The sequence below is a fragment of the Podarcis raffonei genome, chromosome 3 (assembly GCF_027172205.1).
Source record: "Podarcis raffonei isolate rPodRaf1 chromosome 3, rPodRaf1.pri, whole genome shotgun sequence".
In the NCBI taxonomy this organism is placed as follows: Eukaryota; Metazoa; Chordata; class Lepidosauria; order Squamata; family Lacertidae; genus Podarcis; species Podarcis raffonei.
Genome location: NC_070604.1, coordinates 49,396,911 through 49,518,806, shown reverse-complemented (window position 1 = coordinate 49,518,806; position 121,896 = coordinate 49,396,911). Strand labels below are relative to the sequence as shown.

The following is a 121,896-nucleotide window of genomic DNA, read 5'->3' as shown; positions in this document are numbered from 1 at the left end:
AGGCACTGGCTGGCAGTGCCGTAGGACCAGCATTTTGCAGCCACGCTGGAAAGCCAGCGCAGCAATTCAAGGGCAATTTGCTGCCAAAGTTTAAGGCGCTTAAAAGAGTTGGCAATCCTGAAGCTAGCAACGTAAGCATATTTCTTTCTTCTTGTTTTGTATGAGAGCCTTTTTCAAATGTCTTAAGGGCTGTCACATGGAAGATGGAGTAAGTTTGTTTTCTCCTGCTCCTGAGGCTAGGACCCGAACCAGTGGATTCAAGTGACAAGAAAGGAGATTCTGACTAAACATCAGGAAGAACTTTCTAACAGGAAGAGCTGTTTCTACGGTGTTGTGGACTCCCTTGGGAGGTTGTAGACTCTCCTTCCTTGGAGGCTTTTAAGCAGAGGTTGGATGGCCATCTGTCATGTATGATCTAGTCATGTATGATCTTGCATTGCAGGGGTTTGGGCTAGACGACCCTGACTGTTCCTTACACCTCTACAATTCTCTGATTCTATTGTTCTGTTTAAACCCGCAAGCCCAAAGTACCAATGAAATGATTAAATCTGTTGTTGCTGCTGCTGTTGCTGCTGGTGGTGGTAGCCGTGGTATTTGTTGTTATTTTATCACCCCCTCTTCACCCTTAAGTCCCAGGGGCGGGCTACAACAATTTAAATCACAATATTAGAACCGCCCCCAGGGCCTTAGTGAAGCCCCAATCCACTGGCTCCGTTTCCCGTCCTTTTCCCTCTCCAAGTGGCCAAATCCCCACAGATACCCGACGCCTTGTCGTTTCGCGGCGGACAGACTTGCGGGCTTTAACCGCGAATCAAGGCGGCCAAACGGCCGTCGAAAGTTGCGACGGGGAGCAGCAGGTCGACCTGAAAGGCCCAGGGCGCGTTGGCACACTCGGTTGGGACTGAGCCCCCCCTGACCTCAGTGGGGTCTCTCTTCGGGGGAAGCCTCTTGCAGACCGCCCTTTTCCTCACAGCGACTGCAGGATCCTTCTGAGCTCAGGCTCGCGCGTTTCAATCTCCTAGACGGCCTCGCAAGTGACAACATACGAGGGGGTGGGATGGCGCGGCCCTGACGTGGTTTTCGCCCCTCTGTCGATCAGAGGGTTTGCTGCGAGCGACGGGAGAGTGGAAGGGAGGAAAAGACGCAATGGAAACGTCTCTCTCCCGCCCCCGATCGGTGGCCTTAATCGCAGGTCTGCGAAGGACTCGTCGGGGGACAAGGAATTAATGGCACTTCCTTTCCTACCTCTAACGAAATCATCTCCTCCTCCAGTCTGTTACTGGAGCGATTATAGCTTCGTTTGGGAGCTGCGTCTTCTCTGCCCGATCCCCACCCTGGCTAAACTCCACGTCTGGAATTGAAACCGATTCCCCCCACTCCTTATTAAGAGCGGCTTGGCTCAGTACAGTATTCGGTTGAGCTGGACAGAGCGTGTAGATCGGCCCACAGAGAAGGAATGGCATTGCCTCTCTTATTTATCTCTCCTGGACCGTCCACTCCTTTCCCACCCACCCAACTTAAAGCTGTACTCGTTGAATTCTGTTTTGTTTTGGCTTTTAAAGAAAGCCATTGGTTTCTTATTGATATCACTTTTGCATCGGGAAAACAAACAAACAAACTAAAGATTACCACCCTCTTGAGGAATAGAATAAATTTACCACCATTAAGCTCGGCTGTAAACTGCCAAGGTGCAAGCCAATCCCAAACACTTTGACTCACACAAGTCTCACAGACTTAACTCCCTCATAGGGATGCATTAGGATTGGAGTCTATTGGCAAATAGGCTTTCCCACTAAATGTATTTCGAGTTCAGGCGCCTGCTCCCTTGGAAGGCACGTTGCCCCAGAGCGCATTTAACTTGGAAGCTGTGATCTCTTCCTGCATCCGTTTAGGGCTGGAAGAAAGGGAAAGCTGGTCTCCGCTATCTTTGGAAGCTTAAAGGCTCCAAGATCTGGGTTCGTATTAAGCGACAGTTTGAGGACATTTTTGGAATTATTATTATTATTATTATTATTATTATTATTATTATTATTATTATTATTATGTTTATGTCTTGCCTGTGTCCAAAGTTTAAAGGCGAGGGCCATTTAGAAAAGGGGGGATCCAAACAGTTTTTCAAAATAAAAATCTTGCGGAGAAATCCACATTCTCCTTCTTTTATGACGTACAGATCTCTAAGCCACGGGGAACGCCTCTGCAGAAGGACTTTTTTCCCCATCCGAAAACTCCACCTGCATAACATTTAGCCGTTGTCAGACAAACAAAACAGCAGATCAGGGTAGATTAAACACTTAATGGCATTAAATCAAGGATCATGTCCCCAAGTATGCTCTCTCTCTCGCTCTCTCTGTATATATAGAGAGGAACAGGACTCTGGTGCTTTTAATAGTTGTGCAAAAGAAGGACATTCTTTTGCCACTAGTCGCCTTAGCAAAACATCGTCTTCCGGGCCTGGCCGTGAAATTTTAGCAGTCAGTGGCTGCTTAGTCAGTTGCCCCCCTGAGCATGCACATAATTGGCTTTAGAGGCACGTTTCATTTCAGATCAGTAGAGAGAGCAAACACAATCCACACTACTATGCCGCCTGCCTGCTCTTCCCATAGGGCTAAATAGATGAACCCAAAAGACCAGATATTAAAGATATGCTTTAAGTATATCCTGTGGGTTTATACAGGCTTCGTCCACCTCACCCTCTTCCCTGCATTTATCCCTGAGAAATTACTTGTGCAGTTTGATCCTATCCATATTGGAAACGGGTTGCGCGTGTTCGGGATCCAGCGTCTGAGGCCTCGCTTTCCTAAACCGTTCTGCGCCTTGGTGATCCTTAAAAGAAACAGCCTCTCTGGGTCGTCTTCCAAAGGCAAGCAGAGCCATGGCTCTATTTAGCTAGTCCCTTAAAAACCCGTAGAGATGATGTTTTTAATCCAAACATCTAACGGAAACGAAGGGAATTTTAACTGGGCTTTTAAAGCACTGCTGGATAACAACTAATGAATAGCGCAACCTTTGACGTGTCCCATTGACACGCACAGCCCAGACAAGTGTATATAATAGGTTGGCAGCAAAATAAGTCCCACTGTGGTAAGTCCCACTGTGTTCTATTGGCCTTGCCTTATTGTAATGTAAGGCAACAGAAGCATCCCGTGTAACCAGGCAGAGAGGTGTGTGTGTGTGTGTGTGTGTGTGTGTGTGTGTATCTCTATCTACACACACACACACACACACACACACACACTTACCCCTGTACATTACCTCTCTGCACATTTACACATTTTATCTGCTCATTTTCGGTGCTTATTTACTTTAAACGAGAGAAGTTGTAATCCCTCCACCACCAGGCGAAACCTTGCGTGGCAGACCTTGGCTAAGGGAGCTCTTGACAATCACGTTCTTTTGCTTCTGAAACTGAAATACTTTCAGGCTGCCGTCCGCAAACACACGAAGTGAGGGAACGATGTGCTGAGGATTGCGGGGTTAATTCTCTCTCCTAGGATTTGGCCAGCCCTCCAGTTGTATGTGTGCGTATTTTCTTCCCTTCCAGTTCTGAATCCGCCTCCATTATCATCAGCTCGCAAGACTTTCTTCTTCTTCTTCTTCTTCTTCTTCTTCTTCTTCTTCTTCTTCTTCTTCTTCTTCTTCTTCTTCTTCTTCTTCTTCTTCCTCCTCTTCCTCTTCCTCTTCCTCTTCCTCTTCTTCTTGGTGCAGTTCGCCCCACTTTCTGCCAACAGATAATTTAAAGCTGATTTCTGTTTTATTGAATCGTCAAGAGTGGCGCGCCGCGGCCCAACGTGCGACTGTCCTTCAAACCGGCACGAGAGCGCATTAAGGAGGCGTGGGTTGTACAGATCCTAAACAATTACTACTCTGCTCTGTTATCTGTTTCTAGAGGAGGCTAGTAAACCTCTGTCCTAAACTCGGATAATAAATTGGTCCTATAGAAATTCGTGAAAATATATTTCCAAATAATGTGCTCGAATTTGAGTCAGCAATCCTCAAACTGATCACTCGGAAGGAAACCCCGTTGACAACAGAAGTGGATACGGTTTATTTTTAAACGCCGGCCAATAAGTTTAGGGTCTGACTCTGAGGCCATTAAACGTTTTCACTCTTCCTTGAGTTTCCCACGGGCGTTATTTGCGTTCGATACCTCCAAGTTCACAGTCACAAGGGATCTGCCTCTTTGGAAGAGCGCTGGTCCAGCGGGGACCATGACTCCCAAAACCTTCCTGTCTCTCCAGTTGCAAGAAGCAAAGTGGTTTAACATGAGCCTGGCGCGAGCAGAAATAGGAGCGGGGTTCTCTTTCCCCAGGACTGTCGAAGAGCTGCCGTCGGGGTGCTTTCCTTCTCATCTCCCTGGGATCCCGGAGCGGAGCGATCCAGCCGCTTCTTGGCGCGTCCCCTCCTTCGGAGCGCGGAGGTCAGAAACCGGACGCGGCGCGCGCAAGGGTAAAAAGGGGTGTGTCCGACATGCGGTGACGTCACTGCGCCGCCCAGCCAGTGAGAGGCCGGCCTTTCGGAGCCCCGTTCCAATAGGAAGCGAGCTAGCTCTGTGAGTGGCATTAAGGCCGGGCTAGAAGAAAGCAGGACTGAGAAATGAAGTTGTGCTAAAAAGCCCTTTTGGCTATCCAGAAGTTTATTAGGCATTTCTCAGCCGGAAATTAAGGGATCTTCATTAATAGCCCCTCTTCATCCCAGATTAGAGCCCAGGGCGAACCTGGGAGAAACCGAAGCGAGATGGGACGGAGGAAAACTCCATCGCCCGCGGCAGGGGAAGCTAACTTCTTCTCCACCTTAGGAGGATCTTCCTGAGTTTCATTCAAGCGCCGAGATTGTCACCTTGGGCGCGGGGACAGAAGGTAAGTGGCCGAAGGGCACGCGAGAGGGCGGAGGGGGTGGCGAGGGTCCCCGAGGCTGTTTTGGGGAGCGGGGAGGTGCGATCCCTTCGGACTTGGCCAAACATCATCCGGACTCCCCCCCCCCCATGTGGCGCTCAGATAAATGTTATCTGATGCTCTCCCTTTCTGCTGTTTTGGGGAAAAGCGGGAGGGAGAACTCCCTTCGAAGGAGCTCTGCGTAGCGTTGCAAGAGAATGATTTTGGAAGGAGCGTTTGCAAGGGACCCGAACGGGATCAGCTGCGGAGGGTTCTCCAAGGGCAGAGCGACAGAGGTCTCTGTTTGATCTTACCATCCCCCCCCCCATATTGAGATCCAAATAGAGGGAGGGAGGGAGGGAGAGGAGGGACTAGCTGATTTCATTATCCACGGATGTCGCCATCCTCAAAGTGTTTAAGCCAGAGTGCCGGATTTAATAGCCGAACTGGTTCAAATGGTTTTCAAACAAGACCGGACACTACGTTAAGCGAAGGAATCCGGCCTAACTCGTTTCTGGATCGGAAGCACCGTTTGCATTGCAGGGGGTTGGGCTAGATGACCCTCGGTGTCGGTGTCCCTTCCAACTCTACAATTCTTTCTGGCTGTATCATTGATTGTATTTTTCTCCTAAGAACTGGTTGCTAGGAGGAAATGGGAGAATGCCACCATAGTAATAATTAATAATATCAGCAACAAGGGGCCCAAATTATTTGGGGAAATCTGCGCGAATCCTGTTAAAATGGACAGAATCTGAGAAACACTGATATCAACAGAGTGTGATAAGAACATCTGCATGGGACTGGGCCCTAAATAATAACGGTGGTGGTGGTGATTACGTTTTGTTTTTACTTGGTTAAAGACTCTGCATCTGTGATGTATTGTTTAATGGAGTTACGCAGAGCCGAAGCGTTCCCCCTGGTTTCGATTATTCGGAGGAATGGGCACCACTTGAAACAGTGCCGCTTCCAAGGGAGGCCCTCTGATCCCTTCTCCTCCTCCCATTCCCAATGCTGAAAGCGACACTCACTGGCCCCAGTTGCAGTCCTCGGAAGCTAGTCCCGCTGGGCTCGACGGGGCTTACACCCAAGGAAGTGTGCGCAGGATTGCGCAAAATTGCAATCCTACAGGTGCCTGACTCCAAAAGCAAGCCTCCGCTGAGCTCAGTGGGACTCACTGCCAGGGAAGGATGCCCAGGTGGATGTCAGCCTCATTCCCTCCGGGGAAAGGCTTTACTTACTTACACACGCAGAATGCTTCCAAGGTGCGATGTTTTCCCTTGAGAATTAAACCCTTCGACCTCCCCGTCTCACCTCCCTGCCGTTGTTGTCTTCACAGTAGCCTGAAGGAACGGTCCCTGAGTCTGCAGATTCCCGGCCACTTTTTTTTCCGCAAAGGGAGAGGAAGAGCTAGAGAGGCCTGGAGATTCTCAAACGTTTGAAGAGACGCTATCATGTCTCTTTTGCCCGGAATTACATTTTCAGCCACGACAGGAAGAAAGCATCAAGGACTCCCTGACTGGATTGCTGAGCTCTGAAGCCATCTTGCCGCTCTCCTCTCTGCCAGTCGCTTTTGGATTCCCAGAGCTGGATTCGCAACTTTTACAGCCCATTGATAATCAGCTCCTTAATAATAATAATAATAATAATAATAATAATAATAGATGGTCTTGCACCTATCACCATCCCGCACCCTGAAGCTTAAGCATTCGCGCGCCCGCAATTTAAAATGACTTTGTGATTTCAAAACAAAGCAACAAACAATTTCACGATGCTTTGCTGGAACTGACCGAGGCGCCGGCACGCACACTTTTGTTTATTTTTTTGGATGCATCTGTGGAGCTTACACTGTCAGAAAGAAAGGGGAAGAAACCACCATGAAAGAGAAGTCCAAAAATGCGGCCCGGACTAGGCGGGAGAAAGAAAACAGCGAGTTTTACGAACTGGCCAAACTGCTGCCTTTGCCTTCCGCCATCACCTCGCAGCTGGATAAAGCCTCCATCATCAGGCTCACCACCAGCTACCTGAAGATGCGGGTGGTTTTCCCCGAAGGTAGGTGCCCATTGTCGCGGGATTCAGCTACCCACCCCTATTTCCTAATCAGCGCGGGAGGGGGAGGTCCTTGATAGCCCAGGAGGCCCGCAGTGCTGGCCTCTTCCTCCTCTCATCTGGTCCAGTAGTTTAAGAGCGGACTAGGGGAGCCGTCGAGGAGGAGTCGCCTCGTGGCCCTGTTCCTCTGGCCTGTGTAGTTTTCGCACCAGACGGCTCTCTGGAGTGGTTCCCCACTCTCTTTCAAAAATAAATCTTTCTCTTCTCTCGCTCCCCCTCTCTCCCTCCCTGCCCATAAACACTTTCCCCTTTGGTACATAGGATGTGTTTGGCTGGGAACCGCTGGCACCTTTGTCAACACGTCGAGGCTCAGAGCTCAGCTGCTTGTTCCAGTAAAACAAACAATGCATTTTCTCTCTCCGCCCCACGTCTCCCTCCCGGCAAAGCCACGTGCGTTGCTCAAAAGGGCAATTCTCTCATATTTATTATAGATAAATTGGGCAGGAGGGAGGAGAAGGTGGGGGAAATGAATTAATACGAGGCTAAATATTTGCATGGATGGATCGACAGCGCGCAGCCCCTGGGCTTCTGTGCCGAGCAAAAAAAGGGAGGCAGCCGCGGACAGATGCGTCGCGTCGCGGTGGAGAAAGGTGCGGGGGCGGAGGAAGGAGCCGACGAATTTAAATGCCTCTTTTGAATATGCATGAACGTGGCACATCTGGAACTGATGTCGAGGGTCCAGGTTTTTGAGAAGGCATGAATCAAGGCCGTCGGTGTAGTCAGCGAAAAACAAAAACAGTCTTTCCTGGTGTTATAAGTTCTTCGTAAGAAGCAAGGCCGCGTTAACTGCCCGTTCTGGGTGATTGGGATGGGGGAAATAGCTGGAGTAGTGTGATTAAAAAAAAGGGGGGGGAGAACAGGATTCCTTAATAAGAAGGTATGACAAACTTCAAACGGGGGGGGGGGAATCCAAAGAAAAGCCAGGAACATCGGCCTCGATCCCCTCTGGCAACGGCTTTTAAGAGGAAATTCCCATTGCCTAGCTGAATGTTCGGCTTGCTTTTTAAAAAAATAAATAAATAAAGATCAGACTATTACTCTAGGATCCTGTGTACTTTAAAAACGTCAGTAAGCCAAGGGCTTTTCTCCTGTGAAACCCGGATCCCAAATATGTTGGGACTGAACTCGGAAGAGAATCGTGGGACTCCCTTGCGTCGCTCCAAACTCTTCTTTGAATTAAGGGCCCCTCGTGTTTTCTGCTGTCACCAAATGAGACTTCCTTTCCTGTCTACATGGAATCGGGATATGAATATGATCCCGATTAATCTAAAATATATATTTGGCGTTATAAGATCGGTGGCTATTTTTAAACCAGGCAAGGGGTTAGAAAAATTCACTAAGGATGATACCAATATTTTGTAAAGATAAACAGGAACCAGGGGGTATAGGAAATGGGGGGGGTGGAATTTCTCCCGGCGGAGTTAACGAAAACAAATCATTAGGATAGCTATAGCCTTAAGAACATATGTAGTTTTATTGGGGAAGTGAGGCGATCGCATCCACAGGATATTTCAGTTATGAAATCGAGGAGAACACAAGCGCAAGGTATTTGTTTTTACAGAAAGTCAGCCCCGACCAAATTCACTTGGAAATAAGTTGAAGTGGAATTTATTTCCCAGAAAGTCTAGAATCATACTTGCTCAGAAAACGTTCCTTTGAAATTGAGGGGACTTCAGAATAACTGGGCTTGTGACCCAGCTGTGCGTTCTGCATATTTTGCAACGTGCAGTTCAACTTATTAATATGTGCATCAGGCTGTTTTCTAAAACAGGATCAAAGTTTCATTCCTTTTAGCTTCCGCAGATTTCGAAAGCGGGGGAATTAAACACATGTTCAGAGAGCAGCAAAAGAAACCAGAGGGATTTAAATACAATTAACTTTGGCTGGATTGCACCCATACTTTGCAACATGTAACTTGCTGTTATTTATACAAGCATTAGATGAAAACAAGGCAGTTTGGGATGGGATGATGATGATGATTTTCCCTTTACCGTCCTGCACATACCCAAGGCATCTCCAGATTCCCCTTCTGCACATACATATTTTCGTTTGTTTGCAAGGAATTTCCCTTGATTTCAAGGTGGGCATGATCCAGCTAGAGCCGGTAACTTCACCAGCATACACAACACGTGCCGCATTCCTTTATGCCGCGGTTGATGGGATTAAAGCGCGCTCCATTACGGCTGGATAGTGCTCTGTGTTTGGGAAAGCAATCAAGCCTGTGTGTGTGTTGTACACTGAGCCGCTGCTCCCAAATATCCGTGTTTAGGAGAAGGGTGCTAATCACTCTTGGGGTGAGGGAGAGAAGATGCAAAGGCGATGAAGTCACCTTATCATTCCGGCGCACAGTTTTTGGAGACCTTTTATGCGCACCCTCCCTTCCTAATTTCCCCCTTTCGAAAAGGCGGCTCCTTCCGACTGTCCACGCGGAACTTGTGGAAGTATTGGGCCCGTGGGGGGCCCTTGGGGTTCCTCCAAAGATGATTAGCCACGATTTGCCCGCTTCCTCGGTCCCGGCGGGCTTCCTCCGGAGCGTGCTTTGCAGCAGCTCTGCGCAATTACCGGCGCCTCCCTCGCGGGCTTGTGCGATCAGAAGAAGCATATGGTGTTGCTTGTCGGCTGCGAGCAATCAGAGGAGGCAAAGAAGGGCTGATCCTCTGTCCCAGCTTCCCCCTGGCTTGTAAGCCGGCGAATGTCTGGAAAGAGAAAGGAAAGGGGTGGGGGGAGAGGAGAGAGAGCGAAAGTCGCCAGGGAATCGAGGTGGTCAAGGGCAAAGCGAGCCAGATCCGCTGCTGGGGTAATGGCCCCAGCGTCTGCCACACTCGGAGGCAGCGAGAGATGTTTTTGGGGCTCGGACTCCCTTTATCTCTGCTGTCTCTTTCTCTTTTGCTTCTTTTTCTTGTTTTCTATCTTAGGCAGCTGTGATATTCTTGTATTGTATGGGGAAATCTCAATAAAAATCTTACTGAAAGGTGTTCAGCTCCAGCTACGGATGGCTAAGGTTGGCCTGGATTTTGGCTCCGGTGCTTGCCCGAAGTGGGCTCCCTCCACATTTTTAATTTTTTAATTTTTTAATTATTAAGGTCGATCTTCAACGTGCTGGGCACCGCGCGACACCCAGGAGCTTCCAAGCCCATTGCAGTCGCTAGACAGCAAGCCTAAATCCAGCGATTAGGAAATAAATCCCACCTCAGGCAAAGGGAATTTAACTTCTTCCTGAGCACGCACCCGCTCCTCTCTCCCTCTTTCTCCTCACCCCCACCTCAACCACCCTCTTTATATGCTTGGGCTAAGGTAGGGAAGGGTTATGGGGAAGGCGTCTTATGTGATGGCTTGCGTTTTGGTTAATCTCACTGCATATCTTAATTTTGGGAAAGGGGCGCAGAGAGCATTAGCCTGCAAGAGCTAATTGGGCTGCGGACTGGGCTGAAGGTCTTCCTTACTTCTTCCAAGCACGTTGGTAGGGATCGGGGCCTACAGGCCTGAGCCTAGCCGCCTAGATGAAGCCCCATCGATTTCAGTGGCGCCAAGCAGGGTCTCGGGCACAGCTGCCTTGCGGAATGGTTGTATCCATGTGGAAGGAGTCCCAGGATCTGCCTGTGTGTGGTCCGGACTGAGCATGTTCAGGATTGCCACTTGAAGGAAGGCGAGGAAGGAGAACAGCAGTGGGGTGAGGAAAGCGAGCTCTAGGAGCAGACGCAGAAACAAACCAGCGGTGTCCAAACCATTATTGTTACTATGGCAAGGCAGGGATGGGGGAATCAGATCCTAGATGACAACTCCCATCACCTCTGGCTATTGGACGTTGGGCTGATGGGAGCTGGAGTCTAGCAGCCGTTGGAGGGCCACGGGCTCACCGCCCCCCTCCCCCGTATTATCAAGCCATCTCTTTCCTCTGAAGTACACGTGGCACCATCAGCAACCCATCAACTGTGCTGGGCCTCTGACCTAAAGCGGCCTGGCAAACTTAGCCCGGCTGAACAACGTAGGACTAGATTCCCCAGGTCTAAGGGCGCTCTCTCTCCCTCTCCTTCTCCCAGTAGGCCTTGGGATCGAAGCCTTAGCACATCAAAGGCCAGCAGGTTCACTTAAAAGCGGAGCTACCGCTGGTTTCTGGATTTTGACTTGTTTTTCTTGGCTGGTTCTTGAAGACAGGCAAATACATCGCCTCTCTCCCGAATTTTTCACAGGGCCTGAAATGCTCAGCGGAATAGGGTGGGATTTGCTTAGGATCCGGGTCTGGGCGTGTTGTGAGAATGGACGTTCCGTGGCACGCAATCGCAGACAGTAGTAGGTGATTAATTTATTTTTGCACCAATTCTCTTTTTGGGGGGTGGGAATGACGATTTCTGCCTTTTCCTGAGCTCTCCAGATGTTGCGTTAAGGCAAGGAAGGGAAATGCCAGACCTCGCTAAACCTACCGCATCTCTCTCCTTCCGAGTCCCCAGAGATCTTAAGTGAATTCGTATTCACGCCGGTTTGGAGGGCAAAGGTCAAATTCAGGACTCCGTTTCGCCTTCCTGTGTTTATGAACGAGCTCTGGCCTTGATCCTTTTACAAATAAATGGGAGAGGGGGGACATCCCTCCTCCTCTTCTCACCCCCTCCTCTCCTCCAAGGACAAAAGCACATTTAAAGGTGAGAAGCCGGCTAACTTCCTCCCCAGAAACAAGCAGTGACGGAGCGAGTGACGGAGCCAAACGAGAGAATGACGCCATGGCGAAGCCTTGCTAGGCTTTCTACGTCAGAGCCCAGTTCGGGGACCGTCTGTTAGGGATCGAAGGACTCTTGGCTGAGCCAAATCAGGCCAAGTAGCTGAACGACAGAACCATTTTTAAAGGAACCCTGCTGCAAGGGTTGCATTATTCGCAGAATGAAATGCTGCAGAAGACCATCAAGCCTGTCTTGCTTCCATGCCCCATCTGTTGTAGAGAGCTGTTGTTGCGGTTGTTGTTTCCCCAAACATTACTAAAGTTTGGTAAAATATTTTAAGGAGAGAAACACAGCTCAGCGATTTAGGAGCATGCCACGCGTCCTTTCGTCTCTCTTGTCTAAAATATTTCCTAAGCAGCGTTTGCATTCAGATGCTTGAGGGCCAGCAGTTATTACGTAGCTGTTGCTTTACACCTGTGCAAGATTAGATCGAACGGCCCGAGGTCCTCCAGATAGGGAAGGGTTTACAAACCATAGCGGATAGATTTCTAGAAACATTTTAATCTGATGCCCAAACCAGGGAGTGGCCTTCGTTGCTTTAAAGACGAGGCAAGGAGGTGTCTTCAGAAGCAAGTCCCACTGAAGCCATGGGGGCTGTCCCTCAGTGAAGTTTTGGTAATTTCAATAGGATATTAACTATAGACCCAGTTACATTGGTTTGTGGAAATCATGCAATAGCTGCCCAAGTACATAAAACGGCTATTTTGACTGGTACGTCCGAGGGGCAGGTAGACAGAGGGGTCGAGGAGGGTCCACGCAGGCAACGCCGAGAGGTCTGGGGAACGAATATTAGAGCTAACCTTGAAACACAAAGTGCGGGTTTTCGCCTGCCGGTTGGTTGCGATGGAAAGGTTCGTTGGTTGTCGGTATTTTTGTGTGTGAGCGCTTGATATTTCTCTCGCTTATTTCGTAGTTTATTTTTTTTATGATCCAGTAGGAGTCATGCTTAAAAATTGCAACTGAAACTGTGAAGCGTTTGATTCATTTCCCCCCTCCACCTGTCTTTCAAGAGGAGAGAACTCAAGTACATGGGAACAAAACAAAATAAATAAATAAATAAATTTCCTTCCAATAGCACCTTAGAGACCAACTAAGTTAGTTATTGGTATGAGCTTTCGTGTGCATGCACACTTCTTCAGATAGGAAAGAAAGCTGTTTAGGTGTGCGGAATGGGCGGGTGTGGACTGGACAGAGCTGGATTGCACCGTTGTCTGAAAAGGGCTACAAGAATTGGACCACTAGGAAGGAGAATAGCGGTCCAAAAGTCCAGAGTTTTTGCCTCTAAGTATTCATTTCTTCTTTAGAACAATCATTTGTTGCTGTTGTTTTTAAAAAGAGCTGTAAGGTTAACGACAGCAAGAATGAGATAGGCAATCCTTTCCGCAGGCCTTACATCGAAAAAGGGCTTGCTAACTTCCTTGCTGTACTTCTTTTGCGGTGTTTCAAAAGTAAAAGTGCAAGTTAAAACAGCAGCAACGCGTGGAGGGAATTTTTCCGCGCGGTTCTCACGTCGATGATAATTATGAAAATGTTCATTGATTTCAACTCACCCAGTGTTCTCCTATTTTTCCGATTGTTTGAGATATATATGTGGGGTTTGTGTGTGTGTGTGTGTGTGTGCATTGTGCGTGCGTGGGTGTATCTGTGTGTACGTTATGCACTACGTGACCAGAAACACACACGCACACACACACACACACACCCCACATAAATATCTCAAACAATCGGAAAAATAGGAGAACACTGGGTGAGTTGAAATCAATGAACATTTTCATAATTATCATCGACGTGAGAACTACCGAAATCATCCCATCTCCTTTGGGGTGGGCGGGCTGGCGGATTAAACAGGCGCTTGACATCATTTTTTGATAGCAAAAATAAGGAAATGCGAAGATTTTGAAAACATACATATTTAGAAGTACTGTCACTCCATCACTAGTTGAATTCTGGACGCTGCGATCAGGCTGCAATCCTATACCCACTTACCATGCAGTAAGCCCCATTAAAGCCCCATTAAACTGAATGGGACATGCGTTTTGAACAGGCACCGGCAGCTTCTTGCCGCTCCGCTTAATTTTGCAGCTACTATTTTGTTAAATAAATAAATGCGTTTAGCGTTTCAGTATTGAAATCCATTGCCTTGTTTTAGTTGGGAGGCGGTATTTAAAACAAAAACAACAAAGGGGAGAAAAGGAAGAAAAAACAACAACCCCCTTTCCCACGTGGATCGGTGATTTAATGCTGTTTTTCTTGCTGCTGAGGGAAATGATTGAGCATTGGGTTTCAGTGTTTATTTTCTTGCAGACGTTTTTCTCATTTAAAAGCCTTTAAGCTGCCTCCCTTTGTTTGATTCCAGTTTTGATGTGGACTTGAAATGTGAAGTGCAGAACGAAAGCCCCGGCATAACTGCTCCAAAAGCAGATTTATGGCTGAGAAAAGCAGAGGTCAGGCTGATTGGCAAAAACCGTAATTTCTTCGCGGAAACCCGCCTCGATCGCCAGAATAAAATAATGATGGTGGTGGTGGTAATAATGGTATTAATTAATAAGCTGTTTGCAGATATTTTCATCAGTCGTGAGGTTAGTAGGTGGTGAAATAATTCCTCCTCACTCCTTTCCCTAAGGATTTCAGGACGAAAGGTTAATTTTTTCCTCCTCTGTTGTTATGGTTAGCATGGAAAACGGAATCGTTTTATGGGTCTGATTAACAGAGCAATACTATAGAGTTTAATGGGACTTTTTCCCCAGGTAAGTGAGCATATGATTCATCCTTAATCGGGTTGTCTATTTTCCTGGTAAAATACGATTCTGCTTTCCAAGGCTGAATGAATCCATATCTGTTCTGCTTCCTAACGATTTTCTTTTTAAAAAACGTATGGCAGTTGGGTTTGTGTGGATAAAACGTTTTACAGATGTACCGTTTGATATTATTTAAATCACAGCATATTAAACCACCGGATTCCACTTATTATTAAAGACACACAGCACTTTGTTTCTGCGTACATTTTTATATGCATGTAAAACAGAGGTGATTTGTGCTTTTTAATGGGCAGGGTCGTAAATTTTGTAGAGGTCGCTAGCAACTGATGGTTCTGTAAGGCCGAATCTGAGCCGATCCCGCGTAAAGTTAGTTAACAAATATCGTGAACTGGATACCTAAATATGGCAGAACCCGGGTCTGTTGAAGTGAAAAGTCAGTCTCCTCGGTGTGGGGCTTTGGTTTTTGTTCTCAGTAATCAGAGCACACACACCCCTCACACACACACCATCCTAAATAAATACACGGAAACGAGGAAATTTGAGGTCCCTTGGAACGATCACTTAAAAGGACTGACAGTCCAAGCCCCCTTTCCTCTGATTGTATACGAGTCATTTACAGCCCAGTCCTATGCACATCTACTCAGAAGTAAATCCCAATGAGACTTACTCTCCGCCCGGGTAAATGTGTATAGGACCGCGGCATTCCTCAATAATCCCAGTTTCCCCAATAATCCGGCCGGTGGTGTCGGAGGCATGCCTGATTTTGTTGAGGTTGCTCCAGCCCCTAGGATTCGAACACTCGAATTTGTGTGTTTCAATTCAACCCAGTTCGAAGTCAAGCGCTTTGCTTTCCTGCCTTCTTTGTGGGGAGAGGAGAGGACGCTGGATATTATCGCTGGGTAGAATTAATATTAATCCTCGAAGCCGTAAAATAAGCGAGAAAGTGGTGAAGTGTCTGCTGAGGGGGTTGAAAATGTGCTCATTTTCTAAGCTACAGGCTGAAATAGCCGCCTGATGACCAGGGTCTCCTCGACAAACCGAGAGGCTGAAGGGCCGCCACGTGGTGAGGGAAATGGGTTGGGTCAAAGACTGCGCATGCCTCTGCCAAGCCTGGGATGTGGCAAACTCCACTCAGACCTTCCTCGTCTGGAGCCTTCAGGGAGACTGAGCCGAGTCTGAATAAGCAGATGCGCCACAGTTGTCCTCGCTGCTCTCCTCTGAGTCCAGAGCGGAGGAGAGACAGATTAATATGTATTGTTATTTTTAATGTGAGCATTAATAAGCAAAATAGTCAATCAGTAAACTTCCGAGATGCGCAGAATGCATTCTCAGAAGACCTCTGCCTCACGTGGGACCTTGGCGGTACCTTGGCTCCATAGGAAGTCTCATCTGATCTATATCGACAGTTTTAGACGCGAATTTAGCTGGGTGTAAGCCTCACGGAACTGAACTCAAAGTTCTGAGCAGGCATGTATAGGACTGCACAGTCTAAACGCAAACTTGTGTGTTTCAGGGCAGACTTGGTGGGCGAGGTGGGCATGATCGAGATAAAAACAACCCCCGTCCTGGATTTGGACCAGGTTTTCGTTTGGTGAACTGTCTCCAAACTAGGGACACACTCCTGTAAGGAATCTCAACAGTCAACCCGAGAGCGCTGACCTCAGAGAACAAGCGAGGGGAAAAACCCTTCCCAGACACTGGGATTGAAAGCGATACAGTCGGCCAAATGTCTGTAAGACTGCCTGCCTGCTCCTTGGAGAAATCCAATGTGGTTCATGTGACTTTTAGCTTTAGCTGCAGTTCTAACTGAAGTTGCTTTAACTTGGGAGAAACTCAGTGGGATTTTACTTCCGAGTAGACCCGCGCGGGCTTGTTCCTGCTATCTGTCTCTCGTGAACCCGGATCGATGGATTTGGAAGCGCCTTGGCAACCTGAAAGTGCCGCGCATGCCAGCCGTGAATCTCCTGTTGCCGTCGAGAGTAAAAGCAGATCAGGCCATCTGGAAAGATGGCATTATTTAAGCACTTTTATTTAAGCTCTCAGTAGAAGGGAGGGAGGGAGGGATGGAGGGAGACGGGGGAGAGGAGGGGGGGACCGTTCCGTAACTCCTTTCTCCTCAACAACAATCCAATTAAGAAGCAATACTTGGGTTTAGGTCAAGGTGGGCTGCACCCGCTTTCCCTCCGTCTCCTGCGAGCCTGGTTTGTGGCACAAGGGCCGTGGCTCAGCGGTAGAGCAGAGAAGAGGCGCTGTTAGGAGGCCTTGGCTAGACTACAGGTCGGAGTGGGCCAAGACAGGTGGTTGCTTCAGTCCAGCTTTTGAGGGACCAGGACAGACACGGAGAGTGGCTCTCAAGTATATGACTGTTGCTGGAGAATTAGAAGGATAGAATGACCACGGAAGCGATCCTTAACCCGCTGAGGTTCAGCCCGAGCCTCTTCGGCTAGAAAGAACGTGACAAGCTTTTCTTCTGTAGATTAGGAAAAACCCACGGCGGGCTGACTACCTGAGAAGGTATCGAGATGTCTACTGCAGCCACTTCCTTTGGTCCAGGGCTGCGCTGTGTCCACATTCAAGAGCAGATCGTGCTGCAGCGTGTTTGCTGAGCGAAACTCATTCCGAAATACGTATAACGTTGGGTGCTGGTTGCATCTCCTGAAGTAGCTGTACCACTTCAGGCTGCTCACCTGATGGAATGCTCCCCCGTCTCTCTAAACCAGGGGTGACGAGCCTTTTCTCCTCCTCCAGATGCGGCTGAACTAGAACTCCCATCACCTCTGGGCATTGGCCGTGCTTGTTGGGGCTGATGGGAGTTGTAGTACATCAACACCCTAGTGGGCCAAATATTCCCCACACCTGCTCTAAATAAAACACCTGTATATAGATAGAGATTGTGTCAGGGAGAACCATTCCCCTTGGCACTTAATTTTAGGGTAATTTTATTATTGTGCGTTATTTATTTATGGCTTTGTTTGTTGCATTTATATTCCATCTTTTCCTCCATTGAGCTAACGGCGGTGCAAATAATTCTCCCCTCTTCATTTTATCCTCACAACAACGCTGTGGGTGGGGTAGGTCACGCTGAGAGGCAGTGACTGGTTCAAGATCACCTCGTGAGCTTCGTAGCCAACTGAGGATTTGAACCCAGGACTCCCAGATCCTAGACTTGGGCACAGCCCTTAGTGCAAACTCGGCCCAAGAGTGAAATAAGTCGAAAGGTGCAGTAGATCTACCAAGGCAAGTTCCATGTATTCTGCCTTAATTAGTTTGATGACAGCATATTTTCAAAGAATGTGTTTGTCGGATAATTGTCCTTGAATTAACAAACCGAAGGTCCTAACTGTGGCTCCGAAGCCCAGGGTCTCATCCCTGCCTCCCTGCTTCCCACCGAACCTGCTTCATACTAAATAAACGCGGCCGCAGGATTCTGCTCATCTCAACCGAAGCGCTGCCTTTCTTGTCTTGCGTTCCTCATTGTTTATTCCAGATTGTAAACTCCGTGGAGGTAGGGACCTGTCCATTTTTATTTTATTTTTTTGCTTATCGGTATGTAAAGAGCCCTGCACTGTAGCAATGGTAACAACATTTTTTCTCAGGTCTGTAGGACGAAATTACGCGTGATCTTGAAAGGTGCCGCAAATGGAGGTTTGCAGGAAGCCAACGCTGCAATTTCCAAGGGCAGCGAACTACTCTAGATAAGAAAGGTGGATGGAAAGATCACTGCACAGTCGGATGGTATGAAGGGAAAAGAGGTTATTCCCCGCGGTCTAATAATAAATAAAGGTTAGATTCTGGCTAGGTATAATGCAGAGCGTTGACACACAGGTAGTGTACTGTGAATTCTTGGGGACACGCAGCTCTTAGGCTCTCGGCTGAAATATGAGGACTGTGGTACTGGCCTGCCTTGCGGTGTTGTTGTAAAAATGTGTACGGGACGCGCTTTGAATACATACAAAAACACTACAGTATTAGACATGTTCAATATTAGCCTGATCCTTCAATAACCCTTTAAAAGGCCACTAAATATAGAAACAACCCAAAGTAGAAAATCACATTTGAAAATCGGAATATTTGGGGGGGGTTGGGATCCTGAAAAAATAACGTTCAGAGCAATCCTTGACATGTTTACTCAGATATATAAGCCCCCCCCCCAGCGTTCTATGGGCTTTTCTTCCAGAAAAGCATGCATATGATCGCAGCCTATCGGTGCTGCTGTATGCTTACGAGGAAGTTAGTTTCCCTGAGGCCATTAGGACTTCCTCGCAGGGTTTCAGCGCAGGTTTGTCCGAGCTGCTTTGCCCTCCGCTCCTAATTTGAAAGAGGCGTTTGGGGACCCAAACCCTTCGCTCCAGGTTTCCGAATGTGCCTAACATGCGTCCGACCACCACATCTTTTTCGAATGACCCACCTGGGAGGGTGAAGCGCAGCGACAGAGTGGAGCTTCTCCCTGTCCCCCTTCCCAACATTTCTGAATGGAGCCACTAACCCACCTTTCCGAAGTACTGGGTTCAGTGAGACTTGCTTCCCCTTCCAACCAGTGGGTTAAGGACCCCGCCTAAACCAGTTTTTTAATCTGGCAGTGGGTGGCATTTGGAGTTTTGAATGCACTAGCAAAAGCTGAACTGAACACCGAGTCCGTTTGGAGAAGCGCACTTTACCTTGAGATGCGGGCTCAGAGAGACGCCAAATTGGGAAAGTAATAAAGCTACATTTAGTAAAGGAAGTTTGATGGGAACGTTCATCGCTCTAATCTGAGGTGGCGATGCACAAAGAGCCATGCTTGCTCTTTGTTCTCAGCGGGAGAGGCCTACAAAGATGTCTCCTCTCCCAAGCTGACGATGAAGGAGCAGGAAATTAGGTCAGCAGCGCTAAGAGTTTCCCTCCAGCAGCTGAAGGAATGTCAGCACAGGTCGAAGGACAGTCTAGGATGCTTGCAGATTCTTCTATCTACTCTACTCTTTCCCATGCAAACAACCTATCCCAACAACCTATAGGCAAGCTGTGTTGCATCTCAACACTTCCTGCAGTGGCTGGGCTTAACAGGGGTATGGGTGGGGGTTTAAGTTGCAGCTTTCTATATGTTATTACTTGGGAGTAGGCCTCAACTGAAATCTGTAGAGCTAATTTCTGAATTTCCGACTGCAGTCATTATGGCCACTTACCTGGGAACAAGACCCATTTTGTCTACTTTGGGACCAATTGCCTTGGAATAAGAAGTGTGGAGGTGGCGGTGAAATGATGAGCCAATTCAAATTTCACAACAGCTGCTGACTGGGTAGGTGGCCTTTGTTAGGCTTTTTAGGGCACTGGGTGCATAGCAAATAGAACAATCTGTTCTGGATGACTACAAAAGGAAAGCAGATTTTGTGGTTGATTCCTGAAATCCAGATCAGAATCCCTCAGGATAGGTGGGAAACTGTGGAACGGAGGCAGATAAAATCCAGATCACAATATTTGTTAAGGTTAGCATTGCACACTGACAATAATTCTAGGTTGGCTTGGTGTGGGGCAAATAAGATTCTCCCAGATACTAAGAAGAATTCCTCTAGTATGAATAAAAGACTAAAAGCTTGTTTTGCTTCTTATATCCCTCCTGCTGTGGGGCAGGCTGTAGTAGGCAACGCAAACCATTTCATAATAAAATAATAAAAATAAATAATGCTATCAGCTATTATTACTGGAAAATACTGCAGTGAGAAACATGGGCAATGCCGCTACTACAAGGACACTAATGTTGTGGCAGATTTTTAGTAATTTTAGTAGCAGTACAGCAATGGTCTACAGCTTCCTCTATACCTGCAAAGGTGTTTTCCCAGTTTTTAATGTTACTATCACTATTGTAGCGGTTTCCTCATAGATTTACCTGCTGCATGGAACTGCATTCTTGAAGTTGCAAACACAGGAGAAAACGTTTTCTGGGTGTTAGTGATTCATTATAATAGAAGTAAATGTAATAATATTGGGAAGCCTTTTATATTCAGTTTGTGACTTTAATAATAGACATGTGGTTATTTTTGTTTGCTAAAACCAAAAGTGATACAGACATTGGAAAAAATAATAATAATCTTATATGGGTGTTTTTGTTTTTGTTTTTTAAAAAAACAGGTTTAAATTCCTGTTAAATGAACTCTTTCCCATTATTTATTTGTAACTAGTGGAATCCCGCTGGGTGAGTGAGGAGAGGCGAGCCCAAACACTTGGCCTTGATTAGAGATGTCCTCTCTTCTCTCTCTCTCTCCCTCGGCTGGGGTGGCTTTCCCTAGGACTGTGTTTGGTCTTCCACTGTCATACTGTAAGCATACGAATCCGAGTGAGGAATCTTAGATCGGGTGGGTGGCGGGGGCGGGGGGGAAGGAGAGAAACCAGTCGGACTAGAAGAGATCCATTCTGCGGAGGCCCCTTTTAGTTCTGCACACCTTGCCTGCAGCGCGCACCTTGTCTACTTTGAAAAGATTTCCCCTTGTCTTTTTATTCTCCGCAGAGGCTGCTTCCAAATGTAGTTTCTCTGCCTTCGGTGCAACAGCTCGAGCAGTAGGCAGGTTGCAAGAAACCCGAGTTCTGAATATCAATGGACGCGCGCCAGTGAGCGACTTGGGAAGAGGAGAGAGGGAAGGGAATGAGAAAGAAAGAGAGAGACTTTCTTAGTTTGCGTTGCACAAACCAGCACAACGGTGTGTGCTTTATCGAATCGGTTTCTGTCAGTTAGCTTCACCCGGACCAAACGCAAAAAAAGAAGGCGGCGGCGGCGGCGACGCATCTCCACGCAAGCCCTCCCTAGTAGTCCCCACTTTTGTGCAAGATTGTGCCACTGGATGTGCCTAGGATGGCAGCTCAGAGGCATTCTTAATCCGGATCGAAATTCCGTCTCGAGGGTTCAGAGATCAGAAGACGACCCTCGGGCCAGAGGAGAAGTGGTTCAACAAACGCCATCCTCCTGCCCCACTCCGCGCGGCTCTCCCCCATGCGCGATCGATGCTCGTCGTCCGGCCAGCGATGCCGGCAGCTGCCTGGTCGCCTCTGGAGGGGGCAGGAGGGGTGGCTGTTCGCCGTCCTCCCGCCTGCCTAGTCAACGGTGCCTGTGGGATTAGGTCAATTGGTGTGGATCTCCTCCGCCTCATTTGGTTACTAATTGGTTTCTTGTTTTAGAAATCGAAATCTCATTTCCAGAAATCACAAAGCCTCGGTAGGCAGGCCGTGAAGGTAATCCGGGGGTGGGATGATGGGAAAGATGCAGGCGAGCAGGGGGCGGGGGGGGGGGAGGCGTCTGCCTTCAAACAGACTCGCGAGGAAAGCAGCAGTGGAACTTCGCCCGGCTTTTCAAGCGAAATGTGAGCTCGTTAGAGCCATAATAGATACATCCCACCCACTTCTTAAGGCTACTTATGTAAATATGATAAACCAGGCTTGGCGAAGCGCGGAACGGAGACCCCCCCTTTTTTTATTTTTACCTAGGAAGGTTAATGTAGCGTAGCTTGGAAATCTTCCAAAATAGATTATGTTTTCCCTTTTTATCTTCCACCACTTTAGCCGGGAAAATCCCCCCTTCAGATTCCAAGCTCCTTCTTCATCTCTTCCAATTCTCGCTCCTTCTTCTTCTTCCTCTGCTTCAGCGAGGCTCTCCAAATTGCAAGAAGAAACCTTTACATCTCCTGACCAACCTAATCCCAAAGGCAAAGAGAGAGGGGGAGAGGATCTGGGGTTCTCACTTTTTAAAAAGATGAAGAAAATGCAATCAGACTACAGTATTTGAAGGGGTGGGGATTGGCTGCGGTAGGTCAAGTGCACCCCAAGCAACTTTACTCAACGTTAAAATCGGGGGGGGGGGAAGAGATACCTTATAGTTCGGTATCTTTTATTTTTAAAGTATCTGAAGCTGCCGTTTTCCAGTACCCCCTTTTAACTCAGCGTGTCTTAACGCGCAATAAATGCAAGTGGAAGACTTAGTTGAAACGTTTCGAATTAAGTCCAAGCTTGATTCCAAAGGAACTGTCATTACGATAAATATTTTAGGATTCGTGGGTTAAAATGTTGTTCATTTCAGAGGAAGAGAGGGGGTGCAGGGTAGGGGGAAAACTAAACTGACAAGGGCTTGCTTCTGAGTAGTCGCGATTAGGATTGCGCTGCAACTTCCGGGTGAACATCTCCGGCCACAAGATTGTGATCCAAACGCACTTAGGGGGCAAGCCTATCCACTCTCTCCTTGCCCTCTGTCTCCTTTGATTCTGCGGGATTCACTTCTGAGTAGACGCTCATAGGATCCCGGTGTTCCTGTAGCGCTAAGTGCTATTGAATCAATGGGACGTTTTAGACCGGAGCAACTAGGGGAGATCAGTCAGTTTGAGATGTCAGTGTTACTCAGCTTGAGTCGCAGTGCAAGTCTATCACCACCATCACCACCCGTCAATTAAATTTGTTGGTCACCTCTTTACCAAGGTAACTCAGAGTGACTTACAATACACCGGCAACTAAGTCTCCTTGAGCTCAGTGGGGCTTCTTCTCTCAATAAGCGGATAAGACAGCGGTCTCGACGCCCTCCACCTCCCCTGGCTTGTGGATTGAAAAAGCTGAAAGTAGCCCACCCACCACCGCGGCGAGGTTTTAAGGAATCCTAGAGACCAAAGGATTGGAGAATGGTCAGATGGCGGAAAGGAAAGGATGGAAAGGAAAGGGAAAGGATGGAGACATCTGGCCAGTAGAAGGCTCTCGCTCCCTGCCCCCTCCTCAGTGGCTCAGTTTGGAAGAGAAGTGCTCGGAAGGGCGAGCAAAGCGCTTGTTTAGAAAATATTAACTTGGCTCGGCTGGAGGGAGGAGTTCACCCGGAACAGGAGCAAAAGAGCTGCAGAGCAGGGCGGGGAGGCGGGAGAGAATAGAATTGCGGATTCTGCCCAAAAGTTAACCTGTAATGCAGGCAGGCTATTCATTAACCCGCCGGGGCAGGATCTGCTGCTCCACTTTTAGTAGCCTAAGAGAAATAGGAGGCCCCCCTCTATTCCCCCCCCCGCTTTTGCATTCGGATTAATCAGCAACTGGGAAAAGCGCAGAGACTGGAATGGGAACGTCCGGGTCGCCCACAGAGGGTCTCGTGAGTCGACAGGTGTGTGTGTCTGTGTGTGTGTGCACACAGACAGCGTTACTCTCGTTGCTTGTTTAAATCCAGACCTCCTTAATACGTTTCTGTAGATCTGCACATCCAGGCAGCTCCCCTCCCCCCCAAAAACACACGTCTTTACGTCTTTCTTCTTAATTCCGCTAATAAACACATCAAAACGAAAGGAACCCGTGAATGTCTGAGACCTTCCCGCTTCCCTCGGCCACTCAGGCTTCAGTACTTTCAGTTTCCCGAAGAAGAGAAAAGAACCCTACAGGAGTTGGTTGTTGTTGTTTTAAAAAAAACACACGATCCAATACTCATTTAAGCAGGCAGCTACGTCTATCTGAATGTAGCTGGGTAGCCACGCCCTTTCGTTTAATCGTGGCGCTGAGGGAGCGCATAAACTCTCGAGGCTCCTTCATAGAAAGTCAAACCTCGACGGACGAGCCTTTTTTTTAACCAACCAACAACTTAGGCACACAGGGGACTCCCTTCTAAAGGAAGCAAACACGCACGGATTTGGACTTCCAGGCTGAAACCCTCAGGAGGGAGTGCCGCTGAATCCAAGAACAGGCATTTCCAAATGCGCATCAATCCAGTAACCCTAGGCGCCGCGGGATTCAGGAAGCTTCCTTGAGCCACGCTGAACTTTACTTCCGAGCAAGGATCAGCTTGGAGCCTTCCCTGACAGCCACTTCCGTCGTCGCTCCCACTCCCCGAAGAACGATTCCCACGTGTAGGCGGCCAGGTGGGATTTAGGAAGGAGTGTTCTCTGAAATCCGCTAGGATCTCGTCCTCCCAATATTTGGTGTTGGCAAAGCGGGCGTGTGTGTGTGTAGCACCCGGCTCCTAGACATTTAAAAGTTGTGCAGAAGACAAGAGCGGGAGGGCTTGGTAAATCACACACCTGCTAGCCTTTCCGCTTCTGAGCCACTACGAAAGGTTCAGGCGTCCTGCCTTCTTGCGCACCTGGGCCACCTGCGCGAGATCCCCAGCCATTAGGCTTGTCCCAACAGACATGAAGTCGGGAGACAGAAGAGCTGGACACGTACCTTGTTACGGAATTCAAGAAGACCTGCGCAGAGGGTCCGATGCCCCTGTGCGCGTTCACTATTAGAGGAATCGGAGGACGCAATTAGCATGCAGAAAGTTCAGTTAGGTCGTTTTAGACTCTGGAATTAATGCTCCCCCCTAAAGATTGACTTCATAATGGTTCCAGCTTTGCTCATATCAAATGTGGTGAGCCAACCAGGCTCAGTTTTGGGAATCCTCCTGCTCATCTCGCTCTGTGGGGCCCCGGACTTCCGCCGGAAAGTCTGATGAAGAATCCGGGTTCACACTCTGGAAGCTTCAGGTTTTATTTATCGGTACCATTTCTTACCTGCCCGTCACCTGGACGTCCCAGGGCTGGGTACAGCAAGAGAAAACACAATGTTAAAACCAAATAAAACCATCACAATACTGTAACAGAACGGTTCCAAAAGGAACCGCTGGAAACACTGCTGTCAAGATGTAGGCAGTCGATGCCGGTCCTTATGGACCATATAGAGCTGGAAAGACCTGTGCTAGAAACAGAGGTGCCAACCTGAATAAAATATTGGGGGGAGGGGGAGGTAAGCCCCGCCCCACGTAATCACAAGACGCGGCACACGCACACTATGTGAATTGCACTGCCCATCAACTTGCGGGAGGAGCCTTCCCCCTCAAATATTTTATTGGGGGGGGCGAAGGGACCTAAATTCCTAGGGTCTGGCTCCTGTGGCTAGAAGTTTCATGTCATGGTTGCTATTAGAATAGAAGAGGCAGCCTATATATGCTACAGGTGAACTCCTGCGAGGACTCGCCTGTCCTGTTCCATTTGGCGAGTCCAAGGCTAGGCCGGCGAGGAGGCCGAGTGGATTCCGGGAAAATCTGAACGGGGTGGCTCCAGGTCCGCTTTCCCCTTCGTTGGCACCGTCCTCGGTCTTTTTGGCAAAGTGAAATACGACTTCGATTGCCCTCGGGCTTAGCTTTGAATAATCGCTGGGCTCTAGGGACTTCGGCTGTATCCCACTTACTTGGGAGTCAATTCCATTTAATTCGATTGGGCTTGCTTTTGAGTAAACATGACAAGAGCTGACTGATCCCAGTTGGGGGACCGTGTGTGTGAGAGAGAGAGTGACAGAGAGAGTGAAAGCAAAAAGAACCTATAAAGGCCAAACGACTTGATTTTCACGGCTCAGGTTTTTAGGCGGCTTACCCCGCTGATCTGGATGTATGGTCCGCTGACGTATGTATATGTGCATGTGTAAATCACGGGCGTGTAAATTATAGATCTAAGGCGTAAATCCAACGCACACTTTCCTGGGAATTGAGTCCCATTTGGATACAGTGGGACTGACTCAGGAGTCAACGTGGATAGGGTTGTGCTGTGCACGTCTACCTGGGAGTAATCTTCACAGAGGAATTGCTCTGAATGTGCAGCCAATCGGCTTAGATTCAAGCGCTCTTTGGTTTAACTGAGTTGTAGACAGGTCTGAGTCCGGAGCGGATCCTCTCCAGTGTAACAGCACCACTGCTAAAGCACTGAACGTATAAATTGCCATCTTATGTGAGCGCCTGCCACAATTGTTAGCTAGCTCAGCTTATGCCCTCGCGTTTCCTCAGGCTCGGTCGCTTTCACGAGTTTTCATTGTGAACGCGAGTGAGTCCCTGGAAACGCGTGGGAGGCTCTCTGGCCGAAGAGTGGGCCGGAGGGGGGAGGAGAAGAAAGGGGAAGGGCGAAGGCTTGCGCGAAGAAGGCCCGGTGTTTGCGTAGCGCGGGCGCGATCGTTAGCGGGATTTAGCTGCATCAACAACAAGAGGCGGCTCTTGGGCCGCTTGCTTTCCATTCTAAGCCCACTTAGGGGGTGTAATGGGATGAGGCGGCATCGAGGGCACTTGCAAGGAAACGTGCGTTGGAATCCAGGCGCGAGAGAATCTGAATGAGCAACAGAGGAGGCGTGTCCGGGGTTGTATGCGATCCACAACTCAGCTGAGCCACCACGCCCTTGGACCCCTCCCCCCCCTTTGATACCCGCATCTCTCAGTAATTTCAGTGGCACTTCGAGCTCAGGTGTGTCTTAGTTTAGCAAAGCACCCCGGATCCACAGCGCACAGGTTCTGCTTGCGGTTGTTGATGATTGTGACCACTAGTTGGTTTGGCATAAACTGTTCTTGGTACCGCGGGTCCAATCCAATGGTCTCAATTTAAACCGGGAGCTGTAGCCGTTTCAGAAGTATTGTCAGAAAAAGACAACAAGGTGGAGGGAGGGGAGATTAGGAGGAATGCCAGAAACAAGGGCTTTGCAGACAAAGAAAAAACCCGCGATTTCACATACACATTGATGTCCTTTCCTACACGCAGGCGACGTTTAAGCGTTGTTCCAGGAGGCTTTTCGGATCATCTGTCTGGTTCTCCCGCCGCTTGAGGCGGAGGCCGGTCTCCTTCCCACTAGAGGGAACAGTTCCCGACAAGGGGGGACTGGAAGAGACCATTGGGGGGAGGAAAAGTGGGGTGGAGGTGGTGGAATTAATTCACGAGGAGACGCTCTTAGACGTCATGCAGCCCCACGGTTTTAATTGGGATTTGTAAGTCGATCCCATGACTTTCCCTCCGAATAACGTTCCTTCCAGAGACACGACTAAAGCCCAGAGAAGAGGAGGGGAAATTTCAAGGCTTCCTTCGTGGCTGGGGAGCAGCCCTTCGCCTCCCAAATAAAATTTCCTCAGTTTGAAATCTGCAAAAAGGACGCGACGAAGTTATTAACTATAATAACCGCTTTTGCTTTTATTCTTTTATTTTATTCGGAGAGCTGAATGGCCACACGACGGTTTGTGTGTTTACAGGAGCTTGCTGCTTGTTCACACCCAGTTTGATGTTTTTTAAACATTGAACAGAATAGTTGTGGCTAAGCTGAGCACCCGCGTTATGTTCGTTTCCACGGCATTTCTCTCTTTCCAGGGCCCTCCAAAGGGGATGGGTTTAGTTGTTCCCCACATTTCTGGCAGAAAAACTAGTTTCTGGGTACCAGAAATTGGTTCGTTGTGTGTGAAACGGATGTGTGAATATGGGAAGAATTTTTTCCAGAGAGCCAGTTGGTAGGATTTCAATGATTCGAGAAGCAAAAGCATTCTAGGCCATGAGTCAGAGCAGAGGTTGTTCTATTTAATCCAGAAAAAACATAAACCAGCATTTATTTCAATCGAATTATCATTCAAGAAAGTGGTTTCTGGTTGGAATGTCTGAAGTCCAGTCAATGGAAGCGCAACTGAGCTGGAAAGTAGAGGGGGGGGGGAAAGATCTTTATAGTTTCATTATTCGTGACCCCTCCCCATCTCCCCTTGTACTGTCAGGTAGAAACCACAGAATAATTATTCTTGTTTAATTAATATATACCGCTCATTGCCAGATCAGGCATTAGGACCCTGGTGCCCTGCCTCTCTTTTATTATTACGATTATTTTTTAAATTTGTATACCGCCCTTCATCCGAAGATCTCGAATAACGCGGCGATGTCTCCACAGGACTTGGAGAAGCCTGGGGACACGCGAGTCGAACCAGCCCGCTGGACAACGTTGGGCGCGAGCTGGGATCTCACCTTTTGCAGGTACTAGTCCGGAATGCAGCCCCTTAAGGTTTTGTAGGGAGAGCCCGGGCAACCCAATCGAGATAGCGGCAGACTGGGAAGAAAGGCTATAGAAGGCTCGTGAAAGAAGACAAACACGGGCTTGATGCTCTTTCCTACGAGTTCCTGAACCAGACTCAAGGTTTGCAGGCGATCGAAACGGTCCCCTGGGGAGCGACCTGCAGATCTGTCGGGCCCCAGCCATGTAAAATGTCCTTTCTTTCTCTCCCTGATAAATAAGGGGACACGTCCCGTTGACTTCAGTGGTGGGCCTATGGCAAGTCTGTTTCAGGATTTGCTGGAGGGCGGGGTCACATTTCGGCCCCTGTCGTTGCCAGTTTAATAGTGCCAGGGAGCTGGTGACAGAAAAGGCCCTTCCGCCTGGGATTCTGGACACTTTCCGAGAAGACAATCGTGGTTTAAAGGGGCAAGGCAAATAATCTGTCTCATATGATCTCCGGAGATACTGGAAGGTTGTTAATGATCATTATGTGTTTTTATATAATTCAAAACCATGTCGTCCAGAATAGTAATACGGGTAAGGGCAACGTCAGCAATGTTTGAATCAATGCACGACTGAGATAAGCACCGGTACTGATTCTGACTCCATTTAAAATCAGTGGGATAGTTTCAATTCCGCTGAGGGTTCTGAAAAAGGGAGTGGGTTTATATCTACACTACAAGCTGAAGTCAGATATCTACTGCTATATATTCCCCAAAGAGTCCTGTGAACTGTTGGTTAATGGGAGATTCTCTGAAAGAGAGCTTGGAGATGAGAGACCCCTTTAAGGGAGAGAGAGAGAAACTAAAGGTGTCTCCTCCTCCCAAGGTGGGACCAAGAAGGAGGAGGAAGTGGGAAGTGAGGTCAGCAACTCTGAGAGTATCACATCAGAAGGAAGGTATACAGTCTACACAGTTGGGTCAGAAAGACAGTCTAGGAAATTTGGTTCTTCTCCTTGTCCACTTTCTCCCCATGCAAATCCCATCAGCCTAAATACAGGAAAAGGATTCCCTGGGGACAAGGATGATTGTGGATTTAGGATCAGATTTTTAACTGTGATGGCAATTGAATGAAGGCCTGTCTTTTGTATTTCACACTCATTATCAAACCATTTTTGTCTCTGACAGTGCAATCCTATACATTTCTATTCACAGGTAAGCCCCACTGAGTTCAGTGGTACTTACTCCCAGGTAAGTGTGTATAAGGATTGCAGCCTGAAAGTCGAGGCTGCTCCTCACTCCTCACTTGTTAAGGCCTGGAGGAGAGAGCAAAGAAGGGTTGGCGAGGACCAACATCTCATAAACCAGACTTGACACACAGCTCTTTTCTGCCCCTTTCCTTGCAGACTTTGGACGGTTTCATATTTGTGGTAGCTCCGGATGGCAAGATCATGTACATCTCCGAAACCGCCTCTGTTCATTTGGGTTTGTCGCAGGTATGCTATGAATGTGCAGGCATGCACAGGATCCAGGCAAAGAGGGAGGGGGAGCCAGTTTGATGAGCAACGTTCAAGGCCAGGAACCTCACATGCAAGACCTGAACACTTCACCTCCACTGCTTTTGGCGAGCAAGGCAGGTGAAGCCAAGCCTGTTTGCTTGTGCAAATCCTAGCCCCATTTACTAGTCAGTCCCATTCATTTGGAGGAGTGTTTTTTAAGCACATCCTTTCAAACTCAGTAAGATGTACTTCTGAGTAAACATGCACAGGGTGGTGCTTTCAAGTTCCATTGACGATGACTTCAGTGCAGTCCTAACAGCCTGATCCTAAATGTACTTATTAATTAAATTTGTATACCACCCTTCATCCACAGATCTCAGGGTGATGTACTTTTTGGGAAGCCTCACTGGGTTCAGTGGCACTTTGCTGCAGAGGAACATGAACAGGACTGGAGCTTAGCAGACATTTCCGTTGTGCTGGAAGTCCATTCCATTAAACACTCACATAGTGTTTAATTGAATAGACCTGGGGCATGCTGGCACTCAGTGGCATAGTGTGGGTTGCCAGCACCCAGGGCCATGAGGAGGGGTGGGTGGGAGGGAAATGGATGGAGTACGCATGCACATTCAACTGTTTAACAGTGTCCAGGAGTTTGCAGCCACAGAGATAAGAAGAGTTGTTCAGTCGTCTGGAGAAGTCACCTCCTGGTTCACATGGAGAAGCCGTTGCCAGTGGAGCCTAGCAGAAGAAGCATGCAACTATACTGAGGCAGCACTGGGTGTTGAAATTTTACATTCTTAACAATTTTGTGCCTGGGGCAACTGCTCTTGTGGCCCCCCATGCTATGCTAATGCTATGCTGGCACGCCCATAGTACAATTCCAGAAATCTCTGTCCAGAAGATTGGCTGAGCTCCTGTGTCATCCTGTGATGACAAGGAGGTGAAGCGTTGACCCATCTTGCATCCTGGGCTCCTTCAAGAGAAAGAGTGGGATATACATTCAATTAACAATATTTCCCTTTACAGCTCAGGCAAAGCTTCACCTGTTGAATTTCTAGTCACATTTAAAGGCACAGCAAACCTGCTGAAGATTGGCAACCATGCCTCTTACCTGCTGCCAGTCTTGTGCATGTTTACTCAGAAATAAGTTTTCCTTCAGTGGGGGTGTGCTCAGCCTTAGGTCCAAGACTGGATGTGGAATCTGTGGCCGCCCAAGAGTTGCTGAACTCCAGCTCCCATCATCCCTGTCCAATGGCCATGCTGGTTGGGGCTGATGGGAACTGGAGTCCAACAACTTCTGGACAGGACCACCCCATTATTGGTTTAAGGTATCCAATTGCTTGGTGCAGATGCCATTTTGCAACTGAACCTGAACTGTCCATCTAATTTGAAGGAGCCTTGTTCCTTTTCATGGTGTGAATTGACGTCCTTCGTGGGTGCTTCAGATTCCAGACCAGAACCCGAAGAGAGAAGAGGCTCAATTCCGTCGAGTGGCTTAATGGGCTGAAGGTGGCTGAGATCACCCTGGGCATAGAATGGGGACACGTTGCGTCGTCATCGAGGGAAAGAAAGATATAGCAGGGGGTTGAACACTAAATGACCCATTGGGTTCCTTCCAACTCTACAATTCTCTTGTTTTCTTTCCCCTGCCCCCGATGACTCCCTCTTGCAGGTTGAGCTGACAGGCAACAGCATTTACGAGTACATCCACCCAGCCGACCACGACGAGATGACCGCCGTCCTCACGGCCCACCAGCCGTACCATTCCCATTTCGTTCAGGGTAAAGTTCACCGAGTAAAGCAGCGGGTGGGAAGGAAGGCAGTGGCCGGCGGCAGAGAGCAACCTCTTCCCTGACATGCGCATTGTGCCCCCTTGTTTACTAGAGTACGAGATCGAGCGCTCCTTCTTCCTAAGGATGAAATGCGTCTTGGCCAAGAGGAACGCCGGGCTGACTTGCGGAGGCTACAAGGTAGGTGGGCTTACGAGCGCCAACTAGCGGCAGAGCGAAGAACTGTTTGCGCCCGGACTTGAGTACAAAGACAAGGGTGCTTTGAAACCTTCACTGATAGGAATAGAGTAATCGGGACCAGTTGGAGCTGTGTAGCGCTGCATGTTTCCACCTCGATTTGAAGCGCATTTACTTGGCAGCCAGTCCCACCCGTTTCCCTGGGACTTGATCCCAGTGAAGGCTGAGATTCCTTGCGTACTTGTTTGGGAGAAAGCCCCACGCAGCGGGACTCACCTCTGAGTAAACAGGCATAGGATTATTCCGTGAGCCAGCAATCCTCTGCATATTTGGGAGTAAGACCCTCAAAATCCCAGTAATTGCTTTCGGTAAGACTTAAAGTCTGTGCAAATCCTCTGCATAGAGAAAATAAGGCTAGAAACGGCAGAAGGGGAGAGTGCTCTTGTGCGCGGGCCCTGCTTGCAAGTTTCCCACAGGCACCTAGTGAGAACTGGATGCTGGACCAGATGGGTCACCGGCCTGATCCAGCAGGCTCTTCTTATGTAGTTATGCTGACCAGCTTACTATAGACTAAGTCCCTTGGAGGTCAGTGGTTGGAATTTACTTCCAAGTAAATGCACATAGGCTCTCACTGTAAGTGTTCTGGGCCTGGAGATTTTGGGGGGCTGTAGGGACACGGGTGGCGCTGTGGGTTAAACCACAGAGCCTAGGACTTGCCGATCAGAAGGTCGGCGGTTCGAATCCCTGCGACGGGGTGAGCTCCCACTGCTCGGTTCCTGCTCCTGCCAACCTAGCAGTTCAAAAGCACCTCAAAGTGCAAGTAGATAAATTGGTACTGCTCCAGTGGGAAGGTAAATGGCGTTTCCATGCGCTGCTCTGGTTTGCCAGAAGCAGCTTAGTCATGCTGGCCACATGACCCAGAAGCTGTACGCTGGCTCCCTCGGCCAATAAAGCAAGATGAGCGCCGCAACCCCAGAGTCAGTCACGACTGGACCTAATGGTCAGGGGTCGCTTTACCTTTAAGCTCCAGTGAGGTCAATGGCACTTACTCCCAACTAAGTTGCCAAAGTCCAGGCTAGTGCTGTCAGTGGAAGGCATTTCAGAGTAAACATATTTAGGATCTGGTTGTTGGCTTGCTTCAGGTCTAAACCACTGAGCCTCTTGGGCTTGCTGATATTGTTTGAATCCAGGCAACGGGGTGAGCTCCCGTTGCTCTGCCCCAGCTCCTGCTAGCAGTTTGAAAGCATGCCTGTGCAAGTAGATAAATAGGTACCACTGCAGCAGGAAGGTAAATGGTGTTTCGGTGCGCTCTGACTTCCATCATTAGAAGTGGTTTAGTCATGCTGGCTACATGACCCAGAAAGATGACTGTGGACAAACGTCAGCTCCCTCGGCCTGAAAGCGAGATGAGCGCTGCAACCCAAAGTCACCTTTGACTGGACTTAACTGTGCAGGGGTCCTTTACCTTTTACCTTTACCTTACATACTTTCAGTGGCAAAGTGATACCTTCTGAAGTGCAGGCGCACTTCATGATAACTCCCCATAGCCATACCCCAGTTGACCAATGAGGACATTATGGCTTCAGTTACCATGCCAGCTTTTTAAAATTCAGCCTCAGGAAGAGTTCAGGAGGACTCCACCGCTTGCTCACGATGGCTTAACGTTTTGGTTGACCACAAAAAAGGGGCTTTGGAATTTTCCAACAAAAAAGGTGCCAGTTTACCCTTTAGCCCCATATGCTGATGTCACCTCTCTCTTCCTCTGCTTAGTGGATGGGTTTCTCTCTAAAGAAAGCTTATTTTACAGACAGAGGGTTGGCCAACAGCGTCCTAGGAGATGACGCCATCGCCCCTCCGGTGACATCAGTGGTGGCGCTTCCTCCCTGCTCTCCTACAGACTTTTTTGTGTTGGCTTGCTGAAGTCTGCAATCATATACACGGCTTTCTAGGAACAAATCCCAGTGAACTTTCCCCCAAGTAGATATGCCAAAAAGGTAAAGGGACCCCTGACCATGAGGTCCAGTCGTGGCCGACTCTGGGGTTGCAGTGCTCATCTCGCTTTACTGGCCGAGGGAGCCGGCGTACAGCTTCTGGATCATGTGGCCAGCATGACTAAGCCACTTCTGGCGAACCAGAGCAGCGCACAGAAACGCTGTTTACCTTCCTGCCGGAGCGGTACCTATTTATCTACTTGCACTTTGAGGTGCTTTCAAACTGCTAGGTTGGCAGGAGCAGGGACCGAGCAACGGGAGCTTACCCCATTGTGGGGATTCGAACCGCTGACCTTCTGATCGGCAAGCCCTAGGCTCTGTGGTTTAACCCCCTAGGAAGGCGCTTTAAGAGACCTCAGAGTGCCCGCCTGTCATAACGCAGCAGCTTACCTTGTTGAGCTGCAATATTCACTCCTGAGAGTAACCCCCACTGAATTCAATAGGATTTACTTCTGAGTAGGCATGGTTAGGATTGCTATTGCAGTGTTTTCCAAGAGCCTTGTGTTTTCTGGAAGAAAACTCCTTTAATTTCGGGGCTTAACTTAGTTTGGGGCAAGTCTGTTGAGCACTAAATCACGTGCATAATATTCGACTGCGGGGAATTTAGTTGTGTGAATAATTGCGTAGTTTCCGAAGGAGGAAAGGCCTGTTTTCCGATATTTTACTTGCTTCCGGACTGTGCCTAATTCTGTCGAGGACGCCTTTCTTGAGAGGCTTGAGAACTAACCGCCCCTCCGGCTGCAAGGTAGCCCACGTAACCCAAAGGGAGGCTGCCAAGCAATCGCCCTGAGTCTCCGTCCTACTGACTCTCCAGTAATTCCAAGTGTTTTGCCAGTCGATCTATATCGGGCACACGCAGAGAGATGTAGTAATAGATTTTGTCATCGCAAATAAACCACGTGACCAAGTTGGGTGAGAGAGAGTCAACAGTGCGTCTGTCTACTCAGAACTAAGTCCCACTGAGTTTGGTGGAGCTTACACCCAGGTAAGTGGGCATAGGACTGCAGCCCACGGCTTTAATCCTATCCACATTTATCTGGGAGTGAGCCCCAGTGAACGAATTCACTTCCTCGGAAACACGTGAAAGCGCGCACCCCAATCCTATGAATATTGACCTCTCGCCAGAGGCAATTAAAGGGGGGGGGGAATCGCCCTGCACAGACCTCAAACGCAATACATTTAAGTTTACACTGTTCTCACGTTCTGCTGAGAGTCAATAGGTGTAGATAATAAGCCTCGTAATTGCGGGTTGGTTGGAGGATGCAGGCACCCCACTTGACCACAGAGGAAGATGAGTGGCAGGTGAACGTCACCTGGTTTCATTCGGATGACTGAGAGGGAGTAGCGCGTTGATCCAGAAGAAGAAAGAAAAGATCATTCGGAGGCTGGCACGCTCCTTACGACCAACTAAATGGGGACCCGGAAAAGCGGCCTGCAAATAGACACAAGAGAGCGTGCAAGCTTATTTCCCTGAGAAGCATCGGTTGTAAACTGATAAAGTCCTGCCTGGCCGCCGTGGCCCCTTCAGGCGCGCAAAATCAACCCTTGGCGCTGTAGTCCCAACCAGACGATTAACAGGGACCGAAAAGGAGGGGAGGGGAGACCAGCCGCGCGATCCTCTGCGCGTTTACTACATTGAGGCACATCCGTGGTGTCGAGTGGGGCTCCCACACTCCCTCTTTCGCGGGTTTACTGTTTGACAGTCTCCGTCCCAGAGAGTTTTCTGTTTGGGCGCGAGCTGTTTCGCAGATCGCTGACCACGAAGGGCAACCGGAACAGCCCTCTCGACTTGAGCGGATCTCTGTGTCTCCCCAACAGGTCATTCACTGCAGCGGCTACCTGAAGATCCGCCAGTACAGCCTGGACATGTCTCCCTTCGACGGCTGCTACCAAAACGTCGGCCTGGTGGCGGTCGGCCATTCCCTGCCCCCCAGCGCCGTGACGGAGATCAAGCTGCACAGCAATATGTTCATGTTCCGGGCCAGCCTGGATATGAAGCTCATTTTCCTCGATTCCCGGTAGGTCGGCGTCGGGGCTTCCTCTCCCCTCGCCCTAACAGCACCGACGTGCCAAATCAAAGCAACCGACCGGCTTTCTCTCTCTTTCTCTGTGTCTCTCTCTTTCCTGGCAGGGTAGCCGAGCTGACCGGTTACGAGCCTCAGGACCTGATCGAGAAGACGCTTTACCACCACGTCCACGGCTGCGACACTTTCCATTTGCGCTGCGCTCATCACCTGCGTAAGGAGCCTCTCCTCTTAGCACGCTTGAAGCCCCTCGCCTAGGCAGGTCGCGCTGAGTTCCCTGGGCCTTACTCCCAAGTCACAGTGGGCTGGCTGGTGGGCTGTCTTACTTGGGCATTTTCCACGTAGCTGCGTGCGATCCTAATCAAGCTTGATGGAAGTCGTGCTGCGTTCATGGGGACAAGCATGCATAGGATTGCGGTAGCTGCTGGGAGCCGGGAGAAAGAAAGAGTAGGCAGCACGATTGAAACATTTCCCCAAAGCACCATTCCATTGAAATAAGACCTCAGGGAGGAAAAGTCTCCAACACAAAGCAAATTTGTCTCCACCGCAGCCCTTTAACCATAAGCCAGGCATAGGCAAACTTGGCCCTCCAGATGTCTTGGGACTACAACTTCCATCACCCCTAGCTAACAGGACCAGTGGTCAGGGATGATGGGAGTTGTAGTTCCAAAACATCTGGAGGGTCGAGTTTGCCTATGCCTGCCTTAAGCACACAATGGGACAGTTTGCACTCCACTTGACAAAAGGATATCTTTTCTTTCATAGTTTGAAGGGATGATGTATTTGGGATTAGGGGTTGAGATTCCAGCTGAGTCCAAGAGGACCACGGTTCCTGCACCTTGTCATCATCTTGCAGAAATTGGGGAGTCTGCCTTGCAAACCATACCTGTTGAAAGCCCCTCTCCTGCACTGTGATGGTAAGGCACAGGGGCCCTGGTCCTCTTTTGCGTTGGTCACCCCCCACTATGGCAAAAACGAAAGTGCTTGATTATACCGCAAGCTAAAGGAATAGATGTGCTTCATGGATAATCAACTTGACTTTTGTGTAGGAGGGGGGGATGTGTAGATGAGTTTTCCCATGTCATTACTTAACTCCAAAATAATCTCAGGCCTATTAAGGTAATAAGAGACCCAACTCCACCCCTCTGGGTTTATTTTTAGAAAGCAACAAAGGATATGCACTTCCCTCATGCCTTCTGCTGAACTGCTTTATGATGTGTTAATGGTGGGTGATGGAATAGATTTGGCTTGAATAAATGACATGGTTTGAGAAAGGGCTGTGAGAAATCGCCTCTCAAGCCTGGTATGAGTGGGAATGCAACTTCTTAACAGAAGAACACTTTGGGTTTGGTCTTCAAATCAATTACAATTTTTTAAATTTTTGTTAAGTGATTTTTATGGGAAATCCATACTACCTCCTTGCCAACCTTTAATTTTGGGTTCTCTCTTTTGGTGTGTTGGTCCCTGATTCTAATTATATTTACAAGGGTGTGAATCCTATAAGGTTCGTTTTAATTTAGGGCAGGGCTTCAAAGAATCATCTGATGTTAGTGGCTTGGAATGCACTTTTCCAGAGCAGATCCTCATCACTGCTTAAACCGGCTTGCTGCTTGCTTTGCTCTTTCCTAGCTCTGTGCTTGTAACTGTAATACATACTGCAATTGTGATAGAGACAGAAATTCAGCTGGCGAAAGGTATTCTGTAACTACATCTCCCTGCTGGGGAAAGTGGGTACTGTTAAAGGTGGGTTATGTCTTTCCAAAACACACAAAGGGTTAGCCCTAGCTGCTACTGCAGACTTTAATCTAAATAGAAGTGATTGCGAAATTGTTCTTAAGTTAGAGACACTGCACAGGAAGGACTTGGGTTTTGTGTCACTCTAACAGCACAACCCTACACGTTTCCACAAAGAAGGGAATCCAACTGAGTTCAGTGAGGTTTTCTCCCAGGTAAGTGGGCACAGAATGCAGTTTAATGGTGCGATCCTATGCCCTTTTCTAGACACACACAACTCCCAGTTTGGGAGAGGTGATGAAAGGGGATTGGTTTATGACAGTTCAGTGGACATAAATTTATCTTGGGCTTGTTGTAGCAGGGGTGGCAGGGGTGTGGCTGGTACAGCATTAGAACCTTCTAGATCTTCCAGTGGCATGCTCCTGAGCTGCCCTGCACTGCAGTGTTAGGGGATTAAAGATCTGATAGGGGATCATCCTCTCTGAGGAGGTCTGATGTATTCTATTACCTCTGGCCATATGAATGCAACATAAGTCTTAAATCCAATTAACCCAGGTTGTTTTGATTTGTGGTCCACAGCTTTTGGGATCCATCCTAATTAAATCTATAAGTCTATAGCTTTAAATGTGTGTTGCACTTTTAATTGTTGCCATTCTGCATGCACTGACTTGAAAGCGCCGCTGAAAACAATGAGACATTTAAGTAAACATGGTAAAGGCAGGCTTGCAAAATATTTTGTTAATTTTGAGCCCCTTTCAGTCTCAGATTTTGAGTGTTCAGTCTAAATTCTAATATACGGTATTTAACAAAATTTGGGACAAGGGTGAGCTCTCAATATCTGCATTACAAAGACAATGTAAAATTTGTTAATTAAAGTTTGGTAATTCATAGCTAGGAAGCTTAGTACAATCTTTTATGACTGCTCAGAAGTAATTCCCATTAAGTTCAGTGGGTCTTACTCCCAGGTAAGTGTGTATAGAACTGTAGCTCAGTCTGCTTTCAGAATTGCTATGTTGATGTTTGACAGAGAAGGAGGTCATGACAGCTGAACTCTTTAGTAGTGTAGACACTACAAAGCCTTTAGTCTCTCTCATGACTGCCAGGAAAAGGCATTTTCACCAGAGACCATAAGAATGCCTTTTAATCTAACTGCTGACACTTGTGAACTCCTGTAACATAATAATCACATGCCAGAGACTCATTTTAAATTTGATTGACACCCTGGCTGGGAAGTAGACTGACTTTTGCTGTTAATGATTGATTGTGCTTTTGAGTTGCCATGCCCTTACAGTAGAGCATTACGTTTCTACCATCTGCCACCACTTTGGTCAGAATTGTAATGGGAAGTGCGGCTTCTTTCAAAATAGGTGGAGGACCACAACTCCCACCATCCTTGGCCATGCTGGCTGGGGCTGATGGGAGGTTGAGTCCAACAACTTATGGAGGACCACAGTGTAAGTCGATGTGGTGGTCTGGAGAGGTGCCACTCTTGAAAAGACATAATGTGTCCAATGACCTTAATGTACATCAACACGAATATAGAGGACTGGTAAAACCACATTCTATTTCTTTGCTGAGAACACCGACAACATCTCTCCGAGTTCACTTCTAATTGGTCCCACTCAACGCTATTCAACCTTGTTGAAGCTAAAGGGAAGTAGTTCTGGATAAGAGACCACCCAGTTGCCCAGAGCTTTCTAAAAAGCAGAGCACAAGTTAAATTGCTGAAATATAATAAAGAAAATGGAGCCCTTGTAGAGATTTGTTAGAGTTCCTCTTTGAAGGTAAAACAGAAATGGAGTAACTGCTCATTAAATAAACCAGCCCTTCTATTTCTTTTTCAGTGCTAGTGAAAGGTCAAGTTACCACAAAATACTACCGCTTCTTGGCCAAGCAAGGCGGCTGGGTCTGGGTGCAGAGCTATGCCACCATTGTCCACAACAGCCGATCTTCACGGCCTCATTGCATCGTCAGCGTCAATTACGTGCTCACGTAAGTACTAAATCTCAAGAGGTTTCTTGTTACTCCCCAGCAGAGTGCCTGTGTAAACTCACATGAACATTGGGGTATTGCACACCAAAGTTTTGTTAATGCGCCAGTCCCATGAGCCTTGGAGAAGGGCTGTTGGAGAAAAATAAGTGCTTGATGGATTGCATCAAAGGTGCTCTTCTTTTTATTTTGCCTGTCATGGAAGTGCTTTAAGTGGGGGTCATAAAAAAAGGCAAATATTTCAGTCCTGCCAAGAAAACTCTCTTTGGCCCAGGGCTTGAGTTGACAAGGCCCATCCTTCTCCACGAGCTTGGTAGGAATCCACAAAGTTCTTTCATCTGCCTGAAAGCTTTCCCCTTCTGTCTTCTTCTGTTTCCCTAGAGGGGAAAGAACAAGATTTAGGGCTTTGTCACCCCTTGAGTTTGCTCCTTCTCCGCCTTTTTACAGTTGAAGGGGGCACCCTGCATTAAATAAAGTTTAATGCAGCGTAAAAGAAAGGTTTCAACGTACGGAGTTATTTATACTTAACAAACAGGACATCTGTTTTTCTTTTGCTCCCAAAAAGGGGGGGGAACCTGGGAGTTTGAAGTTCTTAATTTTATCCAGAGTCTCTATCAAAGCCCCATGATTTCTTTCTTGTTCAAAGGGATGGAGACTTGCATGGAACTAGGTGGGGTGACCAGAAGGGGTTCAGTTAGCAAACTAATAAAATATAGGGGGGAAAGGGGGAGGAAGAGTAATGAAAATGTTGACTTTTGCCCTCACTCTTTATCCCATCATTGTTAATATTTAGGCACTGCCAGAGGTAGAGGTCTACATGGATGGTATTAGACAGCATACGCAAGGTGACTCCCATGTGAATTTGTTACCTCTTAATGCAGTGCACAGAGCAATCCCTAGGTATATTAACTCATAAGTACATCCCACTGGGTTCAATAGATAAACACTCATACAGGAGTGCAGACTTAGTTGCTTTCTGTTTTCAGGAGTAGAGTTGTTAAAGGGTAGTTAAGGGCAGATTCTCTCCCACCATCTGTAATTTATTTCTGGCTGTACTGGCTTACCTGTCAATAAAGTCCCATTGCTCTCAATGGGACTCACTTCTGAACAGGCATGTCTAGGTTTGCTTTTATGCAAGGTGTCATAGAAAGTACTATGTGATTTGGCTCACTTGTGTGATGTTTTTATGTTACAAAAAGGTAAAAGTAGCCAAGGTCCATATTAGAGCAAGAATACCTATATTAGGCCAACCCAAGTCATGTGCTTTCAATGAAGAGAGTGAGAGAGACCATATATTCAAAGCACACTGCTTTCCCCCAAAGAATCTGGGGAACAATATTTTGAGCTTCACAGAGCTACAATTCCCAGCACCCTTAATGAACTTAAGATTCTTGGGGGAAGCCATGTGCTTTAGATGTGTGGTGAGGGTGTAGCCAGAGAGACAAGCTGGTAATGCAAGAGACAGGAAGCCAGCATAGAAATCCAGTAAAAGCAGCCCTTTTGGTACCATTGTATTAAATTTAAGGAAGTTGGTGGCATTGCAGCACAATCGATAGATATGGATCCAGATGAGGGGAACAGTATTTGAGGGGGGCAGAGAAGAGGGAAAGTATATTTATAGGGGAGGGAGAGCCTGTGAAAAGCACCTTTCCTTCAAGTGACCATAGGGGTCTACCAATGGGGAGCAGGGAACTGACTGTGTGTGGAAGGGAGCACTTTCCCTCCATTTTCCCTCTGGTCAGCCTATGCCCCAAGGTGCACCCATTGCTCAGCACTTCTTTTTGTCTCAACAACATGCTTTGACCATAAGGAATCTGAACAATAACATTTCTGTAAAAATTTGTGGGACAGTGAATGTTTTGCCCACTCCTTTTTACACCCTCTCCCCACTATTTTCCTTCCTTGTGCTGCCTTAGGTATTGGTTCCAGTCTGCCTTGCTAATTCTGAATACTTAGAGAATCTAGGTGTGGTAATTATTTTAGATTGCTTGATTTGGATTGTGTATCCCCAGCCCACAGGCTTGCTAATTGAGAAAGTTCAGGTGCTTCTTTTGTTGCTAATAATGTTGTCACTGTGGTGATTAAAAAGCCACATCCTGTGGCTGCTGATGGAGTGATCACAGTTGCTGGTTATAGCGGTTTACCTGGCACATCTGGTGGGCCAGTGGGCTGGCTTGTTTCTCGTTACTGCCAATAAAGTAGATTTTTGCATTGATTCTCTTCTCTCTCCTTTGCTTTGACAGAATTGCTTTGCTCTGTTTTGAAGAGGGGGGCATGGCCAGGAGAAGGAGTAATAAGCAAGTGACCTTTGGTTCTACTGTAAAACCTTACGAACTTTCAAATGATCTAGGACAGTGTTTCCCAAACTTGGGTCTCTGGCTGTGTTGGACTACAACTCCCACCATCCCTAGCTAGCAGGACCAGTGGTCAGGGATAATGGGAATTGTTGTCCAAAAACAGTTGAAGACCCAAGTTTGGGAAACACTGCTCTAGGAGATCCCTATTGCACGGGCTGCCTCATTCCCAACGAAGCCAACAGGATTTCCTGCTAAGGCAGTGTCTATTCTTGCCAAGTAGATTTGTTTATATGGATCATCAAAAATCATTGTTGTTGTTTGAACGGGATTGAAGGTTGACTTGGATGTGGGCTTTTGGTGCCCACCAGATGTTGTTGGACAACAGCCTCCTTAGTCCATGGGGATTTGCTATTCTGGCAGAGGCTGATGGGATTTTAGGTCAAACAACATAGAGAGGGTGCCACAGGACCCCCAACCCTGATTTACATGGTTGCAGTCTGGGAAGGAAACCCAAGGTTTCCCCAAAGCATTTATTTATTTATTTAGAGCACTTTTACCCCACTCTTAAAAAAACTTCCTAAACAGATTACAATCCCACCCTTGGGCTTGCAATCTAAAGGACAGGACACAATAGGAATGTAGATTGGGAGAGAATAGGAAGAAAAAGCAAACTCAGGAATAAAACAACAACAACAGCAATAATTCTATTATTTATACCCCACTCATCTGGCTGGATTTCTCCTGCCATTCATTCTTACAAAGTTCTTCCAAAGGTCAGCTGGAATGGAAACAGTGCAAGGAGAAGAGAAGCCAGCAGATTCTAGTCTCTTGGCTTTTGGTCCAGCTTCCCACATCTCCCTCTGCAGCAGACTGTCAGTTGATGGAGGAAGGGGCCTTATGGAGCTGCTATCTTGTTAAGAGCTGATTTCCTTCTCCTGCCCTGCTGCAACTGGATAGAATGACAATTGCTCAATGGTGTCACTGGGGAGGAAAAGGCAGATTGGACTGTACAATGACTTACCAATAACTGAATATGGCAAAGTCAGAAAACAAGGAGCTGACATTTAAAACTATGTTAGAATGATAGAATGTGATAGAACCCTGGGAACTGTTCATTTAAAAGGAGTAACTGAAGGTATTATGTGTAATCTAAAGATAAACTTATTTGGCTTTTCAAGTAATGACAGACAAAACAAATCTTTTAGGACACTGGAAAGATTTCACTGTATATTTTGTTGTTGTTTCCACCTCCTTGGACTGTTATGGGCTACACAGGATCAATAGGTGGGTACAAAATAAACATTTCTATAATTCTAGAGGCAAAATTCTGCAAGTTGAGAGGCAAGTGTGGGCAGGACAATGGATGTGACCTTTGTACAATAGGTTACATTTCAGCCATACAAAAGCCGGTTAGTTTTTTTTACACATCTACAATCTCTTCTTCTTCCTTCAGGCAAGCAAGACACTTGATCACATTTCAAGGACACATTGGAACCAGGCAAAAGGACTTGAGGAGGGTCCAGAGCAGGACTGGAGATATGCGTCACTTGAGGGGGGAGGCCTGGGGAGCACCCTGAGGGTTACATAGAGAGGCCTGAGGTTATCCTTAAAATCACTGCCAGTGCAAGGATTACTGATTCACCAGGAAAGTGCCTTTGCTGATGTTAGGAATCTTAGGCTGCTTACACCATGTATTCAAAGCATACCCTCCCCAAGTATCTTGGGTACTGTAATTTTTTTAAGGCTGCTGGGAGCTACAGTTCCCAGAATTCTTATTTTGGACAATGCGTGCTTTCAATGCATGTATGGGGTGTACATAGCCTTCATTGGCATCAGATTATCTTTGGCACCATAGATGCAGTACATTGGACTGCCCATTTATGATCTTAAGGAAGAGTCTGCTTTCTTGAATTATAGGTTTTGCAGTTTTATATCCCTCATCCCTAACTTTCTCACTAGGAGCACACCAGATGCTGACCCCTCAAATTCCTTCTATGATTCCTCCCTCCACCTCTGCTCCTGTTAGGTACACAATAACAATTGCATTTATATATTCAGAGTCCAAATCTCACATTTATTTTACCAGTTTAAATAAGGGTGCTGAATGTATATTTAGTCAAGCATTACAGCACCCAGGGCTTAAGCAGATTAGAAATGAATAAATCCAATTAAAGACCATGTCTGTGAAATTTGATAGGTCACCAGCATGAATGAACTGTTTGCACAGTAACAATAAAAACCCCATTAATGATTAGCAACTTACAAGAGGTTTAATCAAGGATCAAATATATAAGATGTAAAATATTTAGATTAAAAAGAGAGAAGATTTTGAATTCATACCAATAAATATAACTGTTTAATGATGTCTGTCTTTCTTTGGATGGTCATATTGCTATTATGTCTCTTTTGCTGGTTACTCATCATCATAAGCTGTAATGAACCTCTGGGGTTGTCTGCCCAAGATCTTGAAGTATACAAGAACTAATAGATGTTTATTCAGTTCTGTCTCAAAAACCTTCCAGGAATAGAACCTACAGATTCACTGGGAATTATTCTTACTATTCACTGGGTTCCGCTGTTCCTTGCACGCAAACCATGCGCTTCCCAGCCACTTCTCAGCTACGTATCAATGTCAAAGAACCACAACTTATTTTCCGTTTTCACTTAGGAAGACTTTTAAATGGGAAGAGCTGTAGCACATGCAGGAAGTCCCAGGTTCCATGCATAGCATCTCCAGGTATGGGGTCTGAAACTGGCATTTCAGTGTCCAATCTGCCTAATACAGCAGTATTTAAGTTTAACATAATTATGAAGCAAACAGAGCTGGTTACTTTACATTGAAGTCTTAGGTTGGTTATAGTTTGGGCCATAAAACCAAAAGATCCAGCAGCAGCCTCCTGAGACATATTTGAGTTAACCCAGTTGAAGTCAATGGGACTGTGAACTGACCTAAATCCTCATGTTTTCATTCGCTTCAATGAAGTTCCATTTACAGAAATATTAACACAGTAGGTTTCTATGCTGCTTCTTTGCTGACACTTCCAAACCAGCTCACATCCTCCATGAAATAAAAAGCCCATTGTAACAATATCATCTCTTGATTCTTTTTGCATCAAGGCCAATGGTGAAATCTCCACTGGAAGGTTTAACTATCAGCTGTGATGGGAGCCCAGGTTAGCTCCATGTCAAGTGCTTCCAAAAATCTCGTACAGAATGACTAGCCCAAGATCATTTGAGATTCTTATCGTAACAGAATGAGAAATTGAACTTGGATCTTGTGATGCTCAATCCAACAGCACTCATATTAATGGTCCCCCCTCCCAACATGTAAAAAAGATTGCCTTGAAGATTGAGGTGAAAATGTCTAGTCTGGGAAACAGCTGGGGGTCCCTATTAACTTTGCATGTAATGGGGGATGCTCTCCTACTGGTGTGTGAGGATTTACATTTCTGTGCTATTAATACAAATAAGAGATACTGTTTATGCATAAATGCTTGGATATTAAAGTAGAAATGCAAAGGTTGGCTTTGGGAAGATGCATTCTTAAAGGAAAGATGGGAGGTGTTGAAATTGGCTGTTTTATCTCTCATCTAATAGGCTTTCAGACATGCTGCTAAAAAGCACCTATGAATTTAAAGTAATGGGAAATTATGCTATATATAAAAAAACAACCAATACGCTAGCTTGCCCAGTGTTAACATTGCAGGATTCAGGGGCACCACCTTCTCCGAAGGATTGAGGGGCCCGTGTGTGATGTCACACGGGGGCCTTCTGAACATTGAGGAAGCCTGGTCCCTTAAAAAAAAGGGGCGGCACAGTGCCTCGGCCCCCAAGAGCTGGCACCCTTGGCAGAATTACACCAAGTTAAAAGGGTATTGTTTCATCTGAAACATTGAATCAAGTTTCCCTCTTTATAACTTGGGTGCCAATTCAGGGTGATGTTGAGGGGTTTTGTGCTACAAAAAGTTGGCTAACATTTAAATGCCTTTGTGAACTGTCTGAAGTGTCCTTTGGTATGCTCCATGTGCCTTGGTGCCTGCCCATACAAGGAGCCTAGATTGAGAGAGTAGGGTAATGTAAGCTGCTTCCAGGAATCTTCTTTATTGGGAGATTGGGGGCGGGGGGAGAGAGAGAGAGATCTGTGAAATTGTTTGGACCCTAGTTGAGAGCCAGGAGGCTCTTGAGCAGGGAGATGTGTCAGAAGGAGAAGGAATTGATATTGGTCTATATTTTTGAATAATTTATATTAATGGGTTTCCATAATGTATTTGTAAGTACTGTTGTTTTTCGTTTTCTGCACACCACATTATTCTTAGATATCATGTGGTATAGAAATGGTCTACATAAGTATCTTCTACTTCTGATTTGCTTGGATAGCTCAGCTGGTTACAGCATGGTGCTGATAATGCCAAGGCTGCAAGTTTGATCCTCGTATGGGACAGCTGCATAATCCTGGATTGCAGAGGGGTGGGCTAGATGAGCCTCAGGGTCCCTTCCAACTCTACAGTTCTATAGAACATCAGTTGGACTTGCAAATCTCTCTTCTGAAGAAGCTAAGGCTGAAATCACTGTAGCTTGCAGCATCCCAACTATCTACCCTCTCGCTTTCGAAAAAGAGCATCTCTTTCGATGTGTGTTTTCACATTGCTTATGCCTCTTCCCATGTATATGTAGCTTTATAATTGGCCTTTAAAGCGAGATGAGCGCCACAACCCCAGAGTCGGTCACGACTGGACCTAATGATCAGGGGTCCCTTTACCTTTTTAATTGGCCTTTATCTGTATAAATTTTCAGTTTGTCATGACAGTATTGGCTTTAGTTATTGTCACTTCCTGCCAGGGTTTTTGCTAGCTGATTGGGCAGAGACAGCAAGTTAAACGGTCCTTTTTTTGCTTTTGGTGTAAATTCAGTTGCCAGCCTGCAGTGTCTGTGTTTATGGAACGGCAGTAAAATACACAAAAAGGCGGCGGGGGGGGGGAGAGATCTGCAGTGATTAGTACAATAACTCAGCTTCTCTCCTGAGATCAACCTATTTCTTAAGCACAGTGATTTATTCCTCCTAGAGCCCACATTCAGTTTCTCTAACTGGGTGGCTCCAGGGTGAAGGAACTTGAGTTGGCAGAACAAGAGCCTCTTTTTCCAGGTGTAACATTTGCCAGACTGCTGTGCAGCAGAAAAGTGGCATTCAGAAAGGTTTTGCCCCTCCTGAAGTAGTCGAGTCCATTCTACCACTTCCAAATTCAACTCATTAATTCTGCTGCATGTGAAGCTACAGTGAGGCTATAGAATTTGCTGCTGTAAGAAGTGGTGATGGTTGGTTCCCACCCCTTTAGAAGGGGATTAGACAAATTAATGGAGGATAAGACTATCAATGGCTACCACCACCTCCAGAATTAGAGGCACCATGCCTTTGATCAGTCTCTGAGAAAGAGGCCTGTTGGCCTTGTGTCCTGCGTTTGGACTTCCTTTAAGCATCTGGTTGACTACTGTGGGAAAGCAGGATCCTGGATTTTGGTCTGATCCACCAGGGCTTGTCCTATGTTCTTAATGTAGGTTATGAAGGTAAGCCAGGCCATTGTACAAAACTTCCATTATGTCTCGACACCCATTCCATTGAAATAAACACCAACGGACACAAGGCAGAAACCTGACAAATGACCAGAAGCATTTGTATATTCAGATTGATTGTACCTCATCTGTCAATCTCTAGACAAGCCAACTTTTCAAACCACCACAATAGTTTATAGTGCTCCGTGTATTCCCATTTATAAATATTTTTGCATGTGGTATAATATAGACTAGACCTGTCACTTTTATACAGGAGGTCTGGCTTTGCCCAATTCCAGTTAATGAGCCACTGTTCTTGCCTTGTTTAAAGTTATGTAATGAATTAACTCTAAACTAATGAGTTATCCATCAAATGTGGATTGTCTATATTGAGACCCACACTGCTGTCATTTTAATATATATAGTGGCCTGCACCACAAACACTTCAGGTGGATTTACTTAACTAGAGCAAAATTTGGAGCAAACTTCAACACTTCTAGCTTTTTAAGGGATTTCCCCCTCAGGTCTCATGTGTAGATTATAATAAATGAATCCTCTTGTTTGTCCTTTGAAAAGCCTCAGAAATTTGGATATATTCTTAGTGATTGTGTACTCTTTGTCGTCTTAGACCATTTTGTGACTATGTACTGTTATAAATCTTTCCTTCCAATGGATGGTTTCAATTGTATCTATTTATTGCCTTCATTAATGCTTGATGCTCTTTGTTGTGCCATCTGCATTCAGTGACTCCTTATTGACATATGGAGCACTGGGCATGAAATTTAACTATGCTCATCACTACATTTGAAGAATGCTCTGTATGAATGGACAGTCTCCACTGCTCATGTGGAGCATTCTCTTGTCCAGGGAAGACTGTTTGATGTGTACCTTTGCTATTCTCTATTTTATTTATTCCTGAGCCGCTGCCTCCCCTTTCCACTTTTCTTCTGTAGTCTGGAAAGAGACTCACATTTCCTACAGGTATGTATATTTTATGGGATGATTTCTTACAAAAGGGATCAAGACACTGCATAAAATGAAAGCTATACAAGTTAACCCCAAGTTGTCTTGGATGGTATTAATTTCGCCTTATTCCTTTTATCCAGGGATACAGAATATAAAGGACTACAGCTCTCATTGGATCAAGTTTCAGCAACAAAGCCATCATTCCCATATGCAAACTCAACACCAACAATCACTGACAACAGAAAAGGAAGCAAGTCACGTCTGCCGAGCACAAAGTCAAAATCTAGGACATCTCCATATCCACAGGTATGAATAACATGATTTTTTCATTATTATGGTTGTGCTTCATATGTTTTAAAGAAGATCTAACTCAATATAAGGGAGTTTCCTATGCTCCCATGTCTTGGAGAGACCCCATCTGAAGCTCTGGAGATCCATTGCCAGTTGAGTGTAGACAGTATCGAGCTAACTGGATCAACAGGTCTGATGTGGAGCAAGCTTCCCCTGCAACATATATTCTATGTTCATGTGGAAAATAAATTATCTAACTCTGGGGCCACAACTGAAAATATTTTCTTGGTGTCCCTGTCTGCTAATCTTACTTTGTAAATCTAATAATGTGTGTGTGTGTGTGTGTGTATAAAATAAATAAACAAATGTGTGTGGTGTGTGTGTGTTAGTGATTAGGACATATGGAGGAAATTCCATCATATCCTTGCAGCTCTCCTGCAGAAGAGAGCATCTCTACTTAATGGAGGCTGCCTGCATGGTTTTGAACTCTGGTAGATTAAATGATGAGGGAAAACTGAACATATGAGGTGCGAGCAGGTAGTGAGCAGAGAGTATTATGAAGGTCAGTGGGCAGGGCTAGGTCTTCCATTAAGCTGAGTAAGGCGGCTGTCTTAGATGGCAGGTACTAAATGTTGGTGCAGAGAGTAGAGTTGGAGAGGTAGATGTGCTTGGTTTATTATATGAAATGAAAGTGATAGAATACATCAATGCTGTTTCAGACAGTAAAATTTCAATTTAAGCAGGCAGCAAATCCTACCATACCTACATAACCTTGATCTAAAGAATGGAAGAAACTCCACCTATTCTCAAAAGCCTCCAGAAGTGAGCATGACAATTTTGCCAGCAGGACTCACACTAATAGTAAATTAAGAAATGCAGAGGAGGGGAGGAATAGCATACCTGTCCTTAAGAGTGTGTGTGTGTTCCTTCCTTGTGAACACTGATTGAAGGTACTCGCTGGAGCTAGGAGAGCCAGCTGACTTTTTGAAACCTGGGGGATTTATACCATTTTGGTTAAGGTGTTCCAACAGAAAAGAGAGGAAGGCCTTGAGATGAGCAATTTCTACAATTTCCAATAGTTCTGCTGCCTTTTCCCCAGAGTTCCTGCCCAGCTTCACCTGGTCCATTTTGAAGATTAAGTGTTTGAAAGGAAATCATCCTGGTGGGGTGTGACTGAACTGATTATCTTTTGTCTGCTCACTGTCTTCAAATTATCAAATTATCAGGTGGTGAATAAACTGTAGGTACCGGCAACTAAATGTACATGTGCTGACCTTTATGCAAAGTGTGAGGAACTCAGGGTGTTTCCTGAATGCCCTCAGGGCATGTTTTGAGATCAAACTTGTACCAAGGTCACCAGAGTTCATCATGTCATATTAGAGCTATGTCAATTTTCTTACCTATGCTATGATCTACAGTAATAAACAACAGAATAAGTACAGATTGACACACACCTATTCACAGTACAGCAGAAATTGACAAGAGGTATTATTGATAATGATCATCTGAATGTAATCTTTCCTTATAATGACCGTATAATGAAAAGTACTCTTTCTATAATGGAAACACTTGGTCAGCATCTGGCATGACCTTTCAGGGGTTCTTCTGCAATTCATTTTTTCACGCTGTTGGAGAATTGTGTTTAAGCCACTGATTGGAATGTTATTTGCAGCTGTTTAACTCCAAACTTATTTACTGTAATAGCCTTGGCTGATGAGTGTCAATGAAATACTGCTAAGCTTTCATGTGATGAATATTGATATCTCCTCCAAAAGCTAACCGTCTCATACTGCAGCCTGTTACTTTCATTTAGAAACTTCTGTTTTTTTGATTAAAAAGGACTGTATAAATAATGGGTTGGATCCAAAGGTGGCTTTGCAGAAAGGGCTTCTTACATAAATTAGGATATCTGTTTTTTGTTTGTTTGCTTGTTTGTTTTGTTTTTGCCAATCCCCCCACCACCACTCTCCAAAATACGCTTCCAAAGTCTGGGGAACAAAGAGTAGAAAGGAATAAAATATGACATGGCAGGATAGCTGCAATACTTGGGTGGTGTGTGAGGGGGTCAGATTAGTGATAATCCAGTATCCACTAAGGCAAAGTTGCCATAAGATACCACTCAACACATTCAGCCCACCAGACTTCATACCAATAGACCCATACAAATCTTTTCCAACTCTGAAAAACACAAGGGAGAATCTCTCCATTTTCTATTGCTAAAAGTAACCCCCAAACTGGCATTGGCTCACTAGCAGCAGAGGTTAGTTTAATGGTTGTGCTGTTACTTTAATCTAAGCCTTTTGCCATCTGTTCTGCCTACAACAGTGAACGCAAAATGAACATACGTAAGATTTCAGAGTTACATTAGTAAAAAGCAAGATAAAAGTGATTTAAAAGCATGCATATGTTCTCTGAACAGTGCAGACTGCATCTGTGATTCCCCCTCAAGTTTCAGGCACAAATTAAGAAAGTTGCAAATGGCCAGTACTGCAGAAACCTTTGATAGCAAAGGAGACTTTATTGAGAAGGCTTTTCTCTCCCTCCTCCTTTGTAAGAGCACTTGTGTTGCCCAGGAATTGAAATAAGAGTCACATAGGTTGTAGCACACATTTGACTTTGGGTGTGAAGCCTGGTTCTGTTGTCCTTGGCCAGACTGGCACTGAGACCTATCAAGGTCTGATGGGAGTTTGTGTGCTGTTGCCCCAAGCCAGCCGGCAAGAATGTGCTAGCGCTTAGCAGCTTAATAAAGTTACAACCCGGCGCATACTGATGCATGCTTAAGTTCCCCTGAAATCTACCGCGTGCATTCTCAGTTTTCTCAGCCTCTCTTCTTAACCTAAGTGTTTTACAGCTTTGTAACTGGTAAGCCGATCTGTTCCCCTGAAGCAGCTTGCGTTGTAAAAGCCTGAAAATATAAGCTTTGCAGCTCTTTCAACAAGAAAAGGAGGGAGTGGGGAGCTAGACTCTCGTAAAATGTATTGATTTTCCTATTTTGTTTCTGTATTTATATAAAGCTTAGGTAAAAAGAGAGACCATGAAAGACTTTACCTCCTTTTGGCTGCTGTCCAGAAACCACTTAGAGCCGACTCACATGATCTGCCCTTTCACTGCATGGGGATTTTTTGTAGCCACCTTGCCAGGGTGATATATAAAGAACCTGAAAGATATATATATATATATATGCTATAATGCATAACTTAATCTGAGCCAGGGCGCTCAGTTACAGAACCTGTTCTTAATGCCAGGGATTGACATCATTATTATACAAGATTTATATACTGCTTACTAGAACAAAAGCTCTCTAAGCAGCTTACGGAATACAGTCTATAATATTTATTTTAAAACACCAATAAAAAATAAACATAGAAACAAACGAAATAGTGATATAACACCAATAAAAAATAAACATAGAAACAAATGAAATATAATATAACACTGGTAATTCAATTACATTCCTGGGACATGGGCATAGCCAGGATTGGTGGGGGAGGGTAGCCAAAGTTGTTGAACTTTACTGAACTTTACTGAAAAAATAAGGGTAAAAATACCCCATAAACAGGACATTGTGGGGGGTAGGATTCTGCTGGAGAGGGGGCAGAACCTCTGATAACTGAGTACTTTCAAAGCTTTTCAATAATATTTGTGGATCTAGCCCCCCCCCCCCAGTTATGCACATGACCTGGATAGGGATGACCTTGAATGATTTTTAGCCAGGTTGAGTATTTTTGAGCATAGCCCTGCCCTGCTTTGTGATAAATGGTCTGGAGGGTAGGACTTGAACCAATGGGTTCAAGTTACAAGAAAGGAGATTTGGACTGAACATCAGGAAGAAATTTCTGACAGTAAGAGCTGTTCGACAGTGGAATAGACTACCTCCGAGATGGTCTACTTTCCTTCATTGTAGGTTTTTAAGCAGCAGTTGGATAGCCATCTGTCTTGAATGCTTTAGTTGAGATTTCTGCATCTCAGGGGGTTGGACCAGATGACCCTAGGGGATCCCTTCCAACTTTACAATTCTATGATTCTAAATACCATCAAATATCACATATCTGAGGCAAAACCTCCAAATCAGGGGGCTGGAACATACAAGGAGAGTTTCAAACCAGCTATGATTGGGAGCTCCCGGGCTTTAAAAAAGGAATCTAATGATTGCTGTCTGGAGGAGCTGCTGTTGTTTAGTCGTTTAGTCGTGTCTGACTCTTCATGACCCCGTGGACCACAGCACGCCAGGCACTCCTGTCTTCCACTGCCTCCCACAGTTTGGTCAAACTCATGCTGGTAGCTTCGAGAACACTGTCCAACATCTCGTCCTCTTCTTCTTGTGCCCTCCATCTTTCCCAACATCAGGGTCTTTTCCAGGGAGTCTTCTCTTCTCATGAGGTGGCCAAAGTATTGGAGCCTCAGCTTCACGATCTGTCCTTCCAGTGAGCACTCAGGGCTGATTTCCTTAAGAATGGATAGGTTTGATCTTCTTGCAGTCCATGGGACTCTCAAGAGTCTCCTCCAGCACTATAATTCAAAAGCATCAATTCTTCGGCGATCAGCCTTCTTTATGGTCCAGCTCTCACTTCCACACATCACTACTGGGAAAACCATAGCTTTAACTATACGGACCTTTGTTGGCAAGGTGATGTCTCTGCTTTTTAAGATGCTGTCTAGGTTTGTCATTGCTTTTCCCCCAAGGGAGGAGCTGCTATAGCATAACAAATGCAGGACAAAGATAGAGCAGAACATTTGTGGGTATAATAAGCTATGAGGTTTTAGCAGGAGGTTTTGGGGTATGCACAGTGTGGCCACCAGAGAACTTTTGCACTTGCAAACTATATTGAAAGCAAAATCATGTGTGACTGCCTCAGTAGCTTCACGAGCGCAAATAATCATGAATGCACAATAAAAAAACCACATCTGGAGGGTGCGCTTAGAAGTCTGAGCACCAGGGTGCCAACTTGAATGAAATATTGGGTAAGCCCCACCCTGCATAATCAATCACACATGCCATTTGAATAGCAATGCCCATCAGCTTTGCGGGGGGGGGGCAGATATTGGCTCCTATGCTGAGTGCCTTTGGTGTAAACAGCAGTCAGGTAGGCGGTGACTTCCTGCAGAAAACTGGCAAGGAGTTTCTGATTCAGATCAGACCATATTCCAAATTGTACCCCATGGCTTTCCCCAAAATAAATGTGGGTAAAGCACACTTATTTAAACATGAGATCGAGGCTGGTGAAGTACAGCTTGCATTATACTTAAACAGTACTATTATTGCAACTTTTGTGTACTTAAGCAACAGGGCAAAAACACAATGCAAGCTGTCCCTAATATGAAGCACTATGGATGCTTCTAGTATTGCCATCCTTGGTCAATGCTCACTCCCCCATCTCTTGTCATTCTGCTGGCACACTGGATAAGCGCACTGGATGTTAACTCTTGTTCCAGGAAATGCCAGTCCCTCCCGTTGGAAGCTATCAGTACAACAGGAAGAACTGGGCTGACTGGAGATGATCAGAAATAGATCATATGAACTCTCTGGTGCTCCTTTACTGCCAGTAGTCCTTTTAGTTTTGGAAAGTGGTGACTGATTTCAGGAGCGACTCCAGGCCAAATAAGCTCTTAGTGTTTGTCCCAAGTTTTATCTTGTAATTTGACTAGACAAGTCATGTTAACAGCTGTAGAAGAGTTGACAGGAGGAAAATGAGAAGAAACCACTTCCAAATATGGTTGGAATTGGTCAAGAGCATGCTTCTATTTTGGCCTCATATTTCTCCCCCTCTCTTTTGATTTCATTTCTTCTTCATGAGAACTTAATTTGGTTTCCTGCCCCCAAATATACCTCCACCTTCTTCTTATTTGTTTGTGGAGAGGTGAAATTAAGGTTCATCAAAGCAATTGTTATCTCACACTTTCCGGTGCATTTTCCCACCGCTCTCCTTATTGCAAAAAAGTATTATATTTTGGGAAGTGGGTTTGTTATGGAAGACTTTAGCATTATTTACCTGAGATACTTGTACATCAGAAGCAAATGTTAAAAACAAACAAACAAACAAACAAACAAACAAACTGTAACTTCACAACCTGAATATGTGATTGAATTCCACCAGAAAATAGTGACAGTCTAGAAGTGCCATGAATACTACTGTTGAACTACCAGTAAGTTGAACTTGTGTTTCAGCAAATGTACATAGAATTGCACTGTGATCATAATACCAGTGATTCCTAAAAAACTTCTGCTTAAGAGCCTTTTAAGTACATGGCTGTGGATTCTGGGGAAGCAATGAACTTAGAAACAAGTGTTTGCAGGTGAGAAGGGGGAAATGACTGCCCAAACATAGTTTTCTGGCCTCTGTAAGCACTTGGGAAATGGTGTCTTCATTTGCCACTTTTAAACATGAGAGCCAGCAAATAAGTATTAAGGGTGGAGATCAAACTAAGAAGGAAACGTCTTAGCTTTTGGAGTTTAAGTGAAACATCATATTGGCACAGTAAGCCCATAAAGCAGAGTGAGTGGGTGTTGCTGTTACAGCAGTATCACTGGACACAACAGAGCACTATTGTGAAAAGCTCTTGCATAACATGGGATTATATGGAGAGGGCTAGAGGTAGCAGTGGGTCTGATGCCACTTCATGGAGTCTTAAAAGGATTTTGGCCATTGGGATTGTGGCTGAATAGACAAAAACAGTCCCATTTGACCTCTATAGCTTTTACATTAATGATTTCAATCAGGGTTTTTTCCAGCTGGAACTCACTGGAACTCAGTTCCAGCACTTCTCAGGTGGGTGTCATTGGTATTATAAGAGAACAAGGGAGGTGTTCCTGATGAGTTGTGGCCCCTCTTTTTCTTGAAAATAGCGCTAGTTTCAATGCAGAAAGCTTTGTAGTGCTATGTAGCAATGAGAAAGCAGGCATTCTGATTCACAGCCTAGTTATGGATGCAACTTGTCTTAGTCCTTCTTCTAACTCCTCTGTTTTGTGAATTGGGTTCCGAGTTTTCAGTAAATCAAATTGCTTCTTAGACCGTATCCCACCGTTAATGTCTTCTTTCCCCTTTTTCTTTGCATTGCAGTATTCTGGATTTCATACAGAAAGATCTGAATCAGACCATGAAAGCCAGTGGGGTGGCAGCCCACTGACCGACACTGCCTCTCCACAATTGATGGATCCCATTGAAAGGCCAAACTCTCAGCATCACGATGTCTCCTGTGCCTATAGACAATACTCAGACCGCAGTGCTCTCTGCTATGGTTTTGCACTTGACCATTCCAGGTTGGCTGATGACAGACACTTCCATACTCAGGCCTGTGAAGGCAGCAGGTGTGAGGCTGGCCGATACTTCCTTGGCACACCACAGTCTGGGAGGGAAGCGTGGTGGGGTTCCCGATCTGGCCTTCCCTTAACCAAATCTTCTCCTGAGAGCAGAGAAGCCTATGAAAACAGCATGCCTCATATAACTTCCATACACCGAATTCACGGTAAGTGGTAAATGTACTGGAAGGCAGGTTGTGGTAGCAACATTGAGCCAGGGTTTGAAAGGCCTGCCTCGAATGGTCTCAAGTTGACCATTTATGGACCTAACAATGGAGTTAGGAGATATCTGTGGTCTGTTTGTTGACTATCACCTTACCTGGAAGTAGGGATGGGGGAGAATTTCAATTTGGGTCACATTTAAAGGTGAATCTATCCAATTCAGACATTCCAAAACTGTGTGAGCACCAAAACACAGCCATCCTTCAAAATTCACACTTATCCAAATTTTGCAATGCAGTTCTCCAACCAACCAGTGGTTACAAAAATGCATATATTAAGGGAAAGTGTGTGTAATTTTTTTTAAAAAAGATAATTTCTATACCACTTAATATATAAAAATAACTCTAAATCGTGTGTAGAAAACTAAAGTAGCAGTAACAGGCAACTTAAACAACAATCAAATGTTGCAAAAATACAGTTCCATAAACAAATACCACATTAATGCAAATTGTGAATAAATACAGACCAAAATCAACATCTTCTCTAATACACCTCCCTCTCAGCCTCCTGGCTCTCACCCAGAGCCCAAACAAACTCACTGCTCACCCTCATAATCTCACAAAAAAAAGAAGATTCTTGGAAACTAGATATTAGTGAGAATGACAAACAAATACATTATATTTGGAAAAATTGATTTTACCCATCAATATTCAGGGCACTGGGGTGTGGGTGTGGGTGTGTGAGAGAGACAGAGAGACAGACAGACAGACACAGATTTTTAAAAGGACCATTTCAGCCAGTCAATTGTTATTATTCTGCATTATAATTATTGTAATGTATTTATGGCCCACATTTTCCCCAAGTTGGGATTCAAGGTGGCTTGCAACATTTAAAACAACATTATAAAATACAATTAATAAAAAAAAGTTTGAAATACAACAGAACACATTTAACACCAACAAATTATATGGCTACTTGTAAGTTAATTCTGCTTGCACAGAAGGACTTCCAAAAGTGTGACCATGATTGAAGTGTCAAGCATCTTTAAAATTAGGGAATATTTTTTCTATTAAAAATGAAGTTTTACACTCATTGGCCATATTTGACAAGTGGGGGCATCCCCTGTCAATCATTTAATACCATAATATGGCATCAGGTGAATCCGATCTTTGCAGAAAGCAATGGGACTTGTATTTGGTGCAAAATTTAAATAGTGCTGAATGCAAGCCAATTATAATAATAAAAAAGCCTTCCAATTGCAACCCTTCAGATGTCTTCTAAAAGTTGTGTAATTCTTTATCTCCTTGACATCTGAAGGGAGGGTGTTCCACAGGGAGGGAGCCACTACCAAGAAGCCTATAACAAAAGAATGATGAGGAGTCCACTCTAAACTCTGCGTTTTTTGTTGTTCTTTGGCAGCTGTGGCTTTACCTGTTTCACACCTGATGTCAGGTGTGTGTGTGACAGGCGGGCATGGCCAGCCAAAAATCACTTTGTGGGACAAATTGGACAGCTGATTTGGTGGGCCTAGAGTGACCCATTAGCTGCAGGTACCGCACCACTGCCCTAGAGTCTAAACCAGAATTCCCCAACTTGGTGTGATGTTTTGAACTACAAATTCCATAATCCCTGACCACTGGTCATACTGTCTGGGATTGAAGGTTGCTAGAGCCTAAGAAGATCTAGGTTGGCAAAGGCTGACTTGGATCATGACAGGGGAGTTCTGTCAGTTGTGCCCTTCTGCTGATACTTCAGTGTTGTGAACTGGTCACAAGGTCAAAGAAACAGGTGGTGGGGAGGCTTAATTTCACCATTTCATGGTTGCAGAAGACTTGTAGTTGTTATAAGAGTTATATTCCCACTGGACGTGCATAAGGTCTGAATGTTCTGCTGTTTTCTGACTGTGTACAGCCCGTTGCTGATTGCATCTCTCCTTTGTTTTACCCCACTTTCTAGGAAGAGGGCACTGGGATGAAGAAAGCGTTGTCAGTTCCCCAGACCCTGGTTCTGCTAGTGAATCAGGTGACCGATACCACTCTGAGCAGTATCAGGGCAGCCCACACGAGCCCAGCAAAATCGAGACTCTCATAAGAGCGACTCAGCAAATGATTAAAGAAGAAGAAAACAGGCTGCAGTTGCGGAAGTCGACTCCCGATCAGCTGGTTTCCATTAACGGAGCAGGGAAAAAGCACTCTGTTTGCTTTGCAAGCTACCACCACCACCAGCAACAACAGCTGAGAGGAGATGCCTGCAGGGTCCCTAGTGTCACCAACACGTCTCCCTGCGAACACACACAGCAACAAGATGGGAAGATGATGAGCCCCCATGACAATGACTATGACAACAGCCCCACGGCACTGTCTAGAATAAGCAGCCCCAATTCTGACCGAATTTCTAAATCCAGTTTGATACTGGCTAAGGACTGCCTTCAGTCAGAAGTGTCGCCTCATCAAACTCCAGGGGATAGCTCAGCAGAATCCCCAAACTATTACAATTCCCATCGGCAGTACTTTGATAAGCATGCATACACGCTAACAGGATATGCTCTGGAGCACCTTTACGACAGTGAAACCATCAGGAACTATTCTTTGGGTTGCAATGGGTCACACTTTGATGTGACGTCTCACCTACGGATGCAGCAAGATCCAGCACAGGGACATAAGGGGACATCTGTTATAATAACCAATGGAAGCTGATGGGTGTTTCCCAACCCCCTTTTCATTTCTCTTCTTTTTTAAAAAAGTTTGTGCTAGGAAAATATCTTTGCAGTAGTAACAGCAGGCACACGTGTTTTGATACCCTTGCTGTTACTAGCATTTGATAAAACTACAATGCACTAGAGAGAATACTTGTAAGGTACTGGGGAAGTGTTGCTTTATCTAAGTTACTGTTGAAAATGCACTGGTCTCAGTTAAGGTTACAGTAGTCAGATGAATCACAAGCTGATGGTACATTGTGGTGGTGGAGAGCTATGCTGGGAGCTTCTGGGGTACATCAAGTGAGCAGATTTTTCATTGTGTGGAAATGTAGAGAGAGCGACTGAATTTCTAAGCCGCTGGCTACCTGCCACACCCTCATAAGACAAAAACTGCTATGCACTCTTTCCATGAAAAAGAAAGTGAAATGCAGCCCCCCCCCCATTTTAAAGCAAAGCTATCTGTGCAGTTTCATATTTATACTGGTCCTGCTTCTCCAGTGACTGCAAAGAATGGCTAGATAAAAGTTATAGGGCCGGTGTGGTTCTTTGATAGGGTGTTGGCTATTATATGGGTATTTCACCTGGAAGATGACTTGCTGGACAACAAACACAGACAGGAAGAGAACTGCTTGCTGAGGTCATGTAACAAGGGAGAGACAGAAGGGCGGTGAGCCATTCTTATCCTGGTTTGGAGTAGCAGAAGAGATGTAACTGCCAAACCCATTGACTCCTGGGGCCTGGGGCACCATGGGGCCCCCGATCATTTTTTTTTAAGTGGCAGGGGTCTCTCAATGTTCAGAAGGGGCCCCTGTGCAATGTCAGGACGTTGAGTGCTGCTGCGCATGGGTCCCTTCAATCTTCTGGAAACTGCATAGTTATACAGGAGAGGAGACTATCAGATTGTGATCACTTTGTGGGAAATGGTTACATTCTGGGAAGGAGTATAGTAGAAGATAGAGCACAGTGGAAGTTAAGCACGAAAAGGAAGAGCATTCAAACATAATTCATTTCCCACAACTTGGCATGCCCTGTCCTCGGTCTAAGAATGACTGAGTTGTGTGTGGAGAGAGAACTTCCTGATTTGCTAAAATAGATGTGGGGAACATTTGGCCCTCCAAAATGGTGCTGAACTGCAACTCCCATAATCACTAGCCATTGGCCAGGCTTCCTGGGGCTGATGGGAGCTGTAGTTCAGCTACATCTGAAGGGCTAAAGGCTCATCCTACCTGTGCTAAAAAAATAGAAGGGATTGTGGAAAGGTCCAACAGAAGTGATGTTAGAGAGGCTGAGGGTCAGAAACACAGGTGTGTCAGAAAAGCAGAAACACAACTTGGAGGTGGGGAGAAAGGAGGGAAAATTCAGCAGAAGTGTGGAGAATGGTTGGCTTGCCCAGTTTCAGAAAATTCTGAAAATGCATCAAAGCTGGCAGGGATGATAAGAAACAGGCCAGTGAAGTGCAACTTTCAATGGTCCCATGAGAACTCTTTGGGAATGATTGGGGCTTATGCAGAGGCCCCAATGGTTGCCGTGAAAATGTTTTGCTATCGTACAAGTATCAACACAGTGTAATGCCTCCTCTGTCACATGCAGAGTTGGTCAAGCAAGTGGACTAATCATGAGACCTCGTATTGATTCGATTATTCCTAATGTTTAAAATTATCAACCACAACTTTGCCGTGACATCGGGAAGCTTTGTGAATTACTGCCACCTGGTTTCTGAGGTATCTTCCAGAGAGATTAGTCAATGTTGGCTATTTAATGAGCATTTATCTTGCTTTGTCTGTGGGGTGGTAGGATGGCACTGCATCAAGGAAGTGTTATCCCTCACTTTCCACTACATGCCCCATCACTTTCCTTATTAGAAAAGGTCTGATCTTTGGGGGGGGGGGAGTGTGTTTTGCAAGATGAATTTTCCAGGATGTATTTGAATCCCACTCAAAAATTGTGATAGTCTGGAAGTATGCTGGGTCTTTAGCATATAATGCCCTTATGTTTCTAAGCCTTTCCTCATAGCAGAAAGTGTGAAATCCACTCACAACGGCACTGCAGTAATGATGCTTTGGATTGGACTGTGTTTATGATATTCTGCATCATGCAGTATCCTCTATGCTTCTGACTAGTTTTGAAATCCCTGTGACAGGTGCCTAGCCCAGACTCCAGAGCCCCTAAAACGCTCCGCATAATGTAGTTGAGATTCCTGCATTGCAAGGGATTGGACTAGATGACTCTCAAGGTCCCTACAACTCTATGATTCTATGTATCCCTTCCAGCCATGTGGAAGAAGTGATGCCTAATGTGATACAACCATGTTACTGAATACAGCCTTTGATGATCACAGTATGAGTCTGGCAGCCCATTCCCCCCACCCACATACCGCTTACATAAATCACTATGAAGAAGTGCCACTGGCAAACATGGTTGTGCTGGGTTAGATCTTACATGATGCATCCATGTGTATGCTCTGGGTGGAAGGTTTTACAGTGTCTGCACAGTCTGTCCAAATGTCTGAAGAGTATGATGCTGCAGTCTAAATCTACCTTCTACCCACTCTCCTCTTTCAGTGTAGATTCATTTAGGGTCATGGTAGTAGTGTGCTGTATAAAAAGAAAAAAAGAAAGCTGAGATTCTATGGATCCCAACAAGAGTTGTCAGAGTCCGATAGTGCACTCTAGAGTCTGTTTAAGACCTGAAAGGTAATCCATTTGGTGCAGCTGTTTAAGTTAGAAAGTCCATATGCTTGAGCCTCAGCTAGATCTCTTCACAATGAAGTGCTTATGCAATGCCTCTGCCTGGTTATGACAATGGCCACCTGTTAATTTTAAATGGTTATGTGTTCTATCAAATTTTAAATAAAAATTACATGCTGTTGTACAGCATATTTTACAAAAAGGATAGGAGAGGATTGAAGGACTAGGCTGTCTTGTGCATAAATGCAATTGGTCTTATTTTCAGAGCTTTAATGCCCCCACCCCCAATTAATATTGCGAAATGGTGCATTAATACACCCAAAAGGTGGGTATTTGGTTTAAGATTCAATGCTCCAAATCAGTTGAAACGTGTGCTACGATTTTGGAGTGCTTAACAAATACTGCAAAATGCATGTTGACGTGATGTTCTTCCTCATTTGGAAGACTTCCTGGGGGTGCTTGATTTTTTTGTTTTGTTTTTGTTTTAAAACAACAACTAAATGGTTATTTGCTTTCTTTTGCTAATTGGACACTTGCTTTCTTTTCACTGAAACTCAAGTGTTTTTCATCACAGTTTGAACATTCTTTCATGTATCTGCCAAAACCTGGAATCTATCCCCAGAGCTAAAATGCACTTAAAATTAAAGCACGAAATCCAAAATCCAGCCTTTCTGTTGATTTTGAGCTTATATGCAGTCAGTTTCCTCTAACTTTCATGTTTGCTGTATAGTTTTGGTGCAGTTGCCTTCTGTAGAATGATCTGCTCCCAGGAAAACCACAGACTGGGTTTAACTCTGGCCTGGGTGATTCTGATAGGAATTATATTACTTTATTTGTTTATGCATTTAAAAGTTTTCTTATTTCGTCACATAGCTTTCCTCTGATCTTTCCAAGAATCTGGAAACAATGCAAGTAAAACAGCAAGGCTACTCATTCCCATCAAAATAGCATAAACTGCCATCTATCTGAGGCTGACTGTTTATGGTTGACTGTTACCTCCAGAATGTGCCTCAACAGAAAATTAAATATTTTGATAGAGAAATTAAGAAGCTTTTGTTGTTTTTGCAGAATAGGCACTGCAATGCATTTTTATTTTGCATAATAAAACAATATTGTGTATTTATCATGGAGACTACCGTAGGACAAGCTAAGGACAACTGATGCTCACTTCAAAGACAGAAAAGTCTTGTGGTTTAATCTTGGCTTCAGATGGGAAGAATATACCTGCTGATGAAAGATGGCTCATTTATGAGTTGTGGCACTCTTCATGGTAGGAAACAGTAAAGCTGGCATTAAAGACAAAGACTTGGAATTCAGAAGGTGGCAGAATGAGCATTAGATGCCTTTGCTAACGCAGTTTTGGTAGCCACCCTTTCTGCTGCAGTTGCCTAGCCATGTGCTCTTCTATTCTGAACCCATTTTTTTGTTTGTATGTATGTATGTATGTATGTATGTATGTATGTATGTGTGTTGAGGGTGTGAGGGCTTCAGAGGGAAGGAGAAGGCAGGAGAGTCCTGTTCTGTGAATGGAACATATTACAGTCCAAGCCAAAGTGTCTTGTCCTAGCCAAGTTAGGTGCACTTAAGCCACTGAAATTATACCCTTAATTGCACCCAGCTTGGCCACGATTGGGCTGAAAAATCGAAGTGTCCAGTTCTAGTCACTGCTACTAACCTCTCTTTTTAACAGCAAAAACAAATATGCTCAATTATTATTGTAGTCATTTAAGCTATTTATAAAAACAAACTCTTATTTATTTTTAATGCATGTGGCTTACTTTTCAAATGAAAAAAGTGTTCTTAAAACCAAGCAATTACATAAGCTTATTATGAAAGAACAGTGTTTTACTTTAAGAAGAAAAGAGAAATTAATATGCACAACTATTTTCTGTTAAGTATTGATATGGTCTTATTTTTCCTTAAAGGGATTTTTTAAAGGTCAAACATAACTGCATCCAAGAGCACTTCTAAGATAACGATGCATTTTGCTTTGTTTTTTCACGGATATGCAGACACCCTGTTTCTAAACCAATTGGGTGGTATTCCATTGGCGCAAAGGCATGGGCTTTGAATTCATCAGGGAGGGGTCTGCTAATGGTAAACAGATTTCTGTGGGGACTGCAGGGTGGAGGGGACATCAGCAAAAAACCCTCCCCTCCTCCTATTCCAGTAGTGGATGCCTTCTGTTGGAGCAACAGCAACAGGAGGACCAGCCGGATTCTACCCACTGACTTAAAAGCAGGTCCCATTTATTCTAAAAGAAATCAATTCCAAATAAGCATGCTCAGGTTCAGTGAATAAGGTGATTACTATAAGCATATTTACTTGGAGTTCCACCAAAATCAAAAGGTCTTTTATCCCATATGATAATGTGTCTGATCCAGCACTCTAAGGCACATACTGAGCTCCTTTTGCGCTCACAGGCATTTCCGATAGCTCAATGGAATGGGCTGCTCTATGCATGTAAAGGAATGTAGGCGTCCTCCATTGAAGTGAATGGGGAAGCTCTGCGGAGCACTTCAGAGCAAATTGTAAAACTGAAGAAAATGTGTTTAGGATCAGGAAGGCCGAAAGGATTACTCGCTGGTATGGCAAAAGTGCAAAGTTGCCAACATCACAAACACCACGACTTGCAATGTTCATGTTCTAGTGACATTGTAGCATAACATCTGTAATTTGAAGTTCTCCTTTGGAATGTAACGTAGGAAACCCAACTTAGCTATGTCACCAATATCTTGAAAATTGTTTCCATTTATAATTATTTATATTGTAAATAGATTTCGGAAGTAAATTTGAAGTCAATGTGTATAAGATGTATTTATTATGTGAAGAAATTTTTCTTTAAAAAATACAGCTACCAATATGTAGTCTCCGTCTGGTTTCTTGATTTTTTTGGCAGTTAAACCCTTATCCTTTGCACAAAGGTAAATGATACTTACCTGTGCAGCATCTCACTCACCTTCTGTCATATCTAAACTAGGTAACTGTGTGCCCAGTATTAGTTTACAATATGATATCTGCCCAGGCTAGTTATGATTATGCTGCATGAGAACTTAAGACAACCCAGTTCACACAGATTTTAAATTAGACCTGAGGCTGTTGGGGAAAACATTTCTGAAGCAATACCATTGTTATCTAACTGAAAGCCCACTCCAAAGAAGTCTCTACAGTTAAGAGAGTCTACTTTGAGCTGCCACCACAACTATGGTGGCAGCCCACACTTGGTAAGCAAGGGTGAGAGTCAGTTTGTTTCCTAACTTGTTTATTACTGATAAAGTTGAAAGGAGGGTTGTTATCTTAGTGGCAACTGGGGATGCCTAAGGCTACCAGGACTCCAAATGTATAAATGCATTTAGCACAAAAGAAACATCTCGGTTATCCTGAAGGCGATGATCAGACAGGCTGCTTGAAGAAAAACAGCTGATTCTGATTTTTTAAAAAGGGGATAGCTTGGCTTCCTGTGATCAATCTTCCAAAGTATGGTAGTAAATATGCTAAACTGCAGGTGCCAGCAGGCTTTGAGGCAAATAACTTAATATGGTTCTGCTTTGTAGTGTTGTCAAAATAACCAAGCACAAGTACAACTTCGTTATTTCATGATTCTCCATTATGAATGAATATGAATGATGTTTACTGTTGGAAACTGATAGCATGTGGGAGTAATGCAAACATATCACCATTGGAGGAATTCATACAGAATATATATTTTAAATAATATTTGTTCCTGGGCCAGCTTTGCGGCACGGAGTAATTCCATATGGCAGCTTGACTTGAGCTTACTCCAAAGTTAACTTAAAAATGTATCTTGGCAAAATGCAGTTGCCCCATCAGGAAACCATTCTCAGCTTCTTCTGAGGATTTCCGGTAGCTTTCTTTAGTGTGTTTTCCTGCTTCCAAATCTCCTTAATATTTTTTTTTAACATATAGTGTCTTCAAGGTTCATTTGGAAATAGGCAAATACCACTTACTTTGGAAGCTGTACAAACAGAGTGTGAGAGATCTGATGCACTCAGTATCATTTAGGGTCACCATACTGATTACATTTTTAGGCGAGCACCTAAGATATATTGTGCAAGATCCAGTGATGTCCGTCTAATTGTGCAACATGTGTCCATTTGCACAATGAGACCTTCAGTTTTTCTTATCCTTCCATTAGCCCCAAATCTGCAAATGCTCCAGAGAGTCCCCAAATCCCACCCCCAGAGCAGATTTTGGAATTGCAGGTGGGACACGAGGAAGGAGAAGCCCTGTTATGCAAAGGGACATCTGGCTGCATTATGCTGGATGTCTCCCTCTAAAGTATACATTTTAAAAGGTATTTAGTGTGAATGCACTAAATATGTGTACTGTAGAGTTGTAATTGCCTGTAGCATAGGCATTAATTGACTTTTGTATTTTAAAAGGGTGGTTCTCTAAGAAAAGGCTTATTTCTTTATTAAAATTTACACAGCGCTTGATGGTTAAAAAACCTCAAAGCTGTTCACAAAATATAAAAAAGTAAAGTAAAACAACAACAACAACCTTCCTTTGAAACATACAAAATGTAATGAGATCATTGAAAAAATATTGGATGTTTCTTCAAAACACAGACAGCAACCAAAAAGACAAGCAGATGTGGAAACATCCAACAACCATCTAAAGGGGGTGGGAGTTAAAAGAAAATAAATAAGCACTTGTTCAAATCCCTCCTCTGTTATTCAGCTGAACTGTTTCAAGTAAGAATCAAAAGCCTGTGATATAACTGCAGATAAAGTGCAGTTATTGCATTAAGGTTGCTTTTGAAATGACACTGGGGGTAAATTTTTGAATGAAAGGGCAACTGATTCATTGAGGGCTAGAAAATTCAAAATAAACTGTTTTTGGAAAGAGTCCCTGAGCACAACTGCAAGCTGACCATATTCAGACCATGCAGCTGGCTTTGCAAAATTAACCGGTGTAACTTATTAAAAACTCTTAGCATTTATATGGCGTTCAGTGTGTACAGATCCTTATAAAACCCCTGTATTGTTATTATCCTTCCAGATTCCAGTTACAGTAGCTAGATGCAAGTGAGTTGCATAAGGCTGAAATTCCATAGCTTCATTAAACTCAATGGGATGTATTTCTCCGGAGATATGTACAGGATTGCACAGTAATGCTATTAAGTATCTCATAACTTGAGGAGAGATTCATACACAGGACTTCCTAGTTTACAGCTCATGCTCTGTCATCCATTAAGCTGCATGACCTCTACTTGTCGAGGAATGGCATGCATTTATATCATTCCACCCAAGAATTCTCTTTATGGCTGAAAGAAATGTGTCTGTGGCCCTCATCTAAAAGGAAAGAAGCTGTGTACCAACATAATGGCATCAATATTCTTAAGAAAAGCGTAAAGCACAAGATGAAGGGAAAAGTCTTGTACTCATTTGGTCATGGAAGATGTTTTCAAAGGCATCATGATCTATCACAAGACGTTTGGTTGCTGCCAGGCACCAATATCTATTTTTATTGGACACCCCCCCAAAACATGCATAATGTAGCACTTTGTTTTGGAATTAAATCTTAGACTACCACGTTGGTAAGATGTGCTGCAATTGTTGCTAGTTCATTTAATGATAGGCAATGTATGAGAGAGGGCTTGTGTTTTAAACAGAACACCCAGTAGCCTTCCTGCAGATGAAGCATTTAGTGAAAAATTACAATTTGTAACATGCCAGAGTCAGGGAAATGAATGATGGGTGGGGAAGGAAGGAATTTTGCTTGCTAAAAGCAATTTCCTGAAACTTCCGGACAGACAAATTTCTGTTTTGGTTATTGATGTGGATGACTTGCTTATGTTTAAACAAAATAAAAATACAAATTCCTTAAAGGTAAAGGTAAAGGGACCCCTGACCATTAGGTCCAGTCGTGACCGACTCTGGGGTTGCAGCGCTCATCTCGCTTTACTGGCCGAGGGAGCCAGGGTACAGCTTCCGGATCATGTGGCCAGCATAACTAAGCCGCTTCTGGAGAACCAGAGCAGCGCACGGAAATGCCGTTTACCTTCCCGCCAGAGCGGTACCTATTTATCTACTTGCACTTTGATGTGCTTTCAAACTGCTAGGTTGGCAGGAGCAGGGACCGAACAACGGGAGCTCACCCTGTCAAGGGGATTCAAACCGCCGCCCTGCTGATCAGCAAGTCCTAAGCTCTGTGGTTTAACCCATTATTTACCATTAAATCTTCAAAGCACAAGGGCCAGCCAATCAACACTCAGCACAGCCACACAGGGTAGGGAAGGAGAAAGGGAAGTAGCTTCATGGTTGTCATAGAGGTTGGACAACAGCTCTCTGCGCAGCCAGATTCTCCTACAAATAGAGAGAAAAAGTTGGTTCTGAACATTATTATGCTAGGAATGCTGTAACCTTTGCCCTAAAACACTAAAAGTGGATGTGTAGTGGGATCACGACCCAAGTTACATTCATCAGTAGTCAACACTGAGTTTGGTGTGACTTGTTTCTCTAGTATGAGTACTTTATATTAAGAATCTAAAATTGTGCCTATAAGCACTTGTTCCAAGGGGTAGCAGCTCCTCTGAAACATAGGCCCCACATTTAAAGCAGTATCATATAATTTTAAATGGTCATTAGTCCCCCCCAAAGAACCATGAGAACTGTAGCTGGTTAAGGGTGCTGGGAGTTGTAAGGCAATCCCATTTTCTACTCACAAAGCTACAGTTCCCACCATTCCCTGAGATCAGGGACTGACTCTTGAGCCACTCTGAAAGTTGTAGCTCTGCGAGGGAAATACCCTCCAACATTTCTCCAAGGAAAATAGGGATGTCCCATTCCATAATAATAATTTTACTATTTAAACCCCTCCCACCTGACTGGGTTGCCCATATATAAAAACACAATAAAACATTAAACATTAAAAAAAACCCTTCCCTATACAGGGATGCCTTCAAATTACTCAGGGGGTCATATAACTCCATACCCATTTCTCCAATGAAAATAGGGATGTCCTGAGGAAAAGCAGGACATTCTGGGATCAAATTAGAAACTGGGACGGCTTCTGTAAATCCAGGACTGTCCTTGGAAAACAGAGACACTTGGAGTGTCTGCTAACAACTCTCAGCACCTCAGTGCTCTTAACAAGCTGTAGTTCCCAGGATTCTTTGGGTATCATGTTGTTTTAAATGTACAGTGCAGATGGGACCTATTTAAGACCCAGCATAGAACTCAGCAACCTGAAGGAGTTTATCTCCTTACATTGTCCTACTAACAATCTGAGATCAGTTGAGACGGCCCCCTGGTTGCACCATCACCACATAAAGTCCAGGTAACTGTAGCTCAGTACTAGCTCTAGTTAGTTTTGGTGCCAGCTGGGAGCATTTCTCTTTCACTCAGTCTTTTGCAATTATAATGTTGGCTAGAATGATGGGTGTGACAGCTGGAGGGATCAGTGTGTAGTGTAGTAAAATTTATTGGCATTTATTGCTCAATTGCATTTAGTTTCTCAATGGTGTGACCCACCCTGAGATCATTCCACAGTAATATTTAAAGCTATTAAATAAATACTAGTTGCTTGTCCACCACTCTAGGTTCCAGATACAGATCTGCAAAATTTCTGGCCCCTAAGGCTAACTGTATAATTTTAAGTATGTTTACTCAGATGTATCACTTATGTCAAGGGAATAATTGTGCTGTATTGGTTTAACCAGAGTCAAAGCAATGCTTTGTGCATTCTCCAACCACAGCTCAAATATTTACAAAGATGGCAGTAAATCAAAAGTGTTGAGCCTAGATTGACAACACAAGCAAATTTGTACTCACTTTGGCATTACCTGAGCAGTGCAGTAGCAAGATAACCAACGCTTTATGGTTCTGACAAATGCTTATCTGCTAACATCTGTCTTTATGCGGTTAAGGGTAAACAAGATAATGGGTTGTAATCCACTAAATACTACGCAGAGTAGCCCAGCTGAATGAATGAACCTAACCTAACCATGCCCATTAACTCCAATGGGCCTACTCTGAGTAGGACTAGGGTAGTCTTGGCCTTACAGCTCTCTTTTTACAAAACTAAAATCTCTGGAATTTGATGGGGGATGCCCTGGCCATTAAAATGACTAAATTATCATTATCATCACCATCATCATTATTATTCATTTCATTTCTATAAAAATCACAAAGTGGTTTACAACCTACATTAAAACATCAGATGAAACAACCCAGAGTGAAACATTACAGAAGAAAGCCAAATACACATTCAAAGCAACATAATTAACAGAAAACTAAATATTATCTTGAAGATTTCAAAATAAAACATTACTAAGGTGATCAAGTACAGAATGCACATTTAACACAGCAAAGCTAATAAAAAATTATCTTAACGTTTCAAAAGAAAACATTTCTAAAGGAAGTCAAATATAAAATGCACATTTAAAGGAGTGCAATTAGCATGAAAATAAAATATCCCCAAGCCACACAATCAATAATTTTTAAAATATAATTTATGAATATTTTTCAAATAAAATACTGAGCCTTTTAAATACAGACACCATGGTTTCCATTCAGTTGCAGTTAGGTTTTGCTGCTCAGGAGAATTTTTGAGCAACTTGGCACAAATGGCTGCTGTTTAAAGGAAATAAATGCAAAAAGCTCTTCAAATTAAAAGATGGTGTGATCCTATGCATGTTTATTCAGCCATACTGTGTTCAATGGGTCTTACTTGCTACTCAGATTGCTGCCCAGCAAGATTGTGTTCTCCACCAACTCAGTATCAGCACAGGACATCGCTGGTGTTAATCTGCAATTTCATTTTACTATGCTTGCACTTGTGTTTACAACAGTTTTGTTTTTACATGACTTTTTACCTCTATTGTGATTATGATTGTTTAACTTTCTTGTCACCAGTTTCAGAATGTGCTGCTTGGGAAAGCAGGTGAGGAAGTTTAATGAACGTATTTTGTTGTGATAGCCTTCTTTTTACTCTGAGGCTTGTTTAGCTTTTAGTTTTTAGGTTTTCCCCCCCTCTCATTCACCAGACTTTGCACTTAAGGTATCTATTTTAGTGCCACAATCAAGGGTGCCATAATATTGTCTTCATAAACAGTCCCAGCTTCAGAATCCAAATGTAATTAGCACAAAGTTATTCATGGCGTACACCAAACATTATTGCAACAGCAATATAAATTCCACAAAATGATGCATAACCTAGAAAAAGGCTGCAAATTTATCATGCTGTGATGCTTTTGCAATATGGATTGCACTTATCTTTTTATTTTCCTTTGACAGCATAAGTTATGTGTAACAGGATGGTGATCCATATACTTTAGCATCTGTGCAATACTATAAATTACAGAGTTCTCTGTACACTAGAGGAAATGAGAAGTTACCAGCATCCAGCTCAGTAATTTTGATGGGAAAAGGAAGGCTGTACAAAGAGCTTTAAAACTGATGATGAATTGAACCTAAGAGGCTGAGATGTTCCTTGCGGGCCTGACAAACCCTGAGATGAAACTTTATCCATTAAAATAAGTTTCCCCACCCTCTTAATTGGGATCTGAACTACACCACCACTGTCAAATACTCATAAATCCTTCCCTCATCTTATTAACAGAGGTCAAATGAAAAATTTAAACACATCTTAGGGTCTCTAGCTACAGGCGCTTCCAGGTGACATGTCTATTGAGCATTCATCCTGATTTGTTTGCAGAGATTAGATGGCATTGGCTAATGAATGAGCTTTGTTTGTGGGGAGACCAGATGATGTTTTGTCAAAACAAGTGCTGCCCCACATTTCCCCCATCACTTTTCATCTCACAAAAAGTCAGATTTTTAAGAGAGGTGGGCTGGTTGTGCAAGACCTCCCAGTCAACTGCAATTGCACAGCTGCCACACCTAGCCCAAAGCTGATGCCAGACACTTCACCCTGAGAGGATGAGTCAGATGCTCCACAGGTCAAGGCCCTCAAGGACTCCTCCTTGACTGGACCCACCTCCCTCCTCACTGCTACCACCACTATCCATTTACTTAGAATCTTAGAATTGTAGAGTTGGAAGGGACCTCGAGGGTAACTTAATCCAAGCCCCTGCAGCACAGGAATCTCAGCTTGCCATCTCTCTTTGGGCCTAAATGACATGGATGCCTTGAAGGAGAGGACAAAGTGAAAGGAAGCTGCTGTTTCTCCTCGTTGCTCTTCTTACTGCTCACTTCCTTAGAGGGGACAGGTGAACTGTCAAGGGGTGGCCCGTGTTTCAGCACCTGAGGCAAAATGCCCTGCTGCCACCCCTATAGTGTGGTGGGAAACTTCGTAAGGACTTCACCTGGCCACACTGCTGGGGGGTGGAGGTGGGGAGGTCATTCTGGATCTCCCCTCCAGCCTGGCAGCAAAGCTGGGTGATGGAATGCCTCCCCTCTCACCAAGTCAGCAGGAGGGAAGGCATTCCGCAGATCTTTACTGCTGGTCCTTCTCTGCCCTAGAAGCTGGGGAGATGGGTGGCAAAGTTGGGTGGCCGATGAGAGGTGCCACCCCTTGAGAGGTGTTGCCTGAGGAAGCCACCTCACTATGCCTCATAGGCAGGCTGACTCTGGGTGAACCTGTAGAGGCAGCCAGCAGGACTGTGAGCCCTGGCAGATGTCCAACAACGCTGACGTCTGCTGCCAGCCCTTGTAGAGCTTAGTATCCTAAACAGCTGTTGTGCACACACATAGGGAAACTCTAGCCTGAATGCACACAGAAAGAGGAGATGCAGCATATATACCCCCAGAGGTCTAGGGCTAGTTTTGCAAGTATTTCTCAGGCACAAATCCTGGGCCTTTTATGGCAAGAACTGGTAATCATATTGAGGGTGGTATGCAACTAGGGCGGATCTCCACCACATTTCAAGCACACCCTATGCACCTGACTTTCCCCCAAGAATCCTTGGAACTGTAGTTTGTTAAGGGTGATGAGAAATTTAGCTCTTTGGGAAGGGGAAACTACAGTTTCCAGGATTCATTGGGGAAAGTAGTGTGCTTTAAATGTGTGTTGGTTGTGTCTGAAATGTATGGTCTAGGTACCAAGAGCACAGTCCCCTTTCTTCCCAGTTTGACTGGCAGCTGCTAAAAATATGGTTGCCATACATCCGGATTTTGGGGACATACCCGGAATACTGCAGTCGGAAGTGGTGTCTGGGCAGAAATTGTCAAAAACGTCTGGGAAAATCTGGATGTACGACAATCCAATCTTCCTTAAAAAAGCTTTTGTTTTTGGATTTTCACCTTTTGAAATATGGCAACCCTAGCTAGAAATATGGAGGGGATGGGGAATCTCAAACCAGGGGGCCCTCTAGGTCTCTCTCTCTCTCTCTCTGGCCCACAGGACTCTCCCCACAACATGTCCCCTTCTCAGCCACCCTGGGCCACACTCCTCACTGACTGTGCTTTGCATCCTCTTACCTGGCTGGGATGTGTTCTTGAACTCTAATTATGTTGTCTGGATGGTGGGGAGAGGGGTATGTAGATCCATTGCTCCTCCCACTTTTGGCTGTGGTCCATCCTACCTCTGGCATGTGACCCCTGGGAAGTTGCCTAGAAGGGTAGCCCTCAGGCTGAAAAAGGTTCCCCACCCCTGAAATCAAAGTTGGGAGTTGGGAAGGATCCCCAAGTCTAAGTGCCTGCAATGTAGAGATTGCAAGTAAAGAACCCTTTATTCTTCACTCAGGGGGAAACGAAGCTTTACTCATAAAAATGATGGCAAAGATTTCCCCAAGACATGTCTCCTTGCATAGATGGAATGTCTCTTAACTGTTCTAACAGTGATCTTCAGTTGTTGGAACATTATTGTGCATTTGTGCATTGTGGTTAAAGCATCACTGTTAGAATAAAGTTGAACTTGTTGAACCTGTCAAAGCCCATACAAAAACAAGTAGGCAGGCAGATCGCTCATGTTTTATTTGTATCTGCTGCGTTCCAAAGCCTCTGCGTGCTTTATACAAATAGTTAACATTTTACACTGAAAAAGACAAAAAGAAACAAACAAATGCTATTTCCCTTGGTGCTCTTCCCTTCCTGCTGAGTGGCAGAAAAATGCCACTTCCCATCAGGGGGGATGTTATCTCCTCTAGGCGGTGATGGGGGTAGACTGACCTTTCTTGGACCTCTGCAGCCACAGGGCAACCCTGTGTGTGCACGTTGAAGTGAAGGTTCAGTTATCTGCTGGAAAAGTGTGCTGACGTTCACTTCCTCGTAGTTCCAGCGACTTCAGAACCTGCTCTTTCATGGATCCGTTTTTTGAACTGCTTTGGTGTTGCCTCCAAAGAATCCCACTGATGCAAGTGATGAAGCCTTTGACAGCAACACCCACAAGGACGCACTAAACCACAGCAATTGTAAATCAAGCCACATATGCTTCTAATGGATCGAATTATCCTTGCTAATTTTAACTTTGTCATTGCCAGATCTGAGGAAAGCTAGATGGATTGCTGAAAAAGGAGAGAGTGAGAAGGAAGGAATTAGAAAGGTTTGAGGCATCCATCTTTAGATGCATGAAAATGAAAACATGACTTCCTCCTAGCCTGAGCTGACTCTATCCAGCTCTCTGTTTAAAAATGGTTCTTTCCATCACTAAGTGAAGAAAGTGGTTAGTATATTATGTTTTTTATTGGCTGCAATTGTGCAGAGATTCCCACTGGCAGAAGGGTGCGTGTTATTCCCCACCCTTTATTCTACCTGTCCCCCAGCACCACCTCCCACACTCCTTTGGAGGGTATCTGAATCCGTCAGATCAGAATTTGTTAGGGGAGGCAGCTGCAGCAGGAAAGAAATTTCCCTACCCCCTCCACCAGCAGGAGTCTCTGCAGGATTGGAGCCATTTTAGATGATTTTATTTTCATACGTCTTTTTCAAAAGCATACTTTTTTACAGCCTGGTCCTTTAGAATAGGAAGACATAAACACTTCAACAAATGCAGTTTGTTCAGCAATTGTGGAAATCATGCACTAGATCAAGAAGGATTTCTGACTCTCAATTGCTTAACAATGGCAGCAACAAAATGACTCACTCCTCTCAAATTTATTTGAAGAAAGTTGGCATGGGACATGTGTGTGTAAGGACTGTGACCACAGCTCAGTTCAGTTCAGGTATTAAAAACAAATCTCTGGACTCAAGAGTTCTATAATTCTAAATGGATCTGGCTCGTGGATCTCAGGGTTTTAGGAAAAAAGAAAAAGTAGCTGCCAGCCACTAGTCTGCAGCTGAAGACAATGAGCAACTATTCAACTGAGTTTTTAAAACTTCAGATGCTTTGTGCTCTGGGGGAAAGGGGGGAAATGAAGAGGGGAAACATAAGAGGAGATGTTTTGTGTAGCTGCCCTGTGAACAAAGTGTGGCTATTCCATAGCAGGAAGCAGTCTTCATTGTATGTTCAGTTCTTTATATGGTAACCTGTTCCAGTTACTTAAAAGGGACTTACTCTCAGGTAAGTGGATGTAGGATTGCAGCCTGCATCTGGCATCTTTGATTTGTGCTTCTGAACTGATGAGATATGCTCACTCTTATGTTACACAACCCATCAACTTAGGATGCTACTGTGGCTTGATGACTGTTCCTCAGAATGGTTGTTGCTTTGTTACCTGTGTATGCACCATATCCTTAAAGCACTTTAGTTTGTTCAGTGAATTGTAGCTCTGTAAAGGGTATACTACAGTTCCCATGATTCTTTTTGGGGTAGGGGTAGGAAGGAGTATGTGTATTGTGTGGGATGTAAAACACAGGAGCAGTCAATTACAACATTCCTAGAGTGTGCATGTTAAGACATGGGGAGAGATGTCTGTCCAGCCAGCAGGTAAACTTCCTGGGACAGACTTCCTCCGCATGTGACCAGAGGTGGGTGTGGCAGCCAAAACACAGGTGAGGGCAGCCATCTCTCTCTCTCATCTTCATCTTTCGAAGCAGCAACATCTGCTAAGGATGCCCTCTTGGCTCCCAGCCAAGAGAGGACAAAGGGACTATCTTCCTATAAGATAGATTCTAAATGTATGTTACCTTTTAAGCCTGTCTGCCTTCTGGGATCATATTGTCAACAGAACGTGAGTAAACTCTTTTATACTTTTATAAAGACTGTGTCGTGTCTTGTATTTTAAGAGGGAATAAAGGGGAAATTACCAGAGTAATTATTATAGAGGTTCTAGCGAACCAGAGCACACGTTACCGTTGTGAACTTAAAAGGGGAATGTCTATTAACTCTGCTGATATTTTGGGAACTTGTTAGCACAAGTTGGATAAGGATATAATCTCACAATATACGGTATCCTCTCCTGCATCCCTGAACATTCCCACATATTGAATGTGCTTTAAAAATATTCTGTGTGTAAGACTTCACAGGATTAAACAATTAGAGAACAAATACTACTTCCATTCTAGCAGATGCAATACATATATGGAAACAATATTAGATATTTTATTTTTGGGTGGTGGGAAGAAAGGGAATGTAATTAATAACTGCCCCCCCCAATTGAGCTGATTTCTCTTTTGAGGTATAGAATGGATCAAATTTTTAATTTCCACTTCCTATGATTGGCTAGGAAAACAAATATCAAAATACCACAAGAAAGACTCTCCTTGCATCATTCCCAGAAAGCACAGGAAATACCAGCTGGTATAGAACAGCCTCCAATCTCCAGTAGTTAAATTACTGGATATGTATCAGAGGATTTTCATAAGATAATTAGGGATACTTCCTGTGTGGAAAGGAAAATAGTCAAGATTTGATTTAAATGTCGGGGGATATTGAAAAAGCTCAATCCAGAGCCAGCTACGTTGAAAAGTTTTAAAGACAATTTGTTCTCAACGAAGTCAATTGAGTTATGTTGGCTTATATTCTTCAACAACAGTTTGCATGGTCCTTGATGGATCATGCAGCTTGGAATAATTGTACTCTTCCTTAGCCTTCTCAGATTTTAGTGGTGTGTTGTTACATTCCTGAAAAAGCACTGGATAGGCAATTCTGAAAACTGGTACTTCTGTAAATTTTTCATTCTTACACAACCACTTATGTACAATGGCATTGGTTCAATGTGCTTTACAAAACAAGCAAGCAAGCAAGCAAACAAACAAACAACAAAAGCCAACCCTGAAATTAACTTACAATTAATTTTTCTTTATGAATCTATAAATCTTATATAAGTTACGTGGCAAAATCCTTCGTGTCATTATAACAGGAAGGCCTCTTTATAGTGCATTGGGCAATGTGAGGGTATTGTGTGTACAGTAACAACAACCCCTGCTCCAAGTATCCTATTTTCTTCTATGGGTAGGACAGCAATGAATCCCTCTCCCCAAACGTAGCTGCTACAACCATCTTAATACCCTGCAACTGCATTTCCCTAAAAAATCCTCAACACACCAAGAAAATTAACAACACTGCACTGTGCTGTAGGATAATGATAGCTCTTATTTGAATTTGCATTAGCAGGGTAATTTTTAAATGTCTACATTCTCAGAATATTTCATGCCCAAAATTAAAAATGAGTTAGAAAGAGAATTAACTCTAGTTAAGCGATGGCATTTGCTCCCTTAAGAGGTAGTGACGGCCACCATCTTGGGTGGCTTTGAAAAGGATTAGATACATTCATGAAGGAGAAGGCTATTATGGGCTACTAGCCACGATGTCTATGTTCTGCCTCCACTGTTGGATGCAGAATGCATCTGTATCAGAAATGGGAAGAGGGCTATTTCACTTAGCTCCTGCTGCAGGCTTCCCATGGTTGGCCACTGTGTGAAAACTGGGTGCTGGATTAGATGGTCCTTTGGCCTGGATGCCTCTGATGTGAGGAGGGGCATGTGAGAGAGGGAGAAGAATAGGCAATCTTGGTGTGACGTGGGTTGTCAAACCAGTTTGGTGGGCTTTTGAAAAAAACCCTTTCCAGGATGATTTACAACATTGCCTCCTCAAACTCAGAACCATACAACCCATCAGCAGCTGTGCAGATGCCTTCCTCTTCTGTGGGTTTCATAGATCTCCAGCGGGGCGACATCAATATTACTGATATTTCTTGGTTTTGTAGAACTTGCTAATGAATCGACTATGCATTGTTGAAAGTCAACATGTTTACAACCAAGCTAGTGCTTTGTAGTTTAGTAGCACTGACTTTTTTTGAATTGGGCAATAAATGTTCTTCATTCCATAACCACATAATTAGGATAATAAATCTCCCTTCTTCGAAACGAAAACTTGTGAATGTGATAATGACTTCTGATTCCCCCAGTAAGAACAGAAGGAAGTTTTGGATATCCAAGATCAAAGATTCATGCTTCTGCTGTTAAACTGTTGTCCTCTGGGAAGGAACTTGTATTAGGTTTCAGGATGTGCTGTAATATGCACTACGTTTCACATATAATAAGTCTTTTTATCTCTGAATCTAAAAAGAAATGTGAAAATATGTAAACACAAGGTCCTGAGAAATAGGTTAACTACACTGCATCCCAATGAAACAGACATTTTAAAATAATAATAACAAATAATAGACATATTGCTCAGGTTTTTTTAAAATAATAATAATAAAGCAAATAGAGAATATATCAACCAATATGAATATCCATATTGCTTCTTTATTTATATATTCCTAAATTTATAAGACTATACAAGATTACTTTAGCTTATCTCCCAGGATACATTTGAATCTTTCATTGATTTATATATAATTATTAAACACTAAGTTATATATCAGGTTCAGTGTAATTATCTGCATAGCAATGGATAGTGGAGCAAAACAGCACCACCACATCACTAAGCAAATGTATTTTCTTGTGTGTAAACTGGTAGTGACTAACCAGGAAAGAAATTGCTGGGTCCATGGTGGATAGCTCAATGAAAATAACAATTTGGTATGCGGCATCTGTACAAAAGACTAATACCATGCTAAGGGGTATTAGAAAAGGAACTGAAAATAAAACTGTGAGGTTTATAATGCCTGGGCAATCATATTTAGAATACTGAGTATAGTTATGGATGCCCTATCTCAAAAAGGATGTTGTCGAGCTGGCAAAGATGCAGAAATGGAGAATTAAAATGATAAGTAAGTCTGATGACTTTCCCAGTAAGGAAAAATAGCATTTGGGACTGTTTAGCTCAGAGAAAAACCATTAATATGTTTTGATCAAGAGCATGATGGCCAAGCTAGATATTCTACCAGGCATGGAGTTTCTGCCAATCCATGCTCCTTTTTCCTTGTGACATCTAACAAAAGCAATGTGATGTCATTCTCTGTGTATCTACGCACTCCACTCTCTACCAAGCAATTGTGTGAAGTATGGGTGAACAGCCCCATGTCACATAAAGTTTATTAGTAATAGATGTTGCAAGGAAACAGAGTTCAAAGTATTGACACAGATCAATGGCAGCACTCCATGTTTTTCAAAACATCTACCGGGTAGTTTGTCTCTCAGTAACATGCCTCCGAGGCTGTATGATCTGTAAGGCAAGGTCATTCTGGGTCATTCTGCCCAGAACAGTCTGCACCTGAACATATTTAATGAGTATTACATGAGTGACAGGGACATGGGTGGCACTGTGGTGTAAACCACTGAGCCTAGGGCTTGCCAATCAGAAGGTCGGCAGTTCGAATCCCCACGACGGGGTGAGCTCCCATTGCTCGGTCACAGCTCCTGCCAACCTAGCAGTTCGAAAGCACATCAAAGTGCAAGTAGATAAATAGGTACCACCCCGGCGGGAAGGTGCTACTGCTCTGGTTTCGCCAGAAGTGGCTTAGTCATGCTGGCCACAAGACCTGGAAAAACTGTCTGCGGACAAACATTGGCTCCCTCCACCAGTAAAACGAGATCAGCGCTGCAACCCCAGAGTCGTTCACGACTGGACTTAACTGTCAGGGGTCCTTTACCTTTACCTTTTTACATGAGTGACACATTGTGCCAGGCATTGTTTCATGAGCAAAAATGCGGGGCTTTTTTTCAGCCAGAACTCACCGGAACTCAGTTCCGGCACCTCTCAGGTGGCGATTATGAGAGAATAAGAGAAGCTTTCATGGTGAGTTCCGGCACCCATTTTTCTAGAAAAATAGTGCTGAAGAGATGTCATACAATGCAAAAAAAGGTGCTTATTTGCTGCAAACCATATTTGCCAACCTAGAGTGAAACAATCAGATATTGATGGACTCCAACGCCCATCAGCTCCAGCCAACATGGCCAGTGTTCAAGGACGATGGGAATTGTAGTCCAACAGGATCCAGAGACATCCAAATTGAAAGAAAAGGTTTTAAATATTCAGTTTAAAGAATGCAGGCATAGTTATATACTGATTCTTTTTCCATGCCAAAATCATATATGCCAAAGTTAATATGTTTCATGATGTCTGAAAATCTATTTAAAGAACCCAACCAGCAGAATCTATCAGACAAAATGAAACTCTAGCTTCCTCAGCAAACGATGATTGGGAAATTTGCTCTTCATTAAATCTGTTCAGGTAGCTTTGGCCCACTTGATACTTTCCCAATTGATAATAACTGTCCCAACTAGTTTCAGCTGCAAGTGAGCTAGATTTGGAGAGACCCACCACTGCAGATAGATGATGGCTCAAGCAAGTGAGAGGCCAGTAGTACCAGGTAGACAGGGAAGCAAGGTAGAATCAACATAATGAAGTGTGGTCCTAGGTGTATGTTTCAGGACCCACAGTTACTTGTCCTGCAGATGGGCAGTTGCAGAAGTTGTCTCAGCAGTGTCCTAGAGAAAGTCCAGACTCCAGTGAGCACAGCTTCACATAGGATGGACCAAAGACTCTCTATGTTCAATGATTCCTATTCTGGGGCCATGGCACTTCATTCCATAGCCAAATATTGGAAGTTTAGGCTCACAAGTCCTTTCCCATGGGTAGGGTTCAGAGAAGAGTGATAAGAACTCCACTTGTGCAATAGGACTTTCCTGGCTTCTCTCCACTCACTGCACGCCCCCCTGAATCCTCCCCAAAACTGCTTCTGCAGATTGAGGGACAGTCTGGAACTGAATGGAAGAGGCATAGGGAGGGGCTGTAGTGAGAAAGAGAAAAGGGGGAAATTTAGCAGGCCTACCTTGCTCAAGGGAAAGTGACTTTCTGGTTGAGCATGACACCTTGGGATCCAAGTCCATGTAAAAACAACAAAGAATCCCCCACCCTAAAATAAATAAATGAATCCAGTGATGCAGTTAGGTAATTTCAGGCGCTGAATTTAATGGCCTGATTGCACTTCCAAATGTGGCAAGCCAGCCCTGCTGCATTTTGGGTACCCTGTTAATTGTGCACATCTTCTTCCCCCAAGTCCTGCCCATCGATACTGCGGAATGAATCTTAGGGATTTGCACTGAAAGTTGATCAGTCTGTATTGTCATTCAGAGTGATTTCTGTTTGAAGCCAGCTTGTGCAGCATGGATACATAACCTGTGGCCCTCTAGTTATTGATGGAGTATAGCTGCTTTCATCCCCGACCACCGGCCACAATGACTGGGATTGGAGTCCAACAATCTCTGGTGTGATCCCAGGGTAAGCCAGCCCTTTCAGTGCAGTTCTAGTACTTTTGTTGAAGCTGATTTCTGGCACTAGCTCTGAACTGTAGTTAGTAAAGCTGAGTTTTACTCTGCTCAGCTGGGATGTTGGGTGCTATAAAAACAGGGCATTACTTATAACATTGCTCACTAGGCAGTTAATATAACAGCACTGTGAAAGGAAGGAGGGCCTATAGTAGATTGTTATAGGATCTATTCAGCTTGTTTCTGGGAACAGGTAGGTAGCTGTGTTGGTCTGCCATAGTCAAAACAAAATAAAAAAATTCCTTCCTGTAGCACCTTAGAGACCAACTAAGTTTGTTATTGGTATGAACTTTCGTGTGCAGGCACACTTCTTCACTTCTTCTTCTTCCTATCTGAAGAAGTGTTCATGCACACGAAAGCTCATACCAATAACAAACTTAGTTGGTCTCAAAGGTGCTACTGGAAGGAATTTTTTTACAGTGGTACCTCGAGTTACAGACGCTTCAGGTTACAGACTCTGCTAACCCAGAAATAGTACCTCGGGTTAAGAACTTTGCTTCAGGATGAGAACAGAAGTTGCACAACAGCGGCGCAGCAGCAGCAGGAGGCCCCATTAGCTAAAGCGGTGCGTCAGGTTAAGAACAGTTTCAGGTTAAGAATGGACCTCCGGAACGAATTAAGTTCTTAACCTGAGGTACCACTGTATTTTGTTTCTGGGAAGTTACCCAATAACTCTATGGGCATGGGGTGGATGTATTTAAATGATTATACAGTTTTTATTCTCGGTCATCATTTGTAGTTATAAGTGGCACTTATTGGTTAGACAACAAAAGGCATGTTTACAAATGCCTCCCATTTGTGTTTTTATCTTGGCATCAGTTTCCCAGTCATCTCCCTCCAAGTGATACTTGCTCTTTCCATTAGTTTACTGGTACAGGTGGCTACCATTTGTAGGGTGATCAATTTCTCTGCCTGTTTAAAAGCACCTATTATTTAAGCCGGTCCCTGCTTATCCTCTTTTTTATTCATTTGGACAAGAGGTGCTGCAAAACATTTTAAATAGCTTGAGATAAAGGTTAAGCTTCAGGATCCCGTGTTATCATGCACAGCCTCAAAATAAATGGGTTAAGTCTGTTCCAACACAATGTTCAGAAATTGTGTCTTTAATGTGCATTTAATTTGTGCCCTTCTTTCAGATGTGAAAACATAAGCCAAGCTAAGAAAGCTATGGCCCATAAAGAAAATCATCTGCAATAGGTTAAAAAGTGCACGATGTGCTTTTTGCCCTGGCCTTTTACAGAGGATCATACAGATCTTTAAAACCTTTTAAAGATGTTTATGGCTACATAAGTGTGTGTGTGTTTCCCCCCTTACTGGATATGTTTCTCAGTGGAGAAGTGTGATTATTCAGAGTTGTATATTTATTTCAGGTATAATTTTTTTAGAAGGCTTCATATTAGAATTAATGGCTGGTTCACAGCCCTGGTTACAAACTATAAATTATCACTTCACGTCTTGCCGCAGAAAGAGATTACTTAGCCGTTCACCATTTGCCATCGGATGCTCTCCAGATGTGGTGTATGCAGCTTTCTGAATTTTTACCGGCATATGACCAAGTTAATATGTTGCTTAGGCACCAAAGAAATGGTAAACTATCACGGAACTTTGCAGGAGCCCACATATTTCTGTTTACATTTGTGGGGGTGGGGAAATGATCTTTCTGTGCTCTAATCCTGGAATAGCTCTTTAACAATGCTCCACTGTTGCATTGCAGTTGTTTTTGTCCTCCACAGCATAATTTTATGCTAATCCTTGAGCTGTTGAGGAGGCATTCGCTTTCTTGGCTGCCTTTTACTTGGAATTAAAGTAGTCACCCACATCTTACTATGTCTAACCGTTCCTTCTGACTACTGGAATTGTGATGGTGTAAGAATGGCTGTTTCTTCTATCTACTGTAAATATAGCACACATATGATCCAGTTGATGAAAGAACTGAGCTTTCATCTCTGTGTTGGAATAAGGCCCAGATAACGCATTTCAAAGCAGCTAAAAGGGAAGACAATCATGTTACCTTAAATCCCAGTTCAAATAATCCCAGACTCTATGCCAAAACGCAAATGTTGACCTTGCTGGAGCACCCTGTCAACCTCCAGAATAACCCATAAAGCTTTGAAAGATGTCCCAACATATTTCTGAAAAGATTTTTTTCCAGGGTGGGGGGCTGATGTTAGCAAAATATCTTTGGGTTGCCCTTAGTTTTGCTTAAATCCTGTGGAAATATTCCCAGCTCCATGGTGTCTTCAGCACTTTGGAGAAATGGCTCATCTTAGCTCCGACTGCATGATTGCTTGTGTACTTTAACCCACCCCCCTTATTTTTCCTGGTTCACTATCAGGCTAGGCAGCTCTGTCAACTCAAAAAGACATTCTTTTTACAAACTATTGATCTCTGTTGCTCTTCCAAATCCGTTAGTATTGGCTCTTAGGATTACTATAATGCTATAATCATTTTGTTAAGGATTCAGATTCATGGTGGACTAAAAGATGGTAACATCAAAAGGATTGAAATGCCCTTGAAGAAATCAATTTTTGTTCATCAAATACAAATGCTGAGAGGCTGCTTTCAGCTAATAATTTATAACTGAATTAATGACACATGGGTTCTCTCAGTAATGGGCTTTCTCTCTTTTCCCCCCTCTCCTCTCTCCTTCCCCTCCCCATCTCTTTGGGAACCTTTTGCGCTATGATCTGATTTTATATTCTGTGAATGAAAATCAGAATTTAACAAGAATCATGGCCTGTGATATGAAATGCTTTTGTGTGTGTGTGCGTATACGCACACACACAGAAATGTGTATGTGTGTCTTCCTTCCTGATTCACTATGGTATTGATATATGCCATTTACCTTGGAAAATGGAATTCTTAAACATATTTTAATTAATACCACTGATGTCCTCTAGTGTTTATGCCTATGAGATCGCCTTTATTTTCATTGAGATTTATACAGAAGCAACTTCTCTAATTCATTAACCTCTTTTTATATCCTTCTTTTGTTAACTTGTTCCTGTGAACCAATACTGATAGACACATCACTTTTCCTTCTTTCAGAGACCAATTAAATGTTAGCACACCATAAAACAGGCAGCAAGGCTTTTTCTGATGTCAAAAAGAAGAAGAAGTCTCTAGAAGAAAACAAGAATAACCCTGCTGCATATTGTTATTACTTGCCATCAAAAGAAATGCTTTTGAACTAGAAATATTATCACAATTCATAATTAGTTGCTTCACAATATTAATTAGTTCAGATCAACGTTTGGCTATATTACAAACTGAATGTTGTTTCCCCCAGTTCTTCTCTGCCAGCCAACCAGACACCCAAACCTGGCACTATAAATCTGTGCACCAACATTTGATCATGTTAAACTCCTTACATTTTCGTAGCGTTGGATACAACCCCAAATGTTTATTTCAAAATATTAGATGTTAATGTTAAGGTAAAATGTTGACTTCAAAATATTTCAAATTTTGGAATTCTGTCAAATTATTAACTATTTTAAAAGCTTTGGCTTGGGCTTCACACTGATAAACTTTTTGGACCTTATAACATTTTAATTTGAAATGTAATTTCCCTTCTCTCCACATTAATGCTTGGTCATCAAATATGCTTGTGTTGCTAAGGAGGCGCATTGTAGTTTCCTTGTGTTTAATTAGGGATTGTCTGAGTAGCTTATTTTCATCCTGTTTCAGTTTCTCGGGTGCTCAATCACCCCATTTGGTGCAGATAATTTGGGAAACGCAATGCATTTGAATTGTATGCATTTTGTACAAACATTTTATGTAAATTAAACATTATGTAGGATTTTGTTGTTGCTGTTGCAGAAAATGCCTATTTTTGTGTGCACTTTTAGTTCACCCAAACTTCACGAAAGAATATGGAGAAGTGCACAACCCAACCGGGAGTTGCATTTTGATCTGGAAGCAAGTTTGAAAGCATTGGGTCAGTGGTCACAAGGAAGGCCCAGGGCCTGCCTGCAAAGCCGCCTAACCAAGAAGGGGTGAACGGACATCTCAAACAGATTTTCTGTATCAGTATGGAGAGCTGATTTACACTTGCACATTCATAACCTGTCACAGTTTGATATTTGTTAATTCGCAGCTGACCATGTGAACTGTTTCCACTGAAAATCATAATGTTTAAGATTATGTGACATAGGCATGAAAGCTCTGTCTGTTATACTTTCTCCTTCATTTGGGGCTTGTCAGAGGATTAGGATTTCCTTTGAGTCTAAACCTTCCTTGAGCTGCCCATGGCACACCTCATTGGAGCTTCCATATTGGTAGGGCAGGAACTGTGGAAGCTTCTTTTGTGGCAGGAAGTGGCATTGGAAAGAGTATCTTTTTCTCAGTCTTTGCCTTCAGAATGGGAAATCCAGTGCTTTCTATGCCCCCTGCGACACCTACCTAGGAAAAGAATTGGCTTCTGCTAAAACATGGCAGAAGGTCTGTGTTAGATTGTGGCTTCAATGTACATCTGTGTGAAAAGTCCCCCTGGAGCTTGCTGATGTGACACCATTATAAGAAGTGCTGGATTGGCCTACTTACAACTAAATAAAGAATACTCTCCAGGAAGATCAAAGCTCAAATTAGACTTCAGCAAAAAAAATCATTCTATTATCATATACATTGAAGATATAGAACTCTGACTCAAAATCAATAGACCAAATTTTTCTAAGTGCTAAGAGGCCTTGTGTTTCTTTCAAGTCATATTTTTAAGATTAAAAAAGTTATAAATAGTAAAACAAACTTAAACTCTAGTCCCTGTAAAAACTCCATACACCCCATTTTGACTGCCTAAAAAGAACATAGAGTATTTTTAAAAAATTATCTAATGCATTTAAAGTTATTCCAAATAGAAGTTACAAAATAGCTAAACAATTATAATGAAAATGGGCCATTAAAAAAGCTTTTAAACTAATTGAAAACATCATAACATTAACCTCTATGACAACCATGTTTTTTTGTAAAAAAAGAAGAAGAAGCCAAACATGTAGTGTTTGGCAAGCAACTTATTTTAAAATCTCTCCCACCCAACTGTTTAATACTTTCCAAATGTCTTTCTTCTGTCTCTTTGGTCTTATCCCATTCAGGGGCTTCCCTCCCACAACTAGATGTAGGGACCATATCACCTCCAGTAGCCCATATTGTTCCTGTGAGGTACACACAGTCTTTTACTGATACAGTCATTTGCTAAGCTCTTTCTACTTCAGAAATATTTATGAGATTAATGACTCCAATGCTTCAAGTACTGCAAATGTTTAAGGGAGGGGAGGGGAACCTTTGGTGGTCCTCCAGATGTTGTTGAACTCCAACTCCCATCAGCTCCAGACAATATGGCCAAGGATCAGGGATGACGAGAGTTGTATTCTAGAAACCTCTGTAGAGTCACGTGTCACCCATCTCTGACTTAGGGTCTGATCCAGGGGCAGCCAATATGGTGCTCTCCAGATGTTGCTGGAGAATGCAACTCCCATCATTCTTAACCAAGTCTATTCCAATTTATTTCTGAAATTGCTGTTAACCTCATTTCACTGCACGCCAGTAGTATGGGGCATGTGATTCTGAGTGCTGCAGTAGTGGCCAAAGGCTGCAGCACAAACGATGATCAGTTAGCAGCACAGACCTCATGGCAGCTTCTTGTTTAGCTCTAGGGACTGTCATCATGCAACCACGTGTGAGGAACACTTGTTTGGGTCTGATTGCAGCTGATGTCTCAAAGGCCCTGAAGCCCTGACAGGCAGAGTTCTTGTACTTTTCTCAGCTAACATTCAAATGAGGAACATTTTTAGAGACTACTCACCACTGGAAGTTCTTTTTGCAACAAACTCAAGGTTATTAAAAAACTTCTCCCCCCCCCGTGCTTCTGATTCTGACTAGCAAAACAGTTCTGGAAGAGAACATGGGCAGGCAGACCTGCAAGTGTGGGGTATTATTTTAGTTAACCCAAACTCATCCAATGAGCACTCACATAGCAAAGAATGTGCTTGCTCCTCATAAGGAGGCATAAGGCCAACAGCTGTGCTGACTGTAGCAGCTACAAGGCTGTAAAAACCCAGTTGATGAGCCTCACAATCACTTTGTGGGTATGAGCTCAGCGAGGCAGTTTTACTAACTGTAGTATATCAGTGATGACTGAAGAAAGGTATGAGAGTGATTTATTTTACTTACAACCCCCTTCCTGTTACTTAACCCCCCAAATAGCACTTCCATCCTATTTGTCTCCATTAAGGTATGCCAATAAGGTTTTAAGGCAAAATCTGCTGAATGCATTCTTGGGAGTAAGTCCCACTGCAGTCAGTTGTACTTTACTTCCGAACAAAGAAGCATAAAATCATGCTAGAAGGCTGAAACCATATGCACATTTTATTGGGAGAATGTCAGACTGAACTTTGCATTGTTTACCTCTGAGTAAACTTTCATAGAGGCACACTATGCAGGTCAAGTTGTAAGCTCACATATTAGAGAGTGTGCCCTATTGAACTTTCAGTAAGACATATTTCCAAGTAAACATCTACGGAGCTGTTAGACCAGGGCTGGCTAATCAGCATTCCTCTAGGTGCTGTTTTGACTCCAAGTCCCATCAGTTAGCATGGCCAATAGTTGGGGACAATGGGAGTTGTAGTCTGGCAACATCTGGAGGGACACATGTTAGCCAACCTGTGTGAGCCTGTAAACCTAAACTCAAGGTTAAATTTTCACTACCCTGCATATATATTGCCAGGTTATAGGTGCTTTAGGGGGGGAAATGGTGACAATGACTGAAATACAATAAAATATTGAAACAGATTCACACCCTTAATTTATGCAATTATTTTAACTCTGCCCACTTTGTGTTCATTTTCTTTTAAAAAACCCCAACACAACTCAACTAGTCACACAGGGTTTTGTACTTTATTTTTGAAGGTGTGGGTCCAGAGAGTGTGCTGCTGCTTTGTGATTACACATTTGCTCTGACAAGACCCTGCATTGCTGCTGGTTGTCACCTGTGTACACATTACACACCCTAGCCACATATCTTTCATAGCATTGGAGAATGTTCTCTGAGCAGAAACATATGGGGTCACAACTTCGACTTCTTCCAATAGATACGTTCCCTGAGTGGCCCAGAGTTTTCCCTTTCAGTTTAACCCAGTGATGACCAAACTTGGCACTCCAGCTGTTTTTGGACTACAACTCCCATCATCCCTAGCTAACAGGACCAGTGGTCAGGGATAATGGGAACTGTAGTCCCAAAGCAGCTGGAGGGCCAAGTTTGGCCATCACTGGAACTTTAACCCTACACTGTATGGGAACTGTTGTCCCATACTTTAACAAATGAAAGCTGCAATCCCGAGCTCTCCTAATCTCATGGATTTTGACAAAGCTCTTATCAAGTAGCTGGGCTATGGCTTAGAGCCAAGGCAACACAGATTCAAGACCATCGTTCTAGGACAACTTAACTGAACATGATATGACTATTTAACACAATATTTAACATGATATGATATTTAAAATATGTGGAATACTTCTCTAGCGAGCAATTTTTAGAAGTTAGCCCCCAATAATTTCTCCTGCATCTTAAGCAATAGATCTTTGCTTAAGACCTTGGGCCTGCCACTGTTTCTGCCTAATTTACCTTACACAGCTGTTGTGGGGATAAAGGGGGGAGTGGGGGAACCAAATATGCCACCTTGAGTTCCCTTGGAGGACAAGGTGGGATATAAAATATTTAAAATAATGATGACGATGATAATCCTGTCGTAGGTTCGGAACTTCAGCAGTACAGTGGAACCTTGGGTTATGTACTGTCTTCCTTACGCTTTGGGTAACAGTAACTAACCCGGAAGTAGATGCTCCCGGAAGTAGATGCTCCTTGTTGAAAACTTTGCCCCAGGATGTAAGTGGAAGTTGCACGGTGGCAGCGGGAGGCCCCACTAGTGAAAGCTCACCTCATGTTAAGAACGGCTTTGGGTTAAGAACGGACCTCCAGAATGAATTAAGTTCATAACTGGAGGTACCACTGTAGTTTAGCAAATGGAATGCCACCAGAGAAGAGACCCTATTCTAAGCAAACTCCCCCTAATCATGGGAAGCAGATAAGAGCTTCCTCCACAGATCACAGGGCAAAGGTCAGCAACACAGCGCCCACAGGTGCCAGTGTGCCAGCCAATACATCAGTTGGTGCCCACATAATGTCTCAGTAAATATCCCCTGTATATCAGGGAGAATCTTGAAAACTGAATAGGTCTTTCTGTCCTATCCTTATTTTTCATTCATTATGAATTAAAATTAACGAATTTACAGGCGAAAGCTGTTGGTTGCTTTTGCGTTTAATGTTTTGTACCTGCATTGTTTAAATTTGTACAGAGGTCATCATTCCTAAATCAGAAGCACTAGCTTAGTGAGCCTTTCAAACACTGAAATCTGTGCTAAAAACACACACACAATTACCTTAATTTTTACTTGATGTTGAAAGGAAGTGCTGGAAGTGATACTGTTTTTGACAGCAAGATCTGTTTGATGTCTCCTGAACAAATCCATATTCTCTTATATGTAAATCAGAATGATGGAATTTCACTTTGGCCCTTGTAATGGAAAGCCTTGGAAAGGCAACTTAGCTCTGATCTTAATTCTGCTGCTTGTAGAGCTTTAATAACCCACAAAATATGGATTGTTTTTATTTTTTATTTTTTATTTTATAAAACCTGGCCAAAATTCTCCCCAAGCTATTTTTTCTAATCCCCCTGAACACCAAACTGCTTCCCCCCTCCCCACTTTTGTTTTTAAGCTTTCAGTTGATTTCCCCAGTGGATGTGAAGTAGCAGCATCTTTTAAACTTTGGGTAACTGGTTTTTCCTGGTGTTTTCTTCCCTTAGTCTTTGTAAATGGATATCTTTCTGAGCTTGTAGCCTTGAGTTTCTCATGTGATATTTATCTATCTGAGATAGTGATACTGCTGACATTTCTGAAACAATCTGAGATCTCTATGCTACATTTCTGCAGGTGCCAGATTACTTATCTTGGAGGAGTTTAGAATTGTCTGATAACGTCAATATTTGGCTACTACAGAAGCTTTACAGTAGTTAACAAGAGAGAGAGAAAGTAGAAGATCTGTCTTCTCCCTTATCTCAAGGTATTGACTAACAGCCCAGTACATGGCTTTGTTAAGTGAAAACACTCGAATCAAAAGTAATGGGCTCAGAAACACAAACACAAAAACACAAACCACACAAACGCAAACTTTCCCTGCTAACCTGTCTGAGACTTATTTCTCCATCTGTGGTCTGACGAAAATGCCAATGTGATCTGTTTCATGCATGGATATTAAGACTTTTCAAATTCTAACTTATTTATTTCATTTATATTCCACTTTTCCTCCAATGTGCTGAAGGTAGCATACTTATTTCCTCCTAGGACTTTTGTTCACTGGCACCTCTCAGGTGGGCACCATTGCCATTATAAGAGAACAAGGGAGGTGTTCGTTTCAGAACCTCTTTTTCTAGAAAAATAGCACTGGTTCTCCTCTTCCTCATTTTATCTTCACAATAACACTGTGATGTAGGTTGGGCTTAGAGACAGTGACTGGCCCAAGGTCACACAGTGAGCTTCCTGGCTGAGTAAGGATACGAACCCTGGTCTCCTAGGTTATACACCAACACTCTAACCATTATATAGCACTGGGTGAATGACTTGTGAGAGGCATTTAGTTGACTTGCAAAATGTCTCAAAGAGAAGAATGCACATAGCATCCTCCCTCAGCTGTTGTTCACAGAAGCAGCCAAAATGATTAGGCCACAGTGACAAGGAGTGCTTCCCACTGCCCCACTTTGGCTGGTTTACTAGGAATAATGTAGCCTCAAGGAGGTACTGCTGTTCTCCGGATAATCCATTTCCCCATCAGTCCAATTGTATTCCCCCCGCTTCCACTGGGAACATGAATTTTTTGATGCTGGAGAAATGCACTTTCTCCTCAACTCACTCCTCTACCTTGGCATTGAGTGTTGTGTTGAATGTAGGCACCCAAGTAATAGGCACCTATTTTATAGCACGTTTAACATTGCTTATGAGGAGTGATACAATGCCCCTTGCCGCCATCATTTAAAGTTGTGTTTTTTATGTGAGTGGCTCAACTATGTCTGCCATTAAGGCCATCTTTTGCAGCTTTGAAAATAATTTAGATAAGCAATGGAATGTACATATCTCTTTTTTAAGCAGCAACACATCAATTTTCTTCATGCATTTGTAAGAATGCATGTGGATGTAAAATGTGTGGGGTGGCAATGGTAAGTAAGCATGCACCACCTTGCCTCAATATTCCCATATGATCCTGGTTGAACCCGCACCATCCTCAGCCTACCTGCATGTGTGGCAAGATCTGAAGGGGCTTCTAACTGTCTTCAGCTAATAATGCCAGACTCCAGATCCATGGGGACGCTTTGCACCCATTCACCTTCTTTTGAATGCATGGATAGGGCTAATACTTCCTTGTTGACCCTTGCTGACCCTTCCATTATGAAGCAACAGGTTACCACATTAACCAAATTCACTGTACAGTCGTAGCTTGGATCCCGAATGCCTTGGTAGTCAGATGTTTTGGCTCCTGAACACCACAAACCCGGAAGTGAGTATTGGAACCTGAACATCCGATGGGGCTTCTGCGGCTTCCGATTGGCCAATCAGAAACCGCGCTTTGGTTTCCAAATGGTTTGGAAGTTGAACGGACTTCCGGAACGGATTCCCTTCAACTTCCAAGGTACGACTGTATTTATATCAACACATAGTTATATATGAATAACATATATAGGTTTACTCACATGGAGAGGTTTACTCGCTGCTGGTAAAAGCCAAATATTCTTGCCTTGGAAATGCTTTGGTCTCATTAAATCAGTAGGACCAAACTGGCTCTGTGCCAAGTGTTTCAGCTTCACTGGGTGGTGGACAGGGTTGCTGTTTTGTGAAATATTGCTGTGCAGAGCAGTTGAAGAAAACCCTTTCAATGGTAAAGATATTTAAAAGGCCACACTCATTTCAACTTGGCACAGGAAGAAAGTTTTTAAATGGAATTTTCTTCCTTTGAAAATCTTCTCCTAAATTTCTAAATGCCTTGTGCGAGGATTGTAATGGATTCATCCCTTAAGTAGAATAATCATAGATGGTCCTATTTACCTGAACTGGAAGCTGGATGACAACCCCCACCCCAAAAACGGAAACCTGAAAAGCATCATTGGCAGAATTCTGTCATGGGAAAACAAAGAAATAAAATAAAATAAAGGTCAGTTTTCTATGCTGGGAGAGTGGAAAGGGGGAAGATATATTAAATTATGGCAACTGGCCATTTTGGCAAAGCTTTAAAAAACTCAAAGTACTTCCACTCTTTAAAAGCAGCACACACATCCATATATTATCTATTTTTTTTCTTTAATGTGAAAGTCAGAAATATGTTTGTACATTGTCTCTGGGCAAATTCTCAAGAACCTCTTTAAATATAGTAAGCAATTAAGAGCCTCAGTGGAGCAGTATAAGGTGATACTGTGACAAACAGATTGGAAAAATTCAAGCATGACAAGTACTGAGGGAATTACTGTTATGGAATTCTTGGGAATTGTGATGGAATGGCCATTTCTTATGAAGCCAAAATCAGAGCAACTTAAATGGGGATATGAGATAGTGTGAGTTACATATTAGTAGGAGAATGTAAATGGGACTGCATGCAAAACCAATATTTATATATTTGTTTAAAATTCTATCCTGCCATCCCCAAAGGCAAAATATAAAATGAGCAGCCTGCCTCTTCTCCTGTTTTATCATGTTGTTATCATCAACTTCTTGCATGCAGTTTTCCCATCTGTTGTTCTAGATTTCATCATTTCCAGGCCCACTGCTTCTTTGTGATTTGACAGAGATGATGGGCATGGGATGGGCAATCTGTAGCTCTCCAGATGCAGATGGACTGCAGCTCTCCTCATTCCTTGTTGGTCATGCTAGGTGGGGATGAGCGGAGTTTGACTCCAGCTACATCTGGAGGACCACAGGTTTCACACCCCTGGCTTAGCTAAACTTAAGGCTCTCTGACTGATTTCAGTGTGTTGGCATTGACCATATGATTAAAATTTGACGCATTGAAATCATTGCAATTATAGGTGCTTAATTTTGGTTGGATTCTCTCCCAAATCCACAACGCAACACAGAGTTCAGCATCAGAGTTGTGGCAGATGATTGCTGTTGAGAAAGCAAATGCTTTCTCCTATAGTAACCTGTCTAAAATATAAAGCACCAAACCCTTAGGAGAGAAAATGGGGAACCTGTAGTCCTCTGGGGGGTGTTGAACTTCAACTCCCATCAGCCCCAACTAGTCTGCCAATGGTTGGAGAGGATGAGAAGTGTAGTCCAACCCACTGTGGAAGGCAGCAGGTTCCCCATCCCCACTCTAGCACATCAGGGAGACATATCCTAACCTAGCCTGTTCCATCTTTAGCTAGTTTCTTCTTGCATGGTGGTGGTATCTCCAGCTTCAAGGCATTGTGAGCACATTTGCTTCTGCTGTCACTTGCAGTCTTACAGTGGCAACAACTGAAAACACTTTAGGATAACATTTAGAAGCCCTTGAGGGGGAAAACAGTGGGTGAAATTTCTCTGGCCAAAAATAGGGTGGAGAATTTTGCAAGACGGTGCACAGCTCACCAATCATTTTAAAAGGCTTTGAGATCTAGTCTATGTATATTCTGAATTTATTTTACATATTCTGTTTATGGAAACTTGTTTATACAAAACTACATGACTTGATGCTTTCATTAAGGCCAGACAATCATAAAATCCAATTAGATGAAAGTTGATTTGCGCACTCTTCAGCAGCATGTACATATGGACTCATGCATGCACATACAATAGAGAGCCCACAGCCTATCCTAGAAGAGTAGTCATGTAAGTCTGTTGCCCCAAAATTCCATGAGGATGTGGCATCTTAAAAACCAATAGATTTATTGTGGCATGAGCTTTTCTGGACCACTCCATCAGATCCCAGTTCTTTGTGTGCGTGAGTTACATTCTTATGAGAACATGTAAAATATTTTCTTTGTGCCCATAAAGTGTAGTGTGTGAAATGACCCTTAACTCTCATTTAAATATTCTTGCCCCTTCTTTTAAAGAACACTCAGCTTTACCATGTTAACACTGTATTGGGTTCCAGTATTTGGAACACAAGCTGGTTGAATACCAAATCTCATTGGCCATGGTTCATCTGCTGCTTTCCAGTGTTCTGAAGATTTGCAAGGACCAGGCCATCAGACTTATTCTCATAGGGATGTTGGTTTGCTGCCATGGGAAGTAACTGAGTGTCATGAGCATAATGGCTCATATCCAACTAAAAATGGATTGCACTGAAGAAATCAATGGAAATCAATTGAAACGTTAAGAGCCACAAACCTTAGTCTGATGGATTTCAGTGAACCTCCTAAACACAACAAACTTTAGTTGGGTGTGTGTGATGTGGGGAAAACCACATTGCAGGCCAGCTTGGACCCTCTAGCAGGCCAAGATTGACCCATGGGGTGGAGATTTCCCAGCCCTGGTATGGAGTATACACCAAGTATAGAGTATTGTGGTATAGAGCATCCTTCACATCCTTGTATGTGCTTCTCCCATTCCCAATGCCCCCCATGCTTAGGACTCTCAACCTTGGGGATGATTCTAATCACATCCACCACATTCTTTTAAGCACATGGGTAGGGTAGGGTTTATGTATGTACAAGCTACAAGTGCTAGGCTGTGTATGAAAGATCAGATGGAAGATCAGTGCAATCCACTTCTATACGTTGTATATACTTATTCACTGGTAATCTAATAAGGGAAACTGTCACACAGAGAGATGACTGAAAACCAAACAAACCAAAATACCAAGTGGCTGTGTAGTGCCAAATCCTTAGTTTATTTACTATATATGTCTCCTATTTTAATGATCGTATTTTCCTAGAAAATGCATCCTACTCAAATATGCATTAATAATTAGAAAGTAAAACAAAAACATCTGGAACTGATGGAAATGTTGTATAACAGTGAATATGTATTATATAGAATCAGCTGTAGCACACCAGTACATAGATATTCATATGAAACCTTAACTCAGCATGCCAGTCTCTTATATAAAACCTTCCATTGAAATTCTACATGAGCGCTGTCTGGTTATATATTGTGCAATGTTCCAACACTATCACCAATCTAAACTTAAATTGTCACAACACAAAATGTGTGAAATAGAAAATGCATATATAAGCTGCATAAGGTCCCCCCTTTTTTTGAACTAAGAGATTTAAAGAGCTGGACAATCAATTCAGGCCAGCTTCAAAGTGGGTGTTATGTTTTTATATATTTGTGTACAGATACTTTTCATTCTGCAATATAGGAAGAACAGAAACGCTGAACAGATCTATAAAGAACAGCCGAACAAAGGGGGAGACAGCTCTGGTGGACATTAATGAATCTCAAAGGAGGTGAAAAGGTGAAAAAGACAGAAAACTCTGTTCTGGGGAAGGAACAGTGCTTTGTTTTTAATTATCACTAACTGAAAATAATATTTCAATAAAGCATTTCAGTCCCAGTTGGCCAGAATGATTTGTGCCATTCCCTAACTAGTTGTGCAGAGCTTACATAGTTAGAATATAGAAGCAGAAGAATCTGAGACTGAAAACAGTGACAAATTAGAAACACACACAGGCCTATGTGCTAGAAGCACTGTGATCAAGGGAACCATGGCCTCCCACCTTTGAAAGCTTCCTGTACAATTAAACATATGAAAGAGGGTGCAGGGAAGTGGCTCTAGCAATGCCTGTAATTTTGTCTGCCTTTGCAGGGCCAGTTCAATACATTTTGGCACATGTGAACCACAGAATGACCGCTCCCCACATTAAATGGGGGGCGCCCTTTGTGTGGTCGTGCGCAGCCCGCTGGACCCTATGCGGCACCATTAACACAGGCTTGGCTTCACCATCCCCAGGTGTGATACCTGGAGGTCTCCGCCTGCCTCAGCCTGTTGCCCAATCCCACCTGGGGAGGCGTTGCCAAGGTGATCAGGCCAGGTGGGGGAGGGACCACCTGCCCACACAATAGGGGGAGGATCTTACCTGGGAATCATCAGTTGGCTCCAGAGCTTCTCCCACCCTACCCACCCTCAGTTAAGACTTCTTTTGCAGGTTAACCTTTTCTCCACAGGTACATGGGTGCTGCTACGTTAAGGTCACTGTTGAAGGGCCAGAAAGGAATTCTCCTGCATTGGCAGGTTTTCCTTTCCCATAGCAAAACGTCACAACTTTGGCGGTATCAGGCCTTGGGCAGAATCCTTTAGTCTATCTTCCCTAAATGGGGGTGGGCATGTAGCGGTGACCCAGGCCCCCCTCCTCTTTGCGGCGGCGATACCAGGGTTCCCCGTTAAAGGGTTTTGAGGGAAGGCTTTGGCCGTACGCCTAGAGGTTGTCATTGCTCTCCCCTGCGACGGCAGCGTAACGGGGGTGGGCTCTCTCTGCTTGAACATATGTTCTCCAGAGCCAGCCCATCCCCCACAAACACTGGATAACCCTGATGTTCCCCAGATCCCCAGCAGGGGACTGGGAGGAATAAATGCCCAATGCCTGAGCCAAGGTCTACCCACATCTGAAACATAATAAAGTTGAGGCCAATTTTAATCCCATAGCATGTTGTCTTCAGTTGTTATTCCACACGGGTTTGGGGGACTCCACCTGTCCACACAATGGCAGCTCTCTCCCAGCCAGGGAAGAAGAGGTTAGTGAAAATCTGCATCAGGGACAAGAGGGGAATAAGATCTATGTCGGGATCCACTATCCCTGTGGATCCTGCTGCCTCAGGCAATCAATTCACCTTGCCTCATAGGTGGGCCAGCCCTACTTTCACACCACTCCTGAAACTTCATTGCAAACTGTGTTCAAAATGCTGCCATTGGTTTCTGGGGAATGTTGATCGGGGATGGTAGAGTCAGATTGTGATGGGGTTTGAGATGTATGTTCACAGTTGTGTATTTATTCATTTAAGGATTTGTCTGCCACCTTTAGAAACAAAAACTTTTCTTAAAGTGGCTTAAACAGTTGGTCCCTTACCTCCCTCCCCCCCCCCCAATCTGGCCACAGTAATCCATGCGATGGTCATCTCCAGGCTTGACTACTGTAATTCGCTCTACGCGGGACTGCCCTTGAAGCTGTCCCAGAAACTCCAGCGGGTGCAGAATGCTGCAATGAGGTTCCTCATGGGGTCCCTGCCATGGGAGCATATTCACCCAGTGCTTTAGCAGTTGCACTGGCTCCCGGTGGAGTATAGGGTCAGGTTCAAGGTACTGGTTTTGACCTTTAAAGCCCTTTGTGGCTTAGGGCCCTCGTATTTACGGGACTGCCTTTCTTGGTATGCCCTGCAGAGGACCTTAAGTTCCATGAATAACCATAGTTTAGAGATCCTGGGCCCTAAGGAAGTCAGACTATCCTCCACCAGGGCCAGGGCCTTTTCAGTGATGGCTCTGACCTGGTGGAATGCTCTGTCCCATGAGACTAGGGCCCTACAGAATTTAACCTCCTTTCGCTGGGCCTGTAAGACAGAGCTATTCCGCCTGGCCTTTAATTTCAATTTGAAAAGCCTGATCTTTTATTTTCCTTCTCTTCCCTCCCCCTCCTCTTTTATGAAGATTACCCACTCTGAGACCCCACAGCTAATTCTCCCCTGGCCTCCTCACTGGCCCAAGTAGGACTAATTCAGCCAACTAGCCCTAGTGACTAGCTAATGTTTATTGGATGGATTTCCCCCAAATTGATTTTTGAACTTTGAATTTTATTGTCATTCATGCTTTATACTGTATTTTATGCTGCTTCTATGTTGTGTTACAATTAAGTCTTTTAAATTTGTTGTTAGCTGCCCTGAGCCCTGTTTTCTGAACTGGGAAGGGCGGGGTATAAATAAAAATGTATTATTATTTATTATTATGAACAATACCATAAAAACCATTTGGAATATATATGTATATATAAAAACTAAAACTGAAGAAGAGCTGTATAAATAAATCCCATCCAGACCAACAAATCTGAGAATTGATACAGGCTTCTAAAAATTATTTCATTGGCACCATAATCCTAAATATACAATAGACTTTGCAACAGCCTTGACAGAGTAGACTTGATGGGAGCAGGGAGTTGTGTCTGTAGCTCTGCTCTGTGGCTTATTGTTGATGGTGAGTAGATGTTTTAAGTTGGGAGGAGGGATGTCTGTAAGCAAGTACAAGTGCTTTCAGAGGGAAGTGGATCAATCTGTGCACTGGGGAGTTCCTATTGTTGGCTGCAGAACGAGTCTTTTATCTTCAATAGCCAATAATGAAACTTTTGGATTGTGAATAATGTGTTTAGGACTGGAAAATATTTGCATTAGTGCCCAATCCAGAAGCCACTTAGATTTAAACCAATTAAGTCTAACGGTAGTCAATAATGCTAATAGCCTCATCCTCAGTGCAGAATGTGAACATGTGATTGGTTTCAACTTCCAGGCAATGACTCAGGGTGCCAAAACATTTAAATCCACGTACTTAAATTTAAGCAGCTTGTAGACTTTGAGGAAATAAAAGTCTTGCTTGCTGGCTCACAGTTGTATTTTGCTTAGTGAAAAATGATGTGCAAAAGATAAGTACTCTTACAATATGGATTTTGTCCACTATCCCACAGCGTTGTTTTTTATGTGTGGGGGAGGTGGGGAAGCAGGCACAGGAATTTGCTTTACAGCATTGGTCTATCTAGTCAGGGCCAGCCCAATATTGGGCAGCCTCTTGCGGTTGATTTTGGGTTACTATTGCATTTTTATTGCCAGGGTGAGGAGTAGAATTTTTTGTGAGACTGTTTCAGGTGTCTAAATAACTTGGCCAGCATTGAGTACTCTGCACTATAACTATGGCCGAGGGGTGGGGCTGGGAGCACCATTTTCTGCCTTGCCTCAAGCAATGAAATGACTTGGGTTGACCCAGCATCAAGCTCAACATGGTCTACAGTGACTTGCAGCAGCCTTTAAGAATTTTGGTGCTTCTCAGCCCTTTTCAAATATCCCAAGGATTGATCCTGTGACTTTCTGCATGCAAAGCATGTACTCTTATTACAGAAGTACAGTCCCTCTCCTGAGGGGCCTGATGTAGAAGCAGAATCCATATATAGATCCGTCCTGCCCAGTGTAGACTGCCCATGTTTCAGCAGGGTGCAAGTTTAATTGGTAATTACAAATGACAGGCTCTGTACAACGTATACCTTTAAAGCACACTCAGATTCTGGGCACTGTAGTTTATCTCTCACAAATGTACAGTTCCCAGAAACCCTTGACAAACGACAGTGCCAAGAATTCTTTGAGGGGTGAAAATGTGCCTTGAATGTGCTTCGAAAGGTAAAGTGTGTCTGCAGTCCCAGTAGAATACTTATGTCTAGAAAAGGGGTAGGGAACCTAAGGCCCATGGCCCACAAGTGGCCCACAAGGGTCATTTAACCGGCCCACAAGCTGCCCCTGAACCAAGCTTCCCACTCAGTGAGTCCCCGTGCGCTGCGCTAAACCGGCACAACGCAGCACAGAGACTCGCTTCCGTGGCGCCAGAAATTGCATCTGCGCAGACGCAGACACTGGAAATTGCAGGCGTGCACGCTCACACACATGCACAATCCAGCTCACGGAGGGATCTCCACTGGAGTGAACTGGCCCAGGCAGGGCAATCCTTGCCAACCCCTGGTCTAGAAGGATTGGCACCTTCCTGTCATAGCAGGCAAAATTCAGCTGGTAAAGTTTAATAATAATAATAATAATAATAATAATAATAATAATAATAATAATAATTTATTATTTGTACCCTGCCCATCTGGCTGGGCTTCCCCAGACACTCTGGGCGGCTTCCAAAAAAAATATTAAAATACTCTAATACATCAAACATTAAAAGCTTCCCTGAACAGGGCTGCCTTCAGATGTCTTCTAAAAGTCTGGTAGTTGCTGTTCTCTTTGACATCTGGTGGGAGTGCATTCCACAGGGGGGGTGCCACTACCGAGAAGGCCTTCTGCCTGGTTCCCTGTAACTTGGCTTCTCGCTGTGAGGGAACCGCCAGAAGGTCCTCGGTGCGGGACCTCAGTGTCCTGGTAGAACGATGGGGGTGGAGACGCTCCTTCAGGTATACAGGACCGAGGTCGTTTAGGGCTTTAAAGGTCAGCACCAATACTTTTGTGCTCGGAAACGTACTGGGAGCCAATGTGGGTCTTTTAAGACCGGTGTTATGTGGTCTCGGTGGTGCTCCCAGTCACCAGTCTAGCTGCCGCGTTCTGGATTAGGCTTTCCCCCTCACAGCATCTTACAAATGCTTTAAGCTATTATGGGCACATGAGTCCTGTCTGAATAAAGGTGAATGATTTCACCACATATATGTGCTCTCTCTCTCTCTCTCTCTCTCTCTCTCTGTCCTCCCCCCATCTCGGTGTCATTAATGGCAGTCGTCTGAGCAGAAAAGTGCCCCAGATTGTGACACTACAGGAAAACAGTGTGGAAAAAAGAAGAAAAACAAACATCTTAGGAAAGAATGTGTTCAGACTTTCAAATGCATTCTTTGTCAAACATTGAAAGAATTTTGATTTAGTGGGACTCTCAAGTATGCCATTGGCAGCCTTTCTTTCTGAATGGGTTAGTTAAAATACACACCATGCCTGCCACCTTAATATTATTTTGAAATGCAAATGTTCACTGTTTAGTTTGCTTTTTTGATTAGGCAGTTTCAGTTCCAGCAACCCCAACTAACCTATAGTTTTGTTTGCTCTGGATTCATTCGGCCCTCCCGGTAAAGAATAGCTATCATCCATTCAATTGTCCTTTCTCTTTGCTTTGCTTGCTCACTGCTATGACACTTTCTCCTCAAACAGCTCTCTCTCTTTGCCAATCCATATCCTTTGTCATTCTGAAAACAATAAGCATGAGGAATGAAGTTTCCTTTTCCAGAACCTAATGGGATTCTAGCCCCCAGCCCAACTGTGGTTTCTTTTACTACAGATTGCAAACCTTATTTTTACTCAAGATAGCAGGCATTTCATGGCTCTGTGTTTTGTAATCTTCTCTAGATAAAATGAACAGGATCAGTGTTTGCACTTACACTAGAAAAAGCTAAAGTAAGGACAAAGAAACCCCCATGTTTAGAAGCTGTCTGTCACAGAGCCTGTGCCATCAAACTCCGTATAGTTTTCGCTGACTGGCCGTGGTATTTCTGAGTTTCAGATCAGACTGTTTGCCAGCCTTATTCGTAGATGCCCGTGATTGAACCTTGGCTCTTTGGCCTGCAAAGTGGATGCTCTACTGCTGAGCTACAGCCCTGCCTCAAAGCTATGACCCTTCCCATAATCTTTGGAGCAAGATAGAGAAAGATAGCAGAAACAAGGGTGGCGTGTAGTGGCTCTTTCCCATCCTGGTGTCCTTCAGGTGTTTTACACTACAACTCCCATCCTCAGTGACCATCAGCAATACTGACTTGGGCTGATAGGAGCTGTATTCTAAAAAATCTAGAAGGCACCTGTTTCAGGAAGTGTGGTGTTCAGGAAGAGGGAAAAGGTGAAATTGCATGCAAGGTACGAGCTTCTTTTCTTCCCAAGGCCAGAGCAGGTAAAACAGAATAACCCACAACTATTATTGCTATCACAGACCTTCTGAGATTACACACAGTATGGTGGTAACTTCAGGTTGCCTTATTTTACAGCTGTGCCTTTGTGTCTGTCTGTCTGGTGCCTCATTTGTGCATCAGTGTATGAATATACACCACTGTCTTTAGAGTGCTTTCTTATACATTGCCATGCTAAGATTAGTATGGTCAAGATGTGGCCAATATAAACACTAAGAAATGCCACTGATTTCAGTAGGAGAAATATGTGCTCAAGCCAAAATCAGTGGGACTAACCGTACTTAACATTTGGACTGACCCCGTATATTTCAAGCTTAAATATTCTGTACAAACTTTGAAGGTCAATATATATATATTTTTTCTCTTTTCCCCCACCCCTTTTTAAAAGAAGTACCGGTACATGATTTGTTTCTGCTGTTCAAAGAATGTTCAATGCAAAATGAAAATGAAAGTACAGAAGAAGTACTGATGAAGTGAAGCTGCCTGGAGGTTCACTTGTGAACACAGGGGACATTGAAGGGAGAGGGGAGAGCTAAAGAAGAGATTGCATGCATGGAGCACTGTGCGCACATAGGATCCCCATGGAGCTTTGAATCTCTGCCAATGTGTGTGTGTATTTCTAAGCCAGGCAGCATCAGGCGCAGCAGGCAGCAAAAAGGTGCAGTTCTGCCGCATTAATCATTGGCTTATTCTGGGATTAATTTGAATCAAGGCTCACCAGGGCTTAGCTGCGGTAATTGTTTCAATTGCAAGGCTCAGCTCTGGGACGTTAGATGTAATAATAATAAAAGTAGAAACAATGCTGGTGAGCATGTACAGGCTGCCTTGGCAGTGTGCAATCACAGCGTGTGGAGAAAACACAAGGCTTTTCAAAAACTATGCAATAAAGTTCAATTTTTCCAGCCTCGTCTCCCCCTCCCTCCTCTTTCACATATAGGCATCCTAGAGCAAAGGGAGGCAGACTTCAGGCTTGTGGGATCAACTTTGTGTGTTAGGAGAGCACTGGGGTCCACCAACTGGAGCCTGGTGCAAAAGGCATACACTTAGAGTGCCACTCACGGGGAAGCAGCTGTAAGTATAAACAGAGCTTGTCCATCTATCTGTGTTAATTAAAATGATGCAATACAGCTGAGTAATGTTTTATTCTACAATATAGTAATACACCAACACCTATTATCTGCCACACAATACAGGCTTCTAATTATTCAGTTTTAAAAGTTTAACGTTGTGCGCATACAATGGAGAATTCAGTTGGAAAGAATACAGCGGCTTAAATGGAGTTATTTGGTGTTTTTTAAAAAGCAAAATGTGGCCCTCTAGGGATTGCTTTGTCATTTTGTTTTGGTTTTTCTAGGACTTGATATCTCTGCTATTGATATCAGGTTGTTCCCATATTTCAAGACTGAATTGAAATTCAAGCTGGGGAGTGCCAAGAGTAGCAGTAGCCTTTAACTGTTCCCCAGAGCTCCCATTTGTCTAGTTTGGAATCAGGAAGAGGGCAATGGCAGGCTGCAATCTATTTCCTTTTCATTATAGCTTCTTATATGCTGCTAAAACCAATCCACTGGTACAGGGTACATATATATCATACATAACATTCCATGTACACAATCACATCTATATTTGCCTGCCTGCCTTCTTTTTTCCTTTCTCTTCGTGGTTATGGATAGCATCAAAAACAGGTAAGTTCAACACACACTGCAACTATCTCTGGAAAATGTGCCTTGCTGATTACAGTAGCAATTCAAGAACCTGCAAAACTCCCCAGAAGTGACAGTGGATGTCTGGTGAGTGTGTGCAGTACAGGTCATGATACCTCTGTCATACCAGTTCCAACTTTCTTAAAAACTGTTTTTTGTCTCCAGTCGTGTAGTGCGTTGATTATGTCAGCTCCGTCTGCACTCATTCATAACTCCTCTGTTCCTCCTTAAACCACTTTTATTTAGGAAGTTTGATTTATTGATCTGAAATTTATAGACAACAAGCCTTGTATGCTATCCAGCAAGCCTGGTTCCCAGGCAGCATACAATATGATAATTTCAGTGGGACTTCTGTGGGAGCCTTATCTGGCTCCAAGCCACCGTTTCAGCAGAAAGAAAAGCTAATTGATCTCCTGGAAGGAATCAACTCTGCACCACAGTGGCATATCATCAATATCACTACCTATTTTGTTCTTGTTGTTCTTGTTTGGAAGGAGCTGTTTCCACACAACATATCTAGTTACATGGGAACGCGTCAAAAGGCCTGATATTTTCCCAGCAAATCCAAATATATGTTTGTAAAAATATCCTGAGATGGGGGCAGAGAGTCTTTTGAAGCACCTTCCTCAAGTTTTATGACTCCCTGGGAGCTTTTTTGGCCGAACTCATCTGTTCAACGGACTTCTTTATTTATTGTTCCAGAATGGTGCAGATATCACTTTAAACCACTGTGCACTCTCTCTCTCTCTCTCTCTCTCTCTCTCTCTCTCTCTCTCTCTGTGTGTGTGTATGTTACTACCATATGGAACTCATTTTTTTTCAACAGGAGAAAGTAGCCCTTCATTCAGCTTGTGAGGGAGATATATCAAGGTAACTTGGCCTCATCATTCAGTGTGCTTACTCAGAACACACAACACACAGCCCTTAATGACACCAGCAGCTCCAGTGTTTCCCATGACTGATGGGACTGTGTCATTTGCTCCCCCCCCCTTTGGTCAGTGGCCTGATTTTGTCCTGAGTGTGGCTTGGCAGACAAGGGCCAAGGAAACACAAATGTAAAAGGACAGGCTCATCAAAGTTTCCTTTAATTCACTGCAAATTATTGCAGTTCTGTTTATTCCTGTTTCACGGTCCCCCCGTCCGGCTTCTCTTTCCCATTCCAAAGCAATTGTGTCATTTGCAGCCTTTGCCTTCGCTCAGCTCAGTGACAGCTGTGCGAACAAAGGCAAACCAACAGAAAGTGTTCCAGTCTTGCCATTGTTTGCCTTGCTCAGCTGATGGTTAAACAGCGATTTTGAAACCAAACTGCTTATCTACAAGAGAGGAGAACTGGGCCATTTCCACCTTGATTATCATCTCCATTGTATTTGCCAGCTACATGGGCAAAAAGAGTTCCTCCTGATAACTGGGTGTATTTTTGCAGGATCTAAATATTTATCTGCCAGTGCTCATATGGTTGTTTATTAATATTTACCTTCTTAAGGACAATTCTCCCATTGTTGCTGCAACCTGATCAACGTTATTTTCCCTTGGGTGTGTGTGGGTTGGGGAACAGTGCTTTTGATTGCGTGGACAATTTCTTTCTTCAACATGCCATATCAGATCTTTTACTGGTATTTTGGACAAAAGTTTGAGAGAGGGGATCTGAAAATGACTTCAGCCCAAATACTTTGACCACAAGCCAGTGCGGAACAAAAATAGTTTATTAGCTTTAAATGCAAGGGTTCCCTAGTATCTCTTAATCTAAGGGTGCATCTAAACATGCATCCTTTGAGCAAGGAAGCTATAGTAGCAACACATCTTTCGTTCTTATTAAAAGAGGATTAGACAAATTCACAGAGAAGGTTATCAAAGGCTACTAACCATGGCAGCTATGTACCAACTCCACAGAGACAATGTGCCTCTGAATACCAGTTATCACTGGTGAACTTATGCCCTGCTTGCGGGTTGACCACTTGTGCTGGACTTGATGGGCCTCCGGCCTGATCCAGCAGGGCTTTCCTTATGTACTTGCTCACCCTGTTTAGTTCATATGTATACTTTTCTCCCTAGAATGGAGTTCAGGGAAACCTTAGCTCTGTGTGTTTGGGGCAGAAGCTGGTGCTACACTGCGCTGGATAGCCAAGGACTTGTGATGCTCTTGAACTTTTTGAAATTTCAGTGCTTAAAAAAAATGCTGAACAATATATCCAATAAACTGGGAAGGGGTACTTTCAAAAATTAAAAAGGTGGTTACCCACCCAGAAACACATGGAAAGGTGCAAGGTAGGTTACTTGATCAGCATAGCATTTGCTGAGAGGCATATCTACTGAAACATTAGGACAGCAAGGAGAAGCTGGGCTTGATCCTACATCAAGGGAGGCATTTGAATAGAAGACTTACAAGACCCCATCCAACTCTGTGATTCTAAGGCTGTGTGCACACCATACATTTAAAGCACATTTAAAGCACATTACTTCCCCATCCCACCTCAGAATTCTGGGAACTGTAGTTAACAAGAGGTTGCTGGGAATCTCTGAGGAGTAAACAACAATTCCCAAGATTCTTTGGGGAAGTCATGTGCTTTAAATGTATGGTGCGCACACAGCCTGTGGTTCAATAATGCTCAGGAGAGGGGGAAAACCTTCAGAAAAACTTTCTGTTAAGGTACGACATACCTTGGAGGCTACCTCAGAGGGTGCTCTAGTCACTTTGTTGCCATGGCAAAAAAGGTAACAAATAAATTTAATTAATTAATAATCTAGCTTGTGAGCATGCAGGTAGGATCTTGTATAAGTTTTATTTTATAAATTGCATGGCATGTGGATAAGTGATAATGATTTAAGAAAACAAAATCAAACCAGAATAAAACAAATGCAAACAGTATTATTATTTTTTAAAGAAAGCCAAGTTAATCCTTCACCACTCATACAGCTGTTGGCTCTTTTGATATCTTCTGCTTGTTCAGTCCAGGCTAGGGAAGCCCACACCTTGTAGACAGATGTGTGTATATAAGGATCTGAATGAGTCACATATGCAAACACAACTGTTTACACAGGGCCACCTTGTATGACTTTTTAACTTTGCCCTCTTAGGACTAGAGTATGAGTTACAAGCACCGTACATGAAAGAATAATTTTAACAGACAAGTGATCTTGTGAACTGTGTCAAGCAATCTCTGCTGGGAACAGCCTTCCAACCATCAATAATGCAATGCCTGGTATTTCCATTGGAAATGGCAAATTCTTTTCACCCAGCAATTGCATGACAGGTCAATATTTTTTTTAAAAAACACACACACACAAACACCATAATAAGTGGGAGCAATTTGTAAAATTGTCTGAAGAGCTGCCCTAGCCTTTCTGAAGAGTTTAATATGTAAAATTGGTGGTACCAGGTTTCCTATCTGCAAAAGGTGAGCTTGTTCTTCCATTCTAGATCGTGTTATCTTATTTTACAGTGTTGAGGTCAGGCAGAGCAATCCCAACCCATATATACTAGATCTGCTGGCTGAATGGTGTTAGAAAGACACAGCAATGTTTCAGTGGTTTGAGAAAAGCCTGGGCAGGTCCATAACTATGCCCACAGACAGCTTTTAATTGGTTAGGGATGTTTTTATGAGGGTGCCATGCTGTAAGTGGTATGTACCCCAACTTAGGAACAAGTGTGACATTTGTTTGACAGGCTATCATATGATACTGTGACAAAGACATAATGTCCTCAAATCTGTGGTGGGAATTAAGAAGTATAGATCAACAGCAATTGCTGGTTTCATTCTTTATTTCTATAAGTTTTCATTTCAGATTTCATTTCTGAACATACTTTAACTGAGTGGGAGCGTCCCCTACCATGATCTCAATAGATCCTCAAAAGAGCATTCTTTCATTGTTTTAACCACATGCTTTATCTGTGTGTCTTTCACTATTTTTGCCAGGAGACACGTTGCCCATGCCGACTTTTACTTTAAAGCACACATTGCTGTTGTAATAAACAGTCCTGGCCAACTTAATGTCAGAAAAATAAACACAGCTAATATTCAAGGATTTAATCAATGTTTGAATCACATGTGTGAAAACAGATTTTCACAGTTCTTTTGCATGGTGCATTTTACTGACATTAGAACCTGTTTTGTTTTGTATTACAAAAACTGAAATGTTACATTTCTGTTGGCAGCAGAAAAGTCAGTCAGTAAAGGAGAACCATTAGAGGTGAAACAAACAGATGTACACTCTAATCCATGACCCATCAAGTCAAAATATTTAAGCTAATTTATTCTCTGACATACTTGGAAGCAAGTCCCACTAATTCAGATTCAACGTATTTTCGAGTAAGTGTGCTTAGGAATGAAACCAGGCGGCTCAATCCTTTTAAGCCATGACAGCTGAAGTAGCACAAATACTGACCATGGCATCTGATCCCTGGCATGGGAAGTCAAAATCATCTGCCAGGCAACCCTCCCATAAAACGGTTAATGAAGAACAACACATTGAGTAAATGGACCATCTGTGGTTCTAGCTCATCCCTGTTCACAACAGAATACAGTACTAGGTATCCTTACATGCATTATGTCAAAAACAAAGGGAAGGGCAGCAGCATGAATGGAAGTTGTGCCAAGACCACAGAATGGGTCAAATATCAGTAATGATGGCACAATGAGCTGTGTTCTAGCATTACATGGACATGAGAACATTAGTCTCACATCCAGTTCTGGATTCTGACAGGCTGGTACACTGCCACACCGATCAGGCTGTATAGCCAGAATTTGAAACACTCATGTTTGAAAGGAGGTTCCATTTAAATAAATGTCCTGTTGACACTTCATAGACTACGCCATTGGTCCTACTCATCTGGCTTTGAGACACACACACATCTTGCTGGGTTGATATGGGATGAAGCCCTCACACTGGTGAGCCAAAGTGTGTTGGGCCTGATTTTGCAAATGAATTGCATAGGTGGCCTTGCATTCTTCGGCTTAGCTGTGAACCCGGCACCTAAAAAGCACCACTGCAAGCCATTATGCAATTCCATCTTCATGCTGGTATAAGTCTGTTGATTCCGGGTGCTGCGGTAACAAAGAAATGGTTTTGGAGCTCGCAGCACTGCAGCCTAAGAAATGAGGCTAGTCAGTATAGAAAGCTGGGAGAGGTGGCACACTTTAATGAATATCTTTGGGCCCTTTTTGCTTTATGCACTTTGCTTCATTCTACCTCTGTAATTTGGATCCCCAGCCTTGTAATAGTGTGCACTTTGGCAGCAAAAATGCTGGCAAGGTTTAGGGTGGAAAAGCTCTACAAATTGTCAGCTCACCTCTGAGCTCTAGCATGGATTATAGGATCAAAAGTCATTAAAATGGAATGGTTTGTTTGCCGTTACATGAATTGGAACTATGTTTACTGTGCAGAACATTTGGTGGCTGGATTTCATGATGGGAATCAAATAGGACTTTTCCTGTTGGAGTGTGACATTTCTGGAGAGTTTGAATTGCTTTGGAAATGCTATACTCTGAGTTTTTATTTAGGATGAAGCTTCGTGTGTGCTTGTATCTCTTAGGGGGATGCATCAGCTCTGTGTACATCCCCAATTATTAGACATATAAGACAATTCAGGTGAGATTTCTTTTAGGGAAATGTCCTGAGCTCTAGCGGGAAAGGGGTGTGGTGGAGCTCTTTCATTTTGCTGGACAGATCTAGGTTTTAGGATTTGGGGGAAATATTAAAATATGTGTTTGCTTTTTTACTGTACATGGATCTATACCAGTTTTCTCACCACCCCCTTCCATTGTGGAAACCAATAGAAATATATGTCATCCAGGGAGAAGAGGCTGTACCCCAAAAAATATGTGGTGGGGGACAGAAGTCCAACCCCATCACCAATGGCCCTTGTGGTAGCTGGGTCCTTTCTATGAGGGTGACACAGAGTGGTTCCAAAACAGACAAAGCCGCTTTCCAAAGCCACAGATATATATTGTTATGAGTTTGTGGGTATTAAAGGTAAAGGTAAAGGGACCCCTGTCCATTAGGTCCAGTCGTGACCAACTCCGGAGTTGTGGCGCTCATCTCGCTTTATTGGCCGAGGGAGCTGGCGTACAGCTTCCGGGTCATGTGGCCAGCATGACTAAGCCACTTCTGGAGAACCAGAGCAGTGCACAGAAACACCATTTACCTTCCCGCCAGAGCGGTACCTATTTATCTACTTGCACTTTGACGTGCTTTCGAACTGCTAGGTTGACAGGAGCAGGGACCGAGCAATGGGAGCTCACCCTGTCGTGGGGATTCAAACCGCCGACCTTCTGATCGGCAAGTCCTAGGCACTGTGGTTTAACCCACAGTGCCACCCACGTCTCTTGTGTGTATTAGACTCCCCTAAATTACTGGGTCTAGTAGGTGTTAGAATTTAATCAAGGCAAATGTTATAAGATAAGCCTGGCCAGTTTCTTGATAAGGTAATCACTTGGGAGATGGGCCATTTTGAGAACAAAGGGAAGGTAAGGAACCATTAGGAAAGCCAAAGAGAGGGGTTTTAAAGTTGAATTTGCTGTGCTGCGACCTGGAGAAAAAAAGCTGCAGGTTGCTAAAGTCAGCAAGCTGGAGAGAGGGTCAGAGCACAATGTCTGATGTCTGTTTTGAATCCAGAGCTGCACCTGTGGGAGAAACAAGGCCTCCTCAGAGTGAAATGTGTCCCCCTCCATTGTAAGTTCAGGTTGTGTATACATGTAAATATACCATTATATCATCCGGACACCACAGTCTGCACTGTTCCTCATTTCCAAAAGGATGCTCAGAGATTGGTGTGTCATGCAACAACATGCAAGTCTGATCTTGTGGCCAGTGCATACTGCTAATATATATGTATCGAGGCTTTTGAAGTACATTGAGTTAAGTGTGTATGAAAGGATGGGTTGTGATAGAAAAACAGTGTCCTTGAGTTTAAATAGTTTTGTGTTAAATTAGGAAACATAATGTAGACAAACAGTTAAGGTCCTTATTATAACATATACACAATGGAGGCTATATCATGGTCCTCACGTGGCCCTTAGCTTTCCCAAGCTTCCTTTTCCCTTTTATGTACTTTTATACATTACGTTCCTCAGCTTTTCAGAACTGATATACTTAGATTTTGATGCTCCTGCTGGCTTAAGTAGGGAAACACTGTGCTAATAAATTCTAATGCATAGTCAAGTCTCCACAGGCCTATGACCTTCCAGCAGTCGGGGGCTCAATGTAACACTTCATTCCCCTCCCCTTTTCTGGCTCTCGCTGTTTCTCTTGCCATTAGCCAGTGTCCTTGATTTATGGGTGGGCTGCCAGCAGGGCAACTCACCTGCAAAAATAGTTCACACAGTGTTGTTTATTGTACTAAGTAGACTTCACGCTGACTGAGGGATTTTTCCAAGGGAAAAGGAGCTGCTGTCAGATCTTCCAGTATCACACCAAAATTGGCACCAATGATCTCTCAAATTTCGAGAGGAAATCCAGGAATAAGACGCCAACATGAGTTGCAGGCTTTTCTCATCACTTGGGAGTTTGGGGGCAGAAGAGGACTACCCCCTACCAACCCAATTACACCCTGGCTTATACTGAGAAATGTTCCTAGGATGAACATGTGGTGCTTGTTCTCTTCCTTCCCTATTGTGTTTGGGTCACTGTTCTTTCTTCATTTGCCCTCGAAAGCACATCTGAACTTTCTTCCAGTGTTTAGGTTTGAAATATTGCTGGGGTAGTTTATCCCACCCCAGAAATAAAGACGCAATATGGAAAAAGAGTAAATGAGCACCAGTGTTAATACTAAGCAGAGTAGTTTATACAAAAAGGTGAATAAGAGGCAGCATGACAGAAGTGTATGAAATTATTCATGGTATGGGCAGTGGCAGATTCTGAGCTCTCAAATGTCAGCAGTGCCTTGTGTGGTGCTAAAATTTGGCACCATTCTACAGCATTGTTTGGGCGTCCCTTGTGACCAAACTGCCTGCGTCACCCTAAAACCACTTCTGGTATTTAGAAAGAGGCTAGAGAAAGTTTTTTGTCCCTCTCTCATATCACTGGAAGTCATGGACATCCAGTGAAACGGAAAGTTGGAAGGTTCGGGACAGACAAAGGAAAGTACTTCTTCACACAGCTATGGAATTCATTCCCATAAGAAGCAATGGTGGCCTCCAACTTGAATGGCTATAAAAGAGGAACAAATTCATGAAGCATGAGGTATCAGTTGATGGCTGTGTTCTGCCTCCACAGTCAGAAGCACTATGCTGCTGAATACCAGTTGTGGGGGAAACACAGGAGGGAAGAGTGCTGTTACCTTCAGGTCATGCCTGAGAGTTTCTCATAGGCCACTGGTTAGCAACTGGGTCTAGATCCTATACAGCTATAAAAAAAATGTTCTGCAAAAAAACTGTTGCAAAGGTAACAATTGAAAATATCATTGAGTTGCGATTTCAGCTCTACAGCGCCATCTGGTTTCAGAGTGTGATAACATATTTATACAGTGGTACCTCGGGTTAAGTACTTAATTCGTTCCAGAGGTCCGTACTCAACCTGAAACTGTTCTTAACCTGAAGCACCACTTTAGCTAATGGGGCCTCCTGCTGCTGCCGCGCCACCGGAGCACGATTTCTGTTCTCAACCTGAAGCAAAGTTCTTAACCTGAAGCACTATTTCTGGGTTAGCGGAGTATGTAACCTGAAGCGTATGAAACCTGAAGCGTATGTAACCTGAGGTACCACTGTAACATTGTATTTTGACTAATGTAACTGAGTTTTGGGAGAACAGGATGCTGCTACAAAGTGGGGCAGGGTGACTGGGTAAGTATCTATGAATCAGGATATTAGTACAGAATTTTTGGTACACAATGGGCCAGATTCAGCTACATCAAGGGGGAAGGAAGGGAAATATTGTTCCATCGGGCAAGCAGAACTGCTTGCACTTAATGCAGTGATCTTCTTAATGCTATGTTGAATTCCTCCCAGTTAATTGACTCAATTTGCATTATGCATGTCTATTACAGAAATAATATTTTAAACTGTATACACATATAAACATCCACTCACATATGGTGAGAGAGGAAAAAGCGCTAAATACATAATGAGCTGGGCCACTGAAATGTCTCTTTGTTAAGATGTCATCAGAGTTTCGTATTGCACAGTTATGGCTATGCAGCAAGTCCTGCTTGCTGATCGGGCACCTGTGCGCATAAATCAACAGAATGGCTAAATTTCCAAAGGGCATTATTAAGTGCATATACTAAATTCATCATGACTTAGCAGTGTTCGCTCAGTTTGGTAATTACTCTTTTTTCCCTTGGACAGAAAGGCTTGAGTGCTTTTTCCCTGCTAATCCCAATTTACCTCTTTGTTTCATTGTGGAAAATTGAAATAGAAAAATTGTTTCAATGTGTCTAAGAAGAAAAGCAACTTTTGTATACTTAGGTGTCACTTGGCAATTTAATCAACAGCTCTTTTTCTGTTTTATCTGTGTAATGAAGAAAATATGAGAGAGCCCTAGTGGAAGTTCCAGTGCTAGAAACCTATCGGCCTAGCAATCCGCATATCATTCACTATAATTGCTAAGAGATCACAGCTTTCTCCAAGTGTGGAGCCTGACTGGCAGACAGCAACATTGTGGAAATTGTTTCATTGATATTTGTCAGTCATTGCTTATAATTTATGGCTATGGTGAATAGCTGTTCTCTCCTTCCCCCAGTGCTCACTACTCTAGGAATTTCTGGTCTGCAGAATGGAATGCCCTATAGTTTGCGTATTAGTTAATAGAATATGGGTTTTAACACATTGGATTGGACTGAAAAATGTTGTAACACACTGGATTGGATCCAGATTTAGGCAGTAATCCTATACATACTTGTGCAGGAGGAAATGCCATTGAACTCAATGGGACTTATTTCCGAGTATAAATGTATAGGATTGTACTGTAAGTTCCTTGGAATTTCATTCCCATTGAAATTAGTGGGACTTAAAAATTGTTCACGATTAGCTTTTAATATTGATTTCAGTGAATCTAAGTGCAACAAACTCTGATCCATTGAATCTAAATAGCCTCGTATTAAGTACTGCACAGTTCTGAGCTTTTATAAGCAACCAAGTTATGTTGCGTTTTATGGAACCTATAGCATTTGAGCCTTCCTTGAATATTGTCATAAAGAAATAAGGGGAGGAATTCAATGCTGTGCAAAGGCAAGGCAAGCATTTGGACTTGCCAGAAATAATGACTCTCCCTTTCCTTCCCCCTTGAATTGTTCTAGGGATTCTCCCATTTCAGGGGCATGCAGGGGAAGGAGGGAAGCCCTGTTGAGTAAGCAGAAATCCTTGCACAGGGCTTTTGCTGGTGGGACTCATTAGCTGAATCACATCCAGTGAATTATATCTTCCACTATGGAATCTCCTGTTGCAGCTTGGTGTGCTTGTATGTGTATTAGGGTTTCACATCCCACAACTCATTCAACTGATTGGGTCAATTAAATACATGATCTGGACCCCACTGCATGTACACAATTGCTGGCCAATGATACTGTGAACTGGTCTGGCTCAGAACAGTAAACTTAAAGAGAAAGAAGAGTAATAATAATAATAGTAATAATAATAATACTAGTATACCTGTTATTTTAATATATAGCAGCAGAGTGCCCCTCTACCTGTTTAACATAAGGATATTTCTACACTGCTACAGTAATTGTTTTCATCTGTGAGCTGTAAAGGAAAGTGAATCCACTATGAAAGCAATTTCATTTTTCTTGGGCTTTTCTGCCTCCGCATTGCCAATTATTCTTTTCTGGTGGCGAGTATTCCTAAGTGCATGCTACTTCAGATTTCAGCTATTCCATCTCTTCTATGTTTCCAAATACATCAGGGCACTTTATATCACCTATTGCAGCTTGCAGAAAGATGAGAATAAATATTCAGCTGGAAGCTGACCAAGAACTCTGAATATCCTTGAGTGTAATAGAAATGAGCTAGAAATATATAATCTAGGTGTTTCTATTAGCTCTGTTAGTATTTCTCGTGAGACAGAAGTTGAACATGTTCCCAGGATGCCTTAGAGTGCTAAAAATACTACTGATATGCTTTATGCCTCCAACATTATTGTAATTAATAAACAATCTGGAAAACATAGTGTTAGTGAAATCAGTGAAGCCTGCAGCTAAATGATAATTCACCTGCTTCGTGTGCAAAAGATTCAAGGTTCAATCCCAGGCACCTCCAGGAAGGGCTAGAGATGCCTCTGTCTAAAACTCTGGAAAGCTTCTGCCAGTCAATGTAAAACAACACTGAGCAAGCTGGACCAAAGATCTGACTCAGTAGAAGGACATTTCCTGTGTTAACATTCAATATGATTACATTTATGTACAGTCTACAGAAATAGACCTTTGTGAATTTAGTACACGGGCTGCTACAATGGTAAACAAGGTTAGGACTGAGTGGTTAGGGATGCTAACAACAGAAATTATTGTTAATATAATTAATGTCTGCCATTAATGCCATTAGTGAAACAAAGAGGAAAAAGAGACAGGCACAAGCATGGCAGTTTTTTTTTGTTTTTTTTAAAAAGAAATATTTATTGAAGTTTTACAAAAACATAAATACAAGAACACATAATAAAAGAAAAAAGAAAAATAAAGATACAACATACAAAAGCAAAGAAAAAATAAGAAAAATTAAAAACAATTCCATTTTTCATAACTTAAAACTCATTTGCTTGTTTCTTTGACCTCCTCACACCTCCCCTTCTTGTATTCCCATTTATATAATCAAATCAGCAAATCCTTACCCTCTTTCATTTATCTTAACATTTTATAACTCTATATTTTCATCCATTATCAATTCATTTTTGCATATTCTTATTAACTTTGTTGCTAATACCACTTATTTCCAATCCAACATCATTTTAACATTCACTAATTTTACAATGTTTCTGCAGATAATCTTTAAATTTCTTCCAATCTTCTTCCACCAACTCTTCTCCCAGGTCTCGGATTCTGCCAGTCATTTCCGCCAATTCCATAAAGTCCATCACTTTCATCTGCCACTCTTCCAGGGTGGGTAGATCTTGTGTCTTCCAATACTTTGCAATAAGTATTCTTGCTGCTGTTGCTGCATACATAAAGAACGTTCTATCCTTCTTTGGCACCAATTGGCCGACTATGCCCAGGAGAAAGGCCTCTGGCTTCTTCAGAAAGGTATATTTAAATAACTTTTCATTTCATTATAGATCATCTCCCAGAAAGCCTTAATCTTTGGGCACGTCCACCAAAGGTGAAAGAATGTACCTTCATTCTCTTTACATTTCCAACATTTATTATCGGGCAGATGATATATTTTTGCAAGCTTGACTGGTGTCATGTACCACCTATATATCATTTTCATAATATTCTCTCTCAAGGCATTACATGCCGTAAATTTCATACCGGTGGTTCACAACTGTTCCCAGTCAGCAAACATAATGTTATGACCAATGTCTTGTGCCCATTTAATCATAGCAGATTTAACCGTTTCATCCTGCGTATTCCATTTTAACAGCAAGTTATACATTCTTGAAAGTATCTTAGTTTTGGGATCTAACAGTTCTGTTTCCAATTTTGATTTTTCCACCTGGAAGCCAATTTTTTTATCCAAGTTATAGGCCTCTCTTATTTGATAATAATGCAGCCAATCTCGCACTTTATCTTTTAATTTCTCAAAACTCTGCAATTTCAATTTGTCTCCATCTTGTTCCAATATTTCCCAATATTTCGGCCATTTGGCCTCCATATTGAGCTTTTTCTGAGCCTTGGCTTCCATTGGTGACAACCACCTTGGGGTTTTATTTTCCAATTAGTCTTTGTATCTTATCCAGACATTAAACAATGCTTTCCTGACAATATGGTTTTTAAATGCTTTATGTGCTTTAACCTTGTCGTACCACAAATATGCATACCACCCAAAAACATTGTTGAAACCTTCTAGGTCCAAAATGTCTGTGTTCTCAAGAAGGAGCCAGTCTTTCAACCAGCAGAATGCTGCTGATTCATAGTAAAGTTTAAAGTCTGGCAGGGCAAATCCACCTCTTTCCTTTGCGTCAGTTAGTATTTTAAATTTTATTCTGGGCTTCTTGCCCTGACAAGCATGGCAGTTTTAAAAGCTACAGCTTTAGTGATGAAACCTGAAAGGGTACTAACTGAGCAAGTGTCACGGAAACAATGTGGAGGAGATTTCACACTCTTCAGTTCAGGCTCAGAACTGACCTACTTTAGCAGGAGCTGCCATGGACAGGTATTGTGCCACCTTGGATATGGTGCACCTTAGAAGGTAGTTTGGCAGGGCCGTCTTAAGCATATCCGGTGCTGTGGTGCAAAGTCCCCCCCCCGTTTCCCAGAGATGTTGGCCTTTTTAAGGGGGGGACCCCTAAGTTGTTGACCATTTTAAGGAAAGGTTCCCAGAGTTGTTGACCTTTTTTTAGGGACAACCGCTTACACATTATCTCTGCTTGGGAAAAGAAAACAGGAAACATAAACTTGTTTTAGTTGTTCATTTATTAACAATGCACCTATATATTATATACACACTTGTATAGTCTCAGATGCATGTGGGCCAGCCAAAATCTGACAAGTCACTCATGGTCTTAAATTGTCCAAGTAAAATGGCATAGCTTAACCTGGCACCAAAATGAGAAAAAAATGCTGAACTTAGATATACCGCAGTCAGTAAAGCACAAGGCTCTTAATCTCAAGGTTGTGGTTTCAAGCCCCATGTTGGGCAAAAGATTCCTGCATTGCAGAGGGTTGGACTAGATGACCCTGGTGGTTCCCTTCCAACTCTGTGAATGGTTCTGTTATTCTGTTGTATTTGAAGGGCTGTTCCCAGGGAAGATGGAGCAAATTTGTTTTGTGAGAGATGCTTGTGCTGTGATTCCTGCACTGTCCATTTCTGTGATACTATGATTAAAATACTCGAAGAAATAAATAAACGGGCTTCTCTGTGGCAGTCACTGGAAAGGGCTCCAGGGGGGGCCATCCCACAGAAAGTTTGTTATGTGCCCTGTAGCCCGAGCCCCATTCACCAGGTGAGACCCGGTGAGCCGAAGGAGTTCTCCGCAGTGGCAACAGGCCTGCCCAGGAGAGCTTGAGTACGTGACTGCATGCCTGAGGGATCTGGGCAGGTTGAGGTGTGTGCAGGCCGGCCACCTCAACGCCTCCCTTGCTCAGCCTTGGACTCTGGGCAGGAGCCCAAGGCGGCGGAGGGTGGTGGAGGCAAGGCTGGGCTGTGCGCCTGGTGGGAAGCGCTCAGCCTCTAGGCAGGTTGAGGCGCGTGCAGGCCAGCCGTGCCTCAATGACTCCTGCTCAGTGCTCCTAAGCAGCAGCCGGAGCCCAAGTCCCGAGACGGCGGCGGGCAGCGGAGGCTGCAAGGCCGGGCATGCAAAAAACCAAGCATCACTGCATGAGCCAAGGCAAGCCAAGGCAACTGTTGAAGCCGGCCAATGGAGCCTCGTGAGTAGCATGCTGCTGGGCTGGCCCTACACCAATGGCACGCAGGGGACGGGGCCGGGCAGCCACCTCAGCGCCTGCTCCGCTGAATAAGCGGGGGGGGGGGCGCATCTGCAAAAGAGCTATGCCTGCCTGCTTCTAGACTCTCTCAGCTCTTCTCGGATGACTCCACTCAACTCCAGACTCCCTGCGGCGCCCTCGGCAGCAGGGGAGTGTCCTGATTCAGCGTGCCAGCTGCACCACTGGTTAGAGACGGGCCTGTAGTTTGGGGCTAAAATAAGTATTAAGAGCAAAGGTGGACAACCCTTGTACCCTAGCTGTAGGGATCCATCAATGTGGTAGATATGGGCATTATTCTGCCATAGATTCTCTTCTCTCCTTACATTAGCATTACTCTGTGAATCGGTACTTATATATAAAGGCTGGTATATACGCTCCCATAGGTGTTTGGTGGAACAGTGTGAATGACCATGTAATCTCACCAAACCTAATGGAATGTATGTGTGACACATGCCCAGGCCTTTTCTGTGGTGGCTCCCTGCTTGTGGAATGCTCTCCCTTGGGAGGCTTGCCTGGTGCCTTCACTACATAGCTTTAGGTACCAGGCAAAAACATCCTTTCTTTCCCAGGCCTTCGGCTAGTTAAACAATCTATGACTTTTTAAAGTGTGTTGGGATGGGAGTTACTGCTTTTGTTTGATACTGCAGTATGTATTTTTGTGTTTTTATATTGTAAACCACCCTGCGATCCTCAGATGGAGGGCAGTATAGAAATTTAATAAAAAATGATAATACTCGGATAATTTACATATTTTTCTTTTCCCCTTGTCTTCTGATAAAGTATCTGAGATGACAGCTGCGTCTTCACATATTTGGCTGTTAGATGAACGATTGTTGGTTGCAACTGGCTTATGCTGGTTTTAATAAGCATTCATCCTAAAACTGGATTATTATTTTTCTTTAACTTGTTTGTGTCTCTGCTGTTTAAAAGGCATGTTCTACATGTCTTCTTTCATTAAATCAAATGCCTACATGGAGGGTTTGAAGAACAGTATTCATAACAGAAAATAAACATCACAAGCATTTTATAGGATAAGTATTCTAATGAATTAATTGTTTATGACACTTTAATAGCACATAAAAAAATCCGCTTGTCATGTGGAGTCCCTCTTGTGCCAATGTTATATATTAGACAACTAACAGCTCAGCATGCATGTGCATCCTGCCTTTTGTACAGCTTCCCAATTCTATTAGTTGCCAGAGATTCATAACCAATGATTTGGCTGGCTGCTTCACAGCAATATAGTATGTGAAATTACAAACCCTCTTCCCTGCTACTTTCCCCATTGTTTTGGTGCTGTTGGAACATTAAGGAGGGAATTTATTATTATTATTACATTTGTATACTGCCCTTCACTCAAAGATCTCAGGGCTGGTCACAGCATAAAATACAGGATACAACCACAAAGGCTTATCACATTATGAAGAAAGTGAAGGGGTGGTGGCAGAGGGAGAGACCCCTGTTAGCTTATTTGGCTCACAGTCCAAAATAGGCATCCCAAAACTCGGCCCTCCAGATGTTTTGGGACTACAACTCCCATCATCCCTAGCTAACAGGACCAGTGGTCAGGGACAATGGGAATTGTAGTCTCAAAACATCTGGAGGGCCGAGTTTGGGGGTGCCTGGTCTAAAATGACTGAGTGCACTACTGACCAGAATCCTTTAACCTCCAGATTCCCCCAGCTTTTCTTATCCACTCTCTTCTCACCACACAGACCTTTCTCTTTGAGGTTTCTCCTGAAACATTCATTGACCTCTCTTCCTCATTCTATTATCCCCTTATATAACTTTGTTCTTTTTTTCTCTGATGTTTTCATGCTTCTTTCTTCCAGGATATGCATCTAATCTCCTGCTTGCTTGCTTGCTTGCTTGCTTGCTTGCTTGCTTGCTTGCTTGCTCATTCATTCATTCCTTTCTTTATGGAATTTATCCCCTGTCAACATGACTTAAAAAACAAATACTTCATGGTGGGTTGGGTCTTAAGTGCCCTACCTCTTGCATCCTATCTCAACTCTCAGGACTTTGTTCTTCTTCCTGCCCTTGCTGTACCCCGGCCTACATTCCTGCTGCCTGCTACCAATGCCACTTGTCAACACAAATATAGACTTGAGTTATGAGTTGTCCTCAAGACCAAACATTTACATGACTACTTTGTTAGGGGCAAACAATTCAGCCCTGAATTCAATGTTGAATATGTTTCATGCACCTTCTCATCATCCCCATAAAGTTGCATCAAACTACGACTTTGATCAGGTTGGTTTTTCTATACCTTACTAAAGGCCTAGAACATGAGGCATTAGATTTTTCTGATAAGGAAAGGAGGAAGGAAAGAGTACTAGATTTAAAAGAAAAATCTGGTCTCAAGCTTAGTTTATCCAAATTCCTAGCAAATCTCAATTTCAGTAAAAAGCTGCACTTTTTGGTAACAAGGAAAGGTGAGGAAAGCATTATTATATATATATATATATATATATATATATATATATATATATATATATATAAGTTTTAAAAAATCAGTTATCAAAAATGTTATTGAGTAGGTGAAGTATTAGTTCCCTTTGATATGCATTAGTATGAGCATACACAGATCCATTTAACTTCAATCACATATGTATTGACTTGGTATTTTATTGGTTTAGAGAATTGCATCAATGCGGGCCTCACTTTTATTGGTTAATGCCTCAGTAAACAAGACTAGTTGTAATGAATGAAGAGTGGAATTCTCAGATGCATGAGAGGAATACATGGAGTAAGAATTCATTTACTTAAAATTTGATTTAAGTCTTGATAAGGTTTGTTTCTCGAACGTCTTTACTACAGCTAAATTATAAAGTTCTCTAGCTTGTGGTCTCCAGGACTGCAGCTGAAAATTCTCATGGCAGTGCAGAGATATAACCAAGAAACCATGTTTAGGATTTTGAATCAACAGTCAAATAGTGGATCTTATTCTGATTGCCAACATGGGGGAGTTTGAAAAACAGATTTGCTATTAAAAAAAAAAAAGCAACTGACTGGGATAGCACAAGCTTTGGGTTTTTTCTATAGCAGCCCATTAAATTGTAGCCTGGGATTCAACAGCAACAGCTGTGCTATGCATACAAAATATATGGAAGAGACCTTCACTTTTGTTGAATTGCACATTTCACTCAATCCAGTGTTCATACAGCTGCAGGTACATTGGCACGTGAGCACCTGACCTAATGCATATTCAGGTGGAATGAAGGGCATCCAATGAACATTTCTTCCTCTTAGTGATTCACTGTCTCAACAAAAGGATGGCTGCTCTAGACACATGTAAACTGCTTCAGCGTTCAGTACAGCAGTCAAGTCTTGTGGCTCCTCCTACTCCTTGAGAGGAGGGCTGCCTGTATGATTTGGAAGCTCTGGCAAAAAGCCTGAGCTCATTGATTACAGATCACTGTTAATAAAGAGCATTTGTAATGCAGCAGTGGCGCTACAATCTCCACACGCCAGTTCATGATGGTCCTTCAGTCTCCACAATTAAGTCGTCCAGCAGGCATGCCCCCTGTTGCAGCTGCTCTGTCAATCTCATTTTGCAGTACAAATGATCTTAGACCCAGTGTTTGACATGGGGTTTTAACACCAAAGAAGGCAATTCTGCAACTTCAAATGAGCCTAATTGGCTGTGCGCTCAGGCGTTCACTCAAGCTGCTTCAGTCCATCAGAGAAAGATTTCCAACTAATTGAACAGCTCAGAAGAAAAAGAACCAAGGAAATCACAATGCTCTGAACCAGTGGAGAGGGGTCTTTTTCATGATTAAAAAATAACAACACACCTTCAAAATAATGCGAGGGGAACCAGCCACCTGTCATTCTAGACATAAATCTTCTTGATAAAGACACTTTCAGAGGGAAAAAGCAGTTGCTGATATTAATCAGTTAGCTCCACAGGTACATATGCATTTAAAAAATAACAATAAAAGAGAATAATTTCGCTTAGATAAATGCTTGGCTTGAGTTGGAATGCTTCGAAACAGCAAAAAATGCTTCAAAACATCTCATTTGAGATGTCTTATATGGGTGGCGAATTGCTCACATGTTCTCGAATTGATGGAAGTAGATCCCATGGAAGAAAATATTTGGTCTGGTTTTGAGTGTTCTTTCAATATAATTCATTTCATTTCAATAAATTAATTTTGTAAAATGTAACAACAACAACAACAACAACATAATATCTGGACATCTCATCTTACAGTTGGTAGGGGGTTTTCAGGGGAACAATACACACTCCTGATGCCGC

The 121,896-nt window shown here is 43.7% G+C and overlaps 1 protein-coding gene across 3 annotated transcripts; it reads left to right on the top strand.

Moving 5' to 3' along the window:
• Positions 1 to 4,550: 4,550 nt before the first annotated feature.
• Positions 4,551 to 58,911, top strand: SIM1 (SIM bHLH transcription factor 1). 3 transcript variants are annotated; one of them, XM_053381536.1, is made up of 13 exons: positions 4,551 to 4,856; positions 6,208 to 6,920; positions 7,239 to 7,367; positions 28,084 to 28,166; positions 29,531 to 29,620; positions 31,296 to 31,404; positions 31,508 to 31,593; positions 35,400 to 35,599; positions 35,713 to 35,819; positions 39,184 to 39,331; positions 48,279 to 48,444; positions 55,488 to 55,893; positions 57,845 to 58,911. In XM_053381536.1, exons 2-13 carry the CDS (start codon positions 6,746 to 6,748, stop codon positions 58,582 to 58,584), a joined length of 2,439 nt encoding a protein of 812 aa, XP_053237511.1. In that variant the 5' UTR covers positions 4,551 to 4,856; positions 6,208 to 6,745; the 3' UTR covers positions 58,585 to 58,911. The 3 variants fall into 3 exon arrangements, with proteins under 3 accessions (XP_053237511.1, XP_053237512.1, XP_053237513.1); XM_053381537.1 differs by lacking the exon at positions 7,239 to 7,367; XM_053381538.1 differs by lacking the exons at positions 4,551 to 4,856; positions 7,239 to 7,367 and having other exon boundaries at positions 6,850 to 6,920; positions 28,054 to 28,166.
• Positions 58,912 to 121,896: the final 62,985 nt, after the last annotated feature.

Excerpts from the sequence above, each read along its gene's own strand:
- SIM1 (XM_053381536.1), top strand. The coding sequence starts at position 6,746 with ATGAAAGAGAAGTCCAAAAATGCGGCCCGGACTAGGCGGGAGAAAGAA. Across the intron at positions 6,921-7,238 it reads GCGGGTGGTTTTCCCCGAAG|GATGTGTTTGGCTGGGAACC; the intron begins GTAGGTGCCCAT and ends TTTGGTACATAG. Across the intron at positions 28,167-29,530 it reads TGGGATCTCACCTTTTGCAG|ACTTTGGACGGTTTCATATT; the intron begins GTACTAGTCCGG and ends CTTTCCTTGCAG.